The sequence below is a fragment of the Anolis sagrei genome, chromosome 4, assembly GCF_037176765.1.
Source record: "Anolis sagrei isolate rAnoSag1 chromosome 4, rAnoSag1.mat, whole genome shotgun sequence".
In the NCBI taxonomy this organism is placed as follows: domain Eukaryota; kingdom Metazoa; phylum Chordata; class Lepidosauria; order Squamata; family Dactyloidae; genus Anolis; species Anolis sagrei.
In genome coordinates this window covers 132,718,041-132,862,219 of record NC_090024.1, presented here as the reverse complement: position 1 = coordinate 132,862,219, position 144,179 = coordinate 132,718,041, and the positions used below count along the sequence as shown (strand labels likewise).

The 144,179-nt window shown below is 40.8% G+C and overlaps 2 protein-coding genes and 1 pseudogene across 3 annotated transcripts in view; 2 read left to right on the top strand and 1 right to left on the bottom strand.

Annotated features, from left to right (window-relative positions):
- Nucleotides 1-13,752, top strand: part of MTA1 (metastasis associated 1) — a 60,709-nt gene extending 46,957 nt beyond the window's left edge. The window contains exons 18-20 of one of the 2 annotated variants that reach the window (XM_060774296.2): nt 5,577-5,608; nt 11,818-11,969; nt 13,080-13,752. In XM_060774296.2, the coding sequence (XP_060630279.1) occupies nt 5,577-5,608; nt 11,818-11,969; nt 13,080-13,218 (323 nt within the window). In that variant the 3' untranslated portion in view covers nt 13,219-13,752. The remainder of the gene's footprint in view (nt 1-5,576; nt 5,609-11,817; nt 11,970-13,079) is intronic. The other variant, XM_060774297.2, reaches the window with a different exon arrangement.
- Nucleotides 13,753-31,217: 17,465 nt separating this feature from the next.
- Nucleotides 31,218-32,554, bottom strand: LOC137096954 (claudin-34-like; annotated as a pseudogene).
- A 24,948-nt stretch (nt 32,555-57,502) lies between these two features.
- On the top strand, nt 57,503-143,885 carry CRIP2 (cysteine rich protein 2). The gene is made up of 13 exons (XM_067467086.1): nt 57,503-57,637; nt 84,546-84,640; nt 93,691-93,748; nt 95,191-95,328; nt 97,776-97,844; nt 98,837-98,931; nt 101,620-101,677; nt 102,668-102,730; nt 134,503-134,796; nt 141,026-141,120; nt 142,409-142,466; nt 143,409-143,456; nt 143,562-143,885. Exons 1-12 carry the CDS (start codon nt 57,595-57,597, stop codon nt 143,447-143,449), a joined length of 1,107 nt encoding a protein of 368 aa, XP_067323187.1. The 5' UTR covers nt 57,503-57,594; the 3' UTR covers nt 143,450-143,456; nt 143,562-143,885.
- Nucleotides 143,886-144,179: the final 294 nt, after the last annotated feature.

Genomic DNA, 144,179 nt, shown 5'->3' with positions numbered 1-144,179 from the left:
ATAGATCCACTGCTTTGACATATTCCATTTCATCTCATTGGCCTTATGTAGTCCATCACTTCCTCCAGGTGCTGGTCTTTCAATTGGACAGCTACTCCTGATTCAGATAGAACAAAGGGATATGGTTGAACATCACTTATATATTGATATAATGCTCCAAATCTCCAGTTTACACTCCTTCCCCCTAATTATTTTATGTAGATGCTGAATAGCATGGGAGAAAATTTAGAGACCTGTGGGACCAACTGTCATAGAGTGGAGGAGAAATCTCCCAGTGCTTCTTTCTAACAGTGACGTAATTGGTTGGACAAGACTCACTCTAAGGATACAGAAAAGAAAGAGGGTGGTCTTTTCTAGTCCTAGGTGGATAATGCAAACAACAATGTTGAAAGAATATTAAGCTCAAGTAGAGCAGTGTAGAATTTATCCAGTCTCTCTCCCTTACAGAAAGTCATCAGTAAAAATAGCAAATATGTATTTTGCATTTGACGAAGAAGACAAAAGCTTATGCTACTAATGTATTTTTCTCTGCCTCATACATGCTAGGATATCTCTCTGCATATGATCCAGATCAAAGCAGCTGTGTCTTTGAATGTTTCTTTCAAATGCCGTATCTTGGCCACATTAAAAATGGGACATCTAGGAATGTCTGCACTTGATCAAACACCACCTCCTTGGTCACCTTTTTCAAAAATTGTATATTTGCAACTCTCACTGTTTGACATTACAGCTGCTGCAATAGTATGTTCTCATCCGTGCTTAGCTGCATCCAGAACAAGATTTTCAAAATGGGCATTCTAAGTATTTATAACAACAAAAATACATGGAAACCACATAGCAAGAAACTTCTTAGATCATCTTTGTTTGTTTTGTTTTTTTAATTGTTCAATTTCTCAATATGTCCAGTATTTCATATTCTGCCTTGCCATCTGGGCAACACTTACATTCTTCCATTTTGAGGCTCCCTCAATGTGAAATAGCCATCTGTTTTATTGTTGCATATGATAGATTATTTAACTCCATGAAACAAACCGACTCAAAATGGGGGACATTGATATATTTCGAGAATTAATTTGCACCATTCTCTCTTGAATTAACTGAAATACCATCACATGTGATTGTAGGAACTCACTAACTTTTTTTCTTAATGGCATTAATATTTCATTCTTTTTAATATTTGTATATTTTGGAGTGTTAAAGTGTATTGAAATGCTTGTATAGCAAGCTGTTTTGACTTTCATTTGTAGAGAGAAAAAGCAGGGTAATAATAATAATAATCTCTCACATTATTACATGTATGAGAAATGAACATGGAACATTACCAGGTTCATTTTTGAATTGTGTAACTGTTTAAAATAATGCTGTATTATATTGTGAAAAGAATCAGCAAGACCAGAGAAGAGGAGTTGATAATAGTGGGACTTGGAGGTCACTCATTCATAGCATTGTCATAAATTTATTTATCGTGTGAGAAGCAAGTAAAATGCATTTTAAAACACAAAGTTAAAAAAAGAACTTGGCATTATGCTAAATGTACTTTGACCAGAAGCTGGCCACTTGGAGTGCCTCTGATGTTGCTGTGAGAAGGTTCTCCATTGTGTGTGTGGCAGGGCTCAGGTTGCATAGTAGTAGATGATCTGTGGTTTGCTCTTCTCTGCACTCGCATGTCGTGGACTCCACTTTGTAGTCCCATTTATTAAGTCTAGCTCTGCATCTTGTGGTGCCAGAGCGCAGCCTGTTCAGCGCCCTCCAGGTCGTCCACTCTTCTGTTTGCCCAGGAGGGAGTTTCCCATCTGCTGTCATCCACTGATTGAGGTGCTGGATTTTAGTCTGTCACTTTTGGATTCTCGTTTGCTGAGGTGTTCCTTTGCGTATCATAAGTTGAAGTCAGGTCAATGGCAGTTAACAGCAACAACAAATCTCACTACTGCCTGTAAAGGAATAAATTAGACGAGATGGATTTGCCATGATACTTTGCAGTTCAATATATAAAGGTGGTATAGACAGCTCATTGTTCCAGTACATTGGCATAGGGAAATACTTGGAGGGTTTTTTCAAGACCACGGAGGACTTATTTTTCCTGGAGTGCCAGCTGTGAAACTTCTTCTTTGGCATTTGAGTGGAAATAGTGCACATAAACCCTAATTAAGGTTTCCCAGTACTTATGTACTCTTCTATAGGCTTCTCAGTGAGCCATTTTTTTTGTTTCTGGGAGTTATAGTTTCTGTACTTTGTTTTGTTTTTCTTTCAAGTGACTCTGAATGGGATGTTCAAACCTTGTTAGCTGAAGAAACGCACATTCAGTTGCCACTCTTGGTTGGTGTCTTTTCTTTGTAGGTCCCGTACATTGAGGTTGGGGATGAATACGAATGTGTTTTATGCATTTATGTCTTCAGGTTGCCCATGTTACAGTAAAAGAAAGTGTTTTTGTGTCTGGGTCTATTTTAGTTTCACTTTATTGTACTCAAAAACTGACTTTTTGTCACCCAAGTGGTAGTTTTAAGCCAAAATGCCAAATGGGGGATTTCTTAGAAGCAAAATGGAGACACGGCATAAGTAAATTTAAAAATAGCAGAAGAACAAAAGAGTATTTTAATGGGTTGTCCAAGTTCTGATGGCCAATTTAAAGTTGAAATTCCACACAGGGACTTCCTTGAAACAAAAGGGTACGGTAACTGCTGTAATACATCAAGATTTTTTTTTATGGCTAGAGAACAAGGGAGAGCTTTTTCAAGTACTGCTAGTAAGTCTCCTGAGACAGGTTGTGTGTGTGTGTGTAGAGAAAGAAGTATGTGCTAAAACACTGTTGCAGAGGTTTAAAATGAGTTAGGAAAAGGATAACATACTTCTGCTACCATTCCTGCATAGGGGCAAGATGTTTTTTGGATCCCTTTTTGGGTGTTAGTTGCAGACCTGGGCACTTCTTGTTAGTTAGAATATGAGGAGGGGCTCTTTCAGGTACTGTTCCTAAGATTTCTGAGGTGGATTAAAAAGACAAAAAAGAGGAGAGGGCTAAAACTCTGCTGTTAAGACTTTTAAGGTGGGAAAAGCATGGAAAAATGAGAAGGGTCTGCCTGATTCACTTAAGACAAAAGGGATTGGGGTAGGGCAACAAGAAGCTGCATGGGCCCTTTTGGGGGGGGGGGAGTACTAGGTTCAGCGTGGACAGCACAGAATATACTTAATTTAGTTTGAAATAAAGAAGATTGGGCTTGCCATTCCTGACTACAGGTGCCTCAGGACTTGGTTGATGCTGTGTAATAAATTAGTAGATGGATAAGATCACCCTACTCCGGTGATCCCACCCTTGAAGCAAGACACCTACAAAATAATTAGAATTTCTAGTAACATCTACTTCACAACAATATTGGAAGGACTACATGGTTTAGCATTTAAATGGATCCTATTCGTCTCCCTGCTCGTACTACTACTGGACATAAAATGTAATAGTTGGTATTGAACATCCTTAAAGCATGATACTCCTTAAGTGCAAATTAAAAATTTGCCAGCTGTACCACAATTCACTTTTTTCCTAAAATTTAAACTATGATAGTTTAACATGCTATATTTTTCTGACTAAAGGAAAGCAGGAAGACAGGTTGAGTGACTTAGTGAAACAGATACAGATATACCTATGAAAAGTGACTATTGTAAATCGGCTTATAGGATTGATAGACACATGACTAGTCAGTTTTGGAAATGGGATGCTGGATTGAGGGGTTTTAGTTTTGAGTTACGTGGGGAAATGAGTGGGGTTTTATATGGAAGGACTGTAAACTCACGCCTTGTTCTGAAAACCCACATCTGCTGAAGCATTATATTCTCTCAAGTCTAAGGTGTATGTCCACCTCTCTTAACCAGTATGTGTTTGGCTTCTGTTGATAGATCTCGGAGTTCTAGTAAAAAACTAAAACTGGATCATGCCGTTCTGAACTCAGTGATACATATGGTTGACAGGTGGGAAACAGAAAGGGGCTCCTGTAATTTTTAACATTAAACAGCTCTATTCTTGCCGCTAGTACCTGTTTACCCCTTCGCCAATTCTCCAGGCTACGAGAAAGGATGGTTGCAGTTAAAAATTGGGGGTTTTGAATGTTGAAGGAGAACCAGTGCCTTCATCTCTCTCAGTGAAGCTTCGTAGGGAGAAGTTTGATTCATCATAGATTCTGGATTAAAATCACTGGAGCCCAGTCTGTTAACCAAGCTGGCAACTCTACTGATATACCAAGGATCAAACCAAATAATGTTAAGGGGCAGGCATGTAGCCAGGGGGGGAGCTCGGGGGGCTTCAGCCCCCCCCCCCCCCCGAAATTTTCATGGTGGTTCGCGAAAAGGCCTTATTGGTGCATTATTTAAACTGTTATGTTTATTAATAACATGATCTGATCACCATACTCAATATATCCCATATGCATGTGGGTATTGGGGTAATGATACAAAAGATTTGCTAGGCTAGACCCTCTTTCACTCAGACTCAGCCCCCCCCCCCCCCGAAACTCACCCCTCCCCCCCCGAAACCGCCCCTGAAAAAAAATTCAGCTCCCCCCGAAATGAAATCCTGGCTACGGGCCTGATAAGGGGAATGCATATTTCTTGTGGTTTTCCCTCCTACATGGGCATTTCGTCACAGAGATGCCTTAGTAATCAGACTTTCAAATTAAGTCCATGGTACCTCCAGTGATAATTTAGAAAGCTAAAAGTGATGAATACAGGATACCTAAGTGAGAAAAAGCATGGAAATCAGATCTTTCATTGCTTCATCTATATATGGGCACATTGATTTTTTAAAAATGCTGAAAATATTATCCAGTTTGACTCCAGAGCTATTTTATGTTTGTCCCTTAGTTGACTGATAGTTGGAAATTGGACTTTTAAAAAATCAAGCTTGTCCAAGAGGCAATTTCTAAAAGAATGAGAAAATTGTTTTCTTCTCCATCTTTTTAAAATAAGGAGCTCCCTTCATGGGTGAACTACTAATAAAACTTTACTTAATATTTTTAAATAAAAAAAAAAGTCTACCTGAGACTAAAACCTCAAAGCCAGTAGCTCTCAGGGCTCTTCCAGACAGGCCTTATATCCCAGGATCTGATCCCAGGGGTTTCTGCTTTAAAGTGGATTATATGAGTCCCCACTGCAGGATAATGTAGTCAGAAAACCTGGGATCAGATCCTGGGATAAAGGGCCTGTCTAGAAGGGCCTGGAAAGGAATCCTTGCAGTAATAGATGTTCCTTCATTAGCAAAAATAGTGTTCAATCTCAGCTCTTCAGGCAAGTGAAGACAGACAAGCACACAATCAAGTATTTTGCTGCAACAAGCACATACACACATTTTATTTAGTTTCCTTGACTATCATATTTCATGACTATCCATAGTAAAATTATGGATTATGGTAACAATTTGGGGAGTTAATTCAGCGGATAATTTTGGATAATCGCCAAAGAAAGCAAATATGAAAGTGATTCCTGTTTCAGAAATGAGCCATAGATAGTCCTGTTGTTTTGATCTTGTATTTTCTTTTTTTGTCTTGGAAAAGCAACGGTGTCTTACAAGGTCTATTCTCTTTCCTGTTTGTTAGGTCTGCCTAACCACGGACAAACCAGACAAATGGTAAGAGAATGTTTGTTTTTTAAAAAACAAAATTCAGTAAAGGCCACCATCCAAAACTTTTAGCTGTAGACAGCTTTACAGCCTAATTCCTTCTGCCTGTGCTTTTCTCAGATATTATTTCAATTTTTCTTGGCTCTGCATATTAGAACAATCAAGGAACTTACAAAACAAGTAGTAAATTGTGTGTTCTATTTTTAAGGAATCTGGAGTTTACCATTTAAGAAGATTTTGGGGGAAATTTTGCTTGTCTAGTTTCATCTTATTATTGAGAGATATTTTCTGTGGGCAGGTGTCAATTAGCAGTCTAAGTGATTTGATACGAAACCCATAAATGTGGGGAGAAATATTTCCGACTTCTGTGCTACTTTGTACAATATATTCATGCAACATGTATGGAACCTTTATTTTAAGGTGCATATCACTTTTTTTTTTCATATAACGACAACTTCTGACTTTTCTAGCCAAAGTTATACAGTTGTGAGAAATTTCTACTTAGCACTGTGATTAGTAGCTACTGAAGACTAATTAACAATCCCTAGAATAAAGTGGAACAGATCTACAGTCCAGAAAATGGATTAGCCATATGAACCAGTGCAATGATGCAATCAGTCCATTATTTGCTAAATGATCTGAAGTGACTTCCTGAATTATCTGACAAATCTCTTCAGGGGGCTGGCCATTTGCTGAGATAAATCAAGCTACAGTTCCACATGGGCTGTAACACTATCTTTATCCTCAGTAGAGGGCAAGGACGCAATTCTCATTCTTCTTCTGGAGATCTCTTCTTCTGAACAAGAGAAAACTACCCAGGTTTTACAGTGTGGCATTCATGGCTACAGCTGCACTCATAAGAAGAAACAAAACTAGGCAGACATAGCGTTGCCTCCTCAACCGACTTCTTTTTCGATAGATTTCTCAAAACAGAAAATGAATATAAATCCATTTATGACATAGTATTATATAAACACAATGACTTTATGAAATGTAGCTGCAGGATTTAATCATGAAAGACACCAACCTGATGACATAATTGGAGCAGCTAGACCAGGCATGGGCAAACTTCATCCCTCCAGATATTTTGGACTTCAACTCCCACAATTCCTAAGAGCTGGTAGGCTGTTAGGAATTTAGGAGTTGAAGTCCAAAACACCTGGAGGGCCGAAGTTTGCCTGAGCTAAATGTAACTGGAGGGCAGATATCATTGTTACACATGCTTCTTCTGTTTCCTGTTCTATTAAATCATTTCATCTTCAGGCAGGCCTTATATATTTATTTACTAAATAAATGTATGAGATATCAGAACATATAAAAATAAGCAAGCATATTAATAAAACAGTGATTTGCATTTATCAGTGAAGGAACACGTGCCTGAAAAGAAAGGTATTCAGTGGAGAATGGCAATCAGGGAAATATAGGTATGTGCCTAAGCTTAGTTAAAAGGTATTCCACCAGAAGGGAGCCAATATACTACAGCTACTAATACTGGTAGATACAAAGCAGATATGAAAGCCACATCATAGAGGCATCAGGAATCCTTCAAGAAGAGGCTTTGGTAAGGGTTCTTTGAGTGGCCTTGAAGGAAGTTGGGCTTTAGAAACCTGTAGGAATTGCTGCACCATCCACCCTATTACCTGTCAGTCCCCAACTATGCTGGCAGAGTGGGCATTAGTCATTTGGCTTCATGTTGACTTTGCTTCTGGATTTTTGGCTTGATATAGCATGTGGCTTTCTCCACGTCAACCATGTTGCCTCATTTGGTTGGATCTCCAGCACTTTATTCTCAGCTTGGCCCTACAGTTCTGTATTTGCACAAGCCCTTGTCCCACCCTATTAGTCTCAAATCTGCACATGCCCATTTTTTTCGGCTACTGATTGTTTGATGTCTGGTTCATGTTTTATGACATATTTAATTGGTTTTCTGTTTTAATATATTTTACTGTTATATATATTTTATTGTGTTATTTGTAACCTTTGTTTATATTGGGCTTGGTCCCCATGTAAGCCACCCCAAGTCCCTTCAGGAATATGGTGGCAGGATATAAGGTTGTTGTTGTTGTTTATTATACTGTGCTAACACTAAAGTCATCTAAAGAAGTGTTGCGAGTAGCTCCTTATAAATCAACAATTTGCTTTAGAGACAACCAAGAGTATGCTTTTAATCTTTGAGAGACTACATTTAAAAAACCTGGGTCAGTGTATCTTATCAAAAATGAAGTGAGTGCCGAAAGCAAGAAAGCTCTTTTGTGCTCTCTTCCCTTGCAAAAGTGTGCCAAGAGTATAAGGACAGGTTTGTGTTTCTTTTAGGTTATCCGGGACAGACCTGGCCCTTGCCTTTTGCCACTCTACACTGAGAAGGGATGGTTTCTTTTTTGAAAAGTTAATACTTTTTCTTGAGGGAGCCATCTTGTTCTCTGAGTAAAATGGTGAAAGGCCTTTTTTGAATTCCTGGGCAGGAAGTGATATTGCTGCAAGAGATGACTGTCCCCTTGAGCCAGCATTAGCACTTATCTCTCTTTGAGGAATGATTCGTGACTTATTCATGGGTCATATCAAAACCCATGGTTTTGTCTCCAAATCTTGTCCTTGCCTTATACCTGAGGTTGACTTATACTTGTGTACTGTATTTCTTCAATTCTAAATACGCATTTTTTGGTATGTAAGCATCTCTAAAAACGGAATGTATCTTATAACCGCAGGTGTATTTTATGTATTTTTGGTGGTGGTAGTGATGGAACTAAATTACGGTCATCTTACAACCAATGGCATCTTACAATTGAAGAATGAATAGTATATCCAGTACTACTTAATCAAGGCAGTAACACAGACAAAGGATTTCTGTTATGGAAAATTATGACTGCAATGTTTTTGCAGTCACCTGGTGCATTGGAACCAGCAGTTGCAGCAGGTCCCTAGTGAGTCTCTACAACTGCCCATCTCAACAGGCCCCATGATCAGTTGTCATTTCTCAGGTCCCTGCTATGAAGCACCTCTCTTTGGTTGGAGCACTGCCTGGTTTAAGATGGAAGCACAGTGATTGTTGGGATAATACCTTGAATCAGAAGTGGCCATAATTCAAATGAAGCTGGGTTACTATAGCTGCTAGTTGGTTTATTATACAGCTTTTAAGCATTACTTTTACTCACCACCATGTTAAGGGGCTTTTCATTAATGAGTTCTGTTGTTGTAGCTGTGGCTGACAAGGCCAAATCTCAGCTAATGTGTATCACGTGGGAGATTTCTGCTTGATTGCTGGGTTTTTTTTTTACACAAAATTGAGAAAAGAACCAAATCACTGTAAAAAATAAAAGCTCATGGGGAACATGTGCTTTATTTAAAAGGTAATTAGTGTTCTTAAGGCCTCCTGTCAGCTTGTTGGCACATACGCAATACCCACAAAACATATTTCAAAGGAAATACAAAGCCTTTTCCCTCCTTGCTTCCCCCTTCTTTCTTAGTCTTTTAACCAGATACTACAGACCTAATTATTTTTATGTTTTAAATGTAAAAAAGAGGGTAGATTGTTAATGAAGATAGCCTTGTGTTGATAATTTCAAGCTTTTTTCTTATAAAAGGAACCACTCCCTGTGTTCTTTACTGAACATGAACTCCAGAAACAGAGATAAAGACCCTTGCCAAAAGGTGGGGCTGCATATACTAGGGAACATTTCCTCTTTTTTGTGAAGTTGACAGCAGAGTAATCTTTTTTAAGATACCCAGCAGGGATCAAACACCAATTATTTAATAATGTAGACTTTTGAGCCAAGGTTCTATCATAGCACTAACTCTTTGTGACAGAAGAAAGAAGATCATTACTAGGATAAGAAAGGCAAACATACTGCTCAGTTTAAAGGATGATTTGCAACTGCCATATGATGCTTTGCAGAATCAGAAGTGTGATATATATATGTCCCTGTGTGTAGGTTAGTGGAGCATGGGACTTTAGCATGCAGTTGAAGACTGGGTTTGGATTGAGGAGTCTAAAAAGAGGCAGTTGAGTTCAATTAATACTTGCTTCTCTGACTTTAGTTATATCATTGATCAGCAAATGATGGTAGTAACTTCTGTTGCATTTTAAACTATGTATTTTAACCTATGTGAAACAACGGACAGTGGATTTGAAGTGTATTACTTTGTGGGCAAGGTTGGGCATGGTCCACAGTCTGAATAACTGCATTGGAGGGCAGAGGTGGAGAACATTGGGAGGTCTACACCATAAATTGCATCCCAGAAGCGGCATTGTGTCACTCTTTGTTGCCTTTATGGACATTCCTGGATATGGGGCAGTTTGGGGTTGCAGTAGCCCCCAAAAGAATTTTTAAAATACATTTTTGGAGCATTTTGACTGGAAAAGTGAGTTTGGGGCTGAAAAGGGTGTTTGTCTCCGTGTGCGAGAGTCAGTGGAAGTCCCAGGAGCTATAGTTGCATGATAGAGAAATATGGGTGCATGCAGCATTGATTTCAGGAGCTACACTAATATGACTAATAGTTTCCAATGCAGATGGGTTTTTAAATTATTTATTTATTTATTTTGTGTATTTTTATACCACCTTTTTCACCCCTGGGGGGACTCAAAGCGGTTCACAACATGCTAATGACAAAAATTCAGTGCCAATATATAGTACCCAAAGAAATCATAATAACAAATTACAACATATAACTATGAACTTAAAATCAATTAAAACCATTAAACATAAGAAATACATTAAATTGAAACATTCAGACAAAGCATAAAATCATCCTAGTATAAACATTAAAAGCCCATGATCCAGAAGTTGTATACCATAGCCATTCCGAATTGTCATTGCACATATTCCTTAATTAGTCTTTGTAGTGCATTATTTATTAGCCAAAGGCTTGATCCCACAACCATGTCTTTGTTCTTTTTCTAAAGGTCAGGAGGGAGGGCGCTGTTCTAATCTTGCTGGGGAGGGAATTCCAGAGCTGAGGAGCAACCATTGAGAAGGCCCTGTCTCTCATCCCCACCAACTGTACTTTTGACAGGTGGGACCAAGAGCAGGGCCTCCCCAAATGATCTTAACCTCCGTGATGGTTCGTAGAGGGAGATACATTCCACCTCCATCAATGTTTCAATACTTTTTTTGTTTTAAATCCAGATATTATCATTTTATTGACCCTGTGTCTTCTAGTGTAAGACAGCTTTGCACTCCATCTCTACTGAAATGCTTTGTCATTAGCTCCAAAGTCTGCTTTAGGGGCACAATGCATGTGCCCACAAGGCATCTAAATAAGATTTGTTAAAAATCTATAACTTCAAGAGAACAGACTATGTGTACTTCAGCACTACTTCTGACATGGAGCCTAATCAATCTCCTTTTCTTATTACCCTTCCAAATGCTTAAGGGTCTTTAGTTACCCTAGACTTCTTCATGCAGCTGTTGTAACATGTCTGTCAGAGTTAGCTTTAAGTTGAGGCTGGATGGCCATCTGTTGGGGGTGGTTTGAATCCGATTTTCCTGCTTCTTGGCAGAGGGTTGGACTAGATGGTCCTCCAACTCTGTGATTCTATGATTCTATATCATGTGCATGCAGGGGCCTTTCTTTGGATGTCCCTTTTAACTGAGGTGCTACAGGGAAAGAATATCCTCAGTGGTGGCACCCATATCCAGATCTCTTTATTTTTACTAGCTTTTGCATTTCCTGTACATTTAAAAAAATGTTTTTGTTTTACACTAACACCTTTGTTGTTTTGTAGCTATTTAAACCCCTTTTGTAGGACAAACTGGAAATCTATTAAAGGAAGGGATGTAAAAAGAATTAAATATTGAGTACTGCATTGTAGAAAACCAGAAGTATATTTTTCTTCTTTCCTTGAAAACATTTTTGTTTTTAAGGGAAGCAAGAAACACTACTTGTTTGGGACTGTCATAAATTAATGTTTCGGTATCATAGGCATTTGAACAGAAGCAGGCAACAGATTCTCTTTTCACTGTGTAGTTCACATGCTTTGTATTTTGCCTTTCTGGGCTGTTTTCATTCCTTTTCCCATCACCACCCAATTATGTGTTCCATTTCAGCCTACGATTCTAGCGATATAGGAGTAAAAAGTGATAACTTGAAATAGAGAAACAGAAAGAAAGAAAAATCTATTTGTAATACCAAGAAAAAGTCTGGTTCCTGAAACATTTGTTTCTGTTGTTTTTTTCTGAGGAGATATAACACCTTTTGCCTCTTTTCCTATCTTTCATTAGGGACCAAGTCGAAACTTGCTGCTCAATGGGAAATCATACCCAACAAAAGTCCGGTTAATCCGTGGTGGAACCATGTTTCCAGTGAAAAGGAGGAGGATGAACTGGATTGATGCTCCTGATGATGTTTTCTACATGGCCACGGAAGAAACCAGGTAGTTCGTGCCCTTCAGTATGGGCCAGAGTAGGGCTAGTGTGAAACTGAAGCAGAAGTTGTTTTTAGGCCAGGATTGTGAGCTCACTGTTTGAGGAAAGGTCTAGTGATGAAGTGACGGATGCTTCCTGTAACTAGTCAACAGTTACTGGCATTTTACACCAACTGGCATTTTACACCAAGCAAATATTTAGGAAAGTAGTTACAAATTGAGTATGTCACACTTTTGTTCCTTTTAAAAGCCAATACTATAAAATATTACTTGCATCATTATTAATAGATAGCCGCCTTGAGTCGCTTTCGGGCTTGAGAAAGGCGGGCTAGAAATATTGTAAATAAATAAATTTATTTATTTATTTAGGCTATTTTTATCCTGTCCTATCCTGACTTCTGCAGAGGGACTCAGGGCAGTTAACAACAAAAACATAAATATGCATAGTAAGTAAAAAAAAAAAGTATAAAAACATTAAAACAATCGCCAATTTAGATATATATTTAAAGAGAAAACATTGGGGTTTTCTTTGCCACTTCACCAGAAAATTCTGTTATGGCAGCAGATCTGGATCCCAGCAGTGTTTCTTTCCCAGACCAGAGAAGATGTCTGTTCTCATATAATTAAAAATGTATGAGAGACTGGGAGAGACATTTTTATAACTTGTAATTTTTGCTGAGTAGTAAACATTTATTTGTTTATAGACTGCTCTATCTCCCCAAAGGGACTCCTAATTACTCCAAATATTAGTGTTTGGAGCAGTTTATAAGTGAATAATGGGAATAGCTGGCTTCTCTAAGCTCTTCTAAATCCAGCAATACCAAGATTTCCATATGTTTCCCACCTTGGTACAAACAAAAATAGAATTTATAAATAGAATTTTAGGAACTCTACTGTTGCTTCTTCAGCCAATGTCTAAATGAAATCTTAATTTCTTTAAAAAAAACGGGAATTTAAATCATTTTAATCATTCTTTCTATAGAAGACATTTTTTATGGAAAAGAACTTTAGAACTGCTAATATAGAAGAACATGCTCTAGAACAGTTCTAGAGAAGCAGACAGAACTGGAAGCTATATTACCAGTACCCATTTTTTGACGAGTTTTTGCTTTCTCTTAGGAAAATCCGCAAGTTTCTTCCTTTCTCGGAAGCCAAGCGGGCTGCAAGACGTCCATACAAGACTATTGTCCTTCAGCCTCTCCAGGGCCCGCATCTACAACAGCCTGTGAATGATGAACCAATCATCATTGAGGACTGAAACAAACTTGACTAGTCTGTGATACAGTGGAGGATTTCCAAGAGAATTTCTTCTCAGCCGCCACTACCACAGCCATTTACAGTTCTGGAGGTTCTGTGTTGAATCCACTGCAGATGAAAAAACAGAACTACATTTCTTTGACTCTTGAAAGGAATTTGGCCCTGTTCTGGGTCTTGATGGCCAGATTGCACATGTGTGTGCTTTCTCCTTTTATTTTTATTTTTTTGGTAGCTGATTTTTTTTCTTTGCTTCTCGCTTACTCTGCTCCTTTTGTAAGCAAGTGGAAAGCAAAGTGAATTTAACTTATTGAAAAATGGAGGCTAGTTAGTATACTCTCTTTCCATAAAGGGAAATCCAGACGGCTTCATTTTATGACCGAGCTTTTTATTGTCGAACCGTTTTATGAGACCGTTGTATGTTTGTGTTCGTGTGTTTGTCAAGAGTACCATTTTTAAATTCCACTTATATTATTTCTTTGTAGGTAAAGTGCCAATGTGTATCTGTAATATCTGGAAATATAGAACCTGAAAACAAGTAATGGATTTAGTTCACTTCTTACTCCCAGTTCTTTATATTTTCAGATACCTTCAGCTAATTCTTTCTGTTAATGGACCCATGACAGAAATTATATAGCAGCTGCACATCAGCTTTTCACAGTAAATGGAGCACTGTGGCTAGGGCTTTTTAGGACTATTTTGTCTGCTTAGGAATTGAAGATCTAGGATTTAAACTTGTACTCTCTGTGCTCTACATTTCTTCTTGGATGTGTTTGTAAAGACTCACATATAGGTTGGATCGTTTCCTTCTTAGGTCTATTTGTTCTGTAACAATGACAACAGCCATACTGGGAACATCCTCTAAGGCACATGTATCAAACTCAAGGCACAAAGGCCAAATCCGTCCCAACATGTCATTATATGCTAGACTATACCTATATTCCTCATTATTAGACATTGTGACTAGAACTAATGGGAATTATGATACAATAACACCTGGAAGTCTGCAATTTGTTCTTTCTCATCAGTAGAGTGTGCTTTGAAATTAGTTACAGGACTTGTGGATATGATATCAGAAGTTAAAACGTCTTTTCCCCAACTGCAGAACCACAAGTTCTGTTGGAGTGCAATTCCTATTATCCCCAGTCCGCATGGCTGATAATCAAAAGTGATGGGAGTTGTCATTCAGTAACATCTGAGGACCCAAATGAGGTAATAACTAAAGAGCACCAACTACTGTGTAAAACAATTTTTATTTATTTATTTATTTACAGCTTTTATATTCCGCCCTTCTCACCCTGCAGGGGACTCAGGGTGGATTACAGTGTACACATATATGGCAAACATTCAATGCCAATTTTTGACATACAAACATATACAGACATACACAGAGGCTATTTAACTTTTTCTGGCCGCCAGGGGAGCTGTCGCTTTCATTGTCCATCTGCGACGCTGATGAAGCACTTCCGCATTCCTCGCATGCTTCCCCGCTGGAATGCTTTGCTGGAGTCTTCTTTATGGCCTCATAAATCAGTTAATTTAGCCTCCCTACACTTTAAGGTGGTACCTAATTTTCCTCCTTGATAGATGCAACTGTCTTTTGGGTTGCAAAGGTCGATAACAGGCTACACACAATTGGTTGGAAACCCACTCCAACCCAGGCTGGCTTCGAACTCATGACCTTTTGGTCAGAGTGATCTTAATGCAGCTGACACTCAGACAGCTGCGCCACAATCCCGGTGCAATACATAGTTGCTCCTCAGTATCCAGGGTTCTCCATCCATGGATTCAATGGCCCTTTGATGGGAGCTGTAAGACTGATGTGGCCTATGATGACAATGAGTTTGATACCCACGCTGTAAGGAGATCTCTCACCCCCTGAGAAGGCTTTTGTATTCTCTTTTTAAAAAGTCACAGTTGAGAAATTGCATGTGTCTGGGCATGAAGTCCCTATCTTTGGAGGAACAGCCATTTAAACTTTGGTGTTCACACTATTCTCTTTAAAAAGCAAGATCTGATTATTTCTCTTTATGTAGAGCAGTGGTTCTCAACCTGTGCATCCCCAGTTGTTTTGGCCTACAACTCTCAGAAATCCCAGCCAATGGAGCCCCCGGTGGCACAATGGGTTAAACCCTTGTGCCGGCAGGACTGCTGACCAACAGGTCAGTGGTTCGAATCCAGGGAGAGCAGATTGCGCTCCCTCTGTCAGCTCCAGCTCCCCATGCAGCAACATGAGAGAAGCCTCCCACAAGAATGATAAAACTTCAAACATCCGGGCATCCCCTGGGCAATGTCCTTGCAGACGGCAAATTCTCTCACTCCAGAAGTGACTTGCAGTTTCTCAAGTCGCTCCTAACATGGAAAAAAAGGGATTTCTGGGAGTTTAAGACCAAAACATCTAGGGACCCACAGATTGAGAACCACTGATATAGAGACTACCTAGAGATGACTACTGGTGGAGTTTCAGCCCAAAACAATTGCTGTTCTCTGTGCTTCCAACCTCAGTACACAGTTTTCTTCCTATGGTTCAATTCCTTTAAAAAGCCTCAAAGTCACTGTCTAAATACACCGAGGACCAGATTATATGCTAGCTTCTTCCATCCTGTGTCCTGATTCCTAATATCCTAAAAAAAGAAAAGAGATATCAGCAGTAGCAACAGTATGTCTTCGACTGTGCTAGTCTTCTCCAGTTTCTTTTCTCGTATGTTATTGCTGAGAGAATCTCAGATCATCTGCACTTAGATTTTATTTCTCCTGCCAATACTCCAGCAGCTGTAACATTATCTCCCGTGTTATTCAAGTCAGCTCCAAAAGGCCTATTCTCTTCCTTAGAATAAAGCCTATGAAAGGCCTGTGGAATTTTTTGCTTTCAGGAAGTTTAGGTTACAGTTCTCATAATTCTTAACATTGACTGTGGGGCAGGGATTCTGAAAGACCAGGGTTTTTCTTTTTCCAAGAAGGCTATCTGTACCTGGAGATCAGGAATGAAGGAAGAACTGGAACAACAGGAATCATGGAGATGGAAAGACGACAGATTGCACCGAAGTATTTTACTTACTGGGAGAAACCAGAATCAAATGGCATTAACAGGAAAGATGCTAATCAATCACTTTATTTACTGAATCTGTTCACAAATCTTTTCTTGTTGTATTGATTTTATGTTGCATTTTCACTTTGGGTTTAATCCTACGTGTAATGCATAGGATTTCTACATTTTACCCTTTCCTGAATTCAGTGGCTTCACACCAATTGGTAGAATAATTCTTCTAAAGCTTACATCATTTGCATTACATTGAAGTCTTTCAACTTACAGACCGTGTTAAGCCAATGCAATGTAGTGGCCTTTTTGCTGGAAGGTTAATCAACGTGGTGCAGAACCAGGCGAAAAGCTGCCTTCTATGACACCCCAATGGCATAGGACCCTTTAGGGGAGGCAGAGTCCATGGACAACACTTCTAGAGAAAAGTCATGTAGGTATCTAGATTTTGTATTTCTTTATTATGACCATAACATGTATATCTTCAGTCACTGTGAGGATAATGTATTGTCAAAAGCTTTCATGGTCGGAATCACTGGGGTGTTGTGAGTTTTCTGGGCTGTATGGCCATGTTCCAGAAGCATTCTCTCTTGATGTTTTGCCTGTATCCTCAAAGGTTGTGAAGTCTGTTGGAAACTAGGAAAATGGGGTTTATATACCTGTGGAGTGTCCAGGGTGGGAGAAGGAACTCTTGTCTGTTCGAGGTAGGTGTGAATGTTTCAACTGACCACCTTGATTAGCATTTAATGGCCTAGCAGTTTCAAGGTCTGGCTTCTTACTGCCTGGGGGAATCCTTTGTTGGGAGATGATTAACTGGCCCTGATTGGAATTCCCCAGTTTTGGGGTGTTGTTCTTTATCTACTGTCCTGATTTTAGAATTTTTTAATACTGGTAGCCAGAGTTTGCTCATTTTCATGGTTTCTTCCTTTTTTGTTGAAATTGTCTCTACGCTTGTGGATTTCAATGGCTTCTCTGTGTTGTCTGACATGGTGGTTGTGAGTGTGGTCCAGCATTTCTGTGTTCTCAGATAATATGCTGTGTCCAGGTTGGTTCATTAAGTGCTCTGCTATGGCTGACTTCTCTGGTTAAAGTAGTCTGCAGTGCCTTTCATGTTCCTTGATTTGTGGTCCCTATGTAGACTGAAGATAGTTTTAAACTGCTGTATTGTTTACTATAATATCACTGGGCCACTAGATGGCACTCAGCAAAAAGGCTAGTTGAAGAAGAGGACAAGTGTGTGGGAAGAGGAAACATTCACTTGAATTTTAATTGAGCATAATGTCTAGACTCTGTTAATTCCAGAAATACTGAAACACTGTCTCTTTTCGATTATTGTCTGATTTCACTCTGTCCCAAACCCATCCTGAGCATTTTGGTCAGGGAATGATAATGTGTACATGGTGCTAGAGTACCTAGTACTGCTGGGAATATGGAAAATTTAGTGCCATTTGAAGCTTCCTGTTTGTTTGATGCTGTACCCTTTAATAAACAGGACTTAAGTCTTTTGAGAGGCTGCCACATGAGACTGTCTGTGAGGATTCAATTTCTGCCCAGTCCCCATTTGGCCATTCATTCCAATCCTACGCCGTGCAGGAACACACAATCAAACAGCTCTTACCATCAGAAATGGGCTCAACGCCAACCTTAAAAACTCTGGCATAGACACTGAGAACTGGGAAGCCCTGGCCCTTGAGTGCTCCAGTTGGCAGTCAGCTGTGACCAGCAGTGCTGCAGAATTTGAAGAGGCACGAATGGAGGGCGAAAGAGAGAAATGTGCGAAGAGGAAAGCGCGTCAAGCCAATCCCAACCGGGACTGCCTCCCACCTGGACACCGATGCCCTCACTGCGGGAGAAGATGCAGATCAAGAATAGGGTTCCACAGTCACCTACGGATCCACCCCAAGGTTACCACTCTTGGAGGACCATCATCCTCGGACTACGAGGGATCACCTAAGTAAGTAAGTAAGTAAGTAAGTAAGTAAGTAAGTAAGTACCATCAGAAAGTTCTTAAAGTTTAGGTGCAATCTCTTTTCCTGCGATTTGAATCCATGGCTCCATTTTGTCCTAGACTCCAGAGCAGTTTTTCCCCCCTAGGTTTACTGAAATTGGTTTTCTTACATCTAGAATATGTGTCCAACTATGCATGACTTCCCCTTTTAGCTGTGTAACAAGGAGAACATGGTCATTTCCACCTAAGAAACCTGCCACTTCCCCTTCCATTTACCTCTTGGCTCAGATCAAGTCTAAAATAGCCAATCCCCTTGTTGTCTCTTCCACCTTTGGACAATGAAGTTGTCTGCAAAGGAAGTGAGAAGTTTGTTGGACCTGATATTCTTGGCAGAATCTGTCTCCTAACAGTTATCAGGGTTGTTAAAATCTCCCATTCTTTTTGCAATCTATGGTCATCTTCTCAAGGAAGGCATCATCCAGGCCCTCAGTCTGGCTTGGAGATCTATAGTAGATCCCTATAGTAAGATCCCTGTTGTTTCTTCCCCCAGATATTCTCAACTTGGCTTCTAGGATTTATGTCATGGATAAACAGATATAAACTTCCTTGATATACAATGCTGCTACTCCTCCTTTCCTGTTTGATCTATTTTTCAGAAATAGGTTATACTCCACTATTACTACATTCATAGCCAACAAAATCAAACTTTTTATAATAATCAGAAATGAGAGTAGCACAGTTTAAATCAAATTTTATGCTGATTTTAAATATGTCTTTATTTTTTCCGCCACCATCTCAATTTTAAAAAATATGATGAATGACACATTACAGCGGAATACTATAAAATCTGCACATTTCACATCATATTCATGTAACACAAGCCAACACGTATTTTTCATCAGATATAATTTTAGGACATTTTTGTAGAGATTTTTTTCTATCAGGTGTAGTTTTTGCGATGAAGCTAATTGAATACTTAATGCATTTATTCACTAATATCAATAGAATCTAATTAACCATAAGCCAACAAGTATTTTTCCTCAGATATAATTTTAGGTCATGCTTATAGAGTTTTTTGTGTTGAATTCAGATCTGTGTTTCTTTTTTCTCTATCGTGTAGTTTTCGCAATGAGGCTAATCAAATACTCAATGCATTTATGGACTGATATCAATAGAATCTAATTAACCATAAGCCAACAATTATTTTTCATCAGATATAATTTTAGGTCATTTTTATAGAATTTTTTTATGCTGAATTCAGATCTGTGTTTATTTTTTCTCTATTGTGTAGTATTTGCAATGAGGCTAATTAAGTAATTCATGCATTTACACACTGATATCAATTAGATTTTATTGATATCAGTGCGTAAATGCATTAATTATTTGATTAGCTTCATCACAAAAACTACACGTGATAGAGAAAAAATAAACACAGATCTGAATTCCGCGCAAAAAATTATAAAAATGACCTAAAATTATATCTGAAGAAAAATACTTGTTGGCTTGTATAATGAGACACATCTCACCAAGTTTCTGTGATGCCAGTTATGTCATATTTGCTTGGTTGTTCTTGTTTATTTCCTCTGCTTTGTGCTTTAGTGTTACTAGTTATTGGAGATCATGGACAATCCCCCCAGCTGCTCATTTAATGTTTTTCCTCTTCTCTTTGTTGAGTTTTTGTACTTTCCGCCCAGTTCTTTGTATAACAATCTGTGTATTCTCTTCTGATAAACTCCTGCCTACACAATGCTGTTTCCTTTCCTCAGATAACTCAGTTCAAAGCCCTCATGATCAGGTTTGTAAGGCTCTTGGCAAAAACATTTCTGTGAGGTGCAGGCCATCTTTTTTCCAGAAGTCCAACTTCATTAAACCTCAGATTAGCATCCAGAAAGCCAAATTGTTACTGATAGCACCATCTGTGAAGCCAGTTATTCAATTTCATTATCCTTCTCTCTCTTCCTGAGCTGTGTCCTAGACCAGGTAGAAGAGATGAAATAAGAACCTTGTGTATCAAGGCCCTTCGGTTTCCTACCCATAGGCTCACAATCTCATGTAACCTCCCAAGGGCGATGCCTTGCAGTGTCATTAATTCCCACATGGGACCAAAAGGAAGGGGCAAGGGTCTGTGGGCTTAATAAGCCTTGTCAACCCCTCTGTTACATCTCATATTTTTGCTCCAGGGAGACAGCCCACTTCTTGAGTCCTCAAACCACTACTTCTGGTCATCTCAAAAGGGAGTCCCCTGCCACCACCACACATCTTGGAAGATCGACACAGGCCATTCCATGTACTAACTCTTTCCGGGGCACCCACTCAAGCCCTGTTGCGCCTCTTGTTGTTCTACATCATCACTGATGCTGGAGAGAGCTTCGTACTGATCTTGTAGCTCCAAACTTACAAAATGATTCCTAGTCCTTCTACTCATATGTGCAACATATCTCCTGCGTTTACCGAGTCCCATCCATCTCAACGGAATCCCCTGTATAATTCTTCGGAAAGACAATTGCTCTACTGGATCGAAGGCAACCTCTTTTTCAATATGTTAACATTTGGATATATGGGCCTCCTGGCACTGGATCTTCTCATTCAAGAGGACCACAAACTAGTACTTGCTGCAAGTACAACTATCCCCATTCTCAGACAAAAACACAGTCTACAGCTGTTGCACTCTACAGCTCCCTCGTCATACATTTTTAACAGAATTAAAGAGAAAATGGATCAGAAATCTGAATTTCAACCTCTCCCACCGAACCCCCTCAACAAATACTCCTGGTTGTCTCACCTTTTCATCTTGTTCTTGTATGCTGAGCCTGTGTTGTATCAAATAAAGTAGCTGTTCTTTTTCTTTTAGAAGCTGGCATGTATCATTGAAAATGTGTAGGCATATATCATCAGGAAGACCCCTAGCTTTACCTAACACAGGCTGATGGCTCATACCTCTAGGCCCAGAAATAAAGGTCTATGGTCTATGGCTAGCTTCCATCACATATCCTTCAATCAATGCCAATATGTGTCTTTAGAGATGTTAAGGGTCTTGGGAATGGGGACCTTTACCTTGCAATAATTGCATCCTCTTATGATGTTTGTTTAGGGCAGCGTTTTTCAACCTGGGGGTCGGGACCCCTGGGGGGATCACGAGGGAGTGTCAGAGGGGTTGCCAAAGACAATCAGAAAACATAGTATTTTCTTTTGGTCATGGGGTTTCTTTGTAGGAAGTTTGGCCCAATTCTATCATTGGTGGGGTTCAGAATGCTCTTTGATTATAGGTGAACTATAAATCCTAGCAACTACAACTCCCAAATGTCAAGGTCTATTTCCCCCAAACTCCATCAGTGTTCACATTTGGGCATGTTGAGTATCCATGCCAAGTACAGATCTATCATTGTTTGATTCCATAGTGCTCTCTGGATGTAGGTGAACTACAACTCTAAAACTCAAGGTCTGTGCCCACCAAACCCTTCTAGTGTTTTCTGTTGGTCATGGGAGTCCTGTGTGCCAAGTTTGGTTCAATTCCATCATTGGTGGAGTTCAGAATGCTCTTTGATTGTAGGTTAACTATAAATCCCTCAACTACAACTCCCAAATGACAAAATCAACCCCTCCCCAACCCCACCAGTATACAAATTTGGGCATATTGGGTGTTTGTGCCAAATTTGGTACAGTGAATGAAAATGAATCATGCATATCAGATATTTACATTGTAACTCATAACAGTAGGAAAATTACAGTTATGAAGTAGCAACGAAAATAATGTTATGGTTAGGGGTCACCCAACATGAGGAACTGTATTAAGGGGCCCAGCATTAGGAAGGTTGTGAAACACTGGCTTAGGGTGTCTAAGAGCCTCCTGCGCCAGCCCAACAAATCAAGTGCTCACTGGCTTTTGGGCTGTCCAGTTGCCTATGCCACTAGCTCAGAGGTATTGAAGAATGTCTCTGTGCCCATTTTAGACAGTCACATGGGGGGCTATCCCCAGATGGATTCCTCATTCCTTCCTGAGGAATCCCCCCCACTATGACATGTGGGGGTTTAAGTATCGATGTCAAGCGGTTGCAGGCTTACACCTGTTGCTGGGCCCCAAACATATGATCTAACATTGAGGAAGAAGCTGTTGCTGCTGCTAAGCAAACCACTGGAATACGGCTCCTGGAGGCAGAGCCCCACTCGCTACATTTGCAGGCCATAAATCTAGCAGGCAAAAATAAAATCTTCCTAGCTAATGAGAAAAATGGCAATTTGCAGCAGACCCCACATGCAAACAAATTGCAGCATTGTTAAAACTTGATAACACCCATTATCCATTACACAGCATACATAGCCAATGCATGTAAATTACATAAAGCAAGTGGAGAAAAACCATAGTAAAGAAAGAGAGGAAGAAAAAAGTAGATAGAAAAAGTATTAAGGAAAAATTATGAAAATAATAACAATAAAAAAATAGTAAAAAAATTAAAAACACACACACACATATATATATCACCCAGAGTATGTATATGTGTATATATAATAAAAGAAAAAAGAAGAAGGAAAAAAAGGATTTGTTGACTTCCATCTAGTCTTTGGTGGTCTTTGCATCTTTCTTCCTTCTGATCACTTATGTTAAAAAACTGTCTGCTTCTCCTCTGTCTTCTTCTTATTTATGATTTATATTTTTAAAAACTAATGATTTCTATTTTCAGTTGTTTGAAGTAGTCCTTGACTGGGTTCCAATTTGTTTGTCTTTTTGGTGTCCCTTGATTTTGAGATAGTCAGTAAGTTAGTTTGTCCATGTTCATGATCTCCAGGACCTTGTTCAGCCATTCCTCTCTTTTTGGTATCTCTTTCAATCTCCAATTCTTTGCATATACTATTCTGGCTGCAATGACCAACAAATTAAACAGTATCTCTTTATTTTTGTCTTCTTCAAGGTCCAACATTCCTAGTAAAAAAATATTCCGGCTCCTATTGAATTCTCATTTTTTAATTTTTTTGTACGTCTTCCTGTATTATATTCCAAAATACTTTTGCTCTTGGACAGCTCCACCAAGCGTGGAAAAAAGTACCTGTTTGTTGTTGACATTTCCACTTATTTGATGTATTCTTATAACATTTTGAAATTTTCTGTGGTGTAATATAAGGGTAAGGCCACTATAGACCAAAAGGTAATACAGTTATATACTTACAATAATGTATATCCAGTACATTGAATGTTTTAGTACTATAAACTTAGTATTATAAGCATTAATATGATATACATTATTGTGAATATATAACTATTATTTTTTGATCTATAGTGGCCTTCCGCCCTTGTATTTTGGGGAATCCTTGCTCTCTACTGTGGTGTAATATACCATCTATGGGTCATTTTGAGCCAGTTTTCTTTTAAGTCAGAGGAATAGGTATATTTGATATTTTGGTTCCAGATTTTCTCCCATTTATTTAATTCTATTTGGTGACCAATATTTTCTGCCCATTTTGTCATACATTCCTTTATCTGTTCTCTTTCTGTTGCCCATTCTAGCAATTTTTAAATATATTTTGGTAATTATTTTGTTGTCCATCTTCATAATATCCCAGAAGCAATCTTTATCCACAAAGTCTAATTTTTTTTCTATCTTGAAGCAATCTGCTATTTGTCTGTAATTGAACCACGAAAGATTTGTGAACTTTTCTCTGACTTCTTTTTCTTCTTTTAATTCAAATTTTCCTTTTTGTCTCTTTATTATATCTCCGTATGTGGGCTAGATTTTCCATCCTAGTTCTCTTCTGTGGAAAGCTTCAAATGGTGACAACCAAAGCGGTGTGTTTCCGTAGAATCTTGTTTTATATCTTTCCCAAATTTTTATTAATCCAGCATTTTGATAAGTATATCATTCAAAAGCAATGCAAAAGATAACCCCACATTTCACCTGATCGCTACTGGAGGAATTGTACCACTGCTAATCTCTGTCTCTGGACTGAATGTAATGCTCAAGCTCAGAAACACAAAGGCCATACTTCTGACGGGTATGCAGACTATGGCAGCCTGAAGTCCCTTGTGAGTTTCAAACCCTGTTGTTTTTTTTCTTTAAGCATGAAAGTGATAATTTGATATGCTCCCATAAAGAGTCTCACATAGTAGGAGATGGTCTACATGACATCTAAGGAAGGTTGCTTGTAGCAGCCAAGTATGGCTGCAATGGCATGCAGGGAATGTGTGCCTTGTGCCAGGCTCTTATCCATCTGAAGAGCTGGCTGTGACAGCAGCTGTCATTCTTGTAGTAACCATTTCCCCTCCTGCTTCAACAACTTTTCAGATGCTTTTCTTGAGAGGGGAATTAGCCTCTCAAGATCAAGTTTTCCCCCATAATATGTGTGTCCTTTACAAAGCTTCATGTGAAGAGGCCCTCTCCAACCACAAGAATGGATAGCTTTTCAAAGGGCGCAATCACATCAGCTCTGGTGTTTCGCCTAATCTTACTCAAGGCCTTCTTGCTCTTTCCTATACACGTGCTTCTCTCCCATATTAATTTGGGGGCCTTAACATTTGGTGAATTAAGGGAGCTACACTTAATAAATGTGATGCAGTTTCCCAAAAATGGGATGGTAAATATTCAAGATTGGAGTGAGGATGTGGTGCAGCTGGCCTCTTAAGAACACAGCGTACTCTGATTTAATCTTAGCTGCTAAAAGACATTATAGGGCATAAGAGCACAAAGTTTCCATTAAGTTCCACAAAAGAATAAGAATAGAAAAAACAAACGCCAGACTCTGATCACAACAGGAGACTTCTGAGTAACTAATTGTTCAAATGTTGGTACTTCACTCAAGTATTCGCAGGGACAAAAAGGAGAGATGGTTGGATAAACCACTCCCCAGTCCCCTTAAATAGACTCTGAAGTTAACTTTAAGCACAAACGTTGGTACCAAAATTACACTGCCATATAAAATCCAGATTATCTGGTTTGAACTGGATTATATGGCAGTGTAGACTCAGATAAGGTAAAGATAAAGGTTTTCCCCTGACATTAAGTCCAGTCATGTCTGACTCTGGGGTGTGGTGCTTATCTCAATTTCCAAGCCAAAGAGCCGGCATTGTCCATAGACACCTCCAAGGTCATGTGGCCGCCATGACTCCATGGAGTGCCGTTACTTTTCCACCAGAGCGGTACCTATTATTCTACTCACATTTGCATGTTTTCAAACAGCTAGGTTGGCAGAAGCTGGGGCTAACAGCAGAAGCTCACACCCCTTCCGGGATTTGAACCTGCGACCTTTCGGTCAACAAGCTCAGCAGCTCAGTGGTTTAACCCACTGCGCCACTGGGGGCTCAAAGATAATGTGGATAATCACTTCAAAGATAATATGGATTGTCTGATTTGATATTCTGGATTATATGGCAGTGTAGAAGGGGCCTCAACGATTTGAGGGATATCTCTTCATCTTCCCCACAATTTATTGAATTCGTAACTTGTTAGATTTTTTTAAAGAGATTAGTTAGTCTTGACAGTGTGGGTTTCCACTGGCCACTGGATCAGAATGGTTTTAACCCAGAATGCTTACAAATTCTCTATAATCTGGGTTAGTTCGGGTTAGATTATATAAAAAGTATAGATTGACCTATACTTTTTGAGATCCCTCTCTGCTCACTTCCAAGATTATTATTATTATTATTATTATTATTATTATTATTATTATTAATAATAATAATAATAATACCAGTACAGGTGGTCCCAGTGGTCATTGGCACACTGGATGCCGTGCCAAAAGATCTCAGCTGGCATTTGGAAACAATAAACATCGACAAAATCACGATCTGTCAACTGCAAAAGGCCACCTTACTTGGATCTGCGCGCATCATTCGAAAATACATCACACAGTCCTAGGCGCTTGGGAAGTGTTCGACTTGTGATTTTGTGATACGAAATCCAGCATATAGATCTCGTTTGCTGTGACATGCTGTACTTTTGTGTCAATAATAATTATTATTATTATTATTATTATTATTTATTTATTTATAACCTGCCCTATCTCCCCGCAGGAAGATTTGTGTGTTATCAATGCAATAGTACCTTATCAATTCCCCAGAAGGTTTCAGAGACAGCAGATATTATCACAGTCATATTTATGGCAAAACATTGTTCCATTTTCAAATTATGTACTTCATTGTTTATTTAACTGTTCAAAAAGCATGCTAGGTATACAAATATTCTAGCCCATTGTTCCTTAAGATGATCTGGGTCCTGGAAGAAGGACAAAAAGTGAAGTGTCTCCACTGTACCTCTTACATAGTAGACAGATCTATATATATATAAATGCTCTGTGCATAATGAGTATCTTAAAAACAAAAGAACCAATGAATGAAATCACACCAAATTTGGCAACAAAACGTCTCACAAAACAAGGAGTGACCATCACTCAAAAAATTATGATTTTGTCATTTGGGACTTGTAGTTGCTGGGATTTATAGTTCACCTACAATCAAAGAGCATTCTGAACTCCATCAATGATGGAATTGAACCAAACTTGGCACACAGACCTCCCATGACCAACAGAAAATATTGGAAGGGTTTGATGGGCATTGACCTTGAGTTTGGGAGTTGTAGTTCACCTACATCAAGAGAGCACTGTAAACTCAAACAATGATGGATCTGGACCAAACTTGGCACAAACACTCAATACGCCCAAATATGAACACAGATGGAGTTTGAGGAAAATAGACCTCGACATTTGGGAGTTGTAGTCACTGGGATTCACAGTTCACATACAATCAAAAAGCATTCTGAACCCCACGAATGACAGAATCGAGGCAAACTTCCCACACAGAACCCCCATGACCAACAGAAAATACTTAAGGTCATCCGATCCAACAACCTTCATCAGGGCAAGACAACGTAATCAAAGTCCTCCTGACAAAGAGCCATCCAGCCATAGATAGATGATAGATAGATAGATAGATAGATAGATAGATAGATAGATAGATAGATAGATAGATATTATTCACACACACAGAGATATAGCATCATAGATTTGAAAGGGTCCCCTAAAGAAGGGCAATGATATCTTGCATGTTCCAGGGTGGGCAAACCAGACACTCTCCACATCAACATTGACAAAGAAAAAGCAAGAAATACTGTTTACCCACAAGGAGAAAGACATTACGTATATTAGAATCCAACACTTTCTCATTACTTTATTTTCCAGATCAACAGACTGGGCCACAGCAACGCGTGACAGGGGACAGCTAGTTAGGAATAAAATGTTTCCTCAACTCATCATGTTACTCTGAGTGACCAAGGGCCCTTCCACACAGCCATATAACCCAGAATACCAATGCAGAAAATCTGCTTTATACTGGGTTATCTGACTGCCACACTGCCATATATTCCAGCTCAAAGCAGATAATGTGGGATTGTATTCAGCTGTGTGGAAGGGGCCCAAGATTGTGTTAAGATTAACACTGAAGAGGCATTAAGTAGGGAGTGGAATTGTCTTTTGTGGGTATAAAAAGTAACTTTACCAACTCTGGCTTTTAGTTGCCAGTCTGATTCTACTTGTGTTTTGATTCAGATGATAATTTTGTTTATGTTTTTAGTCCTCTTGGAAGTTTCCAAGACTTTAATATAAATTTTGAGAGCAGCTTGAAGACGATGGGTAAGTTTTTTTTAATGTCTTCTGTGATATATTTGTGAAACATCTCAAATGTGGTATCGTAGCCCATTCTGTATAGTTTGATATGTCGCTCTCTTGCTTCGTGGAATTTGATCTTTTGACAGCGGTAGTTTGAATGCTTTAAAAAATATCTTGGGAGTGTTTTATTGTTGACATTCTTTTGCTTCCTTCTGTCGCCTTCTCATGCTGAGCGTCTACAGCTGTTGCTTGGATCTGAAAGTGACGTTCAGCGGCTTCATTCTACAGCATGGAGGCACCCCAAGGTTTTATTTTCCTTCTCTAGAAGTTTTAACACTTTTGTTTTCAAAGAAGAAATTCTAGCATACACTTACCAGCATTTCAATAGGAAGTGTGGGCTTGCTTTTGGCTGATGAGATAGCCAAGTCAATTAGAATTGTTGTCGTTGTGTGCCTTCAAGTCGTTTCAGATTTAGGGTGACCCTAAAACTAAAGTTTAGGGTGAGGGTCAGGTAAATGACTTTGGAGGGCCGCATCTGGCCTGCGGGTCTTAGTTTGGAAATCCCTGATGCAGATTAACTGCATTGAATGGGATTATATGGCAGTGTAGACTCAGATAATCCAGTTCAATGAAGTTAATCGGCATTCTGAATCTGGATTATATGGAAGCGTAGATCTAACCATTGTTGTTGACTCCGCATCCACAATCTATATATATATAAATGTAATGTATTGTCAAAGGCTTTCATGGCCAGAATCACTGGGTCGTTGTAGGTTTTTTTGGGGTATATGGCCATGGTCTAGAGGCATTCTCTCCTGACGTTTCGCCTGCATCTATGGCAAGCATCCTCTGAGGTAGTGAGGTCTGTTGGAACTAGGAAAATGGATTTATATATCTGTGGAATGACCAGGGTGGGACAAAGGACTCTTGTCTGTTGGAGCTAGGTGTGAATGTTTCAATTGACCACCTCGAATAGCATTTGATGGCCTGGCAGTGCCTGGGGGAATCTTTTGTTGAGAGGTGATTAGATGTCCCTGGTTGTTTTCCCTCCGTTGTTTTGCTGTTTTAATTTTAGAGGTTTTTTTTAATACTGGTAGCCATATTTGGTTCATTTTCATGGTTTCCTCCTTTCTGTTGAAATTGTCCACATGCTTGTGGATTTCAATGGCTTCTCTGTGTAGTCTGACATGGTGGTTGTTGGAGTGGTCCAGCATTTCTGTGTTCTCAAATAATATGCTGTGTCCAGGTTGGTTCATCAGGTGCTCTGCTATGGCTGACTTCTCTGGTTGAAGTTGTAATGTAATGTGATGTTCGTTTGTGGGATTATCAAAACTCAGAAACCACTGGGCGAATTGACACCAAAATTGGACACAAGACACCTATCAGGCCAACAAGTAACCATCACTCATAAAAACACAGAAACACAGTGGAAGAGACTTAAAAATCCATAAAATAAAAAAAACATTACAGCGCATGCACAAAACCACATATATACACATATACACACATATATACACACACAAAACACATATACACAGACTGGGCCACAGCAATGTGTGGCAGGGGACAGCTAGTACAGATATATATATATATAGAGAGAGAGAGAGAGAGAGAGAGAGAGAGAGAGAGAGGGCGAAATCTATCCCTAGGAAAGGAAATTCGCTCCTGAAAAAGTTATCACCAAGAAAGGTGTCTCCACTGAAGCCTGATCACCAATCCTTGTTTCCACAACAAGCCACATTTTTCAAAATCCAACGACAAAAAATTTAGAGTTTTTTTAAATACTGGTAACCAGTTTTTGTAGAGTTTTTTAATACTGGTAGCCAGATTTTGTTCATTTTCATGGTTTCCTCCATCTGGACAATTTCAACAGAAAGGAGGAAACCATGAAAATGAACAAAATTTGGCTACCAGTATTAAAAAACTCTAAAATTACAACAGCAAAACAATAGAGAAGAAACAATCAGGGACAGCTAATCACCTCTCAACAAAAGATTCCCCCAGGCACTAACAAGCCTCGCCAAAAAAACTGCCAGGCCATCAAATGCTAATCAAGGTGGCCAGTTGAAACATTCACACCTAGCTTCAGCAGAGAGCTCTTTGCCCCACCCCAGTCATTCCACAGATATATAAACCCATTTTCCTATTTCCAACAGACCTCACTACCTCTGAGGATGCTTGCCATAGATGCAGGCGAAATGTCAGGAGAAATGCCTCTAGAACATGGCCATATAGCCCGAAAAAAACTACAAGAACCTAATAAATAAATAAATCCCCATTTATAAAATGGGATGTGTGTGGTGGTGAACCCTTACCTTTAACAATTTGGATATGGGCCTAGTGAAGCCCTGGCGGCCATTTTAGATTAGGGAAACAGGGAGACGTCATCTTAGGTTAGGTTTTCTTAGAGGGGGCGTGTCCTTGTTAAGGAAGAAAAGGGTAGATGGCCGGGATTGGTTAGAATAGGGGGCGGAGCCGAATATTCAGATAAAGAAAAAAAGGGTACCTTTTTGAATTCTGAGGCTTGAGTTTGGCAGTTGGGTTTTGACAGTTGGAGTATGGGGATAGCAGTTAGGAATTGAAAAGGGAAAAAGAAGGAAGTTTAGCTTGTGATAAATTCTTAATAGTTGCTTCAAGGAAGAACTCTTGGTGTAAACAGACCCTGGAGAATTGGGCTGTTTGGATTGGAGAATCTGTTTAGTGGAATAATAATAAGAGTTTCCCCCCTTTTGCCTTTTTTTTTTTACTACCCCCCATGCAACCCTCACCAGCCCCCCCCCCCATCCCAAACATATTAATCCTAAATTGTATGTTTACCCATGGAAAAATAAAGATGATTTTTTTTTATAAAAAAAATGCCTGGACTTCAAGTCAATCACTGCGGTTGTCATTTCCACTGCAGAGGAGCAAGAATGTTAAAGCCACGGCCTTGGAAAGATAAGTTTTGGAAATACAATTTCCAGAATCCCTGAGGCAGAGTGACCAATGGCCATGGTTGACTGGAGGAGCCTGGAAGTCAAAGTTGGGAAAAGTATCATTTCCAAGTGCTAAGTCTAAGGCACAGTCTCAGCTTCCACAAGGAAGGTTGATAGATTTGGCCCACGTTGTCTGGAAATGGCTTGTGTAACCCTGTCCTCTTCTCCAGTTCCATCCTGGTGAGGCGGACAATCAAAAGCAAGGGTTTTGTGGTGTGGAAAGCAGGGAAGGCACAAAATAATATTCCTTCCTTGCAAAGAGCAGCCTAAAGCATAGGCACTTGGCCATCGTTTAAGACTCTTCTTGGTTATCTCACTTGAAAACACAGAACAAGACCAAATAAAGCCACGATGAATTTGGAATTTATTGGAGTAAAGACAATTCATTCTGCATTTAAACATATTTACAACCCAAAGTGAAAATAGAAACAGCTCAATGTAAACACAATACAAACAGCAACCGTTTAAAACCTTCACCCACCCCCCACCCCCGGCATAGATGCCTTTAAACATTAAAATATTGTTCTTCGGATCTGTATATCTCAAGAGAGATAGCCGACCCACAACGGGGACAGGGTTCAGTGTCACCATTGAGATCCTTGGGCATGACCATGATTATCCGAGGGAATCTGTTGAATCTAAAACAGCATTTCTCGCTGAGAATCAAGATGGCGCTTGTGATCTGGAACCCCGAAGAAGAAATCCCCACGAAGATGGAAGACCCAATCTCCTGCTCATAGGGAAGACAGAGCAAATCAAACCCTTCAGGGAACACAATCCCTTCTTTTACCAGGACAGACTGCATATTCCACAAAAGTGGGATCAACATGATTAAGCCAGAAAATAAATTGAGAACTCCCCCAACCCAGAAAAAAGTAAGCAATACAATTTTAGGTTTCCCTTTCTGGAAAAGCTTCCATAAGGAAAAGGACACAAAAACTAGACCTAGGGATCCCACAATGCAAGCTAAGGACATCAAGTCCTGCGTAACAAAAACTTCAATGGGGAGGGACCACTGTTCGTCTAAGAACTCCAGGCACTGCCTCTCCGTGGGCTCGGCTTCGGGTCTCTGAAGGCAGACGCCCCAGATCCCGACCCAGATCTTTCCAGCGTTGATGTCAGGCATGGGGAGCCATACTCGCCATTTGTCCATTCCCATGGCAGTCAGGCACAGGACTGATGACTGAGAGGACAAAGCCCAAGAGACGAAGGTAGGCCAGCCGGATGAGGCGAGGCGCAGCTGGGAAGTCGCCTTCAGCCAGGCCTAACTTCCGCCTTATCCACTTCTCCATGCCGAGAAATCTGTGGATAATGAAACAAGACAAACGGTATTTATGGAGTTATACACATTCTCTCACATGGGAACCTCTCCTCTGTTTCAGAAAAATTGTGATACATAGGAAAACCCTTCTCGTGGTTTCCGAAAATCCCTTTTCTATGACAGAGGGTCCCATGCCCTACTTGACCCACAGAAATGGATAGCCCACTGTGACACATGTCAAAATGAATTCCCTCTGTTGACATTTTGTCTGTTCCCAGGAATGGACTGGATGAGGGCAAAGAAATTGAGGAGTGATCCAGGCAACACAGGAGTGCTCCTGATCAGTCCCAAGGCAGGCGAGGGAATGGGGACCAGGCCTGCGCGGGATGGGATTCAACCAGGGAATCGATATCAACAAAGAGTGGCTTCTCTGGATCTTTCAAATGGGAATCTGACCTGAAACAGAAGACTCGAATCTGGCTGGTGATTTGTAAAACGAAGACCGGAAGATGGTTTGGGCTCTTTGCGACACAAGAGCTGAACCTGGCTTGCGATCGGTCCAAGATGCCCCTGAACAACGGACCAACTGCGATGATCTTTGAACGGGACGCCGTGGAAACCGCTCTTTCGAGTTCTGAAACTGTTTAGAATGTTGTCAATAACTGAAAACCTGAAGACCGAGAGATCGAAGGCAGTTTCCACCCTGGACATTGATTGGGGCCTTTTCAGGGGTGGGGGCTTCTGACCCCCCAGGTATTGAGGAGGAGTCCTCCTTAACACCCGGCAGACAAGGAGGGACTGAGGGGAACAGTAGTTTCAAAGTACAGGTGTCCCAGTAGTGTATATTTGAACTGGGTTTTTTTACCAAATAGTTTTAATTATTTTAACTTTTGTATCTTGGGAACACTATATTTTTTAATTTGTTGTAAACCACTTTGAGTATCAGATTGGAAAAAGATGGGACATACATTCATCTCCATTTATAAAATGGGGGGGGGGGGGGAGAGAGATCTTTCACAACACCTCATATATCAGGAAACATCCTGATAAGTCAGGAAACATCCTGCTGCAGGGCGGCAGCTTCCATCATCCACATCTAACATAGGACTGGTGGGCCTGAGATCGAAAAATACCTCAAGAGGAAATCCTGTTTCCGATGCAGTGCCTACTGAGAACATTGCCAGTGCATAAGAGGCAGATATGGACAGGTTCAGGGAGATCCAAGGATCCAAAGAAGAGGGCACCACAACTGAAGGGAGATGTTGACAAGCTGGAATGTGTTCAGAGGAGGGTGACTAAAATAATCAAGATCTCGACAACAAGCCCTATGAGGAGCAGTTAAAGAGCTGGGCATGTTTAGCCAGCAGAAGTGAAAGCTGAGAGGAGATATGATGTATAAATATGTGAGGGGAAGTCATAGGAGGGAGCAAGCTTGTCTATTTAAATACAAATGTAATTTTCATTCGTGGGATTAACATAACTCTAAAACTACTGGATGAATTGACACCAAATTTGGAAACAATACACATATCAGGCCAACGAGTGACCATCACTCATAAAAACACTGAAAAAAAACACACAGCAGAAGGGACTTAAAAAGCAAAAAAACCCAAAAACAAACAAACAAAAAATGATGCTACAGCGCATGCACAAATGACTCCCCCTGGCTAACAAAACACACAATAGCATATCCACACTCTCTTCCTGACTACAGCTCCCAGCATCCCCTAGACCAGGCCCTGTAGGAGAGGAAGATGATCCAAATGCACTGCTTCCAAGCTGTAAGCTTTCTTCTCCTTGGATTTCTTTGAGAGCATCCCAATCCCTGCATACAGGACATTTTATTTCCCCAAAGTTACATTTTATTGCAAAACCCACACAGAACTAGACTCCCAGTGTAGATATGCCATGGTGTTGCCATCTCAACAGTTGTAAACAGCTTCTTCAAATCTACAGACAATTAAAAAACCCATAAAAATATGTCACACCAAATTACTACAGAAGTATTTTACCCCCCCCCCACCCCCCCATTCCAAAGAAAGATAAGTTATTAAGCCTATCAATGAATAAACTTAAAACTGATTTTTCCAGAACTTCAGAAACTCAGCTGGAGGGCCATGTGGAAATATTTCTGTTCCAGCAAACACCATCAACAGATACCATATATTTATTAATTTGCCATGGCTGTTATTTATACATGTAGATTTCAGTTGGTACGTACATCAATTTATACTAGTGTCCATGCTATAGAAAATCGGACCCCAACATTATGAACCCCATAGTCCGCGGTGTCATAGAGTTGCGTTAGGGTTCCACGTAGATGTGCCTCCTAGTTTTTACATTTATTTTGTTAAACCCCCTGGAGTGTTGCACAGACACCATACACTCCTTAAATCTCAGGGAATGGCAACACCTTAGTTAACATAATACCCTCAGAACACCCTGGGAAGACATATGGAATGTACAATGGACTTGCACAAGAGTCTCTCGTTCTTCTCCTCTTTCTTTCTGATATAATCTGGTATTATTCTTGAGATGGTTTCCTCATCCTTGTTACCAAACTGAACTCTTTTTGGGGCTCCCAACGAAATTGCCAACACCCTGGGCACCTTTTGTTTCTCTGACTAACACCCATTGTATTAACTGGAACTGGGATATCAAAATCCATTTCAGCCCATTATTTCCTGCCCCATCACATTCCTTTCTGCTCATGCCCCTCTCCTAGGCTGACCAATAAGCAGACACAAATCTTCAAAATAATCCAATTGTTGTAGCTCAGCAAGTGTTAGAGGATTTGATGGATGAAGGGTTTGATGGATTTCAAAGTGATGAATCTGTCAGTGCTAGGAGGGAATTGCAAGATGTTGAGGCTGATGTTTTACATTCCTGTGATCATTCAAATAAAACCAGTTCTCTTGGGAAACAGCCTTCGGCTGATGGAGAGTTTTTCTGAGAATCCAGATTAGGTTTGAGAACGGAGGGAGTGAAAAATAGACTAATCAGATATTTCGAGAGAATTTGGGAGAAGAAGTCCAGGTGCATTCGGCATGATCTCATGGCTATTTGGTTGGGCTTAAATTAAGTGGTGTTGGCTTTATGCCTCTCAGAGGAGACAACGTTGCCATAAGGATGACTTTCCTGTCTTGGCTTTCAAGTTCACTATCTAAGTTTCCTATTGGCTTGGGGCTTTGTTCCCTGAAGGGTTTGCCTTGGGAAAAGTCTCTGTTTTCCTGCTTGTGGTTTTATATTTGAATGACTGCTGTGGATTTTGGCTCTCTGAACTTTATATACTTTGTCATTTTTGGATTGTTGCTATTTTGTATTCTCTATTCTACTGCCCTTTTGGGAACTGCCCTTTTCCCCCTTTGTGCATGCTTTCTTTAATAAACATTTGTAGATAGTACTACTGGATTCTGGTGTGATGCTGCGTGAAAAGGTGTTTTAGTGCTAGAGTGCAACACAAATGACAGTTTATTACAATTTCCCATCACAGCTGGGACCAACCAGCGATAATGTTGAATGGAACCCTCGACCTATCAAGAAGTGGATCCTAACCAGCACCATTTCAGACCAATCAGGAGCAAGTGGCAGACTTGAATAGTTGTCAAAGTACTATAAATAAATGTTCGCAATTGAGGTATGTCAGTTTTTTGGAGCTCTATCTGATGAGACCCTCTTTAGCCATTGAGAATGAAGCCTCTGATTTTGCCGGCATCCTGTCTGTCTCATTTCGCTCTCTGAAAACTTGACATGCTGGACTCTGAGCCTGCAGTTCTTGCTGAACCTGAAATCACATAACATCCATATCCTGATTTACTAGTTTCTCGGGGAGAATTTTTCTGCATCTTTCCAATGTTTGGAGATTTCTACATCTATAGTCAAGACTGAAATAAATTCTTTATGATGGAGAGTGACATTTCGGCCCTTATATATGGAAAACATCAGTAGTGCTAACAACAGTGCTCCACATTTTGGACTCTTTGATGTAACATCTTTGATAGGAAAAAAAACATCATTTTTTAAACTGGGCAGTTTACCCAAATATAGGGCATTGTATCTTGTTCATTACATTCTCTCCAAGAGAGTTTTGGGTCCCAATCGGGGACCCAGTGTAGAAATGGATTATATGAGTCTATGCTGCCAGTTCAAACCAGATAATCTGGATTTTATTTGGAAGTGTAAATGAGGCCTGGAAGAAAGGTGGCATACAAATAAAACAACAACAACAATCTAGCCCCACCCTCCATAATTTGAAAGTACATCTTTTAAAAAGTTATTGAAGGCATAACGAAGGCCCCATTTATACTGCCATATAAAATCTAGATAATCTGACTTGAACTGGATTATATGGCAGTGTAGAGTCTTATAATCCAGTTCAAAGCAGATAATGTGGATTATCTGCTTTGATAACCTGGATTATATGGCACTGTAGAAGTAGCCTAAATTCAAGTGGCTTCTTTGAAAAAGAAAAGGTTTGTGGCTTTCTAACTGCCACTTATATAATGGAGAAAGAAGGGACCATAATGGCAAAAATATGATGTAAAGAACTGGATGTAAATAACAGTAAAGAACTGGATTCTGGATTGATCTTGGTCCCCAACTTTTGGTGCATATAAGGCTTGCTGTAAAAGTGACAGCAAGTTATTGTTAATTTGTCAGGAAAGTAATAGCATAACGAAAATATGCACAAGTCAGAAGAAACTAAACTATTCTCTTTCCTCCTCTGTGGCAAAATATTTCCAGTCTATTCAGTAGAATCACTGAATTCTTGAAGCCAACTGAAGTGTGGGAAGAAGAGGTCTGGCCAAGGGAAAATACCATAGGATCCCACATTAAGGAATGAGTATGGAATCAGATACCACATGGGTGATCTAGTCTAACCCCCTGCCATGCAGGAAAAGCACAATCAAAGCACCCCTGACAGATGGATATCCAATCTCTGTTTAAAAGCTTCCAAAGAAGAAGCATCCACCACCCTCCGAGGCAGAGAGTTCCATTGCTGAACAGTTCTCAAGGTCAAGAAGTTCTGTCTGATGTTCAGGTGGAGTCTCCCTTCCAGTCATTTGAACTCATTGTTCTGAATCCTAGTTTCCATGGCAGGTGAAAACAAGCCTGCTCCTTTTTCCTTAAGGCACCCTTTCACATGTTTATACATGACAATCATGTATCCTCTTATCCTTTTATCCTGCAAGCTAAACATGCCCAGCTCTTTAAGATGCTCCTCATAGGAACTCATGTTCCCCAGACATTTGTTCATTTTAGTCGTCCTCCTCTGGACACCTTCCAGCTTTTCACTCTACTCAAAACCTCACCCTGGAGAATGGGGAGAAGATGTAGAGTTGTGTCACACTGCAGGCAGGGGCGGCTCAACCCATTACGCAAAGTAAGCATTTGCAGTACAGTTGATTTTGCCCAGGGGTGCTCTTGAGGCGCTCTTAGGGAAAAATAGACCTTGACATATGTGAGTTGTAGTTACTGGGATGTATAGTTCACCTACAATCAAAGAACATTCTGAACTCCACCAATGATGGTATTGAACCAAATATGGCACACAGAACTCCCACGACGAACAGAAAATATATATCAGTGATTGGTTGGGGGGGGGGGGTGTACATGGGATTCGTGCCTTTATGTTTGGGGGCAAGAAAGCGAACTTGGAGTTCTTCCTTAGACTGAATGTCCAAAGATTTCCAAGATGTTTACAATTCCTCAGCAATAAATCAGAGTCCTCAGCAACCTTTCTGACTCTGGGAGTCTAACTAATTTTGTTCAGGCAAATATAGAACACTTCATACTCTGGTTAACCTTGGGAGGGTATTCATATCACATCAATCCAGCATATAAAAGAAAGAGGAACTCCCTCAAAGAGGAAGGAAGGAAGGAAGGAAGGAAGGAAAATGAAGTGTTGGTATACAATTTTCACCATTTCTGCATGCTCTTTGGGAATGGATCAAAACAACTGAGAACCCAAATTTGGGGAGTCTGTTCTCAACAGCCATATATGTGTCTTTCACTATTCTATAAAGCTATTCCAGAGATTGGAAGATAACTAGTCAATATAAATAAAAATGTAATGTTTGTTTGTGGGATTAACATAACTCAAAAACCACTGGACGAATTGACACCAAATTTGGACACAAGACACTTATCAGGCCAACGAGTGACCATCACTCATAAAAACACTGAAAAACACAGCGGATGGGACTTAAAAAGCCAAAAAAGCAAAAAGACTTAACATGGTTTTAGGGGAAATAATATTAGTTATACATATTCTTCAAAAATTAGCATATTTGTTCAAAGTGTGATCTATGTATCTTATAGAAAATTATGTCCTCAAGATGAATGAATGACTTTTATTGCTTGCAATTAGTAGCCAATCATAATATGCTATTGCTATATACCTTCACATCATTTCCAACTTTTGACAACCTTAAAACAACACTATCATAAGATTCAATAATTAAAAAGTGAAAGGGGAAAGGATCTCAACTCTACCACAGTATTGTGATGACTATCAATTAAGACAATGTTCAAATTATAGGTCTTGGGTTTCCTCTAGAGTTCACATTAGAGCAGAGTTAATAACCATTTTGCCATTCGTGTTATGTAAGGAAAGTTAATTAGAATGATTTAGAATTATAAACCCAGTACCATCTTTATGAACATCCCTCCTTATGTAATCCCACGAGATAAAATACTAATGAACAGAAGAGTGGGAAAAGCAGGAAGATTTGTAGCTAGAGGCTTTCTTTATTTACTTCTGACTAAAGAATAGATTCCCCCACTAAAATGAGTGCATAAATAAGGGATGAGTTGGGTCCACCAACAATATTATTCAAGAGTACATCTCACATACTTCAAAAACAATAATTAATAATTAATATAGCAGATTGATCAGTAGGAGCTACTTGAAGTATATATAACATGCTATTTTATGCTAAATTCAGAAGAAAGGGAGCTTTCAGATGGGTATGGGGTAAGGATTTATGTCACTACATAAGTAATAACACCATGGGGAGTTTAGTGGTCTAAACCAGGACTTCTTAATCTTCCATTCGCAATCTTTTTTGCCCAATAAATTTTATGTGATCCTTTTTACGTATACAGCAAGCTCGTAGTCAAGGGGTTGGTTTCGGGGTTCAACTCACCCTCGAAAATTTTCTGGCAAAAAAAAAATATGAGTTGACTCATGAGTTTTAATGGCTTAACCAAATCCCAATGCCATGTCTTTGAGAAACAAAAATTAGAGTCTCTCCAGAACTGCAAGAACTATCTCAATCAAATTTTGATTATTCGCACTATCATTACCTACAGTACTTTTCTACCAATTTACATTGCAATAGCAGCAATAGATGGCATAGTGAAAGTGACCGAGTTAGATTACTTGCAGACAGTAGGCAAAGCCTAAAACACACATAGGGTAGGGGGATGGAATTTGACCTGAATAGCAGGTGAAAAGTGGGGAAACTGTGGAAACTGAGGTGTCCAACACTGTTTCATTTAATCCAAGCCTTCCCAAATAAACCATGGAACAGGAGCAAAGAGAAGAAGCTGGGTCATTGTTAGACCTTAGATTTTATGAACAAGGCTTTTTCTGATGACCAAGTGAAAGCTCAATTAGTGCAAAATCCACAGACTCCATTGCCAGGATATCTATTTCCTGTGAATAAGAAGAGGCATTTAAGATTTCAACCCAGATGGTTCAGCAGATTTCCCAATTAACCTACTCATTTCATGTACAAGGTGCACTCTGTAAGTACTGCGTGGTGTTTGGAGGAGAAGTTGGGAGTAAAGGTGGTCATCAGAAGTTTGGCGCATTGGATGCTAAATCATTTGTGCAATGGAAAAAATGCAATATAAATCTTCAATAGACACCAAAAACAGAATACCATCAGAACAACTTATGCTTGGTTGAAAACTTTTTGCTAATTCACCTTGGAAAACGTTGTGATGTAATCCATCATGATAATAAAGGAAATAAGGAGAAAGCAGAAGAAAACAGAAAGAAACTTCTGCCAGTTGTGGAAATTATTGTCCTTTGTGGCTGACAAAAACGGGCTTAAAGAGCGAGCAATGATTCAGGACGTATTACCTGTGAAGAACCTTTGCACAATGATGTACCAGATCAGGAGGCACTGACCTGAAAAGTCATCTCAGAAAAAAAAAATCAACCCCTCCTGAACATTCTTTCTGGCTACGGGCCTGTTATACAGGTATATAAAATAGGTATAAAAAACAAACATTTACTGATAATAAATCATCATTTGCAAAGCATGCTTAACAGGCTGATTTTCCTTTCTGCGGAGTATAGCTGAAGTATTTTCTGTAGAGTCCTCTGTAAACCCTGCATGTTGTTGTTAACAGATTTGTGTAAATTGGTGGCGTCCTGAAACCTTTCACTGTTGACAATTTTTTTGTGACCCCAACATTGAGCCATTTGAGGTCCCGAAGCTGTGGACTCAACCGTCAAGGTAACCTGTTTCTTCTAAAATAAGATATTATTCAAAATAATAAACTGATGGTGCATGGCCAAAGTTATGTTCTGGCAAATTTAATCATCTGTGATGGTTGGCGAAATGAGAACATGGTGTCAGGGCAGAGCACACCTATTAATTTGGAGATATTAAAAGCTCTGGGAAAAAGATATTCCCGCATGACAGATTATAGTGCAGACACATCCATTTACACGGGAAAGAACAAAGATTTGTTGCACAAACCGTTGTACACTTTTGGTCAGACTGTGGCCAAGTTAACAATAGTAAGGACATAAAGATGGAACAGCAAATGTCTTTAAAGCAGAAAGCAAGGCTGAAGATAAATCTTGTAATGGAAAAAGCAAAGCAACATCTCTACATGAAGGATACATTTTATAAGATGTGGTTTAACATCCTCACTTATGCCAACAGAAACAAAATGACTCTACTCCACCCTTGTCATACAGAGCCTTGTGGGAGTAACATTCAGATTTTTTAAATAAAACAGTCAATATTAGGACTTTCTTGTTGTGAACTTGTGATACTATACCATAAAATCATGGAGTTGGATGAGATTGCAAGAGTCATCTAATCTAAGTTTCTTCTGTTCAGGAAAACACAGTTAAGTAGTCCCAAAAGATGGTAATTCATCCTCTAAAGACCTAAACAAAAGGGAAAGGAGCACACCAACCTCCAAGACAGCGTATTCACCATTTGCATGGTCAAGAAGTTCTTCATGTTTAAGTGGAATTGATTTTCTTGTAATCTGAATCCATTAGTTGATGTTCTAGTCTCTGGAACAGCATAAAACAGTCTTGCTCTATCTTCTACCTGATATCTTTTCAGGTATTTCAATCTTCTCCATGCTGATATTGAGAAACCAGATCACCAAATTATGAAATATATCAGGATATGTATCAAATAGAAGCGACCACTCCACCAGATCTAGCGAGTATGCAGCCATGACTCACCTAAACCTTTGTTATAAATTCCCTTTGGAATGCTGTCTATTCACATCCAAAACCCCTTCCTTTAATTTCCATATTCTCTTCAGAATGAACTGGGTGATAGCGAGAAATTACTCAATTAGGGCTCCCCAAGTCCATTTCCTGTTCCCATTGGAGGGAAATGGAATGAGGATGCTCATCTCTAACCTTCACCACAACTCCAGATGATGAGTTACTGACGACTGGCACTGCTCGTTGGCTTCTGCTAGCTTCCTTCTACACAGCAGTGATACCAACTTCTCCCATGAAAATTCCCCACGAGAGCTATGTGCCTTGTAACCTTACTTTCTATATAACCCTCACATTTGAACCAAATAAGTAAATACGGGATATTCGTCGCAGTGCCCTACAAACCCTCAGATTGCCCAGTATGACTAACAGTTTATTTAAATAGCCAAAAAATGTTTTTTACAAATTCTTAATCATTTTTAATTATTTAATTATTAAATATTAAATATTTTTAATTATTTAAGTATTTTTAATTACTTATTTTTACCTTGAAGTCCATTAGACAACTTGGCTATTTGAATGTAATCTATTAATTTTGCTCTCCCTTCCATGATTTTGCTATAACCATTCTTGCTGCAACAAAGCTGTATTGGCATATTTCTTTGCTCGTCCTTCAAAGATAGTTCAATTATAAAACACAGAAGGTCTGCCCCCATTCCCTACCCTTATCCTTCCAAAGGCAGAGGACAAAACACCGCTGGAATTGAAACTGGAAATGACATATCATTTCTGGTTACATCTGGCAATTCAGGGTGATGCAATTGGAGCATGGAAGTGAACATTGGGCTTCCATCTTTGTCCTCTCTGAAATTGCCCATGCTTGCTGTAAGCTTCCTTGTTAACCACTGGTAGAAATTTGGGTTAATTTCTATAGACTGATGCAAAGTGCAAGTAAAAATGAGATTGAAGCAGTTATTTTAATATGTTTAATTTCTTTCTCCCAAGCTATTTAGCATCAACATTAAACTAGCACTTTTGCTAACATTGTCATTCAAATTTCTATAAGTCCTTACCCATCTACAGGTCTGGCTATGTTTTTTTTTACCCTTCTTTGGTAAATCATTGTGTATGTGTGTTTTACAATAGCAAAAATGATGGGTGGAGAAAGATCTCTGTAGCTTCTTCCCTAGCTCTGAAACAGTCATCGACTTGGCAGCTCACTTGGAGCTCGTGATGCTTGTAAAAACACTCTAGTAAAAGTGGAGAGATCACACACAGATCTCTGGTTTTTGAATGACAACCTTACGCAGTGAAGCTATAATGGAACTTTCCCTCTTTTTCCAAGACACCTCATCACTCTGGTTGCTAATGACTATTTTTGAACACACACTCCCAAATATGGCAATGCAAAGCACTACCCAGGTTTCTCTGCATAATCAGTATGTCTTTGAGTACAGGCTTTGACTTGTGTGACAAAATAAGTGGTTCATGCTTCATTCCATCTGATGAGCGAAATTCTCATCAAGTTGCAATCTCAGGTTAGTAGATCTTTGTGAGGAGAGTTTATTCTTCTCCTTGTCCTATTCCCTGAAAGTATAATGCTTCCACTATTTGTACGAGAGTGGAACCAAGCTAAGGCCCATGGGCTGGATACAGCTCTCCAAAGTAATTTACTCCCCTCCCCCCACCATAACCTTTAGGCTTAGGGTTATTCGAAGTCTGAATTGACTTGAGGGCACACAACAATCCCAATAATTTGATTATCTCATCAGCCATGCCAATATTTAGGCAGAGATGAACCAAACTCCCAGTTTGTGCTAAACAATTTAATTAAAACAGCACTTACTTCCTGGCTGTTTTAATAGTCCAAAATATAAAACATAAAAATAGCACTCAGCCACAGAATAAACAAAAACTGACAGCAAACACTGTTGCAATTCAAGATAACACCGTAGTCAAAAGGTTCAGTCCAGTGGTCAAATGCCAAGAGTTCAATGAGCAAGTCCAGGGATCAAGAGTCTATACCAGGGGTCCTCAAACTAAGGCCCGGGGGCCAGATGCGGCCCTCCAAGGTGATTTACTCGGCACTCGCTCTGGCTCAACCTAAGTCTGAAACTACTTGAAAGCACACAACAACAATCCTATCTCATCAGCCAAAAGCAGGCCCACACTTTCCACTCAAATACCAATAAGTTTATATTTGTTAAAATTGTTCTTCATTTAATTATTCTATTGTTTTTAAGTGTTTTTTGTACTACAAATAAGATGTGTGCAGTGTGCATAGGAATTCATTCATGTTTTTTTTTTCAAATTGCCCTCCAACCATTTGAGGGGCTGTGACCTGGCCCTCATTTTAAAAAGTTTGTGGACCCCTGGTCTATACCATAGTCAGAAGCCAGTCCAGAGATTCAAGGTTCCAGGGCTCCAAAGGTTCAAGAGACAGGTCAGGACATCAAAAATCGACAAACCTGGGGAAAAACCAGCAGCATCTACCACCAAAATAAGACAAATACTTTTCTCCTGAAGATCAGTCCCAAGGCTATCTCCTTATATCCAGAAACACCCAGCTGCAACCTTCTCTTGCACACCTCCACCCTTAATTGCTTTCACCCATGAACTCTTACTTACAGATTACTCAACACTTTAGACCTAAAACTTACATTAACCCTTCCATCACCAACTGCTAGGCCTACCACCACCAACCACCACCAACCGCAGAACATGATACATGGCAAGTCAAAAACAGGTCCACACTTCCCATTAAAATACTGGTAAGTTTATGCTGGTTAAAATTGCTTGTCATTTTCAATACATGGTTGTTTTTTTGAACTACAGATAAGATATGTGTAGTGACCATAGGAATTCATTTGTGCTTTTTTCAAACAATTTGAGGGACCGTGAACCGGTCCTCTGCTTAAAAAGTTTGAGGTCCTCTGTTCTAGAGGAAGAGTGGATATTTTATTGTTACAGTAGAGTCTTGCTTATCCAACCTCCACTCATCCAACATTCTGTATTATCCAACGCAGTCTACCTCCCGCCCAGATCCACAGCTGTTTCAATACATTGCAATGTTTTGGTGCTAAAATCGTAAGTACAGCAATTACTACAGAACGTTACTGAATATTGAACTGCTTTTTCTGTCGATTTGTCATACTACATGATGTTTTGGTGCTTAATTTGTGAAAACATAATGTAATTTGACATTTAATAGGTTTTTTCTTAATCCCTCCTTATTATCCAACATTTTCGCTTATCCAACGTTCTGCCAGCCCATTTATGTTGGATAAGAAAGACTTTAACCATAACTTTTTCAGAGTATAGAATCTCCAGTGCCCATTTATTTCTCTGGTAGCCCCATCCAATCCAATTGCCTTAGTACTAAATCCTGGGTTCCATGAATGAACAACACTGACCAACAGTGGGGTGGGGAAAGGGGGAGAGACTGCTACAAAGGTGAGGCTTCTGCAAATATTTCATTCTAAGTAAACTCCAATCTATTGGCTGAAAGGGACACCTGTGATTTGGTACTTGTTTCTAAAGCTGCTTTGTAAGTCAATGAGAACTAATTTTATTCATATCTGATTAAGTATTCAGCCTTTGTCCAGATATGGAAGAAACGACATGCTAAATGCATGCCTGCGGCTACTCTCAACAAGATAAGACCTTAAGAGAAACTGCATCTGAATGGGCCTTTTGCTACTACAAAGAAGCAGCGTTCCTGTTAAAAAGTGCTCCTCATCCTCATATTGGTAAACTTCCACCAAGTGGCAATCATATTAGTTATAACCATTTGATCAGATGAATGTCAAGCATTCATATGTTTTCAGGGATGCTATTCTATTATATTCAGGTGCAGTTCAAAAAACCGATTTGGACGAATAAAAGATTACTGTAGTGTTTTAGTATAGGATAATTCTAGAAATTTGTTTTGGTTGTGCTTTGTTTGACATTGAGGTTTATGTAACAAAAATACAGGATGTTTTCCGATTATTCCAGAAAGTTACAGCCTAAACCACACAGAACCAAATAGAACAGAGATGCTCTCTGAGATTAACATGTTTCCAGAAATAGCTGTTGTCTATATGAATGCAGGGAGGAAAGCTTTAGCTGTATTTCTAAAATACGTTGATGTCAGTAGTACAGAACTGAGGTTGTTTATTGTCATCAAAGATTATTCTGTTGTTGCTCCTATTCCTTTCTCCTCCAAAATATTTTCTTATCCTCATATTTCTTCAAAACCTATTTTTAAGATAAGAAGAGACTAAAACCGAGAGAACATCCACCACTTTCTTCTTCATCATCAATACGAGTAAATCCAGATAGGTTTCTAAACCCACTTTAGTATATTATTGTAATTTTTTGGATTATCATCCACACAATTGCAAATAACTCATCATTCAAAAAATATAAAAATAAAATTGAAGTCAAGTATCCCATCTCATTCTTGACATTAGAACAAGACAAATGGACAAATGTCCTCCCAACCCTGCTATATGCCTGCGAGACGTGGACTGTCCACAGATGTCATACGCAACTCCTGGGACGATTCCATCAGTGCTGCCTCCAGAAAATCCTGCAAATCTCTTGGGAAGACAAGCAGACAAATGTTAGCGTGCTGGAAGAAGCAAAGACCACCAGCACTGAAGCGATGGTCCTCTGCCATCAAGTCCGACTGGCCATGTTGTCCAGATGCCCGACCACCATCTCCCAAAGCAGTTGCTCTACTCCAAACTCAAGAACGAAAAATGGAATGTTGGTCGGCAGGAAAAGAGATTTAAAGATGGCCTCAAACCCAACCTTAAAAACTCTGCCATAGACACTGAGAACTAGGAAGCCCTGGCCCTTGACCGCTCCAGCTGGAGGTCAGCTGTGACCAGCAGTGCTGCAGAATTTGAAGAGGCACAAATGGAGGGTGAAAGAGAGGAACGTGCCAAGAGGAAGGCGCGTCAAGCCAACCCTGACCAAGACCGCCTTCCACCAGGAAACCCATACCCTCACTGCGGAAGAAGATGCAGATCAAGAATAGGGCTCCACAGTCACCTACAGACCCACCAGAACACTGACCTTGGAAGACCATCCTACACAGACATCAAGGGATCGCCTAAGTAAGCAATATATATGGGGCATAGTTTTTCTAAATACATTGTGCTAGAATTTATATTTGGAGCAGCAGAGCCCTGTTACCCCCAAATCCTCCAAAGAGGAACAGATTTTATTCGAAGACACAGACAAGTAAATGTGGTCGTTTTGGTCGTGTTGTTTATTTAGAATACAGAGATTCATGAGATTGAGAGTGCCAAATAAATCTGGGACACGAAGCAATGAAACCAGGCATTTTTTAAAATGGGCTAATGTTAGATGCACACCAAAATAAGAGACATATGTGGGCTAGTTGCTAAACGGCATCCAGGTTAATGAGTATAATCCCCTTCCATGTAATCAATCAACAGTGAAGTTACTGAATATTACAACAGTAGGAACTAGAGGGGGAGCATGGTTTCCCAACAGCCATTCCATTAAACGCTGAGGTGTCTGCCTGCCTTAAATGAGGGGTTTGCTATTATTTTAGGATGAGGTGGCTTCGAAACTCCATTTTATGCTCTTGCTCTCAACACCATTGATTCGAAAAAATATTAATCCCCTTTCCTCTTCTCTGCATGGATACAATGTGCCCCTGCACCTAGAAATTGGGCAATTAACTATTTACACCAGTAACAGTGTAAACCATTCAGCAGTCTAGAAGAGAATTGGCCTAATGTGGCCTACAAACTATATGTGAATACAGGGGGGCACCTGTGGAACTCACTCCCGGGGGAAATCAGGACATCAACATCCCTCCTTGCCTTCAGGAGAAAGGTAAAGACGTGGCTATGGGACCAGGCCTTTGGGCATCCTGACAATTAGATATGGAATCCAGATGGATAGGACTGACAATGTGCGGAAAGTAGTACCTAAACTATGAGTCTGTTAAACGCTGACCAGCAATGAGGTTTGTATTGCTTTTATTGTTTTAATTGTTTTAATTGCTTTTATGGATTTTTTGGATGTTTTGCCGATAATAATGATTGCTTATGTTAATTGTTATCATTGCTATAATTGCTATTGTTATTGATGTTATGTTTTTGTTGTCATGTAATGTGGGCATCGAATTGTGCCTTGTGTAAGCCGCCCTGAGTCCCCCTCGGGATGAGAAGGGCGGGGTATAAGCGACCGTAATAAATAAATAAATAATAAATTTTTGTGGTCTCCCAGGACGCCAAGGATTCAAATTTGTTTTTGTCTTTTTGCCTCAAAACGCATTCTAAGATATATGTTGACATTTTCTCCTCCCCATCCCCATGGCCAAGAGGGGGGTTTGTTAGGAACAGGAAAATATCAAAAAGTGACTTCCACTCACTTCGTCTTGCTAAAAAAAAGCCAACGGTGATCCAGGGGGACCTAAAGTGTGGTTTTCTGGTTGCCTGGTGCAGCCCCCAACCCTCCCATGATTGTCCATCCCTTGTTAAGAAGGATAACATCATGATCCATCATGGCCTTCTGTTTGATGATGGTTGGACACGTGTTGGATTGCTGATAATCCATGTTGTTTTTGGCAAGTTCTGCAATGCTATGACTGTTCCTGGGTCAATGTAATACCTAAGACCAGATCTTCCTCTGTGGTGCATCACAGTTTCCTCGCTGCTTTGTTTATATAAGTTGGTTTCTATATATTTATGTTGCATTATTCATGAAATGATTGGGTTGTTGTGTGGTTTCTGGGCTGTATGGCCGTGTTCCTGCAGCATTTTCTCCTGATGTTTCGCCTGCATCTGTGGCTGGACTCTTCAGAGGATCCTGTGATTCCAGCCATGAAATCCTTAGACAATATATATATGATCTCTCTCACACATTGTGCGGCTACTGAATTTTGCAACGAGCAATCCCTTGTTGTCCGAGTAGGATAGTCTTCCAAGATCAGTGTACGGGTGGGTCCGTAGGTGACTGTGGAGCCATATTCTTGATCTGCATCTTCTCCCGTAGTGAAGGCATTGGTTTCCAGGTGGAAGGTGGTCGCGGTTGGGGTTGGCTTGACACGCCTTCCCCTTGGCACATTTCTCTCTTTCGCCTTCCATTCATGCCTCTTCAAATTCTACAGCACTGCTGGTCACAACTGACCTTCAGCTGGAGCACTTAAAAGCCAGGGCTTCTCAGTTCTCGACAATATATAGGGAAAGTTATATTCCAATCACATCTTATATTAACATCACTATATTTGGAAACATATGATGCAGAAGTAAAAATTATCCTTTAATATAGTCATCATTGGGAGGGGGATCCACTTTTATTAAACTTAGGGGACTGAGATATGCAATGAAAAGTCCTTCTGTATGTATAACAATATAACAAGAAACTCGCCACTCTGTCCAGCAGTAATGTGCAACAAATGATCATAACAATGGCTAAAGTTGAGCATGGGGAGTTATGAAAGAAGCACTCTGTAGATATTCTGTAAGCTGGGCTCAAATGGCAGAATGCAAGTACAAGATCGGGTAATTGAGAGCATATGGGAGGTAAACAGCAGATTCTGGAATGCTGACTGCAGAAGTGCTAGCGAATTAGACAGGTGGTTGCACTAATGTAATGCACTGTATGCGGGGTTGCCCTCGACAAGTGCTGGGAAGTGACAGTCAATGCAAAATTCAGTAGCCGCACAATGTGTGAGAGAGATCATATAACACTAGCCTTACAAGACCTGCCCTGGATTCGAGTAATCATTGAGATGGGAACAGCCTTGGTTGCTACTGGTCCCTTTTTGGTTACAGTTCAAAGCACACAAAGCCCTACATGGTTTGGGTTCCGGCTACTTGAATGACCACATTCTCCTCTTTGAGGAAGCCAAGTTGTTAAGCTCCCTGAAAGAGGCCCCTCTGTCAGCGCCACACTGAGTGAGAGACACTGAGAGAGAGAAGGGGGGAGTGGGAAAGGGGGAGAAGGAGAGAGAGAGTGGGCACCTCACCAGGAAGGCTTGGCCTTTGCCACCTCCTGCCAAGAGAGGCCAGAGCAGCTCTGTCTTTGCTGCCTTCCCACTAACAGGCAGAAAGTGTTGTATTTAGACAGGCTTTGGCACCTATGCTTATCTGCAGCAGAAATGGATTACACAACCTAAAAAGTGTTTTTTAAGTGTTCCTGGGGTTATTTGAGGCACTGATTTAAAAAATTATATTGGAAGGACCACATCAGCTCTAGTTTCTTAGATATGGTTATCATGGTTTTCTATTATAGGAAATATGATATGCATACTCAGTTTTATCATGTCTTATCATATTTATTTACTGTATTGTTATAAGTGTACTAGCTGTGCCCTGCCACGCGTTGCTGTGGCCTATAGTAAAACTTATCAAAGTTGAGGTAGATATCTGGACTATTATGAAAGAGAGGTCCCTACCTATTCCTTCCCCCTTTTCCTCCCCCTTTCTCTCCTTTCTTCCTTCTCTCCCTCTTTCTTTCTTTCCTTCTTTCACTACTTGGTTTCATCCTTCTCTCTTTCCTTCATTCCCTCCCCCTTTCTTCCTTTGCCTTTCTTCCCTCCCTGTTTGCTTCCTTCTTTCACTTTTTATTTCCTTTTATTTCACCACCATCATAACAATAACAATAATGCAATGCATTGCCTCTGGGACCTGACACCTCTCCCATTCCCCCTAAAAGGGTCTCAGAGGAAGAATAGCATCATCATAATAATAGAAATAACAACCTTTACCCGCCACGTGTTGCTGTGGCCAATCTTCCCTCTTTCTCTCCTTCTTTCCCTCCTTCCTTCCTTCCTTCCTTCCTTTCCATCTTTCCTTCTCCTCTTCTTTCTCTATCTCTTTCCTTCCTTCCCCCTTTTTCTTTCTCTTCTGCTGTCTCTCTTTTCTTTCCTTCCATCTTTCCTTTTCTTTCCTTTTCTTCTTCCTCTAACTTTCCTTCCTTCCCCCTTTTTCTTTACCTCCCTTTCTCTTTCTTCCTTCTTTCCTTCCTTCCTGTCTTTCCTAGATTTTGACAGGGCGGGAAGGGGCGGGGTGGGGTTTGGAGGTGGCCTGAAGTAAAAGGAGGTAAGATTGGGGCAGGGGAGTGATGGAGCGTGGGGTTGCGTGTGTGTGTGCGGCGGCGGGGGGAGTGATGGAGCCTGGGGTTGCGTGTGTGTGTGTGCGGCAGTGGGGGGAGTGGGGTTGCGTGTGTGTGTGCGGTGGCGGGGGGAGTGATGGAGCGTGGGGTTGCATGTGTGTGTGCGGCAGGGTGTGTGTGTGTGCGGGAAGCGGCGCGGCGGGGCTTGGAGTGGGCATGGTTTCCGCAGAGGGAACGTTGGCCGGAAGGCCATGTGCGCGCGCGATGGAACTTGCGGCTGGGCGCCAATGCGCATGCTCAGTTGTTTTGCCGTTTTGTGAGTGTGTTGTGTTGTTTTTCATTTTGAGTAGATATGTTTGTACCTTGTGGGTTGTGTTATGGGCACGGGGATTTTGGTTAAGTTTCGTTGGGGGATTTTTGAGTTTTGTTGTTTTGCCGTTTTGTGAGTGTGTTGTTGTGTTGTTTTTCATTTTGAGTAGATATGTTTGTACCTTGTGGGTTGTGTTATGGGCACGGGGATTTTAGTTAAGTTTCGTTGGGGGATTTTTGAGTTTTGTTGTTTTGCCGTTTTGTGAGTGTGTTGTTGTGTTGTTTTTCATTTTGAGTAGGTATGTTTGTACCTTGTGGGTTGTGTTATGGGCACGGGGATTTTGGTTAAGTTTCGTTGGGGGATTTTTGAGTTTTGTTGTTTTGCCGTTTTGTGAGTGTGTTGTTGTGTTGTTTTTCATTTTGAGTAGATATGTTTGTACCTTGTGGGTTGTGTTATGGGCATGGGAATTTTGGTTAAGTTTCGTTGGGGTTTTTTTTAGTTTTGTTTCCTCGTTGGATGCCCCTAACAAATTTATATATATAGATTATTTTAACTTATGACATAGAGTGCAATCAAGTCTTATCAAGCCTTGTTGTTTTGTTTGATATTGTGATATGGCCTAAGGGCTAATAAATAAAATTACTACTACTACTACTACTACCAGGCATGTAGCCGGGGGGGGGGGGGCTTGAGGGGCTTCAGTCCCCCCCCCCAAATTCTCATGGTGGTTTATGAAAAGGCCTTACTGGTGCATTATTTAAACTGTTATGTTTATTCATATCATGATCTGATCACCATACTCAATATATCCCATATGCATGGGGGTATTGGGGTAATGATACAAAAGGTTTGCTAGGGTAGACCCTCTTTCACTCAGACTCAGCCCCCCCAAAAAACTCAGCCCCCCCGAACCCCCCCCCCGGCAGAAGCTGGGGCTGACAGCAGGAGCTCACCCCGCTCCCCGGATTCGAACCACCGACCTTTCGGTCAGCAAGTTCAGCATCTCAGTGGTATGTATGTTTATTTACTTGTACACAAGGGCTGCTACTAGATAAAGCGTCCCTCCATGATGTCACTGGGAAGCTGTATTGTTAGGGACCTAGGGGTGTCAAAGCACATAGTCCATATTATCTGCTTTGAACTGGATTATATGAGTCTATACTGTGATATAATCGAGTTCAAAGCAGATAATCTGGATTTTATCTGGCAGTGTAGAAGGGGCCAGAGAGAAAGCAAGGGGAAGAAGAAAAGAAAGGAAGGGATGAAGGAAGGAAGGAGAGAGGGAGAAGGTGTATGAGGAAGGGGAAAAAAAGGAAGGCATCACTAAGTATATTCACTAGTACATAAATAAAATAACATTAGAATGTAACAAACAATTTTTATTGATTAGCAAGTTGGCCTTATCAAAAACAGACAGTGCAAACACAACATACAACATACATCTAGTCCTCTTGAAATAAAATACAAATATACGGGTATTTGTCAGCTTGAAACCAATGCGGAAAATTAAGGTGCATGTGGACCTGGTTAGAGACCGGCAGTGGTGCCTTGAACATCTGTGGTGAGGCAACCAAACATTCAAGACATCTAGGAAGTGGTCACTGATTTGTGGCACGTGCATTGATTTGTGGTTTTAATGTCATATGTAGCAGGTGTTCTTCATAGGAGTGTTCCTTAAAGATATGGCAAAAGATAATATGTCTGTTGCTTACAACATTATTTAAAAACAACCATCAAACTTCGATTAGCAGTTTCATGGCTACATGAATTGGCATCTTGTGTTGGCTGCTATAACGCACAGGCACCTCCTAAAATATGAACGCGTTCTCACCAAAAATATATAAAGCCGTAAAAAGGAAGAGGGAGTATGGTTGTTAAAACAGCTGTATATTTAAATTTCTCTTTATTTTAATTGTTGAAATATATCCCACTGATTATACCAATATCAGGGAGATTAGAGCAGCGAAGGGGGGCAACACTTAGCATTTTAAAAGGTATGAACTGGGAAATACTAAAACGGAGAGACTTAAAATGCCTCTTCAAATGAATTCCGCTGCCACCATTCCAGTATTAATCAGGCTGAGGTAATATTGTGAGTTTGTTCTGTAACACACACTGTGCCACTATAGTTTCTTAGTGGCTGCTGTGACCACAAAGGTACGCACACTGAGGCTGGTATAAGTTACTAAAAGAACAAGAATGTTTATTGAACAAGCTTGAAATAATTCAGGTACAAATGCTTAATGGTTTCAGAAAATACTGGAACGAAAAGCTTGTGGTTGCATTAGAGTAAAATCTTAAACTCTTCTGGGTTACAAGTCTTCAAAGTTCCGCCACAGAAAAAATTACTTCAGGAAATTAATCTCTGAAAGTAACTCCCAAAACTGCCCCTCAGGAATCTTGCCAAAAATACCCTGAACTAGACTTCCTTAGGAATTGAACAGTCAACTTACTGGGCCCTGCTCCAACACAGTATTCTAGCTATCTACTAATATTGTCGAAGGCTAATAGCTACTCTGAACACCTCACAAAAGACTGACCCAATCTTCTTTTCTAAACTCAAACTCGCTCTGAACTAACACCAACTCTCCAACTACTCTCTAACAATTCCAAGCCCAACTGACTAACTGGGACTTCAAGCCTCTGTTTTTGAAAGGACACTTTCCCCCTCTAGACCACTAAGGCTCTGGCCCCATCTTTCTAGCCAATTCTAGCCTACTTATTTTCCCTTGAACACGCTTCCTCAAGGAAAACCTAACTACAATGGCTTCCACCTGGCTCCCTTTTCTAAAATGGACGCCGTGGCTTCGCCAGGCCCACTCCCTTAGGCTTCAGCCAGCCAGCTAAGGTAAGGAATTAATTACAGCTGCCTACTCAGTATACCTCCATCCATGAGAAAAGAGACCATAAATCCTATTCTCTCCATGAAACTACTGTATTTCTTAAATTCTAAGACACATTTCCCCCCTATACAAACATCTCTAAAATGGGACGTGTTTTAGGCCCCTTCTACGCTGCCATATAATCCAGATGATTAAATCAGATAATCAACACTATCTGCGTTGAACTGGATTATTTAACTCTGCCTGGCACTTGTAAATCCAAATGCTAGACCCATCTTGAGGAAACGGTGGAACCAGTTCAGAAAGGACAAGTCTCTATTTACATAAGTTCCATTATTAGACTACTTTATTTGGAATCTACACTTGCACTTTAAATTCAGTTCAAATCAGTGATGGGAATAGTGGAGGGGAATCTTGAGAGAAACGTGAAGGACGTTTTCGTAGCTTGAAAACATAACAGATGCTCCAATATTATGTCTGTATGAAACTAGAGTGTACATTGTGTGACTATAATAATAATTGTACCTTTCCCCACATATGTAATATGCATTTCTTATTTTAAAAAATTACATGGTGGCACAGTTGTGAGTCCCTTTTGTCTCCTAGCAACCAATATTTTTAGAGCCAGTCTAAAAACAGCAGAAGAGTACAGAAAAATGAAAATGATATATGAAACGTTGGCTTCGGCCCCTTCCACACAGATGAATAAAATCCCACATTATCTGCTCTGAGCTGGAATATATGGCAGGGTGGACTCAGATAACCAAGCTCAAAGCAGATATTGTGGGATTTTCTGCTTTGATATATCTGAGTTATATGACTATGTGGAAGGGCCCTCAGTTTGGTCAGCACATATTGCTGGGTCTATTTGACCAAAAATGATTGGTATTGATTCCAAAAATGGTCCCTTTTTTCCCCCATCACCTCAAAGTTTCTGAGATATAGACCTTATGCCATCTGCCTACACATAGAAAACCACAATAACCATGCCTGAGGGCCCTTCGACTCAGCCATATAACCCAGGGCTCTTCCACATAACCATATAACCCAGAATGCACGCAATAACATCCTGCTGAAACTTACTGGCAGCACATGGGATGCTTACCATAGATGCAGGCGAAATGTCAGGAGATAATACTTCTAGAACGTGGCCATATAGCCTGAAAAACCCACAACAACCCAGTGATTCAGGCCATGAAAGCCTTTGACAATACATTATTATTATTTCGTATGAAAAGAATTGCATAAATTAGTATAAAACTGATAAAAATAGAAGGACCAAAAACGGGCAACAGCAATGGCTTTGTCTGTAGCCTCCAACAATTCTTCCTCTGTACATGAGGCACGACACAGTGGACAAGCATACAGATGCAGAGTTGTCTGTTCAGGAGATAATACTTCTAGAATGTGGCCATATGGCCTGAAAAACCCACAACAACCCAGTGATTCCAGCCATGAAAGCCTTCGACAATACATTATTATTATTTTGTTTCAAAAGTATTGCATAAAGTAGTATAAAACTGATAAAAATAGAAGGGCCAAAAACGGGCAACAGCAATGGCATTGTCTGTAGCCTCCAACAATTATTCCTCTGTACATGAGACAGAGCATAGTGGACTAGCATACAGATGCGTAGTTGTCTGTTCTGCTCCACAGTCACACAAGGTGTGGGATTCTTTTAGGTAGTGCCATTTTGCCAGATTGTCTGTTCAGTTGTCTGTTCAGGAGAGAATACTTCTAGAACGTGGCCATATAGCCTGAAAAACCCACAACAAACCAGTGATTCAGGCCATGAAAGCCTTCGACAATACATTATTATTATTTCGTATCAAAAGTATTGCATAAATTAGTATAAAACTGATAAAAATAGAAGGACCAAAAACGGGCAACAGCAATGGCTTTGTCTGTAGCCTTCAACAATTCTTCCCCTGTACATGAGGCAGGGCACAGTGGACAAGCATACAGATGTGGAGTTGTCTGTTCTGGAGAGAATACTTCTAGAACGTGGCCATATAGCCTGAAAAACCCACAGCAACCCAGTGATACATTATTATTATTTCGTATCAAAAATATTGCATAAATTAGTATAAAACTGATAAAAATAGAAGGACCAAAAACAGGCAACAGCAATGGCATTGTCTGTAGCCTCCAACAATTCTTCCTCTGAACATGAGGCAGAGCATAGTGGACAAACATACAGATGTGGAGTTGTCTGTTCTGCTCCACAGTCACACAAGGTGTGGGATTCTTTTAGGTAGTGCCATTTTGCCAGATTGTCTGTTCAATTGTCTGTTCAGGAGAGAATACTTCTAGAATGTGGCCATATAGCCCGAAAAACCTACAACAACCTGATAATAATAATAACAACCCAGAATATCAATGCAGATATCAATGCCCAGTGTGGAACACATCTCACCACACTAAAACAGTGGATGTGGCTCTTAATGAGACATGCCGCATTATCACGGGGTGCCTGCACCCTACACCACTGGATAAATTACACTGCTTAGCCAGTATTGCACCACCTGATATCTGCTGGGAAGTAGCAGCCAATAGTGAAAGGACCAAGGCAGAGACATCTCCAGCTCATCCCGTTTGGGTATCAGCCAGCACATCAACGACTTAAATCAAGAAATAGTTTTCTAAGATCAACCAGAGACACTTGCTGGAACACCTCAGCAAGCGAGAGTCCAAAAGTGGCAAGCTCAAACCCAGAACCTCAACCAATGGCTGATACCAAATGAGAGACTCCCCCCTGGACACACAGAGGACTGGGTGACTTGGAAGGCGCTGAACAGACTGCGTTCTGGCACCACAAGATGCAGAGCCAACCTTCAGAAATGGGGCTACAAAGTGGAATCCTCGATATGCGAGTGTGGAGAAGAGCAAACCACTGACCACCTGCTGCAATGCAACCTGAGCCCTGCCACATGCACAATGGAGGACCTTCTTGCAGCAACACCAGAAGCACTCCAAGTGGCCAGATACTGGTCAAAGGACGTTTAATCAACTACCAAACTCACAAGTTTTGTATTTGTCTGTTTGTTTGCTTTGTTCTGTTAGAAATGTAATATTATTTGACTGGTTGCCCTGACACGACAAATAAATAAAATAAATGCAGATAATCCACAATATCTACTTTGAACTGAATTATCTGAATCCACACTACCACATAATCCAATGCAATGTGGATTTTATACAACTGTGTGGAAGGGGCCTAAGAAACTAGAGCACCCTAAATAACCCAAGGAAGAGGCCTAAAAAACAAAAAGCAGACACCCAAAATATTGTCGAAGGCTTTCATGGCCGGAATCACTCAGTTCTTGTGGGGTTTTTTTGGGCTATATGGCCATGTTCCAGAGGCATTTCTCCTGACGTTTCGCCTGCATCTATGGCAAGCTTCCTCAGAGGTGAGGTCACCTCTGAGGAAGCTTGCCATAGATGCAGGCGAAACGTCAGGAGAAATGCCTCTGGAACATGGCCATATAGCCCGAAAAAACCCACAAGAACCCAAAATATTTGTTGTTGTTGTTGTTGAGACTGTGTAATTAATGGGTTGGGTGAGAAAGAAGGATAGGGAATGCTTTAACTGGAGAAATAAGCCTTCCTCTATGAAGACATGAAGGGAAGATTGAAAGGGAAGCCTTTCCCGCCCTTTTTTTTGGGTGCTGCTTCTTTGACTTGGGCTTTCCAAGGGTGGGCTGGGAGGCGGGCCATTGGCCGCGCCCTTCTCTGGCCCCGCCCCCCAGCCGCGCGCCTGTCCCTCCGCCGGGCGGTGTCAACCAATGGGAGCGCGGCGTGGGCCGGGCCTCGTGCGGCGTGGGCTGACAGGCGGCGGAGGGCGCGCACTCTACCAGGGACGCCCGGCTTCTTCGCACGGCTCCCTCGTTCCCCTTCGCCGGCCATGGCATCCAAGTGCCCCAAGTGCGACAAGACCGTCTACTTTGGTGAGTGGGCCCTTCTTTTCCCTCAGTATCCCAGCCAGGCAGCCGCGCGCTTTGTCCTCCTCCTCAGAATATACTCTATTTAAGGTAGCTGGTTCCCATATGGGTTTGCTTCCCCCCTCTAACTCCCCTCTCAGCCATCATTTCGGTATCAATAGCACCCCCCCCCCCTTAATTCCATCCCCAGGAAAGGAAGGCAAGCCTTGCATAGATGCCAGTTTTCCTTTCTTTTTTTACTCCGTTGCTAAGTTACCATTTCCACCTGCCAGTCTTTGTTCTGTGACTGAAACAGGGAAGAGCATCCATTGGGTGCTGTGCATCCAGTCAGCAAAGGCAGGTCTGGATGGAGGGAGCCACAAAACTCTTTGGACCAGGCTGGATCTACATTGCCATATAATTGTCCAGTTTCTGAGCAGCTTTGAACTGGATTATATGGCAGTGTAGACTCTTATCATCCCATTCGAAGCAGATAATATGGGATCACACGCTGGATAATTCTATGGCAGTGTAGATCCAGTCTTAGAGTTGCGGCCCTCCAGCTGTTTGGGACTCTTCTTCTTTCCAATGGAGGGGTTAGGATTGTGACTGTTTCCACACAGCTTTGTTTTGGGCATCCTGAGATCTCAGGTTGGCAGCGCACATGTCTTCGTTGTTTAATGAATTGTGTGATGTGGTTTTAAATGATTTTTAATGTTTTAAATGCAATTTTTGATTGTTTATATCAGGGGTCCTCAAACTAAGGCCCAGGGGCTGGATGCGGCCCTCCAAGGTCATTTACCCGGTCCTCGCTCAGGGTCAACCTAAGTTTGTAACAACTTGAAAGCACACAACAACAACAATCCTATCTCATCAGCCAAAAGCAGGTCCACACTTCCCATTGAAATATTAATAAATGTATATTTGTTAAAATTGTTCTTCATTTTCATTATTGTATTGTTTTTAAGTGGTTTTTGCGCTACAAATAAGATATGTGCAATGTGCATTGGAATTCATTCATTTTTTTTCCCAAATTATAATCTGGCCCTCCAACAGTTTGAGCGACTGTGACCTGGCCCTCTGTTTAAAAGGTTTGAGGACCCCAGGTTTATATGCTGATAGCATCATTTGATGCTTACGTGAGGCCTCCCTGCGTCCCCCTTTGGGGGGAGAAGGGCGGGGTAGGAATGTATGCAATAAATAAATAATAAATAAATTGATGGCGTCCATCCATCTTTTCTCTGGCCCTACAACCTCTGAGGGTGCCTGCCATAGATGCAGGCAAAACGTCAGGAAAGAACGCTTCTAGAAAAACCTACAACAACCCATTTTCTTTGGCCATCCACGTGGTTGCCGTCCTGCACTCTCCAAATGCAGCCCTGTTTGTGTTACTGATCTTGGTTCTCTTCTCAGGACACTTGGCTTGACACTTGGTTAGACCACACCTGGAATATTGTGTCCAATTCTGGGCACCACAATTGAAGAGAGATATTGACAAGCTGGAATGTGTCCAGAGGAGGGTGACTAAAATGATCAAGGATATGGAGAACAAGCCCTATGAGGAGTGGCTTAAAGAGCTGGGCATGTTTAACCTCAAGAAGAGAAGGCTGAGAGGAGACATGATAGCCATGTATATGTGAGAGGAAGCCACAGGGAGGAGGGAGCAAGCTTGTTTTCTGCTTCCCTGGAGACTAGGACGCAATGGAACAATGGCTTCAAACTACAAGAAAGGAGATTCCATCCGAACATCAGGAAGAACTTCCTGACTGTGAGAGCCGTTAAGCAGTGGAACTCTCTGCCCCGGAGTGTGGTGGAGGCTCCTTCTTTGGAGGCTTTTAAACAGAGGCTGGATGGCCATCTGTTGGGACTGCTTTGAATGCAGTTTTCCTGCTTCTTGGCAAGGGGTTGGACTGGATGGCCCATGAGGTCTCTTCCAGCTATGATTCTATGACACTACCACCGTAGTCTTGCTTCCTGCATTTTCTTGCCAGCCGCTTTTCTTCCTAGTCTTTGACAGATGTCATTATTTGGCACATGGTCAAAAAGTGTCATGCCAAGTGTCCATCTCAGTATTTCCATTTCCATCATGTTATGGGCTTCATGTTTCTTTGTTGCTGGCCAGCACTCTGCCCATAGAGGGCAACTATAGTTTACATCTTAGCCTTGAGTTGTTCAGGCATTTCTGAGTCACACAGAATGTTAGTAGTTTGCCGCCATTTCAACCAGGCTGCATTTATTCATGGCCGCACGTCTGGCATTGTTTTGCCATCTATGGAGACCAGTGACCCAAGGTATTTAAATTAGGTGGTGACTTTAGCACTTGTCCATTAATTTGGATTGTTTTCCCAGTTTGGAGGCCACATTCCAGATACTTTGTTATGGGTATGTTCAATTGAAGTCCATTTTTACTGAGTCTATCACTTCATATCTGCAGCTGTTGTTGGAGGGCTGCATGTTTTTGGGACTCTAACTCCCAGAATTCCTGACCATTGGACAAGCTGGCTACGGCTTCTGAAAGTTGGAGGTCCACACAATTTGAGGATGCCTGCCTCCATGACTGTGGAGACCAGGGTTTGGATCCCTGCTTGGCCATGGAAGCCCCACTGGGTGACTCGGTGTGTGTGTGTCACATTATCTCAGCTTTAGAGGAAGGCAAACCCTGTCTGAACAAACCTTGCCCAGAAATCCCTGTGATAGGCTTGCCTTAAAGTTGCCATAAGTTGGTGCCCCAAATGTTAGCCCTTCTTCTGGGTATATTTGATCTGCTGACCCCAGTTCCTCCTTATTGGTTTTTGAGATACAGAACATATGCCATCTATCATTCGCCATCTGCTCGCTCATAGAAAACCAGGATAACCATATCTAAGAGACTAGAGATGATGCTGTCTATCCAAGGCAAATTTCTGGATCAGCTCCCCAAAGAACCCAACAAACAATCTTACAAAAACAAGATGCCAAGAAAAAAAATATTTTGTTTGTCTGTGTTATTAGATTATTTTCTCTACATTGGCAAGTCACATGAGAGCATGGATACCTTCTCGTTCAGTCGTCTTTGGCCCTGACCTGAAAGTTATGTTTTCCAGCACAGAATGGCAACAAAACAGAACAAAGCTGTTTAACTCGTATTCAAGATTAATTACGTGTCACTAGTTCGCAGATGCCAAAATTGGCAGGTTGGCTCAAAATATTTCTGACGTGTTCAATTCATGAGATGCTGTGTCCCTCAGATGAACAGGTTTATATATTCTGGATCACCGTTTATTTAGTTCAGTCTGTTAGTTGAACGAAATACTGAGGCCAAGTTCCTTTTTATTGTAATTTTCCTGCATGCCTGCTTTTGTGAGGGAAACATCATGCCATCTTTTTTTTAAAAAAAGCAGCAGATGTTTGGGTCCAGAATGTGAGTTTGTTGCCACCGTTCAAATTCTTTTGTCTCTCCGGACAGCCTTTCTTCTGAGAACTATTAGAGGCTTAGAGGAGCAGTCTCTACTCGCCAGATGATTTTCTAATGGCATTAGTGTGTAGTATTGCCTTGTTACATCCAGCCATCCATCAGTTCCATGCTGAGGATTTGTTTTGCCTCTCCGCTTCCTGTAATTGTTTGAGATTCAGAAAAGCAAATGACATCACAATAGTCCATCTTCCTAAATCCTTCCTGTTTCTATTTATTAACGAGGTGTATGCACGCAAACCCATTTGATCTTTTTTGTACCGTCTCCACACAAAAAAGGAAGAGAGATTTACTGACTATACTTGGAAAATGTTTGTGCAGGTGTAGCAAAGCTCATCATTTCCCTTTAGTTCAAAATTATATAGAAATAACATTTCTCTTTCCCCTCCCTCCCCCTTTGGAGAGTTACATAACAAAGAGATCTATGGAGCTTGAAAGACTAGCTAGTTTTATTTGGCAGGAGCTTTTTTAGAATCCAGTCCAGTGGTACATCTGATGAAGTGCAAGCTTTTGCCACATTAAATGTGTTGCTTTGGTTGCATCAGGCTGACCCAGCCTCCGCTTTCCTCCTAGGCGTGTCTTTGGTAGGAATACTGTGGAAGAATACATGTGGGAAATGGCCTTTTCAGGAAAGAGTTTTTCACAGTTTGAAATACTGATCTGGGAATGTGTGCTTTTCTTTTTTTTTCTTCATCTGTATGAAAGGAAAGCTTTCTTGGCTTCCGAAGCAACAGTTTCCAGTGATGTCTGAACTGGTGAACTAGTTAGAGATTTCCTAGCTTGATATGTTCTCAAGGCTTGCTTTCCTGTGAGAAAGCTGCATTGAAACTCTGTATGAGAGGTGAGGACAAAGAGAGAACAGTGGGGAGGGATCATGTAGGTGTGCAACTTGTTTGATCGTTACTCCCAAGACACAACCCACATTTATTATTGACTTGATTTAATTTATATCCCACTTTTCTCCTATTATGGGATCCAAAGATTTTTGTTGCCCTATTTATGGATTATTAATGAATGTTTTGTCTCCATTTGTCTTTTAATTTTGTTTTATACATCAGCTAAAGTTTCCTTTTGTTATTTATTTATTTCATATCAAAAGCATTGCAGACATAAATATAAAAACGATAATAATAGAAGGAGCACAAGCAGCTAGATAATTTTTGACCTGAAATGGGCAACAGCACTGCATTGTCTGTAGATTCTTCCTCTGTGGATGAGGCAGGGCATTGTGGACAAGCATACAGGTGCAGAGTTGTTTGTTCTGCTCCACAGTCGTACAAGGTGGAGAATTCTTCTAGATAGTGCCATTTTGCCAGGTTGTCTTTTGATCTTCCCACTCCACTTCAGAGTCTGTTCAGGGACTTCCAAGTTGACCATTCTTGGTTTGCCCCTGGAGGCAGACCCTCATGGGGGGCCATCCAGTTGAGATTGCCTGGTTTAGCAGCCTTGTGTTGTGAAGCAATTATTAATATTGCATCATATTTGTCAAGTTCTTTTTTCTGGACCCAGACCCCTGTATCTAACCCATTGCCCCCACAGGAAGATTGACTAATGTTGATGGGGAAAGTGCTCCTTTTGAGGCATTTTTGTTTACTCTTGTTTTGGCCTCTGACAAGATGTACTGGAGTGAACATTCCTGAGGTTCAAAGTATTGTGGGAATTTAAAATAATCTGGAAGATGCATGCTCAGCTAACAGGATCTTTGTTTAGAGTAATACAATTCCTAGTATGTATAATAAACTGGGGGGGAAAGAAATATGTTTAATTTTGGAAATACAAAAACAGTAAACAAAGCTCTTTACTCAAAGCTCTTTCTTGGGGCCAAGGCCGTACAGGCTTCTGTTTTAACTTTCTTTGTTTTGTTGGAGTTGCTGAAGCAAGGCTCCTGTACAAATGTTTTTTAACTCGCCCATACAAAAGAGGTCTGCCAAAGAATTTATGTGGGTCATTGGCTATGTTAGCTTGCTCCCTTCCGCAGGTGAACGGAGCAGTACAGCTGTTGGAGACTTCAGTGTTGATTGTAAATCCTGAAAGTGCTCTTTCTCAATTTCCTCCTAACATGTAAATCTGTAGCAAATGCCTGTGACATACTGTTCATCTCTGAGGAGCCTGTTACGGAGATAAGAAAAATGTCCCTGAGTGTTGGTTTTCTGTAAACTGGATTGGCTGGGAAGAGAGTAAGAATGTGTGGAGCAAGTTGATAAAATTTTTAAAATGGATCATTTCCAGGCACCCCCCTTCCTCCACACATAGAGATGAATGGAGAAGGAGTATTTTGAAAAGGAAATCCTAAGCAGGAATATCCTTAATTACATCCTTCCTGAATTTAGCATGGATGGATTTCTAGTCATTTCTGTGTAGGTTTGCAAGGTCAGTTTTCCCAGCCTTTAGTCAAGGTTGCTGTTGATCTTCTAGACCAGACATGGGCAAACTTTGGCCCTTCAGGTGTTTTGGATTCCAACTCCCACAATTCCGAATTGTCTAGACTGTTTAGTCAGTTCAGATTAAAGTACCCATTATTCTTCTTGGTTTGGATGTACAGATATTTGAAAGTAGCTTGTTCTGAGTTAGGACATCAGCACGCTTCACTCAATATTGTCTGCTCTAATTCCTCTTTTCCTTTGGGCTCTGCTACCAGAAGTCTTCCTATTTAAAAATGCCAAGGATTTAACTTGATGCTCTTTGCATAAGTATACCATTGTTATTTGGCAGTTGAATTTATCTACTACCCTGAAGTCAGAAATAACAACAAAAAGCACTAGAAATTACAGTATAAAAATAAACAAAGGGGAACAGTTCTTGTAAAAGCTATGTACAAATATAAAGAATCAGACAGATTAATACATATAAAGGAAAAAATTCTTCATTTGGCTGCTGTCAATAAATGTTGCCAGGCAGATGCTGATGCTGTGTGAGTTTCTGTGCAAAGACTATTTCATAGCCAGTGTGCTACCACTATAAAGACCTCGCCATCAGTAAACATATAATAATAATAATAATAATAATAATAATAATAATAATAATAATCTTTATTTCTACCCCGCCACTATCTCCCCAATGGGGACTCGGAGTGGCTTACATGGAGCCAAGCCTGGACAACATAATACAGCAATAAAATCAAAGCATATACAACAGACAACAACAACATTATCAAAGTGACATTAAAATAATAAAAAAATAATAATAGTAATAATAAAATAAAAATACATAAAATAAAAATTCCAATAGACACAATCACAATAGAAATGACAATGGGCGGGCCACATATTCTGAATAAAAGACATACTGTGACACACTCTTAAAGAAAACCAGAGAAGGGCCTTTTGAGCTGTGTGTGTGTGTGTGTGTATTTCAAGTTATTTATCCTCAGCCCATAAAGGTTGTAAAGGTTAAAACTAAGACTTTGAATTTGGCCCGGAAATTCAAGAATAATAGACTCATATCATAGAAGCAGAGTTGGAAGGAGCCCCGTGAGCCATCAAGTCCAGCCACTTCCCCAGTCAGTGCAGAACATCCATCTCAAAAACAAGAGCCAGTGGGGTGGATGAAGCACTTAGGACTTATATGGCTTAAACTCGGCTGTCTTAAGTAATGTAAACCCTATCTTCCAGGATTTGGCAAGTCAATACTTAAGTGTTCCATTGGTTCCCTGGATTTACTTTAGTTGCAACTGACACATGGATTTAGTCTCTGGTCATTATGCCTGATTCCACCTAGCTGCTATATTTGAATCTCAATATAGTTTCCAGATGTTTGGACCCATGTTGTATATTACTGAGGGGAAGATATGATTTAGGGGTGCTGCCTTTGTAAAAAGCACTTGGAGGACAGAAATTGCGGGCCACATTCTAAAATGAAAAGATACCTACAGTATCTCAAATATTGAGATAGAATCTCTTTTCTTGTAATTTGAATCCATTGCTTTGAGCCCCAATCCCTGGAACAGCGGAAAATGTGCCTATTCCATCTTCAATATGACATTCTTTCAAATATTTAAATATGTCTAATGCCACCTATTTAAACTTCTCTTCTCCAGGATAAACATACCCAGCTTCCTAAGTCACTCTTCATAGGGCGTGTTTTTCAGGTCTTTTACTATTTTGGACATATTCCAGCTTTTCAATGTCCTTCTTGAATTTTGGTACCCAGAGCTGGACACAATATTCCAGGTGACGTGTGACCAAAACAGAACAGAGTGGCACCTTGATTTCCCTCGATTTAGACACTGTACTCCTATTGATGCAGCCTAGAATCACATTGACTTTTATAACTATTGTATCACACTGTTGACTCATATTTAGCTTGCGGTCTACCAGGGCTTCTAGATCCCTTTCACACATTGACACACAACATGTCACCCATCATATCTGTGCATTTTTTCCTGCCTGAGTGCAGTATCTTCCATTTCTTCCTGTTGAAATTCATTTTGTTAGTTTTGACCCAGATCTCTAATCTGTTATTGTCATTTTGGATTCTGATTCTGTCTTCTGGGGCATTATATTCTTATTCTGGAGTCATCTGAAAATTTAATAAGGATGCCCTGTATTCCCTCATCCAAGTCATTGAGCCCAGGGCAGATTTCTCCCTCACCCACTACTTACAGGTCCCATCTCTTACCCAGAATGAAGAGGAACCATTGGCAAACACCCTTTGGATTTGGTTGGTCAACCAGTTACAAATCCACATAACAGTAGATTTGTGTCTTCCACATTTACTATCTTGTTTGCAAGAATACCTTGTAAGATGTCTTACTGAAATCAAGGCATGCTATATCCACAGCATTCCCCTCATCTGCCAAGCTTGTAACTCTGTAAAAAGAAAAGAAAAGAAATAACTGTAGTTTGACATGACCTGTTTTGCAAAAGCTCATGTTGACTTTTAATGGCCATGGCATTCCTTCTCTTACAAACTGTCTGTTTAATGATCTACTCTTCAATCTTTCCTCACATTGATATCAGGCTCACTGGGCAGTAATTTAACTGCCCTCCCTCCCTTCTAAATAGCTTTTAGGACTTATGGAGTGTTGAATTATATTTGCTGGTGTGGTGCACTTATCCAAAAACTCCTTATTCCAAATTAACCCTAAAATCCTAAAATAGTCGCCCTCAAATAAGACAACATTGGCTTATGAATGTGGAAATCATGACAAAGAAGGTTCCCTCACCCCCTTCCTCTTGTCAGTATTTTTGCTATTACACTTTTAAATGCATTAGCTACCAGGTCTGGAGATCTTATATAGCTGAGATATTTGAAATCATGTCTATATTTTGTGAGCTGCCTAAGGTGTGTGTGTGTGGGGAGGGAGTTCAGGCTGTATGCCATGCACTCATTCTGCCTAAAACTATAAATATTGAAGTGATTAAATGATGCATTAAGAAGGAAGTAACTTTGCCTGCTGCATAGACTGCCCTTGGCATTGTTCTTCTACTCAGTCTTGTTCATACTGCGTAAGCTGGCAACCTTAGCTTTGCACCTGACAAATGACATCAATTAGTAAGTTAGAGTGTAGAGGAAGCATAATACTATGCAGGGTAGGAATTGTGGTGACGTGGGAAAACAGCCTTGAGCAGGTCCTTCTAGGTCACATTCACATCTTTCCTGCCCTTCGCTTCTCCAAAGAGTACATGAAAGCCAGTTATCTAGCACTGGAATAAGAGACCATAGGCAGAGAAAGACTCATTAAGGAATTGAAGGGCCTAGTACCGTGGTGGCGAACCTATGACACACGTGTCAGCACTGACACACGTATCCATTTTTGATGACACGCAGCCGCAAACAGAAGTATGGGGCTGCATGCCGAGAAGGACATTTCATCCTCAGCTCCAGCATGGCCAGGCGCAGTAGCTGAGAATAAAACATTTGCTGTAGGGTAGTGTAGACACTCTGCCGGAGATCTGTAAGCCAGAACTCTGGCACAGAGTGTCTAGTTCTGGGACTTCTTGTTAGGCTGTTAGGCGATCTTTGACCTCACTTTTGGCTGGTGGAGCAGAGAACAGAGTGCCGTGGGGGATGCATCACTTTTAGCACCCTGAAAAATATAGCAGTGGCTTTACTCACAATTTTTTCCCTTTAGGTACTTTTGTGAGACCTTATTCTCAGTGTTAAATAATATCAAAACCAACAAAATAAACAGATTGACAGATGAAGTTAGTATCACTTGCTTGGGCTTGAAGTGTACAAAATACCAACCTTCAGTTGAAGATTTAGCCAATTAAATTCAGCAACAAAAAATCACTGAATAGGTAGGTTAGTTAAAGAATTCCCCCTCCTCTTCACCTATCTTAGTTCACGGCACCCCACACAAGTTAAATAATATCAAGATCAACAAAAGAAACTGACTGATTGATGAACAAAAAAGTCACTAAGCAGGTAAGTTAAATAATTAGTTTTTGGTTTATTAAATACAGTTATATATTATAATTATACATTTTTGTTATTTAAACTATAAATATTGCAAAATTATGTTGTTTTTTTCAAAGTGACCCCCCCACCCGAGTTATGCTTTTTTTTTTTTTTTTGGCGAATTTCGACACATCAAGCTCAAAAGGTTGCCCATCACTTTCTAGTAGGTAGAATAGGAGGCATGGAGCCCTCTTTTTTCATTTGGAGTCTTTCAGTTCCAGGGCTTTCTCACCTGACGTGGTCAGATTCACTGTCATTCCTTGCTTTAGGTATTTAGTAAAGAACAAAATTGGGAGATGTTAAATGCGTAATACCTGTTCAACATCTGAATAGCTTGGATTCCAGCTGCTTCACGGTTCTGAAACTGTAATATCTCATATTTTATTGACTACCATTCCCAAGAGAAAAATCTGCAGTTCTCAGTGTGATACTTGACAGCCCAGCAGTGTTTGTTAAGACTGATGGACAAAGCGGCCAGTCAAGTGTCAGGGAAAGAAAACAGATGCATTAGGAAAAGGGGAGGTGAAATGTTAAGTGTCAATTGTATTGACAGAAGCAGCCTTTTGGAGGTTCTGCCTTCAAAGGCATTATACAAATATTTTAAATACAACAGAAGGATGATCAGACGGAGTGAGGAAGCACCCGGCAGGGGAAATGCTGCCACAGCTTCTGGATATAGTGAAAGCCAGCTCCTTGGTCTCAAAACTACCATTCACTTGACAAATACAGCAAGATACTAGAGGGTCTGTGTTTGTTCCCTTGTGCTGCGAAGGGAAAAAGGGAAGGAACTGAGTAAAAGTGAGTGAGGATGAACACATTCAGGGGAAGGGGAGTGGAAAGGAACAGGGCTCCTCTGGGGAAAAGAACACAAGTGATATTGAAGAAAAGTGGGAGTGTAAAGAGAGAGGACAAGAGATGGAATCTGATAGGGGAGAAAATCAGTGTAAAAGCAGGAGGAAGAAGGTAGAAATGAAAGAAACTTGGAGTTGCATGGTGGGATGAAAAGAAAATTGGGGGGAGGGGAATGGCAGGTGAGAAACCTTTTGAAAGGCATGGGAAAGAGGAGGAAGAAGAAAATGCTTTAAAGCTCCACGGATCGGCAAATTTTGATTAGAATGAAAAGACTGGATCATGATTTCTCCCTGAGACAATGCCTGTACATCATCTGATGATATTTCAAATATGAACGAAAGAACGTTCTGCTCCAAGGAGAAAGAGCAATTTCCAAATGGTCTTAAATTTCAATATAAACTAATATTGGTAATTGCTACCAGATTATTCCAGATTCTCCCACCATCTTGTGGCTGGTTCCAACCTGTATTGCCTTACTAGGTGGGCCTCAGTGATTTTCTCAAGGAGATCTTAGAGGCAGACATCCAAAAAGTCATTTAGAGATTGGTTGTTTTTATTCCCTCTGTAATTATTGCTTCCTCCTGAATATGAGGTTTCTGCAGCAGGAAAGAAGCAGGGGACATCCTGTGAACAAATGAAGAGAGCATGAACTTGAATTTGTATTGGATTTCTAATGTTGGAAGCATTCATATTGAATTCCTAGCAGACCTGTTTCTATGTTGTTTTAATAACAACAAGCACTAGATGCACTGTTGTCCTCTGATGTATCCAGACCCTGATTTTTTTGTGAATATTTTGTTAACTTGAAATGGGAGCATTCAGCCTGCCTGCCTGAAATTCTGCTTCCTTGGCTCCAGAAGCGGTGGTTGTGGCACCTTTAACTTAACAGTCATCTCAAATCTTCCCATTCAGCATGTTCTCTAGTGGCGTGATGCTCTCTGATCCCTCGCTCCAGGGCTTTTTTCCTTTTTCTCAGAAGAAGGTGTTAGTGTTGCATGAGAACTGCTGGAGTCATTGCTGAATGAAGCATGGCATTTTCTTTCTTGGGTGTGAATGATGGACTAGGGATGCACCCACTTTTGTAGCAATTTTGACATAGCATCTAATAAAATAGACTTGCATAAGCATGCAGAAGCCATGGAGGGTGGTGCCAAGTTGGAGCCTGCATGTTTGTTTAGTTAGTGTTTCCATGGTACTCTGTATTACGTCACTGAGATGTATCTGTGAAGATAAAGGAGCAAGTGAAAAATAAGACGGGATGCTGACTGAGCTGGGAAAGAGTCCTCATTTTGCCTCTGGCTCTGTAAAAGAAACAGGAGTCTACTGCTGCTTCTCTGAGTTCTGAATGCTACCCCGCACAAGATTTTTTTTTTTACACAGGTGCATGTTTCTTGTAAGAATATGGCGTGCACACACAGTAACATGGAAAATACATGTATTGTGTTTTTTTGTTTTTTGTTCTGGACAGCACCTATGAAAAACACTGCAATTTGCTGCAAGATGTTTCTCACACATTAGGCATCAAGCAAAGCTTTTGTTGTGCAACTCAGTGTCCAACTTACAGACTGGGGAGAGTATTGAAAGACATAGCCATGTTAGTCTGGATCATTATGGAAAGAGAATTTGAACAAAAAAAATTATGAACCTAGATTGGAAGGAGAAAAAAGTGTGATAAAAAGATCCACAAAGCCGTCATGAGGCTGGGATATTAGCTAGTATTTTAATATACTGGGAAACCGGTGTGTCTGTTCAACCCACCACCAATGAGTCAGAGTTTGTGGCTATATTCCAATCCTGCTATTTTCTGGTTCTTGCTAGCATATTACATCCCAATCACTCCTGTCATCATTTCTATGGTTGTCTACTCACTTTAACTTTAGGCAACATCTTCACAGAATCATAGTACTGGGGGATACCACAATGGCCAGCCTGACCAACCGCTTCCCACTCAGGAATACATAATCAAAGCACTCCTGACAGATTGCCATTCAGGTTCTGTTTTTAAAAAGGTGGTTCTACCACACCTGAACCAGTGCATTCCACTGTCAAACAGCTTTAACCATGTGGAAGTTCTTTCTAATTTTCGGATGGAACACCTCTTTCTGTATGTTGAATTCATTTCTCTGTGTCCTAGTCTCTTCCAGCAGAAAACAAGCCTATGCCATCTTCAATATAACATCCTTTCAAATACTTAAACATGGCTATCACATCCCTTCTTAGCATTCTCTTCTCAAAGCTAAACATACCCAGCTCTTTAAGCTACTTCTCCAGACCTTTGATCATTTGGCCTTCCTCATCAGGACACATTCCAGTTTCTCTTGAATTGTGGTGCCCATAATTGGACACAGTATTCCAGGTGAGGTCTCACCAAAGTAGAATAGTGGTACTATTGCTTTCTTTGATCTAGACACACTACTCTTATTGATCACACTATTGATTTCTGTCCAGCTTGTGGTATGGTAAGACTCCTAAATGCCTTTCATATATACTGTTGTCATGCTGGGTGTCATCCGTCCTATATCTACATTTTTTCTGTCCCAGTGTAGTACTTTACACTTAGAATATCCCTTTGCACAAAGTGGAGTATGTGTAGACACTGACATTGTAGGTGATCAGTCATGGCTGAGTATGATTGTCTTCCAAGGGCAGAGTCTTGGCAGTGGGTCCATAAGCGACTGTGGAGACCTATTCTAGATAGTCTGTCACAATGACATAGATTTCCAGATGGAAGGTGGTCACAACAAGGATTTGGTTGACATGCCTTCCTCTTGGTATATTTCTTCCTTTCACCCTGTGTTCGTGCTTCCTCAAAACCCATAGCACCATTGGTAATAGCCGACCTTTGGTTACAACACTGGAGGGCTAGGACGTCCAAGTTCTCGGTGTTTATTCCACATTTTTTAAAGATTAGCCTTAAACCCATCTTTAAATCTCTGTTGTTGCCCATTGGCATTCTGTTTTCCTTTCTTGAGCTGAGAATAAAGTAACTGTTTTGGCAGATAGTAATCAGGCATTCGGACAATGTGACAGGTCCAGCAAAGTTGATGGCAGAGGATCATCGCTTCAGAATGCTGATGGAATCTTTCCGTAAGTCGATAGAGATGTTTGTAGATGGTCAATGTTTCATAGGTGTACAATTGAGTTGGAAGGACAATAACTTTATAAACAAGTTTCTTGGTATCCCTATGGATGTCCTGATGCTCAAATAATTTTTGCTTCAATCAAAAAAAAAAAAAGCTATACTCGCTGAGCTCAGATGATGTTGTATTTCAACATCAGTGTTGACTTTTGTGGAGAGGTGGCTAATAAGGTAGCAGAACATTTTCTAGCATTACACCATTAAGATTTATTTCTGGCTTACCAGCTGTTAGGATTTCTGGGAGTTGAAGGCCAAAACATCTGGGGACCCACAGGTTGAGAACCACTGTTCTAGATTATGCTTTGGCTGTTTGATAGGACTAGTTGTGTGTTCTGCATGAGTGTTGTGGGGTTTTTTAAAAACTTTTTTTGCCACCATTACATTTGCATGATAACATTCAGTACAGCTTCCTTAGTTGGTCAGAAGCCTTTTATGCTCTGTCATGCAAGGACGATTTACAGACCACTCAACAGTCTACTGTGATCAATTTATACAACACTTTGTAGATAAAATCATTCTGATCTGCTCCAGCTTGGATGCAGCTAAAAGTGGTGTGTCAGCTATGACTGTTCCTTAAGATGTTAGATCAGGCTACAGTGACACAGACCTTGATTACATTCCATTTGGATTACTATAACAAAGACTTTGTGATGCTTCCTTTGGAAACTGTTCAGAAACACTAGCGGGTGCAAAATGCTGCAGCCAAGCTGCCCAATGGGGTAGATTATAAGGAATTTATTGCCTCTTTGTTGCAATGTCTCAACTGGTTGCTGATCCATTTCTGGGCACAGTTCAAAGTGCTGGTTTTGACTTTTAAAGTACTACAAGGCTTTGGTCTGGACTATCTGAAAGACAGTTTGTATCTCCTTAAGTGAGTTTGTCTGAGCTTTATAAAGTCAGGGGACAGGGACATTCTCTTAGTGTCACCAACTTCTCTGGCATGGTTGACGAGGACATAAAATGTTTCAATGTTTGTATTAAGAAGGCTTTTAGAAGTTGTATTGTTCATTTAAGGTATACATCACCTTGAATTGCATGCTAGGAGGAAGGTTGGATATACATTCAATTATTTAATTAATTTGGGTGTCTATGTTATTGTGTAGGAAGAGGGCTACAATGCGTTGAGAGAAGTGCAGCAAAGGGGTGTAGGAAGCTGCCTTGTAGTGAGCCAAAGATCTATTTGTCCAACTGTTGTGAACCCTGACAGGAGTGGCTTCTCTTGGTTTAAATAGAAGATTCTCCAAACCAGTGTATCAATGTCATTCAGGGTTTCTGAATGCATTGTCATCCTGGCCTGTATTACTCTACAGTTATTATTATTTCCCTTAAGTAGAAAATAGTATTGGCATAATTGTTGTAGTTGTAGTTACTAGTAGGTTGTGGGTACTGAGCTGTGGACTGAGCTGGAGCGAGAGAGAAAAATTGATTAAGAACATGCAAAGTGGAAAAAAGGGTTCAGAGATCCAACATCAGTTTTAATAAACTGGAAATCAGTCCAGAATTTCTTGTGTCATTTTCTCTTCCCTCTGCAAGGACTGCCAAAACCAATCCCGAGTCTTTCTTTTGAAGTTTCCAGAAGCCTTTATGAGATCTGTCTAAGGCTTTCTAGATTTGCAGTCCTGTTTGGGGAAACCTACATTTGTTCCCTACAGAATCAGCAGAGGGAGATTCTGTGGCAGATGGTTTATAGAGAGGAAAATAATTGAGTGGCTGGGAGAGAAAAGAGACGTTGATGCTCTGGCAGCTGGCAGCTTCATTCCCAGCTGCGCTCTAAATGCCCAGTGCCCTGGAAAGAAGAGCCATGTGCATACCGTGTTTCTGCTCTAAGCAGCATTGGTGAAAATCATTGGGATATGACATTTAGGAGAGTAACTTTTAAAATAAGTGTCAAAATGGTTAATGATATCGAGGTAACAGGTTAGCTTTCCCCTCTTTCTTTTGGATTAGCTGTACAGTTGAAAGAACTAATAACTACACCACTGCTTCTTAAACTGTGTCCTGACCCCAAATGGGGTCCCATTATCTTAATGTTAGGATCCTGAAAAATTGGTAGCAGTAAAAAATTTCTGAACATCACCTTGTAACTGCTTTAGGAATTTATACAAATTTGTTGTTCAGTGTTTACAGTAGACTCCGCAGAAGATGCTTCAGCCGTACTTCATAAATCAGCCTCCTTAGCAAGCCTAGCAAATGTTGATTTATCACTAGTAATTGTTTGATGTTGTTCATTTGTTCATTCGCTTCTGACTCTTCGTGACCTCATGGACCATCCCACGCCAGAGCACCCTGTCGGCCATCACCTCCCCCAGCTCCTTCAGAGTCAAGCCAGTCACTTCAAGGATGCCATCCATCCATCTTGCCTTGGTCGCCCCCTCTTTCTTTTTCCTTCCATTTTCCCCAGCATAATTGTCTTCTCTAAGCTTTCCTGTCTTCTCATGATATGGCCAAAGTACTTCATCTTGGCCTCTACTATCCTTCCCTCCAATGAGCAGTCGGGCTTTATTTCCTGAAGTATGGACTGGTTGGATCTTCTCACAGTCCAAGGCACTCTCAGAACTTTCCTCCAAACACCACAGTTCAAAAGCATCTATCTTCCTTCGCTCAGGCTTCCCTATGGTCCAGCTCTCACATCCGTAGGTGTCTACAGGGAATACCATTGCTTTGACTATGCGGATGTTTGTTGCCAGTGTGATGTCTCTACTCTTCACTATTTTATCAAGCTTGGACATTGCTCTCCTCCCAAGAAGTAAACGTCTTCTGATTTCCTGGCTGCAGTCTGGGTTATCAATCAAACCAGTTGCCATAATCTTGGGGTTTTTTTATGTTTAACTGCAACCCAGCTTTTGCACTTTCTTCTTTCACCTTGGTTAGAAGGCTCCGCATCTCCTCCTCGCTTTCGGCCATCAAAGTGGTAACATCCGCATATCTAAGGTTGTTAATGTTTCTTCCAGCAATTTTAATTCATAAATATCAATTGTTTGATATTTATGCCTATTTTGTATTCCTATATACACAGAGTCACATAAAAAATTATTGGCATCAAAAGGGCCCGAAGTGTACAAGTTTCAGAAGTTCTGGCCTATACAACTGCCCCAGGTCTGGCTGGCTTTTATGGCTTCATCATTTGGAAGCTTCCTAGAATTGCACTTCTCCAACTCCCCACCCTTGTCAGCTTTCAAAAATGCAGTTACAGCTGTCTCCTGATGGCAGCAGAAATATCCAGACCCATCTGTTTTCATTTCCCTGTCCCTCAATTGTATAGGGAGGACAGCCAGGACATACAGTGGGACAGAGACAGGAGCTGCGGCTCAGAGACAAGAAAACTTCTGGGGAGGAAGGTAGCATTCCTGACAAAGCCTTGATTCATTAACTTTCCTCCTGGATTCCTTTGGAGCTGCAGGGCATGGCCTTGACTCAGCTGGGTGGAGCAGGGAAATTCTGGAAGGGTAAGATGCTATTTCAGACAAAAGAACTGGCAAAACCACCTCAGAGCATTCCTGGCCTAAGATATTCATGGGGTCATCATAAGTCGACAGGCAGCTTGAAGGGATAGACTTCCATACAAACCTGCAGTGCTCCAGGCAGGGGATATAGCAATAGATGAACAGGTCTTGAAATCTTTCAGCCTCTTCTTTGCCTGTACACCTGAGTATTCACCCTGCATTCTGCAACAAAAAGCAATTAATTATGGCTCATTTGCCAAAAGAGTCCTGTGTCAGCTTAAAGAATAGCAAATCTGTTTTAGTGCACAATTTCATGGACTGTAGACCACTTCATCTGTAAATCTGTTAGTCTTTCTAGTACCACAGGACACTTTGCTGTTCTCGTTGTTTACCACCTGAAGATAGGCATAATTCAGAGACACAGCTGTATTAGTCTGGAATATCAGTATGTAAAGAGATCTGGTAACACTGTGGAGACTTATTGAGAAAACGAATTTGGAATGCTGATTTATTTATTTATCGTGTCAGGAGCGAACCAAAACAGTTGTATTGCATTAAAAACAAACAAACAAACAAAACACAAAGTTTGCAGACTTGGTATTCTATTAAATGGCCTTTGACCAATAGCTGGCCACTTGGAGTGCCTCTGGTGTTGCTGCAAGAAGGTCCTCTATTGTGCATGTGGCAGGGCTCAGGTTGCATTGCAGTAGGTGGTCTGTCGTTTGCTCTTCTTCACACTCGCATTTCGTGGATTCCACTTTGTAGCCCCATTTCTTAAGGTTGGCTCCTCATCTCGCAGTACCAGAGCGCAGCCTGTTCACGCCTTCAAAGTCGCCCAGTTTTCTGTGTGCCCAGGGGGGAGTCTCTCATTTGGTATCAGCCATTGATTGAGGTTCTGGGTTTGAGCCTGCCACTTTTGGACTCTTGCTTACTGAGGTATTCCAGCAAGTGTCTCTGTAGATCTTAGAAAACTATTTCTTGATTTAAGGCATTGGCGTGCTGGCTGATACCCAAACGGGGTAGGCTGGACATGTCACTGCCTTGGTCCTTTCACTATTGGTTGGTACTCCCCAGCAAAGGTCAGGTGGTACAATACCAGCTAAACAGTGTAATTTCTCCAGTGGTGTAGGGTGCAGACAGCCTGGGATCATGCGGCATGTCTCATTAAGAGCCACTTCCACTCTTTTAGCGTGGTGAGATGTGTTCCACACCGGGCATGCCTACTCAGCAGCAGAGTAGTATAGCGCAAGGGCAGATGTCTTCACTGTATTTGGTTGTTACCTTTGCTTTATAAATCATTCAATCCCTTTTGCCTTTTCTTAATCTGTGGTGATTCACAGAGCCTTGCTTAGCTTAGAGGGATTTGCATCCAGATATTTGATATGGTTTGGGCTAATGCAGCACATGGAGCAGTAACTATGGGTACTCTAAAAGTTGTTGATAAAATACCTGTTCTTGTGGTCTGTCTTCGGTCTTTCAAACCAATTTGTCTGCTGCGGCCTTCGGCTACTGGGGCCGAAAACCGCAGAAAAGAGAACAGAACTTAATCACTGTCCTGACTTAACTGTTTCACTCTATACAGTAGGAAACATTTTTCCGCTTGGTGACTAGCTCCATTTCCTCTCTGGAGAAAACAGTGTGCTTCTGTCCTGGCTTTTGGCAGGGTACCACTGGGGCCTAGGAGTGGGACATTACATCATTGCTGCTTCCTGCACCGGCAAATTACTGGATGCTAAAATTTGCTTTCTGGCTTGGATTTTGTTCTTTATACTTAGGGCGTTGTCTAAGTGGCCCAGCAAGTCCTTCAGGCTAGCGTCCTGCTTTTCTTTCTTCCTTTCTTCCTCTTATATGTTCTGCACTCATTTCTTTTCCACTAGAAAGCTCCTATTATGTGATGGAAAACCTCAGTGCTTTCTGAGAACCTGTATATGAAATCCATGAAAATCGATGCAATAAAATGAGTGTATATGTTGCAGTGAAAATATGAAATCACGGAGGGTCTTGAATTAGTGTGCCAGTCCTCTGAAGTCACAGTAAAGTGAATAAACTTGTTGACATTTTAAGTCTGTGTTGTGTAATGAAGAAGTAGAAGCATTTTCAGTTTCACTCAGATATGTAGGAAAAACTGAGAGGTTAGTTGAAGGATTGCAACACTGGGAGGTAAGGGTGTTTGTGTAGATGTGTTCACATGACTGATTTCTCTTTACATGTGCCTATTGGGAGCAGCTTGTACATCAGTGTTTCCAAAGATCTTGGAGTCCTCGTGGACAACAAGTTAAACATGAACCAACAATGTGATGGAGTGGCAAAAAAAAAAAAAAAGCCAATGGGATTTTGGCCTGCATCAATAGTGCTCTGAGTGCTCATTGAAACCATTTCCAGTTAATTGCAAAAATGATTGTTGTGGTAGACCATTCTAGCACAGAAGCTCTCTACCCCCATCCCCACCCCTTTTAGTGGAAGAGGGATTATATGTATATTTCAGTTAACACATTCAGTGGTAGCTACGTTGGCCATATGTCAAAATGCAACAACATCCACAAACCAGTGATAACTTTAGTTGTCCTAGTAAAGGTATCACTGTTCTGTGAAATTTTGTATTTTCTTGTGTGTTAGGTGTGGTTCCTGGGCATTACTACCAGAAACTTTGGTAGCAGAGGTAGAAATAACATGGAATGAATAGGGATCGTTTCTGCCCCACAAAAAGGAAGAGCACTTCAATAAGATTCAGCAAACTGAAATCCAAATCTAACAACATGTACATGTGAAATAAAACAACTAGGTCAAGTAAGTCTTGCATAAGTAAGCAAAACCCTTTACAGTATTCTAGAGACCACTTGAAAATTTAATTCAAAATGCATGCGGGGACATTTTTTTCTTTCACCAGTCTCCACCTTTCTCATGATTTTCATTTTAGTGGCCAAAATTATAAATCTGTGTGTCTCCCCACCCAATTAAGGTCCTTGAGGTATGAGCTAACAAGCCAAGCTCAAGTTTAGAGACTGATGGCCAATCTCTCTTTTAGGTGATAAGTTTTAACATGGATTTCTGGGTTATTTTTCTTGTAGTCCTCTTTGAATTGGATGTGATGAAGAGTGTCCCTTGCCCAACAGACCAAATATTTGATCCCTGGATCCTTGCCCCATGCTGGGCCAAAACTTATATAGTAGTACATAATAAAGATTTAGACTACTAAGTTGTGTCCGACCTGATTGTTCCTCTAGCTTTTTATCCTCCTCCCTTCTTTGAATGCTGGCACATGACATATGTTCAAGGTAACCCCCCCCCCCTTTAATTAGGGAGTCAAGTCAAATTACATGAAGGCATAATGGCTGATCCTGGCCTCTTCCCATTGTTGATGTTCATGGGAATGAGAAGTGTTGATGTTGGGTAAGGAGAAGTGGATAGCCATTTATTGTAATCCGGTCACTTCCATCTTGTTTGCACTTGGTTCCAGTCCACTTGGTTTCATTCACATACTGGTTTGCAAAACAAAAATAGAGCTAGGTGTGATATTGATATCTGTCAGACCTCTGGATAGTTTCATTCTGTAGCTTCATATAAATAGCAGAGTTGATAACACGCACCGAAAGACATTTCCAAATTTGTACAGACCCTGCCATCATTGGCCTTTATGGAAGTCATGACCCATTCCTGAAATCAACTTCTTGGAGATCCCTTGGGCAGTTCACAAGAACCTTTTAGAGTGTTTTGTTGACAACTTTCAGGAGTCATATATTTGTCGTGGAGATGATTCTATAACAAAAATATTCCATCTTTTCTTAAAGCCAGTAGAGTAATCATCAACAACTATTCAATCAGAAGTTAAGTTGTTTTTAGTTCAGTACATTAAGTTGAAGGTTAGGGAGAAGAGTGTCTGACAAAACTGGATAAAGATTGGAGAGGAATAAATAATGTGTATGCTCAAAAACCTTTCTATTATATTAGAAAATATTTTGGATGGAACTGTTGAGTTAATCATACAGTAGTTAATATTTAAATATTTAATTGTTTTAAGAACACCAATTGTATTAGATAGGATTAAGTAATAAGAGGAAAGTATATTTATTTTTAAAGTATAATATAAAGCCGTATGTAATTATGATATCGAGAGATGGATGTTGATATGGCTTTGTTAATAAAATACATTTTAAAACTAGTGTGGTGGAGTAGTTTGAGCACTGGAAAACAACTCTGAAGACCAGGATTTGAATTCCTCTTAACCTACTGGATAACTTTTCGCAAATATATCAGTCTCAGAGGAAGGCTAAAGCAAACCCTTGTGAACAAATTTTGCCAAAAAAACACTACTCTAGGTGTGTCTTTGGGTTTTAATGAGTCAGAAATGACTTGAAGGCACTGAACAGAAATTACAACAATTAAAATTCAGTAGTATTAAATTATACTACAGGTTAAATATGCCTTATCTGAAATGCTTGGCATGAGCTTTGGATATGTATTTGCATACTTGTGCATGGAGATGTAGTCTAAGTTAAAATGGAAATTAATTTCATATACACCTTGTATACATAGCCTGAAGGTCATTTTATACATTTTTCATAATTTTATTCATGAAACAAAGTTTGCATACATGAAATCATCAGAAAACAAATGTGTCATTATCTTACCTCACCTGTGTGTGTGTTTTTTTTTTAATATTTTGGATTTTGGACTTCTGGATAAAGGATGCTCAGATTCTCTAAAAAAATGAAGACTTTGATAGAAGACCAAGAGTTGTAATTTGTGTGAAGCAATATTTGCAACAGTACTTGGACAAATCACAGTTTTTGTTGTAAAGCTTTTGATGCCTAAGCAATGTTGTTGTTGAGATACATTTCAGTTGGTTGGATAGTGGTGTTGTATTAGTTGCAGTCAGCCCTACATATTTGTGTTGGGTTGGTGGCACAGAAACCATGCAACAGTTGGGAAATCGTGAATATTGTGGAGGTGGGGCTAGGCTTTGGGCGAGAAGATTGCTGGTAGTCCACTTACCTGAAGCCACAAAGCACTACACACACAGCATTTCTTGAAAGGAGTTGGCAATTGCTTGTGGTTCTCACTTCCCTCAAAGTGAAAGGCTATCACATAAATGTGCACAAGGCCTCAGGAGAGAAGGGGCAGAACCTTTGAAAATTCTCTTCTTATTAAGGCAACGTCTGTTCCTTTTTCATGTGCTAAGGGTGCTATTTGTTGGGCTAAGGAGCTTCTCCCTGAGCACTCCCAAAACAATCATAATTTTAAGATGAAATTGACCAAGGTCTGTGCCATCTTTATGGCTGATGCCAGTTTATATATGGTTCGGTTTGCTTCTTTTGCCATGGCAGTGACTGGGCTGCTTAGGAGATAGTCTGACTGAAAAACTGGAAAGTTGATAATAAATCTCAAGAGTTTTGCTAAAATAAAAAAGAGTTGAAAGAAAATTTGAAAAAAGTTAAGAAAGAGATTTAAAAAGTAGTATATGAACTGGTGTAAGTGTAAAAGTAATTATTGATAAAGTGGTGATTCTGGTTTGTAAAATTGATACTGTCAACAAAGGGATAGAAAAATCATTGGATAATATTGGAATTGAGACAGAGAAGTAATTCTGTTTGAGATTTAGAGCAGTTTTGGAGGACCCTGGAGAACGTATTACGGAAAAGATTTCCTGGAAAAAGCGGAAGAGGATATGAATTTGGCAATTAGTAAAGTTTATAGAATAGATAAGACTTCCAATGTTAAGAATTTTCCCTACTTTGTAAGAAAAATCCACTTAAATTGAAGAGTGGCAATACAAATGTATAGTGATTAAGGAAATAATGTTCAGAATATTGTGTTGATTAGACTTTCAGAAGGGATCCTTAGATCTGAATAAAACTGAATAAAACTGAATAAAATAAGACTGAATAAAACCTTACTGAAGAAGATGGTGGAGGATTGTAAAAAGAAGATAAAATATCTGAAAAAAACAGCATTTCTCATTTATAAAAATTTAAACCAATATCATTATTGAATGATGATGATGACAAAAGTTGTTTGCAATTATCAGAGAGATTGAAAATAATTCTACAGAACTATTAGTGGATGTGAATGTGGTTTCTACCTGAAGGACAACTAAGAGAAAATACCAGAAACATGTTAGACATTTTGGAATATTTACAACATCATAAAGAGAAACAAACAACTTTGATTTTGTATGTGGAAAATGCTTTTGACAACCTAAATTGGACCTGTTTACAGTTTTCGGGGGGGGGGGATTGTTAAATTAATTAAATCAGTGTATATGTCAGTGAAAATTCATATAATTGTTAATGGAGAGTCCGTATGTGATTTCAAAAGGTATAAAGTAAAAATGTCAATTCTCTCAATTTTTTCTTATTTCAATTTTGGAACATTCAGTAGAGATGGGAGATAAGGATGCTGGTGAAAATGTGAAAAATGCGAGAACTGAATCAACTGCATTTGATGGGAAAAAATGGTTTTAAGACGATCTTTTAAAATATGTATTTATATTGCACTTTTTTTCCCAAAGGCTACTCAAAGTGACTAACACTAAAAATCAGAGTAAATTAGCCTACAGTAGATAATTTGCATAAATAAATGTCAAGAAATGCCTCTCCTCCGAAGCAAGGCATGTAGTACTTAAGGACAATTCATGATATTTTGACTATCACGTCTCCCCACATTTAGGGTGTGTTATGTGAATGGTGTGACCCTAACAGTAGCAACAACAAGATTAGTTTTATGTCTGCCTAATTTATGAGTAATCCTGGGAGACTTCTAGAGAGTGCTTCTGGAAGTTGACTGGGAATCATCTCACCCTTGCATCCGTTTGCAAGTGGAAACTCTGCTTATGTTTGTGTTCCTTTGGAGGGGACTGGTCTTTGTTTCAAAGCAAAATAAATAGCTACAGATGACTGATAGGCGCCATGCCATTCTGAGGGAAGTTCTCACAAGTCTGGTTCACTTTCTCTTTCAATTAAAAATTTTAAACAAATTTTGCCCTACGTGGGATATAGAGAGTGGATAAAATGAGTGTTATCTTATGCCAAGCATTTATTGGAAGGGCACAATATAGTTTTTTTAAAGCACCTTGGAAATTGCAGTTCTTTAGCATTTAAGATGCATTGCTGGAGAATGGATTATGGATTTGTGATTGTTTCTCCTGATGCTGTGCATTGGACCTGCCTGGTGTCGCTGTGATGGGGCAAATTATGGTACATGATAACCATATTTTAGGCTCCAAATCTGATAATGCCATTTTGTGTCTCTAAAAGGATATTGTCACTTGTTTGGTTTTTTCTTGTGTCAATCAAAGGCATATAAAGTCCATATCGTACTTCTAAATGTGTACTCAGAAGGACTGAGTACTGCTGTGTCCATTGAACATTACTCCTGTGTAAGCTTAGCATTTCTTACTTAGCCACTGTAAGAAGTCTTACACAGTTAGTTATTTTACCTGCCACTGCAGATAATGAAGAAGAAAAAACAATATTGATTTCTTTCTGCCTTTGAAGTCCTAGATGAGACAAAAATAGGAAAAATTGATATTTGTTTTCCTGGCCCAAGTATTCTGTATAAGAAATAGCTCCATCATGCTCCCTGGCAGCTGATAGAGTTGCAGTGGAGGTGGAAGGCCCAAGCAGATATGCTTTATCTTGAGAACAGCCTAAAATATTAAAAGGCAGATACTTGATCCAGTGGCCCACACGGTATCGGTGAAGGCTTCAGCTATAAGGGTAACTGAGATGGGAGCTGCTTTATTGTGTTCCCTAATCTTGTCCTGTTGGTTTACACTCGCCCTGTATTCCCTGCTGCTGATCTGGAAGGAGAAGGTGATTCTTGTGCTTAAATGTCAGGAAGAAGACTACTGGATAAGCGTCAGTTCTCTTGTGTCAGCATGGTTGTCCTTTTTGTGTAAGGAGTAGGGTCAAACTGCTTTTAAAATGACAACACAGATGGAGAAGCAATGTCCCTGAAATTCATATTTTGCTGTAGACATATAACTAATCTGTGTTAAGAGTAGGGCTGCCAGATCTCAGGACCTTGCTATGCGTCTCCACTTTTCATGAGTCATCTCCAGGCAGGTGATGAGGATGCAAAAACTCCAGTTTTGGTGGGTTCAACTCCAGCCAAGAAGAAAGGGTTGTTTGAAAATCTCCAGCTCAAGTGATAAAGAAGCATCCTCCCACAATTTGAAAGTCATAATAATCGATCTGTTGCTGCTGTTGCTCTCAAGATGGAGCAGATGCATTTACTTAGCTAATTTCTTCCTTCCCACTCTGTCATGATGCTGCCAGAGTTTACGTTCTATCATGCTTTGTATCCACCTTCTGACTAGAAGCAACTATACTATTTCATAATGCAATATTTGCATTTTTATCCCTTTTTGTGGGCAAAAGAAGGCTGTGACTATTATACAAAGAAAATTGTGCTAGTGTTACATACTGTACTTGAAAATCAGTAGCACGTGCAGACCCTGGGGCCCTTGTGCTATGTGACTTGTGCCCCAAGGGTAAACTGAGAGAATGCCACTGGGCCTCTTGGGTACTGTGCCGCCTGCATCCCATGAAAATCCCTCTATCCCTGCAGCTCCTTCTAGGCGCTTTGATCCAGCTGGATGAGGGGCTGCTCTGTAGGGAGATTGTGGGTGGGGGGCTTTCTTCAGATAAGATCCAGGCTGGCTGGGCCCATCACATCTACACAGCCCTTTTACCAGGGTGTTGCCCTTGCTATTGGGAACGGTTTGTCCTCACCTGCTCTCTGCACCCAGCAGATAGAGGAGGACCGCTGCTGAAAGCTGACATCTTCCCAGTGCTTTTAGACTCAACCCAGTGAAGAGAGTGGCAATACCCATGCGACAATTATGTGAGGAAATAACCCTTTGAGACTCAAAAGGGTGTGTGTGTATCTATTGTGCAGTCACAACTATTACACAGTAAGATACTGTATGCTCAAGGAAATATTCCTTTTCTATCTTCTCAGTTCTCTATTAAAGCCTCAATTCTCCTTAATCCGAGAAAAGCCCCTTCCATTAGGGTACAGACACAGAAGTTTTGTTGGACTCCACATCTAAATAAAAAGGTGCACAAAAGAATGCACATATTGTAAAATGAATGTGATTGAAATGCACATAATTGAAAAAGGTTTGTTGTGTACTTTAGTCAGTAGAATCAGTTAGCCTAAGTTAGGTAAGTTGCACAAATAAATGTTGAAAATGCTTCAAAATGTGTGAATATCAGTATAGAAAGCAGGGCACACACAGAAAACAGCAGGGGGGATTCAGAGAAACTCAACAATATCAATTGTTTCATATTCCATCCAACCATGGAGATGGAGTGCTCATCACCTGGATGCCACCCTTAGGAACTCGAGGCAGCAGTTTACTTCAGGCCTCTGATGTCACAAACAAGTTGCATAGTTTCTAATTATTATCTATTTTTGATTGGCGCTATGAAATTTATAAAATCATTAACTGTAAAATATGATCCTGCCTTTTTATAAATGACTCAATCCCTACTGTCCACTATTTTGTGACATCTTTCATCATTTTCAACCCTCTCCAGTGGACCCTGGGGGTGGGCAGTAGAGAGTTTGAGAATCCCTGGTGTGTGGATTACTACAATTCCATAATTTCATTGGTTTCTATCCTTTTGTTTCTCTCCTATTAAGCTGAAAAAGTAACTTCTTTGGGGAAAGACTGGCACAAGTTTTGTCTGAAATGCGAGCGATGCAACAAGACCTTGAACCCTGGTGGACATGCTGAGGTGAGATGGCTCTTGTGCATGTTATGTCTTAAATCTTGGTTGTGTTCATTTTGTCTGTAAACTGAATGAAGAAATATTAAGGCATGTTGGGGTTCCACTCTTCTGTGTCTGTGCTTAGATGGTTTGTTTGCACTGCTGGGGGCACAGCTGTATTCTTATGTGCAGAATAGATCGCTACAGCTCTGCATTGTGGCTGCCATCCAAAGGGTCAAGTTTAGGGCAATGGCAGGATTTTTATCTTGTAGCCTGGGCACCGAGTTTACCAAAATAGGAAGACACAATAGACAGTGAATTTCCACTTTCAGCTAAAACCCTAGTCATTTTTCTGATTTCCGTTACCCATGTTATGATTTCTTAGCATGATTAATGATGAAGGAAGATTAATATGCTCAGCTAGTCATGCAGTTCACTGTTAAATTTGTTCTGCTTCTGAGCAACACACAAACATTTTCACAACAAAACATTTATAACATTCACTCATGAGAAAAATGCCAGAGGTCACAAAAATAAGCAAGATTTTCGAGATTGTTTTGGTCAAGGAAGAGTAGAAGCCTTAGAGCTCCGGAAGAGAAGAATAGTTGTGGTTGTTTCACCCTGCAAACAGTGAATGAGAGAAACAGATGCAAATATTATCTCAGTTCTCCTAGTACCGGAAATTTCCAGCACCCATCTGACACGGATGTCTGGGGGCTTCGGAATGAGGTCCAATAGGACGTATCTCACCCATTGTCACTCTTTACATCAGTGGGTCTCAACCAGTGGGGTGTGAGAACGAAAATCCAGTCCGCTAACCTCCTTCCTCATTATTTTATTTTATTTTATTTTTTTCCACTCCTTTCCCCAGAGCTAACCAGCCCCACCCATTTTGGTACTAATGTTGGAGAGTGGTCCTTGTTCAAGTGCTCCCCGTTCCAGTGGTCCCTGGTCAAAGTGGGCCCTAGTCAAGTGGGCCCTGGTAAAAAAAAAGGCTCGGGAACCACTGCTTTACATTGTTTAGTGCAGCAGCCATTGCCATCCATATAATCTACAGCAAAATGATGTGGCCAGATCATGTTTAAAAAGTTGATGAAAAGCAGCTTGCATGAGCCTTAGCTAGCATGGCCAATGGTGAGGGATGATATGAGTTTTGGGCCAACATCTAGAGGACCACATGTTTCCATCTCTGATCTAGAGCACTGCTTCTTAAGCTGTGAATCTTGACCCCAAATTGTGTCCCCTTAGCTCAGTGATTCCCAACCTGTGGTCCGTGGACCACCAGTGGTCCGCAAGAACTAAAATATGATCTGTGGCCTCACCATTACTGCACTGTTGCAACGAGAGTGACTGGTCTCACAAAACCCTCTCATAGTGCCAAGGCTTATTGAATATGGTTTTCTGTGGGCAAGCAGATGGCGATTACTAGATGGCATATGTTCTGTATCAGAAACTAGAGCTGATGTGGTCTATCCAATGCAGTTTTCTGAATCAGCCTCCCAAATAACCAAACTGAATCTTAAATTGACCAAAAACTGATTCGTAACCCTTTTGGTACTAATGCTGGTGAGTGGTCCTTGCTCAAAGTGGTCCCTGGTCAAAAAAAGGTTGGGAACCACTGCCTTAGCTCAATGCTGGGATCCTGAAAAAAATGTGTAGCATCCCACTTAATGGTTATTTTAAACATGTACTGTTCACAAATCTATTAGCAATGAACTGCAGCGTTTACAGTGAAGTCTGCAGAAAATGCTTCAGTGGTACTCCATAAAAAGGAAAATCAGCCAGTTTAGCAGTCCTTGCAAATGCTGGTTAGTTATCAGTAAATGTTTGATTTTCTACCTATTTTATATACCTCTATATGTGGTGTCACATAAAGATTTCTCAGACCAAAAGGGCTCCCAAGTGGAAATGTTTAAGAACCACTGCTATAGAGGATGGTCATACAATACAATCATAGAGTTGGAAGAGACCTCGTGGGCCATCCAGTCCAACTTGCCAAGAAGCAGGAAAATCTCATTCAGAGCATCCCCAAAGATGGCCACTCAGCCTCTGTTTAAAAGCCTCCAAAGAAGGAGCCTCCACTACACTCCGGGTCAGAGAGTTCCACTGCTGAAAATTTCTCACAGTCTGGAAGTTCTTCCTAATGTTTAGGTGGAATTGCTTGCTGTGTTGTTTTAAAAGACGGGACTGCCGCAGTTCACCATCCAACCACAACCTTTTTTTGCTGGTAGGTCTAATGAGTGATAGAGGGTATTTAAAACAGAATTGACTATCCTAGGCAGGAATGAAGAAGAGTCCTTAAGCTTCAACTGAGACTAGCCTCACAAACTGCTGGAACTGGGCTGATCAGACCCCTTTTCACGGGAAATTTGATCCAAAGGACATGAAATTTACAACAACTCTGATTTACAGTGTGGTTTCTGTTCTGTTGCATAGAGCAGCAGTCTGCTCATGGATCACTCAGCAAGAAAACAGAGCACATTGTTTTCATCACCATCTCCAAAAGGTCCTCGTATAAGCTGCTCTTTATTCACTGGCAAGGTGGGTGTACAAATGGCTCTCTACTCCCTTCCAGTGAGGAAAGGATAGTGTTCCTCTGTTTATGGTAACCCCTTCTTCCAAATCACGTGTGACTCTTGGATCCAAATAAGATCATGATCTTGAAAAAAATGGCATTTAAACTGTCACTTTTGAGACATATTTACTGATCTTTATAAAAAAAATAATTGTTTACTTTGCACCTTTAACCCTACAATACTGCAGAACATTTCATCATTGAAAAACAAAACAATAAAATCATCCAAACAATTAAACCATCCTACTAATCAGTTACCATCAGTAATAATAACATGCCAGCACAACCAAAATAGTTTCCTGGCCCCCAAAAGTGATACGCTGTCCATTTTTCACTTCTTGGCATAGGACGAAGGGTACAGCTTGACCATAAGGCAATATTTCCTTCCCTGCTCTTTGTTCCTTATAGGAAGTGAATGTATAGAGTAAACTTCCTCCAGTTATTATGGGGTTTTAGATGTTGACAGATGTTCTCAGAAACATAAATTGAATTGGACTCAAATTGGAAATTATATATCACAGACACATTTGTTGCCATCTTAAGTTTTTGAGGCACGCTTTAAGGACAGATAGTCTACATTATTAAAGTAGCCTAAACAACTACTAGTCCTTCTATGCACAGTTCAGAGTGTTGTCTATGATATATAATTACCTATAGAGCTTAGGTGGAAACTATCTATAGTCAGTGGCTCGCATCCTGTTAGTGAGATACAGTGATATGAGTGTTCTGTGACCAAAAGGTCCTTCAAACCCACCTCTTCAAACCCCAGTAGACCTTGACACCTATTTCTGGATGAGCAATAGAGTAGCATCCAGCTTTTTTTCTAAAGCTCGACACACTATAATGACCTTATGTTCAGGAACACTGTAACACACCCCCCCCCCCCCGAGGAGATCCCTGAGGATCCCTGTCATTGCTGTCTATCCTGCCGCTCCCTCCACTCTTCACAAACACTGAAATGGCCAGCTGCAAGGGAGACTGCAACCCTGTAAAGGTGGGGTGCACCAGTAGCCATGTTGTAATAATGTGCAAGAGATACGGTACATCTCCCAGTGCAAGATCTCCAGAGTATATTCCCCACCTGTATGAAGGTCTATATTTATGACCCCGTTCCATTACGAGTTTCTCCCCCACAACTTATCTGCTCCATCCCTATCTCATCCTGATTTTAATATTTTTAGTATCTTAGTTTTTATCTTGCACATGCGGCCTGCTCATTGTTATATTATGTTATTTAATTTTACTGTGTATGATTTTGCTTTACCGTCTTTGTACTCATATGTTGTATGTATTTTACTGTGTTGTTATTGTGTTTTGGTTTTACCTTATTGTAATATTCTGTTGGGCTTGGCCTCATGTAAGCCGCCCCGAGTCCTCATTGGGGAGATGGTGGCAGGGTATTAAATAAAGATTATTATTATTATTATTATTATTATTATTATTATCTCAGCCCCAAATTATTTGTATGAATTTACTTGAGTTTTGACATCTGTGGTCTCCTTATGATCAAAGGACCACTTAGCAAAAACATGTCAGTGACTTTGGAGCCTTAATGATAATGGTAATGATCTTACTTCTTGGGAGGAGAGCAATGTCCAGTCTCGATAAAATAGTGAAGAGTAGAGACATCAGACTTGCAACAAAGATCCGCCTAGTCAAAGCCATGGTATTCCCTGTAGTCACCTACGGATGTGAGAGCTGGACCTTAGGGAAGGCTGAGCGAAGGAAGATCGATGCTTTTGAGCTGTGGTGTTGGAGGAAAGTTCTGAGAGTGCCTTGGACTGCGAGAAGATCCAACCAGTCCATCCTCCAGGAAATAAAGCCCGACTGCTCACTGGAGGGAAAGATACTAGAGACAAAGCTGAAGTACTTTGGCCACATCATGAGGAGACAGGAAAGCCTAGAGAAGACAATTATGCTGGGGAAAGTGGAAGGCAAAAGGAAGAGGGGCCGACCAAGGGCAAGATGGATGGATGGCATCCTTGAAGTGACTGGACTGACCTTGAGGGAGCTGGGGGTGGTAACGGCCGACAGGGAGCTCTGGCGTAGGCTGGTCCATGAGGTCACGAAGAGTCGGAGACGACTGAACGAATGAACAACAACAACAATGATTATGATGTTTATGTTTATATGTTCCTCACTTTTTCTCTCCACAAAGGAGACTCAAAGCGGCTTGATTGAAAACTACCTTGATTCTCTCCCTGCTCTTTTTTTCAGCAGGTCTTCATGTTTAGACAGGCTTTTCACTTTTAATTTGTTTATGCAGAAGGATATTAAACAGAGAGGGAGTTAATGCATTTTTAAAGTCCGTGTTATGTTTTAAATGGTTTTTAATTTATATTTTTAAGAGGATTGCTTGTTTATATTTTTAAGCATCTGTGGTATAAATTGCTTTAGGTATATTTTATTTTAATTTGTACTAGGAGATATCTTTTTTTAGATTAACAGAAATGTATGATGTAAATTAATGAACAGATAGCTTAATCTGGACATAGCCGGGCATGTGTTAAAGTAGGAAGATTGGCGCTCTCCAGTAAAATTGTTCAAGGCACAATTACCACCCATCCATCTAGCAGATTAGTAAGGACCTGGAGCACTGTTAGGCTATATCTCAGTTTGGTTTTTTTAAATGAAAGTACAGTCACATTCAGGGCATCTTGCATGCCTGTCCCCACCTCAAAGGTTATTTTACTGACAGAGTGTCTGGGTTGCTTTGTTGGGCACTACCAGTCCTTCACTGAGATTAAGTCTTAAAATGTCATCCAGGAAACTGTACATGAGTGATGCGATTTCTACACCTTTACTAAATATAAGTCAAAGCCAGCTGGACATGGATTTTTATCTCTACAGACACCAATTCCTATAACATATACTTTAAAATACACTATATAGTAAAATTGGCAAGATACTTTCTCTTGCTTCTCAACTGCATTCATCTTCAGCCCTCAGAAGTAAGTACTACTGAGTTCAATAGGATTCACGGTCAAATAAAAGGAAACACAGCCATATAGCACGTTGCTAAGTTAAAACTATCTTACTGTATTCATTAAAAGTTCATCTTACGCAAGTCTGCTTACCTCTTGAATCCCTTTGACCAGCTTTCCTTCCCTCCTTTTCCTGAATTACATAACAGGAGCGTGATATAGTACCCCCTCCCTTTCCCATAGCACTGCAAAAGTGGTCTGATGTGCTGGGGAGCAGATATATGTACTTCATGGTTTTCCTCACCTCACCTTTCTCAACATAGATGAGCTTTATTTCTTTGGGCAGAATGTATTTTTAAAACACAGCTGCTTTCATTTGCTTTTTTAAAAGTAGTGGATCAAAACATTTTTTTGACGAGGGACCACTTTGACTAGGGACCACGCTCCAACATCGGTACCAAAAGGGTTACAAATCAGTTTTTGGCCAACTTTAGATTCGGTTTGGTTATTTGGGATGCTGATCCAGAAAATGGCATTGAATAGACCACATCAGGTCTAGTTTCTGATACAAAACATAGACCATCCAGTACCCGCCATCTGCTCGTCCACAGAAAACCATATTTAGTGGTCTATCCAATGCTATTTTCTGAATTAGTACCCCAAATAACTCCAGGAACAGGCTTAAAAACAAAGACACCAAGGCGTCCCCGCTTCCGGGCGCCACAGTAGTCAGGAGGCTTGTTGTTGCGCCTTTCGTGGGTAGTCAGCCTCTCCCCTCCCAACATCCCCATTGCCTCAGCACTATAAGAGGGTTTTGAAAGACTAGTCACTCTCATTGCAATGGTGTAGTAATGGTGAGGCCGCATACCATATTTTAGTTTTTGAGGACCACTGGTGGTTCACAGGCCACAGGTTGGTAACCACTGCTTTAAATCAATTGCTACTCCATGAAGATAAGCTTTTTTTGTTTATTTTTATAGACTCATACTAAACTAGGAACTCCCTTCCAAAGATAGCTGTCACTCTGCACATAATTTTATGCTCTCCGGAAGTGCTGAAGAATTCTGACCAACATCTCTGGATCTACAAGGACCAGAGATTTCATTCTCTTTAAAATTTGAAGCCTGAGTTTCTAATGCCATGCCACAAATGATGATCATGGACCTTTTAGGTCATGGATTGTTCCAGTTATGGACATATTTTCAGTCACAGCAAAAGCCTTAGAGTTCCCCTTGACTTCATATCCATGTTTGTATGTTATTTTGCTAGTTTGGCTTGTCCAGTTTCAGAAGAAGCTCACTTTTCAGGAGAATTATTTTCAGTCTCACCAAAGGAAGACAGGACAACATATTCTGCATGAAGGAACAGAAAATATATTCGTTTTCCTGGCAGCCCCTTGATTTTAACCTGGGGCTTGTTCCAGTGCTGTTGATGCTCAATAAAGGTCAAGCTAGAGTTGTTTGTACATTTGGAACTGGATCACCATTCCATTAATTCTGGCTTCTTAAGCGCCGGAACCCTTTAAACACTGGAAAGGCAAAAAGTGGATAGTCAAACATGATGGAGATCAGGGTGGCTTTCCAAATGTTCTTGGATTGCAATCCTCATCATTCTTCATGATTAGTTAGGCTTAAATGAGAGTTTCAACTCATTTTTTACACAATTTTACACTGTTTTCTCATTTTTTTAAAGTTTGCAAAGTGCTGAAGGTGATGTAGGAATACATATCCAGGGCGTTGCCATTGTCAGTTCTAGACAAAACACTTAAATCTTCCCATTAAAATTAATACTATTGTAAATAGAAAAGGCATATAGGGTGTGTCACACATCAAAGAAGGGCTATAATTGGAAGTCTGTTTTTGATAGGTTCTGGGATTCTGTTCTGAAAAAAGTGACTCACTCCCCAAAAACGTTCTCTCTAAATGTGTGTTTAGCCTCCACTTGAACACTTTGTCAGGAACTCTAATGGATTTTCTCCTCTGATTGGATTCTGTGCTTAGGATGTGAGAGCCATGCCCAGCAATTGTTTGCTCTGTATTTCATGTGGTGCATGGAATAGAGATAGTTCAAGTCACTCCTGTGCCTGTCCACCCGCTATGACTGTGAGAGAGGGAGGGATATTATCAGGTCCTGCTGTCTGTAGCTGCTGTTTCCTTCTATGGCAGCTTTGACAGATAGAGGTACAAGTGGCTCATTCCTTGCATTAAGGGTAAGATAAGTTCCTGCTTTATCACTGCTTCCTCTCAAATCTTCTCCTGTTGAAAGTAGGAGCTGATAGTGCCTCTCTTGATAGCTGGGCCTCTGAGGACAGATACGGGTGGAAGGGTGTCTGAAAGAAGAAAGCTGTATCAGGAATGAAAAACAACAAGTGATGATACCAATGATCAGAGTTTATTTTGTACCTTTCTTCTCAGGAAAGAGTTGCTGTTACTAGCATAAATAACACAGCTCAACAAAATATTTTTTTTTCTTGGTGACTTAGTTTTTTAGGCCTGTTCCTGGGGTTATTTGGGGTAATCATTCAGAAATTTGCATTGGATAGACTCATAAAAATGAACCTCAGTCATATGTAGAAATAAGGTTTTTTTATCCTATTTTTTCCAGAATAAATATCCAGTTGAATCTAGAAATATTAAAATGTGAAAAGAACACTACAATCTTGGAAAAGAAAAATCAAAATCTGGGTTGCTGTGAGTTTTCCGGGCTATATGGCCATGTTTTAGAAGCATTCCCTCCTGAAGTTTTGCCCATATATATGTCAGACATCCTCAGAGGTCTGTTGGAAACTAGGCAAGTGAAGTTCATATATCTATGGAAAGTCCAGGGTGGGAGAAAGAACTGTCTGTTTGAGGCAAGTGTGAAATCTCACTTGCCTAGTTTCCTCACAACCTCTGAGAATGTCTGCCATAGATTTAGGCGAAACGTCAGGAAGAGAATGGTTCTAGAACACAGCCATACAGCCCGGAAAACTCACAGCAACCCAGTGATTCCAGCCCTGAAATCCTTCAACAACACATAGAATCAAAATCATTCAAGAGAGCAATATCTTTATTGGCCAGTTAAAATGCACAAGATACTTCGTGTAAACTTACGAAGCTCAGCTGAATTATTGCAAAAGTTACAAAAAGATGTTATGCAAAAGATGTTCAAAAACATACAGAAGTATTCCATTGCAGTTTTTAATATCCGTGGAATGTTGAGGTGGCCTTCTTTTGTCAGGAATGCAACCTTTGCAAGCGCTGCCTGCTATTTCCTATCAGTGAAATAAAATAGAGGGTGTTTTGAGAGTCAAAAGCTGTTGAATGGGACTGGGCTTTGACTTGCAGCCCAGGAAGCTGTTGTATTGATAAAAGTAAAATTCAGCTTTGCTCAATGGGGAAATTGCCAAAAAAAAATTGTGATAATTATTTTTGAATCTATCCACTCTGAATTGGCTTCATCTTCTGTTAGAATACGGCTCCCAAGCCTGAGTTTGGCCCAAACCCCCAAAAGATTTTCCCCTCCCTATATTGGGAGTTGTTTGAATTGCCATTCCCCAAATCCTGGAGGATCTAACACTTGCCGTTTCTCTGTCTTAGCATGATGGGACACCCTACTGCCATAAACCCTGTTATGCAACGCTGTTTGGACCTAAAGGTATGTTTCCATTTCTGTTTTCTAGAGAAACACTCCTGTATCATTCTATCTCTCTTTGATCATCTCATTCTGTGCACAGTTCTTTTCAAAGCCAGCCAGGGATACTTAGTTCTGCGTTGATGTAATTCAGCAAGCATCTCCATTGGGCCACACCTTGTTTGGTTGTGACTGGAATGTCAGCTACTTTGGGTGGAACAAGCATTAGATGCAACCACATGTAAGAATCACAGTGGGTGGGCATGATTTAGACACAAAAGGGTGTGTTATTCGTTTGTACATTTCAGCACTCTTGGGGTGGGACCATAGCTCAGCAGCAAAGCTCCTTTTTGCACCCAGAAGGCTCCATTTTTAATCTCCAGAACCTCCAGGTTGGGCTAGGAAATAATTCCATCCAATATTCCAGAAGGCCACTGCCAGTCAATTTGACAATACTGGTCTGGAAGGATATAAGAAGATGCTTCCTTGTAAAGCATCTTGTTGCGTCCTTATATTTTCTTTCTGCTCCAGCTATTCCCCCAGCCAGCACCAACACAGTCTTCTCCCTCACACAGCATTCTAGATGTGTGTCTTTCTTGCACAAACATGTATTTTTTATATCTAGTTTTATTCTGGTGGACCAAGTGGTATCCTATGCCTCCTGGATCTTATTTGAATCCAATTATTCTGTTTGTTGCTTTGTTCTAGGTTGATATAATTTATTTTTATCTTAATTTTAGATGTTAAGTTATAATTTGTTTTTATTTATTTGGTTATTATTTATTTTTTGCTATTATGTATACATTGGTTGTTGTATTCAGGCATTGAATGTTTGCCTTTTTGTGATTGGAATCTGCCTGAATCCCTTTGGGGAGATAGAGCAGAATATAAATAAAGTTTTTATTTATTATTTTATTATGAATTTTTAAAAAGAGTAAAGCAAGGTGTGTGTATGTTTATGCACATTCTAGTCACATTTTCACTTACGGTAACCCCATGGTTTTGCCAGTTCTTTCCTCTGAAACACAGCCTACAGAAAAGCAAGTGGTGGAATTTAGGGGGCATGGTACCCAATCTCTGACAAACAAAGGAATTCCTCCTTCCATTTGTGTTCCCAGCTGGTTAGACAAGCCAAGTGGGAGGGAATCGCTAAAGAATTTGGCTTTGAAAAGGGTTGACCTCTAGTCTTTTCATAGGCCAGACTGAGATGGTTCCTGATCATTGTAAGAAGCATTACTCTTACCTTACACTGTATCTCCCTCTGATGGCGCAGAGGGTTAAACCGTTGAGTTACTGAACCTGCTGACCAAAAGGTTCTGTGTTCGAATCCATGGAGTGGAGTGAGCTCCCGCTGTTAGCCCCAGCATCTGTCAACCTAGCAGTTTGAAAACATGCAAGTGTGAGTAGATCAATAGGTACTGCTGTCATGATACCAAGCTCTCTGATTTCTCTTCCTTCCTTTTCAGGAGTGAACATTGGAGGGGCAGGATCTTACATCTATGATAAGCCCCAGACTGAAGGACAGTTGGTGTCAGGCCCTATTGAATATGTGTCCAAAGTAGAAGAGAAGAAAGTGAATGCTGCCCCAAAGGGACCCAGCAAAGGTGTGTACTGGGAGATGCTGGAGGAGCAGCTTCTGAAGGACAATTGGAGCCTGACAACGTACCTTCTATATTTTTATGTTTTTCTTTGGTACATCCCAGGGCTTGTTTTATTTATATTATACTTTTAAACTGAGAAGATAATTGCATTGCATTATTTAGGATACTGGGCAAGAATGATAACCTTCCAACCCTTATAGTTATATGTTGCTTTTCTCCTTGTTTCTTTACTCTGTTTTTTTAGTCCCTTTGCCTACAGTTGTTTATGAAGGGGACCATGTGTCATATGATAGGATCTGTAGGAAATTGTAGGCAAAAGGTCTCAGAAATTATGTATAAGAGTGTGGGATGAGGTCCTAGGATAAAAAACGACCCTGTTTCCCCACTGAGAGACCCCTACTTAATGTTTTGCAGATATTGGAGGCTTCAGCCACAATTCCACATGGTGTGGATTTTATCTGTGAGTGTTTTGAAAGAAGTAGCCATGTTGGTATAAAAAGAAGGAAAGTGGGTAGAAAAGGAAAAAAGAAATGAAGTGGCGCCTTTTAGACAATCTGGTTTTATTTTAGCATGAACTTCCTTGGGTAGAAACCCAGCTCTTCAGATGGAGTGCAGCATGGTAATAAATGCTCCAATATAAATAATATTTACACAGTTATGGATTGTTAATGGAATGATATCTAGAAAAATGCAAATCATGACCCTTACTGTAAATTTTCAAAAGCCTTCACAAGGTGACACAGGTCTTTCAGATCTTTGCATTGGTCAGTCAGTGATGATGTGCAAAAGCAATAAATCTGCTTATCACAAGTCGGGTTCCCAGGGTTTAAAACTCTCTCTGAGAAGATTCCTTTTGTTATATGTGCAGCAGTGAAAACTCTTGTATTAATATATGTAATGTCCCGTGAAGCCATTGTATTTGTTCATATGCCTGCTAATGGATTGAAATTTGTCAATACAATTCAGTTCAGTAACCTCTCTTTCTAGACTTGTAATTCCCTTTGTTCAAGGACTACAACCTGTAAATCACTTACTGTGTGTACAGAAAGACTGAAATGTTTTGGAACTGATTTTTGAGTAGTGCTGTTTCTAATGTCAAATTAAGCCTCTTTCCTAAGACTGTTCTGTTTGTCCAATATAAAATGTGGAGGGGCATTGCCAGCATAGAGTGACATATACTACATTGGAAGAAGAGCAAGTAAATGTATATCTGATGTCGTGAATGATGTAATGGACCTCTCAATTATCAACAAAATTTCTGGCAGGATCTTTATTATCATTCATGTTATACATCCTTCTGTAATTAGTTGTTTCATATTTGGAGGCTGTTGGTACACTAGTAAAGAACTGCCTTCCAGACCTGGTAAGAGAGATGCATTGCTCTCCAGAATTGGTTGTAGCTCACTGATGATGCTTTTGTGTGGTCTTTGCTGGGACTGTAGGGCGTTCTGTCATCTGGTGTTTTTGGTTTGTCTTGTAGAAAATGGTTCCTGGATATTTATCTTCCCAGGATATTTATTTGTTTCCTTCTGGATATTTATTTGTTTCCTCATAGTGTTGTCGAAGGCTTTAATGGGTGGAATCACTGGGTTGCTGTGAGTTTTCCGCGCTGTATGGCCATGTTCCAGAAGCATTCTCTCCTGATGTTTCACCCACATCCACAGCAGGCATCCTCAGAGGTTGTGGGGTTTATTGGAAACTGAGGATGCCTGCCACAGATGTGGGCAAAACGTCAGGAGAGAATGCTTCTGGAACATGGCCATACAGCCTGGACAACTCACAGCAACCCAATGTTTCTTTATTCTTTAGATAACATTTGAGAGATGTCTGTTGTAAAAGTGTATTTCTAAATAGACATGGTTGTATTGGAGGACCTAGTGCAAACAGTAGACTTGATATGTGTTCTAGGAAAAAATATGTGTCGTAATCCATCAGTTTTCAATTGAGCATGGCGCTTAGAAAGCCATATTACAATTGCACAGTGGTATACAGAAAGTGAATTCGTTGTGTAGATTACTCCAGGATTAAGTAAGATGAATGTTGTTGAAACTCTGGTGGAACTTCTCAAGTGGGTATGCTTAAATGGAGCTTCTCATATTTCCGCTTCCAATTAAGCTTCTCAGTGCCTCTGCATCCCCCCATTGAGATTTTAATAGCTTGGGGACATCGGGGAATTTTCCAGCTGCAGGAAAAAAAGTAGATGTCACCCTCCTGATTTCCAGAGCACTCCAGATGGTTGGCATCTGTTGTTTTCTCTCGTCTGGGAAGCTGCCCAAGTAGTTTTGTTCCTCTTCCTGCCCCCAAATGGCCATCTCTTCCCCTCTCCCCTGGGGTCTTAGGGAAATTATCATAGAATCCTGAGTTGGAAGAGACTAATAAAGTCCTTGTAGTCTAACCTCTGCCATGAAGACCACATTGTAAAAATACATGTTTCCCTCTCTGTATTTCAGCCTCCAGTATTACAACTTTCACAGGGGAACCCAATGTCTGCCCACGCTGCTCTAAGAAAGTCTATTTCGGTGAGTATTGTATATCGGGTTCTTTCTTGCCCCGTGTCTGGCCCACCTATTCCTCACTGGTTCAGTGAAATCTTACTGCCTAGAGAAGTGAATGCCTCCTGTTGGTCTACTGACTTCTACAGTTTTTTGGAAATGTTTCTGATGTTGGGGATGTGATTGATAACATCACAGTCTTTACTGTTCATTGCCCCTTTCTTGGTGACTGAAAGTCCGCTATGATAGTAGCTCCATTGTATTGACGTTTCATGTGAGAGAATACTCTCTTGATTACTCTGTTGCTTACTGGACCATAGGCTTCTCATCTTGACAAGGCCCTGTGACAAAGACTGTTGGGTGGAGGCAGAATTTGAGGGAGTGTAACATCAGTTGCCGAATTACTGCTGCAACCACTGGCTGCTGTTTTTTATCACACCTGCCCCCTTCACGTGCTATTTGAGGTTCAGAAGAGGCCTTTTAAAAGAACCTTTAGGGTCACCTTTTGTAAAAAAAAAAAAGTCACCACTACCTAAAATAACCCCAAGTACAACAAATGTAGAACTAAAGCTTCCCAATCAAGAAGCAGGGCTGCAAGGCTACTGTAGAGTTGTGACCCTCTAAAGTTTCCAGGGTCACAACTCCACCCTGAGTCGCCTCCGGGCTGAGAAAGGCGGTATATAAATGCAGTAAATAAATCAATAATGCAGCCCCAGCCTCCAGCAGTTCTCCTGCTGCTGCTGCTGCTGCTGCTAACAACAACAACAACAACAACCACTTTATTTTTATACCTGCCACCATCTCCCTGAAGGGACTCGGGGTGGCCTACAAGGGGACAAGCCCGAAAATATAGATTAAAACACACACAATAAAATAAAATGAAACAAAATAAAATCAACAACAAACATCAGAAAAACATTAAAATCACAAAATACTTTAAAAAATAGAATAATGGCTGAAAGATTAAGCTACCGATTTTTCAAAATATTGTCTTTGCAAACCTCTTTTTTCTGTTCTAGCTGAGAAGGTGACTTCACTGGGCAAGGACTGGCACCGTCCCTGCCTACGTTGTGAACGCTGTGGGAAGACACTAACCCCTGGAGGCCATGCTGAGGTAGGACGCCATAGCCTTGGGTGCAAGTGCCATCTGGGTATCTCCACATTTGTTTTAATGGTGCCTTTGTCAGTAAAAATAGATGAAACAAGATCAAAAGTGGAAAGAGGTGTTTTCAAATTTTAATGAGGGGATGATTTCAGGACATCTTTTCCCCATTTTTGTAAGGGAACATTAATACTGACATATCTTGCTATGCAGCTGAAGTGGGCAAAGTGTGCTCCTGCTTTACTCAGGAGTGGCTATACTGTTTAGAACTAATTGGATATATATATATATATATATATATATATATATATATATATATATATATGGAAGGTTGCTTTTTTTCTACAATATGTGCACAGTTAACAGTATCAAAATAATTACAAACATATTATTTGAAGTCAAGCTTTTAGCAAAGCACTGAAGGATATCTGCAAATGCTATCAGAACTTGAGAAGATGCCTTGCAAGGTAAAGACTCCCTTATTAGAGGCTTAAATTTCAGCAGAAATGCACTGTTTGATTCCGGGAACCTTGGTTTTGGGTAGCTTCACATTCCACTCCGATGTCTACAGTGCATGGAAAGTATAACTTATGAACTACATGTTGACCTTGGAGAAGCATTGGAAACCACATTTCAGGATATGAGAAATGTAGAACTTTCCTTGTGAGCTTACATTAAGAAAGAAATATTTGCTACATAAAACTTAGAAGCAATTAGACATCAGCTCAGAGGAGATTCGACTCTATCTGCCTGTTACTTTGTAATCCTGTTATTCCAACTTCTCTAGGTATTTGAAACTGAACCTTTCTTAGTAGAAAAAATTCTCACTGCTGTTTTTCCCACCATGGATTTGTTGGCTTTGGCATTATTCGCTTTTTTTGCTACTGCTCTGGAAAGTAAACAAGGCACATTTTCTTGTGTCCATTTGGGAATTGAGTTCCAAAGGAGAACACAAAGTACCAAAGTGCCCCCTAGTGCCTAAGAAGGAATTCACATGTAGCGCCTATATATCCTTTTTCTGAGGGTTCAGGATTCAAAATACAATATATTATCTCTACAAAATGGTTAAATTAACATGTGCCTGCCAGTAGTGGACTGTCTGGGGTGTCTCTAATATTTAAGGTCCCCCCTTTAATATTAGAGAATATGTTAAAAATGTCCTTTAAATAGCTTGACAATATAAGACAGTCCAATATAGTTACTGTATGAAAGTAAAATTTATGCTGTTTTAGTGTTATCATTTTAATGATAATTTATATTTAAAATACAATAAATATCTCAGAAGAAACAATTCTGATGCAGTTTATGTGAAGCTGACATATATGTTACTGACCGTAGTCCTTTGCCTTCTGGCAACCAATACTTTTACACCCAGGCAGCCCCTGGTTCCTGCAAAGATTGAGGTGGATGTAGTACATAAGTTGCCGGGAAATAATGGAACTCTTAAAAATAAAGATCTGATAGGTTTCTAACAAGTTGCAGCCAAAGTATTGATTGCCAAAGAATGAAAGGGAGGGAGGGATTTCTCACTATATAAGTGACAGAGCAAGCTATGGCAGTTAGCATTTATGGCAGTGGTTCTCAGCCTGTGGGTCCCCAGATGTTTAGGCCTCCAACTCCCAGAAATCCTAACAGCTGGTAAACTGGCTGGGATTTCTGGGGACCCACAGGTTGGGAACCACTGATTTAGGGAGACGTTGGCCACACAAGTCAAAATGTAAGGACCAGCCAGTTTACAGATAATTCGTTTAATTAAATCTGGTGTCCTGTTATTGCATATTCCAACTGTAATAACATTATCTACCGGCCCTCTGTAACTCATAGTAACCTTTTGAACAATCTGTTATCCTAAGCATTTACTTGATTCAGCATTCACAATCAGTTTTCTGGTATTTCTGTTTTGTTCCTCTTCTTTATTTATTTTTTGTGTTTCTATGATTATTTTTTATTCAAAATAATATGATAATATGGAAATAATTTAGGAAGAGGTTATTTTTGATGCAGCATATTATTTCTCTGGAGGGACAGCGTAGTGGTTTAAGCACTGGACTGTGATTCTGAAAACTTCCTTGTAGCCTCCGAGGAAGGCAAAATTAAATCTTCTCTGAATAAATCTTGCCAAGGGAACACCATAAGAGGGTTGCCTTTTGGTCCCCATAATCAGAAATGACTTGAAGTGACATATTATCTCTGTTTCCATTAATAGCTCTGGCCTATGGGCCCGGGATTTGCAGAATCCTTGTATGCCAGACTTTGTCCCTGGGACAGCCATGACAGAAGCAGCCCCGAGTTATTGTGCTATCTTAGTCTTGTGCACACAGCAGGTTTTCAGCAGAAAGGAGGTTTCTGCATTTCGTTGCAATGAGATCAGGATGTATAGTTACTATATCAATTTTAATGTTTTATACTGTTTTTATTGATAGCATTGAATTGTTGCCAACACTGTGCACTGCCCTGAGTCCCTTTTGGGGTTGAGAATGGCGGCATATAAATATTGCTAATAATAATAATAATAATAATAATAATAATAATAATAATAATAGCAGCATTAATGCAACAGGAAAGCTTACAAGCATATGTTGAGGGCAAGAGAGCCTGATAGGCAGTGGGTTGCTCAAGGGCTAGCACTGCTAGGAAGCTCCCTTGAGGCAGAGAGTCTGATCCTAAATATTCTGTTCCTTTTTTTTTTCTTGTCTCCAGCATGATGGCCAGCCTTACTGCCACAAACCATGTTACGGGATCCTGTTTGGACCAAAGGGTAAGTTTAACATGGGAGAAGCAACGCTGCTTCAGCCTAGAAGTGATGGTGGAAAGAGTTCTCTGTGGATTGGAAGGCTTGCTCCTCCGATGCCACGGAGAACATGACTACACAGTGGGAATGAAAATGACCACTCTGCCATTTATATAACAAGCAGGGTCTTGCTATGTAATGAGGCAATATAAAGTTCAGGATTCCAGCCAGCCATGTTGTTTTCCAAGGAAATCAGTTCCATTCTTGCTTCTCCATTTACCTTCAATGATGGATGGAAGGTTGATAACATGACAGTCTTTACTGTTGCTTGCCCCTTTCTTGCGGATGACGGAAAGTCAGCTATGATAGTAACTCAGTTGCATTGGTGTTACATGCGAGAGAATACTCTTCTTGATTCCTCTGACCAATATGTTGCTTACCTAGACTGTAAGCAGATACATTTCTTCTCATATTAGCAAGGCCCTATGACAAAGACTGGCAGGCAGAGGCAGAATTTGAGGGAATGTGAAACATCTTCATGAAGAGTCACGAAGAGTCGGAAATGACTGAACGAATGAACAACAACAAAACATCTTCTCTCTATTCATGTAGCATCCATTGTTGAATTGGTGCTGCAACCACTGCTGCTTTTTGGTTTTTCTGCTGCTAAGTAGTTCTCTAAGTTCACCTGATAATGACAGTAAATATCCACAGATTGTCAGGAGTAATATTTTACGTATGCGTATACGTTGTTAGAGGAACTTATAGAGGAAATTATAGTGACAATCAGTGACTTTTTGGCAAAACGTCAGGTATTCCTGCAGTTTCTATTACTCCCAATTCACCCCATATAGTGTCATTTTGGCCACACAGAGATTCATGCTCAGAGAATTTGCTATTCTGTACAGATGGAAAAACAAAACTTATCAAATTTCCCACACCCTTCAACCTGCTCCTCCTCTTCCCTTTTGCCCTGGCCCTTCCTCCATTTAAGCTTTTGTATTTTTTTTCCCTCAGGAGTCAACACTGGTGCGGTTGGAAGTTACATCTACGATAAAGACACCGAGGCAAAAGATCAACCTTGAGAGCTTTTTTCTGCCAGCTGCTCCAGCTGCTCAGCCCACTTGCACTGCATTCTCTTGACTAACCTTCTTGTGTGTTTAGATATAGTGACGCCACATGCTGGCTCGGCCCTCTAGGAGCAGTTGATGAGGTAGCTGCACGTTTTGCTGTTTCCTCGCTGGATAGGTTGGCATTTGGTTCTTCCTCTGTTTTATAATTGCAACAAAAGCAGACCTAGCTGCTTCTCTCTCACTGCATCCCCTGGCAAACCCATCCCTTCAGCTTAGTGTGCTCTGAGCTGCCACGGGTTACACAACTCAATCCCATTACCCAGTGTTCCCAGGAAAGTACATATTCAGCAGTGGCTCTGGCTGCATTTATATATATAATCAGCTATTGGATATTTAATGGTTGGATACCTGGAGAGATTGTCCACAAGCTGAGTGCAAAAATGTGTTGTGATGAGCTAGAAGGGAGGGCAAGTCTGCAGAGGCCTTTGGTGTCCTGATACCCAAGGACACCTAGCTGTGGCCTTACTGTTAGGCAGTATTGCTATACAGCGCTTACACTTAGTCTCCCTAGCAGCAGGCTCTTTCCAGCATGTTTGGCACAGCTAAATGCTTTTGTTTGAAAATCTGTATTGGTGTGGAATCTGTGAGAAATTATTAGCCCTGCTAATATTATTCTAGGAAAAAGTTATTACTGTAACTTGAGTGAGGAGGTAAGGGCTCCTTGTGTGAAACCTGTAGCTTTCCAATACCTATTAATGCAAGATCTGTGGATGTGGCTCCCTAGTGTCTGTATAGGAAACCTTGGCCTTTCTTGTCACAATTAAGTAGCCTGAATCCTAAAAGGGGAGTGGTAGAGATGTGTTGGTAAATGTGTGTGTTGTGTGTATACATGTGGTTATTGGAGAGTAAGTAGCTCTGTCTGCCTACAAATGGACTAGTTCCAGGGTTTGTTTCCCTGTGTGTTTCACATGTATTTATAACCAGATAGTCAATTGCTTTTTCCTTTGGGGAATGCCGTGCCCTTCCAGCCACCCTGGAATATTTACATGGGAGCAAGAGGCGCAGTTAGTAATTACCGGGGGTCTGGAGTGGAGACAATGTTAATGAAACAACTTTCCAAAAGCTTGCACTATCCAAATTACAAACCAGCTTCTACAACCAAGAATGCCTCTTCCAACTTACTGTTTTCAGTTAATAAAAGTATTTCATAAACTGTTTTGTGGCGTGTGAGATTGGTAGACAAATTCTGTTAAATCTACAAAAAGTGTGTATTACCCAGAATAGTGATTAGTTACTTTCCTGTTTTGGTACTACTTTGTGTACTTCCTAACTCCACATTTCCATCCAGACATTAGTGATACAGAAGTCTGCTTCACACCATCTTACTGCTTACTGTGCTCACTACACAGCATCTCTTACATATATCCGCCTAAGACACAAAGAGAAGAGACTCCAGCACTGCAATCCTGTGCTTCCAACTAGAAACAAACAACTCATGTTGGCTTTCTGAATGTCTACAAAATTGGTATCATATATGATTGCTGTCCAGCTGAATTGAGAAGTAGTTATAGTAGTGGTTCTCAACCTTTGGGCTCCGAGTGTTTTGGATTTCAGCTCCCATCGTTCCTAACAGCAGTGGCTGGGATTTCTGGGAGCTGAAGTCCAAAACACTTGGAGCCCAAAGGTTGGGAACCACTAAGTTAAGTAAAGGTCATTCAAAATATTTAAGAATTGCTTTGCCTTTTTATCCTGTTTTCATATTTCAATATCAATGTAAGATTTGAGCAAGGGAGATTAGACTGAGGACATGGCATAGGAGGAAGAAAAATCAAATACCCCATTCTCAAGTGCTATGTCCTCCGTGAGCACCCAAAGTTTATGATTCTGATGCAACACAATCGGTGCTGACAAAATTACCATCTGTCAACTGCAAAAGGCCACCTTACTCAGCTCTGCACGCATTATTTGCTGATACACACAGTCCTAGACACTTGGAAAGTGTTCCACATGTGATCCATTACAACAGCTAGCCATAGTGATCTTGTTTGCTGTGTGTACTAATCTTGTTGTGTTTCACATAATAATGGTGGTAATAATAATTATTATCCCACTTTCCCTCTTAAAAGAGACTCAAAGTTGCTAACAATGAATGTACAATTTAAGTCTGAAGACATAGTAAAATAGAAGTAAACACAGGAGCATTAAAAAGAAATAGTTAAAAACCATTTAAATATGGTAATTTAAAATCTATTAAATACATGAACACCAATCAGTATAGTATGGGTCATCAGTCAGCAGAATTGAAGAACTCTGCCCCCCACCCCATCTGCAGTCATTCTCCCTTCTTTAAAATTGGCTTTGGATCTAATGGGAACTTTTCTGAAGCCTAATCCTACAAGGGTTCTTCAACAAGCTTGCAGTTGAGGGTGGGAAAGGGCTAGTCTTTCCCATGCAATGTTTCTAATGTGCTCAATCCACTGCCAGCTGTTGGCCCAACTGTGGGGTCTGAGCACTGAAGAGCTGCCAGACAGCTGGCTGATGCTACACAGTATACTAGAAGCCTGGCAGTTGCTTCGTGAAGAGTGGCCTCCACCATAGTAGGACCCTGTGACATATGCACTCAGTTCAATCATAGTCAGTGCTGTGATGCAAAGATCATTATGGCTGGAGCATTTTGCAGCATCTAAGTCTTCTCCTGAGACAACTTGGCCTTGTTTGAGAAGAAGGCATCATAAGACCAAAGGCAAAAACTAGGAGAGCTGAAGACCTCACAAGAAAGGTGAACATATTCCAACAGTCAGCTGTTTTGACCTTTTCAGTTTTCAAGGAGAGTCTATTTCATGAGGTGTTGGACCTTCTAAGAAAGAGTGTTCTGCTGCTGAACAGATCTTAATGTCAGCATGAGTCAACCAGTCTCTCTTTCTAAACTATCCCAGCTCCTTTATTTGGAGAAAAGGTGAGTAAATTTGGACCTGATCCACCTCAACCAATGTTTTTATTTCTTGAGGGTTGAGAATGGAAACGATATTGTCAAGGAGGCTCTTCATACAGGATGTTACACAGTGGTCATAGTGGCTGGGTGGCCATCTGGTGAGAGTGCTTTGTTTTGAATTTCCTCTGTGACACTGGGTTGGACATGGTGGCTCTTATGGTCTTCCAATTCTAGAATTTGATTATTCTAGGTCACTCTTTGCCTTTTCCTTGGTTCTTTTACAGCTATTTTTCCCCAGAAGACTATGTCAGAGTAGGTATCAGTGATTCCAATATTATCACAAAAGACCTTGGTTTGAGAATATAAAGCAAAAACTGTCTTCTTTTGATTGAGAAATCAAGAAGACACCTAGTTTCTGCTTTCTATTCCAAATGGGCCATCTTGGGATACTACACAGTACATATATCAGATGATGTAAACTGGACCAGTATACATTTCCCGATGCCAACTTCAAATGTAGGCTCTTATAGCACATGGCCTTTCTTAGCCATTTGTTTAATTGCCTTTCCTTGTAACACTTAGCACATTGAATGTTGATTCCTCTCCTCACCAAAACCAGAAATAGAAACACAGTCTTCTTTGCTTTGAAATGCTTTCCAACCTATGGCTGCCCTAACATGAACCTACCCAGGGTCCTACTTAGGCATAATTGTGACACTATTGCCACAAATCGGAACTTACTGCATTTAGTAAGGAAGAGGTATTTTCCCAGAATATTATTTCAGAGTAGGTATTGATAATTCCAATATTGGTACAAGAGACCCTGGTTTTGGAATATAACGGACAGACTTTCTAAGAATGTTACAAGGATGACTACAAGGCAGGAAAAAGGTACTTTGATGAGTGATTGTTGATCAACTCTGGGCTCTCTGGAGAGGCTATGAAATGGCAGAAAGATCCCACGTGTGCACATCCACCCAAGTTGAGAATTAACATATGGATATAATAAAAATATAAAAAATAAATTTTTTTCTGTAGTGCACAAAATATTAAAATACAATATCCCCCATACTCCAGAATGTCAACTGCAATCACTCCGAGGTACTAGAGAAACTATATACTGTGAAGACTTCCTTCCTTGTCTTTGCAGGAATCTAAGAGGACACAGCTGGACCCAGAGATGCTCAAATGCTCTGAGGACTCATAATTTTTCAGCTGAATATTTTCTGACAATCAGCTACTGTTTTCTGAAGTAAAACATTTTATTTATAATGCTCAGGCTGATATTTGTGGTCATTAACAACAACTGTTTTGTGCCTGACAATGGCTCCACTTAAAGTTTTTTTTTAATGGGGTGAAGGTTCAGGGTTGTGCCATCTTCTCATGTCAAAGAAGGTTGGATTAACATCCTGCAGGAAGAGCCATTTCTTTTGGTAATGTAACTCTCTATCAAAGATATAATTCATGACTCAATTGTTAGCATCTGATATATCAGCATAAAACAATATACATATTTGTCATACATTATTTTTAATATGCAGACAAAATCAAACATGGCATTGTATTAGCCAGTGTCACTTACAATGTGACAATGTTCAAAACAGGTGCTAGATAATTATGAAAAGGCTTTTTATATGATTTTGCAGATGTTCTTGTTTAGTTTTATTTGCTTGAATGGCACCATGACATAGAGTGCCGTATTTCTTTAACATATGCCATTATTTATGAGAATACTATCGGGACACTCTTAACAGATGCATTTCTTTAGGATTGAGCTGTGATTCCAAGGGAAGACAAACGTTCTGCTGGATTCAAATCCTACCAGTCTGTTTCTCCAATGTCTTTCTTTCTTCATGGCCACCAGCCCCACAGACTTTTCTCTCCTGCTGCCACCAGCTATGGCAGGGTAGTTATATCAGCATTGGATACCAGCTATTGTGTGTTTCAAAAGCATGTCTTGGGATATTATTTTTAAAATCTATTGAATTATTTTATATAATGACACATGAGAAATACATTTGTTATTCATTCTTGGTTACTTGTGCTCATGGGAATAATAATAATAATAATAATAATAATAATAATAACTATTTTTATACCCCTCTTCCATCTCCCTGAAGGGACTCACCTATTGCTACCCATTGTTTCACCAGCACAGTCCATTGTCCTCACCAGGCTGGGAACATTACCATTGTTATAATCCATTACTTTAAACCCACCTACATTATTTCCTTCACACACCCCATGAGAGGTAGAACCAGGAGTGGACACAAAACTTAAAACTGAGCAATGACAATTTATGAAATTTCCCTCAAAACCTGGAGGTCAATCGGCAACAATGACAGACAGTGCATCTGAATCAACCAGCTTGCAGATCCTAGCCTGCCACATTCTGAACCAATCAACACTCAGGACAGTAGTAGTCTTGTTTCAAACTGCTATCAAAGTGCTATAAATATTTCAACAGGTTTGCATTGAGGCATGTCAATTATTTGGACTGCTATCTATGCTGCACTGAGAATACAGGTTCCGATTTTGCCTTCATCCCGTCAGTGTCTTATCTGGTCCTTTGAAAGCCTGACACTCTGGACCACAAATCCAGTTTTAGTGGAGCTGAAATCACATGACAGTGTGATACATTTATATCTCATGAGTTAGGATCTTGACCTAAGAAGAAACACCCACAGCAGTGGCACTCTTCATACTTATTTTCCCTATGCTTTTACCCGACATAGCTGCCAGTTCTTTTTCTTTCCTTCCTCCCTCTTCCTGTCGCCTCTGGCCACCCAGCCCCTACTGAAAAACCTCCAGGGAAGAAGACTCCACCACATTTTCTTTCACATAGCCCAAGGCATTTAGGGTCTGTCTCTGAGGAGCGGACCTTGATGACCTCCCAGGAACAAGAGTTTGAGTCTTAGCCAGCTCTGCATAAGGCAGTTGTCGACTGGTTTGTGAAAATGATACACTGACTACATCACATCACAAACAATCTGACAGCATGGCCAGAATCCTGCTGGACAGTTACAAATGTGTGACTGTTTGTAATCATGATCCCTATGTATCCCCTATTTCAGTTGACATGTAAGGACTGTTGAAATCCCCCAATGCACAATTACTGCATAGCAGCTGCTGAGACCAACAGGAGTCTGTTCCCCTGTCATTCAGGAACCATTTGTCTCATGGTCTCATCCCCCACTGCTCAAGCAATGTCCAGCACAAGAGGGAATTGTAACGGGAGTTCAGCCTCTCTCATCACAGATTGCCCATGGAAAGGGTTGAAAACATCAGTTAGCTGCCTCCCGAGTGAAAGGGGAATAGGTCACAATCAACTAGTGGCTACTGTCTGGTACATAGTGATTGGGGGACCTTCAGGTCCCTACATATCCCCCAAATCTGGGAGGATCATATGTAGCACTGTAACTATGAAACTTAAGCAGTTGTAACCCTCTGGATCATTTCTCCTTGTGATGACAAGGCAAGATGCAGAGGAGAGAGGAAAGAAGGGAGGCGGAGGCAGCAGAGGTGGGCAGCGGAAGGAAGAAGCACAGAAGACAAGCAAATGAGCAGCAGATTGGGAGGGACATTGATCGTAGCCCTCATCCTCCATTGTGTAGTAAAGGTAAAGGTTGTACCCTGACATTAAGTCCAGTCATGTCTGATTCTGGGGTGTGGTGCTCATTTCCATTTCTAGGCTGACGAGCCTGCATCGTCCACAGACACCTCCAAAGTCATGTGGCCGGCATAACTGCATTGAGCACCGTTACCTTCCCACCGGAGCGGTACCTATTGATCTACTCACATTTGCATGTTTTCGAACTGCTAGGTTGGCAGAAGCTAGGGCTGACAGCGGAAGCTCACACCGCTCCCCGGTATTGAACCTGTGACCTTTCGGTCAGCAAGCTCAGCAGCTCAGCGCTTTAACCCACTGCGCCACCGATGTATTTTTCAGATACATTGCGTAATGTATCTGAAAAATCAACATTACAAGAAAATGTCTAGTTTTTTTCAACAATTATTTGTAATAAAACATTCAATGTAGCTAGCAGTCATTTGTTGTAAAAGCAACTTGCAGTTGTAATGTGTCACAGGAAAGGTTGTGACTTGGAACACACTGCTGCCAAGCCCTCGTGCAAAATGCCTCCTGCACATGAAAGCTTCATGTGTGGTTTTAAGATTGCATGCCACAGTGTGGTAGGAGGACTATGTAAATGACCTAAGCATTCACACAGGCCAGATGCCATCTGTCTCCCTGCATTAACACGAACCAACTTCTGTCCTAATTTCATTCTCTTGCATGTGGTTGGGACTCTCTTCAATGACATGGAGGAGAGGGAGGGGCTGATCACTGAACTGCACACTTGCATATAGAGATCAAAATCATTGTGTGGCACAGAGGCACATCCCAGAAGAGTAATTCATGTTCTGCTCCAGACTAAAATAGTTTGGTGTCTTTCTGCAAGGGGAAGGAGTTGATCCTTTATCTGAAACTGAGTAAGGCGGTGAGCTTCCATTACAAAATGCTGAAAATATACTCAATAGGTTTGGCAGGGTGTAGGTGGTTTTAAAAAGGCAGTGAAATGCCAGGCATTCACTGGCAAAATAACAGGCACAAAAGGTCGTTTTATTCCGACCACTGAGTTAGGTACTGAATAGCAAAGAAATTCCTCCATCCACAGCCGATTTCCCAGACACTGCAAGACCTCCCCACCGCCTCTTACCACCATTTACATGTTTGCTTCCATTGGGTCTCCATGGGAACTGAAACCCATGGCATTTTGATACGACATGGAAATAATTGTTTTTGTCTGCATTTTCTTCCCATCTCTAGGGAAGTGATGTCACCCTATTCCCCAGCCCAGGAAATGGTCTCTTGGGGAGAATACAACAGAGGATGCCAAACTGAAAGGAAGCATTATTTCAGTATTTCTCAGGATAGCTTAGATAAAAAATAACCTCAACATTTTATAGGCAGCAAAAAATAGCACAACTGTCAATGTTTCAGCAAAGACTAAAACAGGAGCAAGAATATTTTAAAAGCTGGCAAGTTCAACAAAAGGGACATTGCCAAGAAGATATCTGAGTTGGTGCCTGGAAAACCACTCCTATTTGAATGTCCCAGAAGCCATGGGCTGCAAACATTTATGGAGGTTCCTCTCTGAGGTTACTCCCTGCCTAAGCGCAGAAGGCAAGTGGGGCAGGGGCTGAAGAAGAGCCTTAGCAGATGGCCTTAACATTCTGTGTCCTTTCAAATACTGGGATTCATGGAGTCAGTCAAAAGGGCTATTGGGCTATTGAGTCCAACCCTTACTCAATGCAGGGTCTCCAGCAAAAGCACCTTGGTCCTTTCATTATTGGCTGCTACTTACCTATGGATGTCAAGCGGTGCAATACCGGCTAAACAGTATAATTTCTCCAGCGCTGTAGGGAGTAGACATCCTGTGATAATGCGGCATGTCTCATTAAGAGACACATCCAGTTTTAGCATGGTGAGATGTGTTACACACTGGGCATGCTTGCTCAGCAGCAGAGTAGCATAGCGCAAGGACAGATGTCTTCACTGTATCTGGTTGTGATCCCAAGGTTGTGCCAGTCAGCTTTCATATGATATTGTTTCTAGCACCCACATTTTGACTGATATTCAAGCAGTCTAGCCTCATCCCAGATGAGGAAAGACTAGCACAGAATAAATGGGCACTATTACTTCTGTTGACTTAGAAACTATATTTCTATTCTCACTACCATCCTCACTACCTCTGAGGATGCTTCCCATAGATGCAGGCGAAATGTCAGGAGAGAATGCCTCTAGACCATGGCCATATAGCCCGAAAAAACCTACAACAACCCAGTGATTCCGGCCATGAAAGCCTTCGACAATATATTTCTATTCATGCCGGCTAAAATATTATTTCTTGTCTTTGCTGCAGCATCAGACTGCTGGCTCATGTTCAGCAGTTGCTCTCAGAACTGGACCATGTCATGTAAAGTTGTGCTGATGTCCCATATGAATGAGCCCAGCAGTGTTTCAGGGCATCATGGGGCATTATAATAGTCATCTGGATGCTACAAGTCTATTTTGGTCTGGGAGAAGCCTTCAGTTGTTAACATTAGAAGTGAAGGATTGCAAGATCAGGAAAATCTAAGGACCTGACCGCTGGTATCACTAGGGGTGTAATGTATGTGTGTGAACTTCACCAGGTGGCACCATCAGAGGGGAGTGACATCAAAATGACAACTTACAGAAAAAAGTTTAGTCTTTCAGCGGAAATTTATTTTTAAATCAAATGTCCCTGTGGATCTACAAAAACATTTTAATAGGTTCAGCTTACATGTCCTGCATCAATATACCCAGAAGGGAAAAAACTCTATCCTGCACTTACTTTTTGAACCTTCTAATGCTCACACACTCATCAAATCTGACATTATCCAGTTACAATGATGCTTTGAATCATGTGATTTCATCTGTAAATGTTACACACACACACTGTTGTATTTGTGCTGCTGCTGGGTTTCTTCTAGTGACTTGTTCTACCAAATTTATGAGTAACATGAGGTGCCAAACCTGACTCCATGAGACAACGCCTTGCGATATCACAAGAGGCCTCCTGTCATTATGGCATTAAGCAGGAGATACGAAGCATGAAGTATAGTTACACATAACATTTCATCCAAATAAAAAATCACGTGCAAAACTTTGTACACATTAATCAAGGCAAAACTCTTTGCTTAACATTTCTATATTCGCTCTGAGGACTGCAGAAGAGGGGCCGAAGACTGGGGAAACTGCTTTTTATATATCACATGCCAAATGTGGACTTTGTGTAGAGTTTGTGTGTGTGTGTGTGTGTGTGGTTTGGAACAAGGATAAAATACTGTTATGATTGAAGATAGAGTATCTATGTAAGAATAAGTAAGGGTTATTTCTAGAGATCCACTAGGCCAATTTTATTCACCTTTTAAACTGAAGGTTTTGATGGGTCGGTATACAGAAAAATTATTGCAGCTCTGCAATAAAGCTAAAAGCTTGATCCTTAACAGCACAACTACAGCCATTCAGCACCAAAGTAATATTGTCTCACCAGTTGTCGTTCCTTTCCCTGACAGCAGAGGGATCCTCTGACAACCAAAGTATCCAGGGCTCCTGCTACCACAGAAAAAAATGTGTTTATGGAGTGGAAAGGAAGAGTGGTTGGGATCATAATGCTAGAGAAGCAGCACTGGAAAATAGTTGGGGTGAGGAGAGAGAGAAAGAGAGATGGAGAGGCAGGAAATACTGGAAAATACTATGCGAGAGATAGGCTCAAAAGGTGCAGAGACTAGATCGGCTGGGAAGGAGCGTTATGGTTAAAGTGAGAGCCAAGGTCAGAAAGGCTGTCTTGGGCATGGCAACACATGTGTATTTTTAGGGGTGGTTGTGTATTTCAACAACTGAAGTCTGTGTGCGTATACACACAAAGAGACAAACTCCTTCAATTATTTAGGCATAAATAAATATCAGATCACATTTGGTTTTGGAAGCTAAGTGTATTCAATCCTGATTGGCCCTTGGATGGGAGCCCACAAACAAATACCAAGTGCTAACTCAGGCTATATTACAGAAGAAGGACTTGGCAAAACTACCTCCAAGGATTCCTTGCCAAGAAAGCCCTATGAATTTTATGAGGTCACCAAAAGCTGACAGACAACTTGAAGCCCCCCATCTGTGTGTGGGTCTCTATGTATCTGTGTATGTGCGTGTGAAAAGAGAATATACATGGGGAGATGAATGGGTGCATGTCTGTTTGTGAAATATGAAAGATACAGGGCCCTTCCACACAGCCATATAACCCAGAATTTCAAGGTAGAAAATCCCACAATATCTGCTTTGAACTGTGTTATCTAAGTCCACACTGCCATATATTCCAGTTCAAAGCAGAAAATGTGTGGAAGGGGCCACGGTTTCCTCACATGTCCCCAATTAGGATAGTTTTGTACACTATGTCACTGTATGATGTCTTGTCAGAACTGTTCAGATCCACGTCCTTACCAAATGGGATGGAGATATCCATTTTCTTTCTCTTGCTCCTATACTTGTTAGAAGTAGATTTCTCACTCCCAGGATGCAATCATCTTATTAATAATCTCAGCAATGTAAGATCCCATCTACACTGACAATTTAGGTTATTATGAGTGTGGAGCAGTCTGTGGATAGGTACAAAATGCACACAGACTGGTCTGGTTTGACCCAGGGAAAGATGCTTGACATGGCTGCACCTTTGGTTGGAAACAAACACAAAGGAAAGCCTGAATCCTGATTCTTATTTGGAACTGGCGATGGGTGGTTTGACAGTTACTCCATTTTCCTGGGGACACAGGCTACTTGTCCCCTTCCTGCCACTGCCAGCTACAGTGGGTACAACGGGACTTACTTACTACTCATCTGTAGTTCTGTTGGTTCCATGCCACATGCCTGCCAAAAGAAGTTGGGAGGAGTGAAGCCGGTGGGTGGGGGGAGAGCTATAATCTGGCAGCATTAGGGTGAGAGAGCGGGGCACATGCCCCTGCTCAACAGCGCAGAACTGGCTTCAGTACATCTGGACAATAGTGAAACTCCCACCACCAAGGTGGGTCAGGGTGCCCCTACATTATATGTTTGTGAAGAACTGCCCTAAGCGATCATGCCATCTATTTTCCCTCAATACAAGTTTAGAAAATCATTCAACCTGCCTTGTGAGCTTTCCTCAACATCTACTAGACTGCTTACCTTCAGAAACCTTCCTCCCTATAGATTCTTTTATCTGTGCAGGCTGTACTAGCATGACAGACAATGAAGGTGTTTCCATTCTGTGCAAGGGTCATCACATCTCCTTTGCTTGTACAATGAGGACATACTACATCTGATGGAAGTCTGGTGTTTCCCTACAGAATTGTGTTGTCACTCCAGTTCCTTAAGGAAAGGGATGTCATAGTTTCTGCACCTGGCATTTATATTCACAGTATCTAAACAGGATGCAGGCATGTTACATCTGGGGAATTGGACCACCATTATATTGAATAGTTAAACATTTCTCAAACAATGCATTGATTGTTATGTTATACAGGTAATCTGGCTTCTGCAAGATGCTGTTTGGGGCTTGAAACATTCCTTGTCCCCATAGCCTTGAAATAGCAAACTGAACCCTGGCGAACTCTGGGGAATCTCCTTGGACTTTTCCAGCCAAAATATTTTTAGTAGAATGAGATTGGAGGCAATTGGAGGGGAGTGGAGGCATGCTAGGAGCAATGATGGGCTACACATGGCAGTCCACTGAATCCTAATTGAGTTTATCCATGACAAAATAATGGCTGGAACAGCTGTTATCCTGGAAGGCAAGCACACAATTCCAAATCACTTTGATAGAAAGGAAAATTGAGCCAAAAGTAGCAAAATGAAATTTAGGAGCCGGAGAAACAGATTCTGCACTCAGGCAAATTTAGAATTTTGGATTGTAAATCACGTTGAGTACACTGGTAGAAAAATGGTGTATAATGGTTTAAGAATGAGGAGAGTTCATTCCTATCCACGAAAATGCCACACCCAATCTTTATTCTTCTGCTATGGTTACCAGAGTAACCAAGGAGTCTGCAAACACACTTTCTTTCCGTTTATCTGCCAGGCTGGGCAGAGGCTGTGGCTGCTGTTGGCACTGAGGCCTTGGACTCCAGCTGGAAAAAAAAAAAAGCTGTGGCGTCCCCAGCAGTCTTCCTTCATTTTTGTTGTTTGCAGACTGTATTGAATTTGTTGATGTTTCCCACAGCCAGTTTTATGAGAAGACAATACAATGGATGGAAATCCAATGTAAAGCATAATTTGATTTCTGAATATTCAATGCCTCCAGGATGTGGACGGATCAGTAGCCAAGGAGATTTCCTAGTCGCTGAGGAGCGATGCCCAGTCCAAAACTTCCTGGCCCTCCCTGAAGGGTGTGGAAAATGTCAAACAAAATGAAACAGCAAAAAAGAAAAGGACTAAAAGGTGCGCTATCAAAATGTATTGAACATTTTACGGGAGACATGCATTAAAATATCAAATATTTGAAACACAAGATAAAAGCATTAGGAGCTTTAAGAATTACTAGTTATCCTCAGAAGACCATCCTGTAATTTAAAATACAATGAAGTGAACAACACAGGATGTGTGTATATGTGTGTGTGCAGGTGTGCAGGGGCAGAGGAACAACATGGTCCTAATTATGCTATTCATTCCAATTGCAGCGGAAATCTGGTCCACTGGCCAGAAGGTAATTTCGTTACACTTTTAAACCAGATAGCAACTGAATAGCCTGATATACAATTATGAGAGAATCCTTTTTGCAAGGTGGGGGCATATTTATCCTACTTGCTAAAAAAAAAGAGGTCTATACAGTGCAGTATCCATTTATTGTCTTCTTTTCCACTGTGTTTATGTTTAGGCAATCGCTCATTGTCCGAGTAGGATAGTCTTCCAAGATCAGTGTTCTGATGGGTCCGTAGGTGACTGTGGAGCCCTATTCCTGACCTGCATGTTCAGTGAGGGCATTGGTTTCCAGGTGGAAGGCAGTCCCGGTCGGGGTTGGCTGATGTGCCTTCCTGTTGGCATGTTTCTCTCTTTCGCCCTCCATTCATGCCTCTTCAAATTCTACAGCACTGCTGGTCACAGCTGACCTCCATCTGGTGCGCTCAAAGGCCAGGGCTTCCCAGTTCTCAGTGTCTCTGCCAGAGTTTTTAAAGTTGGCTTTGAGCCCATCTTTAAATCTCTTTTCCTGTCCACCAACATTCCATTTTCCATTCTTGAGTTTGGAGTAGAGCAACTGCTTTGGGAGACGGTGGTCAGGCATCCAGACAATGTGGCTGGTCCTGCGGAGTTGATGGCGGAGGACCATCACTTCAATGCTGGTGGTCTTCGCTTCTTCCAGCACACTGACATTTGTCTGCTTGTCTTCCCAAGAGATTTGCAGGATTTTCCGGAAGCAATGCTGATGGAATCGTTCCAGGAGCTGCATGTGAAGTCTGTAGACAGTCCACGTCCCGCAGGCGTATAGCAGAGTTGGGAGGACAGTAGCTTTATAAGCAAGCACCTTGGTATCCCTACAGATATCCTGGTCCTTAAACGCTTCATTCGGAAAAATGCTGCACTCACAGAGCTCAGGTGTTGTTGTATTTCAGTGTCAATGTTGTATTTCAGTGTCAATGTTTTCCCCTGTACCTAAGTGGTAAACTGCAGAAATGTTTCAAATCCAGTTTTCTGGAATATGCCCTCAACCTGCCATGTGTATGTGTGTCTGTTCAAGGATGCTTCTTGCATCATAACATACCAGAAAAGGATGCCCTGAGGCTGTTGCAATTTGCTATCAGGCTGACCCTATGCATGAGAAGATCCCTGAGGCCCAGCTTGTTAACTGCCTTGCTCAGGTCTAGCAGACTCAATGCTGTGTCTTCCTTGATTGAATCCATCATTCTACTGAGGAGCCCCGGGTGGCGAAATGGGTTAAACCCTTGTGCTGACAGGACTGCTGACTGAAAGGTTGATGGTTCGAATCCGGGGAGTGGGGTGAGCTCCCACCTTTCAGCTCCAGCTTCCCATGTGGGGACATGAGAGAAGCCTCCCACAGGATGGCAAGACATCCAGGCGTCCCCTGGGCAACTTGCTTGCAGATACCCAAATCTCTCATACCAGAAGTGATCTGCAGTTTCTCAAGTTGCTCCTGACACACACACACACAAAATTCTATCTGTAATGTATTATTTTCCTATGGGCTTTCGACTTACCAAGCATGATCATCTAATGGTATAGCCTGTATTTAGTCATTTCTGCTATTATTATTATTATTATTATTATTATTATTATTATTATTATTAAACTTTATTTATACCCCGCCACCATCTCCCCTCAGGGTCTCGGGGTGGCTAACATGAGGCCAAACCCAATAGATACAGTAAATAAATGAAATACATACAGCAAATATTAACTAAAATAAAGTACAAGCAATATAAACAAATACAAACAATAAACAAAAAATAACACAGTGGAATAAAACACTGGGTATGAAGTGAAAAAAAATAAGTACAAAGAGTTAAACAAGATGGTCTGGGCCAGATGCAAGGACAAAAACAGATGAGATGGGAAAACTGGAGTAATTTATCTAGTGGGAGATACAGGAGGGACAAGCTATAGTGAGAGTTCAGGCTTGTTGTGTTCTAAAATTTGTTGTTGTTTTTTTAGCAGTTCATGATCTCTGAAGAACTCTTTTGCAGCATACTTCAAATGGGTTTATTTCCTTCCTGTTAGATTTTTTCATTGTTCAACTTTTACAACAGTGATTGGAAATACCCTGGTCTGGATGATTGTGGCTTGGATAATTTAACGATGTTTTCTCACTAGATTTTCTCTAGTTATTTCATTGTACAGGATGACAAAGATGGCACAGGATGACAAGGACAAGAAGACTGAGAGATGGCTTTTATCCTAGAGCTATAACTATATTGAGCTCCATGGTTTCGCATTGATGTGGCATCGGAGGCTGTATGGTGGTGGTTGGATTGTGGAGGGATGGGTGTGTTGTTTTGTGATGTGTACTGGGGAAAGCATTTAATTTCATTGTACAATGCACAATGACAAAGTTATTCATTCATGGTTCTCTTTCCAAGTTTTAGGCCAAGATCCTGCATCAAACACATAGGCACAGTATCACAGCTATGTTTAACTCCCCATCGCCCTGAAACCCACTGTAAAAGTCACACAGCCATCCAGAGTGATTGAGATCCTTGCTCCTACCCGGTAGGACATTGCAGGATAAAATGACCAGCCTCACTTCAGGGAGAGCAATCTTGTGATAAGGATTATGACAGCTCCCCACAGAGGTCCCTGCTTCTGCCCCTTGCCGAATGTCACCCTGCAGAGCCCCATTCAGCAGTAGAACAGACCTCCATTGCTCCGGATGACTGACTGATTGATTTTAAGGTGGGTTTCAGGATCATTTGAAGCCATGACAAAAGTGCCATGATTGCAGATGAGGATGTCCTCAGTCTAATTTACAAAATAATAATTAACGAGATTGTCAGCCTCAATCTTTTGATTTTTTTTTTTACTATAGCCTCCATTTAAATCAATAACCGAGCCAGTGATAAGAAATCCTTAGCTTTAACATTATGTACATCACTTCTCTTCTTAATATTGAATTGTTATCATGCTTTTGCCATTCTTATTTAACTTATTTCAATAGTCATTCCAAGTATTTGCCATTCAACAGTGGAACTCTCTGTCTCAATGTGAAGGAAGCTCCTTCTTTGGAGGCTTTTAAACAGAGGCTGGATGGTCATCTGTTGGGGGGCTTTGATTGTGCTTTCCCTGCATGACGGGGGATTAGGCTGGATTTCCCATGTGGTCTCTTCCAACTCTATGATCCTATAATTCTATGATTCCATGAATAATCTCTGCCAATCATCATAGGAGACCTCTGGTGATGGTAGAGGACTTCCTGATGAGAAGAACAGAAGTTGTGATGTGTGGGCCTGACAGGAAGTCTGAGGTGTATGCTGTTTCTCTACAGAAAAGCATTGTATTGACAAGACTCATTAAACCCACTAACTCTTATCCCTTTCTTTTGGTCCATATGGGAACCATGGCATTGCAAGTTGTAGCCAGTATGACATCATAACGGATTACGAGAGTCTGATGAGGAAGCTGATAGACCCTAGAGGTTGACACCTTGTCTCTCCTCCCAGGAAGGGGAAAAATACTGTAGGTCAACAACTGCCTCCATAGATGGTTCCCATGGGCACAATTTGGTCTGAGAATTCATGAAAATGGAAATCTGGTCCCTGGAACAAGTTGCATCTTATTGCAGGAATGTTTTTGCTAAGAGTTTCATGAATTTTATCAGGAGGTCTTTAAACTTAGTTATGTGGGAAGGGAAACAGTATTCTTAAGGGTAGGAGTTCATAAAGTGCTGGAGATAATAGCCTTAGTGTTATAAAGAGAACTGGGTGACTTGTACAAGAATCCAGCAGTGGGAGGAGGAAAATTTTAAATAAGCTCCTTGGGGAAATGACCCATGGTCTTTGCAGTCTGTACACTAATGCACAGAGCACAGGAAATAAACAAGATAACTGTGACCTCATTACACAGCAAAGCAAATACAATACGACAGATATCACTGAAACTTGGTAGAGTGAGTCTCATGCTTGGAATGTATTAATAGGGAGATATGTAGAGATATAACCTATTTCAGAGAAATGAACAAAACAGGAAAGAAAGAGTAGTAGCTTTGTATTTGGGCAGCTTTGGACGACAAACAGTTCCTTGACCCATTTCAAACTGGCTTTAGAACGTGATATGGAATTAAGATTGCTATGGTTGCCTTAGTGGATGATCTTCATCTTAACACTGACATGGGAGTGTCCATGTTGGTGTTTTTAGATCTCTCAGTGGCATTATATTATGGTCAATATATATATATTGACCATAATATCCGGAACAGGGCCAGGCTATAGCACAGCTGGCAAATCACCACCAGCAGCAATAAAATCTACCAACCAAAAGGTTGCCAGTTTGAAGCCCGGGTCAGGGTGAGCACTGTCAGTCCAGCTCACTGTTTACCTAATCAGTTCAAAAACAGCTTAGAGCTGTAAGGAGAGAAATTAGGTACCGCTAAAAAGTGGGGGAGGTGTTTTACAACACCATAAAATAAAAAGATCAGAAAATGCTGGTGACCAAAAGGAAGGAAGAAGTCCTGATGGCTCTTCGTCATAGAGGATGGAGAGACAGTACCCCCCTGTGGCTGGATTTGAGCACAACCCCCAAAGACCCTGAAAGCTGGACATTGACACAACATACCTTCTTTCTGTCTGTTCTGTCCTGCCTGTCCAAATGGCATTGAATGTTTGCCACGTATGTGTTCTGTGATCTGCTCTTGGGGAGATAGGGCGAAATATAAATAATAATAATAATAATAATTAGTATCCTTTCAAAATGACTGGGGAGTTTAAAAATGCAACTGAAGACCTATCCCTTCTGGCAGGCCAATGTAGTCAATTTTAACTTGTTAATTTTACCTCTTGTTTTTTAATAGTGTTGTTGACGGCTATTTTAATAGTGTCTATCTCTTTGCATTAACCATGTTGTACCCTGCTTTGAGCCAAATCCATGGGATTCTGGAGACCAGGTTAAAAAATATGGGTAAAAATTAAGTGGGATATTAACAAATATGATGTCATTGTAAGAGTCCACTGCATTGTCTGATAAGAGATCTTAACTATCAAAATATTTGTTTTGATAGAATATAATATTCCACAAGTTCCCCATTTACTTAGATAAATTCATTATCCGGAAAGAGGAAGAGACAAGCAGAGAATAAGTATTTTAGATCTTATCCTAACTAGTAGTGGTGACCTGGTTAATGAGATGGAAGTTGGAGGGCGTGACAATGTTCTCCTGGAGTTTGATACAATGGAAAAGATGGCGGAGAGGGGGCATGATAGCCATGCTTAAATATTTGAAAGCATGTTACATTGAGTAGGATACAGGCTTGTTTTATGCTGCTCTGGACACTAGGACACAGAGCAATGGATTCAGACTGCAGGGAAAGAGATTCCACTTAACCATTAGGAAGAACATCCCGATTATAGGAGCTGTCCAGCCATGGAAGATGCTGCCTCAGAGTGTGGTGGAATCTCTTTCTTTCAATATTTTTAAGCAGAAGCTGGATGGCCATCTGTTGGGAATTCTTTGATTATGTGTTCCTGTATAGGAAGGGGTTGGGCTAGAGAGCCCTTGTGGGCACTTCTAACTCTATGATTAATGTAACACGTTTTTATTGCTTTACTGGCTTATAAGCTTTTTTAAAAATTAAAGTATTATTTCTTCAATTTTTGTCACATGCTTGAGAATTCCAGTTGCTTTAGAGAGTCTACTGTGCTGATTTAATGATTAACCAAACAGGCACTTAACTGTGAATTGGCAAAGGCAGCAAAACAGGCAAAGGAGTGGAAAGACTGGACTTTGAAGGTTTAGGTGCCCTGAAGTCTGCCCATTAAGGAATATTATTTTATAAAGTACATAGTAAGAAAAAAAATCCTATCTGCTGCAATATTTGTTATATCAAAACGGAAGAGCTAGAAGTGGTGGGATTCCACTTTGTGTGCAATACAGAAAGGCAAAGGTGTAAAACTTGGAACCGTATCAGGAAGGGAGAGGGGTGTTCTGAATATTATAAATGTGATCTAACCAGCCAAGAGCTAACAATTAATTTTCACTCCAGCATATTTTTATTTCAGAGTTTATTATTCTGAACGTGCAAATATACTTGATGTTAAATGGCAATATTCTACAACAGAAGATTTTGTAGCATAACTGAACGCTTGACACGATCAGGCAATTAATATATGGCAGCAATCAAAATATCAAAGTAGATTGTAACTCTGAAACTTTCATAGATAACATCTTGATAAAATTTGAAAGACCAGAAACTTGGTAATCATTGGCCATCACCTATCAGACAAAGAGCAAAATAAAACTTGCATCTGGTTCTCCTATGCCAGTGGTTCCTAGCTTGTAGTCTGTGGACCACCAGTGGTCTGCAAGAAGTAAAATATGGTCCGCCGCCTCACTGTTGCAACGAAAACGACTCGTCTCATAAAATCCACTTATAGTGGCTGTGGTGAAGTGTGAATTTTAACCTACAGTCATGTATAATTATAGGTAGGTGTTTAAAGGGGTAAGTATTTAAAATAGCATAACTGGGGGGATGGTAGCCAGCTCAGCTCACTCTGAGATGGGTTGCCATGGTAAAAGGGGAGGAGCCAACTGCCACTTGGCAAGAGTAGGTATTTTAAATAGGCAGTCTGTGGTCAGAGAACCGTGGGGAACAGCTGGTTCTACTGTGTTGAGAATCAGGAAGATTTAGGCTTTTAACCTGTGTGGTTTAGATAGGTCAAGTTGACTTATTTAGATTAGTAGTTAGAGTTTGAGCAAAAAGGGAAAGAGAACCCCAGTAAGAATCTTTACTGTAACAGAGATAACAGAGGGAAAGAGTAGGCTAGTGCCTGGAGTGATCTGTTAAGGAAAGAAACACATTTTGAAGGAAATAAGTTTAAAACCTGTCGAGTGGAAATAACAGCCCTCTTAAGAGTTGTTTTATGAAAGATTATAAATGTAACCACTAAAGGAATGTGCCTCTAGGACAGTGGTTCTCAACCTGTGGGTCCCCAGGTGTTCTGGCCTACAACTCCCAGAAATCACAGCCAGTTTACCAGCTGTTAGGATTTCTGGGAGTTGAAGGCCAAAACATCTGGGGACCCACAGGTTGAGAACCACTGCTCTAGGAGTTAAGAAACATTGAAACCATTAAGCTTCTATACTTCAATAAACTTATTACAGTTTCTCTTAAATCCAAGCCTCTGTTTCGTATACTTTCAAGTCAAGTCATGCTACACATTGAAGAAAGACAAACAAAAATATTACAGGCTAGTGGCTGTGTTATCAAATTTGTAGATCCATTACAAATTGTAGGAGACCCTGACAAATCAGTAACGTCCCTACAACTGGTGGCGTCTTTACAGTGGCTTATGAAATATGGTTTTCTGTGGGAAAGCGGATAGCGACTACTGGATGGCATATGTTCTGTATCAGAAACTAGAGCTGGTGTGGTCTATCCAATGCAATTTTCTGAATCAGCACCCCAAATAACCAAACTGAATCTAAAGTTGACAAAAAACTGATTTGTAACCCTTTTGGCACTAATGTTAGTGCGTGGTCCCTGGTCAAGTTCCCTGGTCAAAAACAAGGTTGGGAACCACTGTGCTATGCTAAGATAATGTAGGTATGATCTTTTGTATTTCCAGGCCACATCTACACTGATATGTAATCCAGTTTCTGAATGCAGATAATCTGCTTTAAACTGGATTATATGACAGTATAGACACATATAACCCAGTTTAAAGCAAATATTCCGCATTCAGAAACTGGCAGTGTAGATGGGATCCAAGAAGAGAAGGGAAAACAATGCAATTAGAAACAAAGACTGACCCGGCAACACCATCAGAGTACAGGATAACTCCAGCTTCACTTAGGGCAGTAGTTACAATATCACTCGACAGTGATGCTCTCATATTCACCAGTAGTTGTGAATAACAACATATTTTTCAGGATAGCAAAAAACCAAGTAGACTGCAGATTGCTCCAAGAGATATTCTGCAAGCTTTGGTGAATAGGAGAAAGAGAAGAGGGGGAAAAAACAAAGCAAGAAATTTTATTGCCGTTTGGTGTAAATAAAGCAGTTTTTTCCGTATCAGTAGCGACTTGAGGAACTGCAAGTCATTTCTGGTGTGAGAGAATTGGTCATCTGTAAAGCAGTGACTTGATGCACATTGAGGCAATTTCACATATGGGAGCTGAGTGAGTAGTGATTCTTAAAAAAAAAAAAAACCAAAATTTCTAGCAACCCACATCTTCAAGTCCCAATAGCTGAAACTCATCCAGTATAACCAGATCAGAGGGTGTTCTGAATATGTCCTCTACAGGAATGTCCCTAAGATCCAAATCATGATGGATGTGAGCAACCCGAACTTTGGATTAATGCCACAGTGTGGGTACAAATGGGAAAGAAGGAGTAGATGAGAAAAAGGGATGGATGGAGTCCTGACATCAAAAGTGATTAAGCGAAACAAAGAATTCCAGCACATTTACAACTAGACGGTTAACACTGAATGAGTTCTTTCAAAGAAACCATTACACATTTTAATTTTTACGTGGCACACTAACCACAACACTTCTATAATAAGTAAAAAAGAAAATAGTACAATATGAGAAACTTTGTTAGAATTTTCAGAAGAAAATGGTCAATATGATGCATAAATATTATTGTGTATGAATTAAAATCATACTTATACCCAGTTTATATTGTGTGACACATAAAAGCTGAAGACAAGACTTTCACCTTTGCTCAGCAACCAGTCCACTGAAACCTTGACTCTGCTAGTGCAATAAATCAATTCAGCAGTGAAATGTGAGCAAAATTATGGTATCTCAAGTTGTTTCTTGCCAACAAGGTGTGCCCTCTCTCAGGAAGGGTGTTTGTTTGTTCTTTATTTGCATTTGGCACAGGGAGAAACTGTTCTATGAACCCAGAAGCTCATCCAGTTCTTGACGGGCACATTTTTTATCATGACACTAATTATGTCAATAGTGTAAACACGACTGTAAACACAATGCATTTTTCTAGTGACATTCTCATTTTCAAATGTTTATAAATTGCAAATGGGATCATAGATAGGGATTGTCTTGTTGTCATCATAACAATAATTTCAATTAAAAAAAAAACTCAGACCAGTGATTTATATGACCTAAAGGCTGAAATGTGCAGTGCACTTTGAAAGCTTTTTCAATAACACAAAGAGTGCTCCGACTTCATAAAACTTATATTCAACATGGTACAATCTTTAATGGACTGAAACTCATCTGACATATTATCTTAGATATATAGAGTGGTGGGAAGAGGGAGAGAGGGATAGAGAAAGGGAGCGAGATAAAGAGGGAGGTTGGATAATGTACATTGGGGCTATATACTGTGGCTTTGGACTGCATGTACAAGCAGTCCCCAAATTATAAACAAGATGGGTGCTGTTTGTTTTTAAATTAAATTTGTATGTAAGTTGGAACATGTACATTTTTTAGTGTACCTCCAGCCAATATGTGTGTGTGTGTGTGTGTGTGTTTGTGTTAGTTTTGGATAGCATAAGGAAGGGTTAACACCCCTGTAGTTTTTGTTTTGCTTTCTGTGCTCCTGTTCCAAAGATTTCATCTCACTTTCTGTCCTTGTGATAATTGGATAATTGGATAACTCACACTGAAATACAACATTGCCTGAGCTCTGTGAGTGCAGCATTTTGCCAAATGAAGCAGATAGTATTTTAGGATCAGGACATCCATAGGAAGACTAAGATGTCTGTTTATAAAGCTACTAGCTGTACCCGTCACGCATTGCTGTGGCCAACCTTCCCTCCCTCTTTCTCTTCTTCCTTCCCTCTTTCCTTCCCTCCTTCCCTTTTCTTTCTTTCTTTCTTTCTTTCCTTCCTTCCTTCCTTCCTTCCTTCCTTCCTTCCTTCCTTCCTTCCTTCCTTCCTTCCTTCCTTCCTTCCTTCTCTTCTTCTTCCCTTCCTCACCCCACCCACAGCTTTTCTTTCCCTTCCTCTTTCTTTCCTTTCTTCCTTCTCTACCTATTCTTGGACTGCAACTCCCAGCAATCCTCCTCATCGATCTATCTACCTACCTATCTATATCTATATAATTTTTCTATCTGGACAATTGCTGGGAGTTGCAATCCAGGAATAGGAAATATGAAGGGATTGGGATGCTCTCAAAGAAATCCAAGGAGAAGAAAGCTTGCAGCTTGGAAGCAGTGCATTTGGATCATCCTGCTCTCCTAAAGGGCCTGGTCTAGAGGAGGCTGGGAGCTGTAGTCCAGAAGAGAGTGTAGATATGCTATTATGTATTTTGTTTGCCAGGGGGAGTCATTTTGCGCATGCACTGTAGTGTCTTTTTGCTTTTTTGGCTTTTTCTGTCCCTTCTGCTGTGTTCTTCAGTGTTTTTTTATGAGTGATGGTCACTTGTTGGCCAGATAGGTGTTTTGTGTCCAAATTTGGTTTCAATTTCTCCAGTGGTTTTTGAGTTATGTTAATCCCACAAATGAACATTACATTTTTATTTATATAGATTGTCCTCCCAACCCTGTTATATGCCTGTGAAATGTGCACTATCTACAGACATCACACTCAACTCCTGGAAAGATTTCATCAGCATTGCCTCCAAAAAATCCTGCAAATCTCTTGGGAAGACAGGTGGACAAATGTCAGCATGCTGGAAGAAGCAAAAACCACCAGCACTGAAGCGATGCTCCTCCGCCATCAACTCTGCTGGACTGGTCACCTTGCCCAAATACCTGATCACCGTCTCCCAAAGCAGTTACTATACTCCCAACTCAAGAATGAAAAACAGAATGTTGGTGGACAGGAGAAGATTTAAAGATGAGTTTAAAGCTAACCTTAAAAAGTGTGGCAGAGACACCAAGAACTGGGAAGCCCTGGCCCTTGAGCACTCTAACTGGAGGTCAGCTGTGACCAGCAGTGCTGTGGAATTCAAAGCGGCATTAATTGAGGGCAAAAGGAGAAACGTACCAAGAGGACAATCCTGATTGGCACTGCTTCCACCTGGAAACTGATGCCTTCCCTGTTGAAGAACATATGTGTCAAGAATAGGGCTCCACAGTCACCTACGTATCCACCGCCAAGACTCTATACTTGGAAGGCCACCATACTTGGACAATGAGGAATCGCCTAGGTAAGTAATTGGATTTTGAAAAATGTGGCTTGTTGAGGAAATAAGAATTGGTGATAAAGCTTCAGTGGAGACACCTTTAGCAACACATCCCAATGCAGGTCAAGGCTCTTTCCAGCCTGGCAGCAATTAGCTCTACTAAAGTAATCACTGCTGTTCTGATGTAATCTCAAAGCAGAAGTGCAATAAATTTTCCACACTATTGGGATTAGTCATCCTCTGTTTACATCTTGTGATATTGTGTCCCGGGCAGCGGACATTGCATAACTTTGGCGGGGAGGGATGGGGAAGTTCCGTTAGGATGGAGTGGCCATTTTGCAGATTCCAAGGGATTCTTCAAATACATACACATGCAATTATTTTATTAGAACCAAAGTGTATATTAATTTAAGTGTGGTTGCAATATTACTGCCCATAAAATTAAAACTAAAAGAAAAAGAAAAAGAAAAGAAAATCTGAAGAATTTAATATTTGCACTGAACTGGAAGTATTCAATTATCCTCCTGAAAATTGTTGTTGGGGAGAATAGGTTTGTAATCTAAGAAAACCATCAAAGCTCTAAGGATTATTTTAGTATAATTTATGCCACTCTAGATATTGTAGGTCCCCATGCGAATCAAAAGAAACATTGTGTCTCCATCGATTTATACTAAGGGGAAAGCAAAGGTTTTAACGCAAAAAAGAACTGTATTTTTAAACGTATTTATACTGTCCCCGGTGGTGCAGTGGATTAAACCACTGAGGTGCTGAACTTGCTGATCGAAAGGTTGCAGGTTTAAATCCGGGAAGCAGGGGGAGTTTCCCAGATTTAGCCCCAGCTTCTGCCAACCTAGCAGTTTGAAAACATGCAAATGTGAGTTGATCAATAGGTACCACTCCGGCAAGAAGGTAACTGTGCTCCATGCAGTGATGCCGAGCACATGACCTTGGAGGTGTCTACGGACAACGTCAGTTCTTCGGCTTAGAAATGGAGATGAGTGCCAACCCCCAAAGTCAGACACGACTGGACTCAATGTCAGGGAACAACCTTTACCCTTAATCTTTAGATACTTGCACTATGAGACCAAATTTGAAAATTGTTTGGTTCCTGGTTTCAAAGTGTTATTTCCGGTTTAATTGTGAAAGTAGTTGTTATACTCCAGAAACCCAATTTTTGTGGCTGCCAAAAACTATGTTGAACTTGTTGAGATATTGTGAGATATTCGTTGAAATAGTACAGCAAAATGTGTCACGGGATTTTGCAATTTAATAAACCTTTCCCATGTTTTCATTTTAGAACCAATTAGGAAATCGCATTTATAATCCAGGAACAAAAATCACATTACTTAATGTAATATTATGAATGGACTATTTACATTCACTGTGAAAATCATGTATTCCTTCAGATGATACACTGTAGGTTCTAGCAGACATAATCAGCAGTCAGTGATAAAAAGAATGCTGGGAGTCACAATGAACCAACATTTGGGTATGATAATTAACAATGTACTTGACTTACAAGACAATCACTGCCTCTCTAATGTATGTACAATCTACTTGGAAGTGGATGAATACCCTATAAATATTCCTGTTGCGGTTGCAGTTACTGTTACTGTTTCTGTTACTGTTTTCCTATCTCTAGGTCCTTCCACACAGTTATATAAACCTGAATATCAAGGAAGGAAATCTCACAATATCTGCTTTGAACTGAGTTATCTGAGTCCACGCTGTCATATAATCCAGTTCAAAACAGATAATGTGGGATTTTATTCAGCTGTGTGGAAGGGGGCTCTGTTACTGGAGGTTCACATGAACTTCATTGTCTATGTCCCGCCTCGTAGCTTAAGATTGTCCGGGGAGGCCCTGCTCTCAGTCCCGCCAGTCTCACAAGTGCTCTTGGTGGGGATGAGGGACAGGGCCTTCTCAGTGGTGGCCCAATGCCTGTGGAACTTGCTCCCCAGGGAGATCAGGTCGGTTTCTTCCCTCCTTTCTTTTAGGAAGAAGGTTAAATCATGGCTCTGGGATCAAGACTTTGGACATGACATGACCGCACCTTGGATGTTGAACCGGACTGAAATTGGCTATATTGTTGATGACAGTGTTTTTAATGTGTTTTAACTTAATGTTTTATTTACTATTTTAAACTGTTGCTATTTGCGCTTATATTTGTATTATATCGAGGCTTCAAATTGTGGCTCGTTTGTAAGCCGCCCTGAATCCCCCCTCGGGGGGTTGAGAAGGGCAGGATAGAAATATTGGAAATAAATAAATAAATAAATAAATTGTACTATTTGAAATCAGCTTCCATGTCCCAATACCTATGGTGTTTTCTGGATACCTCAAACAACATATATTCATGTACAAGTGATTTCTCAATTAAATGACATCAATGCTCTCTGCATGGGGCTGCCCCTGAAATTGCCTAGTCCAGTCTGCAGCAGTTATAAGCAAAATCTTACACAAAATGTATTGCACCAGCTTTAATGGAATTTTACCAGCTTCTAGTCTGAATTAAGGATGCTAAATATTAAAAGCCAAAGTCAATCTAAGAAAGGTCTAAACTTAATTAATTCGGCAGGGGGAAGGGGAGAGTGAGTGGGCAGAATCTTGTCCTTTCCTACAGACTCAGGAAAAAGAAAACCGCAGCAACCTAGCTTGTATGTTCTTCCTCCTTAATATTTTTTTGCCATTTTAACCACACTCTGATATTGCTTGGCTGCACATGCCATAGTTTCCATTAGGGAAACATTGGAGACTAGCTTCTGGCCCACAGACAGCTACTTAGAGGCATTCTGAAAAAATAAGAATGCCAGACCTGACTTATTTATAAATTCCTTATTGTTGCTTCGAGGCATCTGTCACCTATTGTCTGAAGTTATTGCTGTAACTATAGATAGATTCAAATTAACTTAAATGAATTCATAATTTCTGAAATAACAGAATAACCCTAAAGTGCACGCTTCTGAGGGTCCTCTAGTATGCCAAGTTTTATGTTTAACATGTGAAATAACAGCCATTTGAATTCCTTTGACAAAAATAATTTCAAATTTTATTAATGCAAACATCAAAATGAAAATTAAACATCATAAAACGGTGATATAAAACTCTCACTTCACTTCTCTTTCCAGTTCCATTCCCTAATTTGTTTTTATTGCCCTCAAAACACCCTCTTTTACTATGGGCTTCCCAACAGTTGCCCCCAGGGCTGCCTCGGCTATTAAGATTTATGAGGAGAACACCTCAGGCAGCACATTTTGGGTATCATGAAAGGAAACTATTCAATTTTTTTTACTCTTGTATTTTTATCTGGGAAGTAGTGCTTGCAAGATTTTCTGTGCCAATATACCTTGACTGTCTCTTGGTGCCCTGAACCTTTATTTGCAGTGAGAATACCATTTGCTGCTCTGCCTCAGGCACCCAAATCTCTTTGGCTAGAATTGGCATTTTCATACAAAGGCTTTCCCAGAGCCCCCATTCAGAGTCAGGACCCCTCTTAGGCAGAATGAGGCGTCAGCCTCAAGTGGCAGGATCAGTGCCACTGCCCCTTCCTCCTGTTTTGATGTTGCCTTGCCTTCTTTCTCCCCAATATGCTGCCACTGCCTCACCCTCCTGTCCTTTTCTGCCTTCCTTCCACTGGCTTACTTCACCGCTTACAGTTATGCCTCCTTCCTTTGCACTTCACATTCTTCTTTTATCTCACCCAGTGCAGCAGCCTGCTTTCTCTGTAAAGCACCTTGAAGCCCTTGGTGGTGCAATGGGTTAAATCCTTGTGCCAGCAGGATTGAAGACCGACAGGTCGGAGGTTCGAATCCGGGGGACAGCAGAGACGAGCTCCCTCTATCATCTCCAGCCCCCTGTGCAGGGACATGAGAGAAGCCTCCAACAAGGATGGTAAAACAACAAAACATCCGGGCATCCCCTGGCCGATGGGGTAAGTTCCTATTTGTCAGCTCCAGCTTCCCATGCAGGGACATGAGAGAAGCCTCCCACAGGATAGTAACATATCCAGGCATCCCCTGGGCATCCTTGCAAACAGCCAATTCTCTCACACCTGAAGCAACTGCAGTTTCTCAAGTCACTCCTGACATTTAAAAAAACCTTGACTGCACAAAGCCATTTGCTCTCCTTTAAGCAGGGAGCAGGTAGGTACATGGCAGCATTGGTAATGTTATGGCTGTGATAATCCATTGACAAGTATGAGAAGGAAGTGGGTTAAGACCAAGGCAAATGATTGCCCATGCCATGCCATCCATGACTGCGACTTCAGAGGAGGGAGAAAAGAAGGAGACAAAGTTCCACTGAGGCCCAGAAGCAGATTTTCCTCCATCACAACTACTTTGTTCTTGGAAAAAGGAAAGCAGATGCAGGCACAGTTCCACCATGCCATAACCCATAAGCAGGAAAAAAGCAATTGGCTTCATCCTGTCACTGTCCTGGCCTCGAACATCAAGAAGAGGCAGGAAGAGGTTCAGAAAGAAAGAAAAGAACCTCCATCTACCACAACTACCATTGCCTCTTCTTAGATGGAGAAAAGGAGAGGGCAGAGCACAGAGTTTTCATCTGTTTGGTCATTTTCTTGCAAAGCTCCATACTCATTCTTGGTGCTACATAAATAAATTAATGATGATGACACTGGCCAACATACAATTTTCGTGCCTCAAATATTAGTCCTGTTTCTGGGCATATTTGATTTGCTGATTCCAAAAATACCACCGGTTTTCCAGGATTAGCTCTAGTTTTTGAAATGCAGAACATATGCCATCTACCAGACGTCATCTGCTCTCCAATAGAAAAACCATGATACCCATATCTAAAAAAATAGAGTCGATGTGATCTATCCAAAGCAATTTTCTGAACCAGCACCCCAATAACCCAGGAACAGGTCTTAAAAATCAAGACACCAAAACATTTATTTTTGTTGGGCAGTGCGAGCAGCCTCATCATCATCACCATCATCATCATCATCATCTGTATTTAAGCCAGGAGAACTGACTTGCTGACTGCCATTACTGCAGTCTTTCCAACCTCTTGCCTTCTTTGACTTGTAATCCCCACCATGCTATTTCCTTACCTTGCTCTTCATCTCTTCCACCACCCACTTGCTTACCTCCTGTTGACTGTTTTGAGGATCTAGTAAACTAGAGAAGGTGGCTGTGGTAAAGAAATGGTGTGCGAAGAAGGTGGAAGATAGAGTGAGAAGAGGTGCAGGGGAGGGAGGCACAAAAGTGTGATGGGAGATGGTAGGTAAAATGCTTTTCAGATACTTTTGTGTCTCCTGATTAAAAGAAAAGTAATACTGACCTTGTGATGAATGTAAAAGATGAATGTATTGCCAGCTCTTAAGTTTCCACGTGTGAGTCTGATGGGAAGGCAGAACTCCAAAGGGCGCAATTCTCTCAGGTCACCATGCTTTCCCCTCTTAATGTAATGAGGTTTTGAAGAAAGTGTGAATGTGTTGTCGAATGCTTTCACTGGATTGTTGTGCATTTTCCAGGCTGTATGGCCATGTCCCAGAAGCATTCTCTCCTGATGTTTTGCCCACATCTATGACAGTCATCCTCAGAGGTTGTGAGGTCTGTTGGAAACTAGGAAAATGGGGTTTATATATCTGTGGATTGTCCAGGGTGAGAGAAAGAACTCTTGTATGTGTGAGGCAAGTGTGAATGTTGCAATTAGCGAGGTTTAACATGGAGTAGCCTTGCAGCAGCAAAATCAATCAGTGGGGGTATTTACAGAGCCTGGCTGTTGTTGCCTGGGAGCACCCTCTGTTCACTGGCACTTGATTGTTTGCCATCTGGTGTTCTCTGGTTTACCAGGGGTGTTCTTTCATAGAATCACAGAGTTGGAAGAGACCTCATTGGCCATCCAGTCCATCCCCCTGCCAAGAAGCAGGAAAACTGCATTCAAAGCACCCCAACAGATGGCCATCCAGCCTCTGTTTAAAAGCCTTCACAGAAGGTGCCTCCACCACAGTCTGATGCAGAGAGTTCCACTGCTGAACAGCTCTCACAGTCAGGAAGTTCTTCCTAATGTTCAGATGGAATCTCCTTTCTTGTAGTTTGAAGCCATTATTCTGCGTCCTAGTCTCCAGGGCAGCAGAAAACAAGCTTGCTCCCTCCTCCCTGTGGCTTCCTCTCACATACTTATACATGGCTATCATGTTTCCTCTCAGCCTTCTATTATTCAGTCTAAACATGCCCAGCTCTTTAAGCCGCTCCTCATAGGCCTTGTTCTTCAGACATTTTTAGTCGCTCTCCTTTCTTTACTGTCTTGGTGCTTTTTTTAAATAATGGCAATCAGATTTGGTTTGTGTTCATGGTTTTCTCCTTTCTGTCGAAACTGCCCAACAAATTTCTGAATTGGTTGAGATTGAATGAGGTAGTCAATGAAAAAAAACTAAAGCAAAACGTTGGGCAGGATGTCCTTGTTAAAGCAAGGTTGAAGAAGAAGAGGAAGTGGTCTAAGGGCCCTTCCACACAACCATATAAACCAGAATATCAAGGCAGAAAACCCCCACAATATAGAATTATAGAGTTGGAAGAGACCTCATGGGCTATCCAGTCCAACCCCCTGCCAAGAAGCAGGAAAACTGCATTCAAAGCACCCCGACAGATGGCCATCCAGGCTCTGTTTAAAAGCATTCAGAGAAGGAGCCTCTACCGCACTCCGGGGCGGAGAGTTCCACTGTTGTTGTTTTTTGTTTTTTTGTCGTGTCAGGAGTTTAGTTCACAGAATCATAGAATCGAAGAGTTGGAAGAGACCTCATGGGCCATCCAGTCCAACCCCCTGCCAAGAAGCAGGAATATTGCATTCAAATCACCCCTGACAGATGGCCATCCAGCCTCTGTTTAAAAGCTTCCAAAGAAGGAGCCTCCACCACACTCTGGGGCAGAGAGTTCCACTGCTGAACAGCTCTCACAGTCAGGAAGTTCTTCCTCATGTTCAGATGGAATCTCCTCTCTTGTAGTTTGAAGCCATTATTCTGCGTCCTAGCTTCCAGGGAAGCAGTAAGCAAACTTGCTCCCTCCTCCCTGTGGCTTCCTCTCACATACTTATACATGGCTATCATGTCTCCTCTCAGCCTTCTCTTCTTTAGGCTAAACATGCCCAGCTCTTTAAGTCGCTCCTCATAGGCCTTGTTCTCCAGACATTTTTAGTCACTCTCCTTTCTTTACTGTCTTGGTGCTTTTTTAAAATACTGGCAATCAGATTTGGTTCGTATTCATGGTTTCCTCCTTTCTGTTGAAACTGCCCAACAAATTACTGAATGAGACTGAATTGAAAAAAACTAGACCAAAAAGTGGGGCAGGATATCCTGTCAAAGCAAGATTGAAGAAGAAGAGGAAGTGGTCTAAAAGGGCCCTTCCTTCCACACAGAATATCAAGGCCGAAAATCCCACAATATCTGCTTTGAGTTGGGTTATCTGAGTCCACACTGCCATATATATTCCAGTTCAATGTGGGTTTTATACAGCTGTGTGGAAGGGGCCTGAGAGAGGAGCACCTGGCTGCCCTCCTTCTCCTCGCCCTGGCTCTGACTGAGTGAGGAGGCGCCTGAATCCTCGCCTCGCGGGGGTCCCTTCGAGGCGGGAGGGAAACGAGGAGCGCGAGGCTGGCTCAAGCCAAGGAGGGGCGCGTGCCCACCCTCTCCCTCCCTCCCTCGCGCGCTCCTTCCTTTCTTTCCCGCCCGAAGCGAGGCGTGGCCTGAGCCCTGAGTGCTGGAGGGCGGCCTCGCCCTTGGCGCCTCAGTCGCGCCTTCTCCTCTTCTGCCGACGGACCTCGCTCGACGGCTGCGCCATGCCCAAGTGCCCGCGGTGCCAGAAGGAGGTCTACTTCGGTGAGCGGGAGACCCTTATCCGCGGGGGTGACCGGGAGGCGGGGGTGGACAGAGGAAAAGGGGGTCGCCGTCGGAAAGGGAGGGTGCCGTCCGTTCCCCTTGGAGGCAAAGCTCTGAAAGGGGCCGCTCGGCCTTATTACCCCAGTCCCTCTCCATCCCGTTTGATTGACAGGAGGCTTCTCGCTGCTTCCCCTTTTTGGCCCGCCCTCAGGGCACTCCAGCAAAGAGTTGCCTGGGGGTCGCTTCCAACCCTTCCTTGGAAACTTGTGGGTGCTGCAGGGGGGAACCTGACCATTTGGGGTCCCCCTCTCCTCCCCCCCTCCTGAAACAACTTTGAGGCGTTGTTGCGTGATTATATCAGTCACTGCTGCTTCAACTTCCAAATGGGAGCCTCAATAATAATAATAATAATAATAATAATAATAATAATAATAATAATCTATATAAATAAAAATGTAATGTTCGTTCGTGCTACCATCAAAACTCAAAAACCACTGGGGGAATTGACACCAAATTTGGACACAAGATGCCTAACAGTCCCATTTATGTCCTCCACTCAAAAAATTGATTTTGCCATTTGGGAATTGTTGTTGCTGGGATTTATAGTTTACCTACAATCAAAGAGCATTCTGAACTCCACCAATGATGGAATTGGGCCAAACTTAGCACACAGGGCTCCCATGACCAGCAGAAAAAACTGGAAGGGTTTGCTGGACATTGACCTTGAGTTTGGGAATTGTAGTTCACCCACATCCAGAGAGCACTGTGGACTCAAACAATGATGGATCTGGACCAAACTTGGCACGAATATTCCATGTGCCCAAATATGAACACAGATGGAGTTTAAGGGAAATAGACCTTGACATTTGGGAATTGTTGTTGCTGGGATTTATAGTTCACCTACAAATAAAGAGCATTCTGAACTCTACCAATGATGGAATTGAACCAAACATGGCATACAGGACTTCCATGACCAACAGAACACACTGGAAGGGTTTGGTGGGCATTGAGTTTGGGAGTTGTAGTTCACCTACATCCAGAGAGCACTGTGGACTCAAACAATGATGGATCTGGACCAAACTTGACACAAAAATTCCATATGCCTAAATATGAACACAGATGGAGTTTGGAGGAAATATACCTTGACATTTGGGATTTGTAGTTACTAGGATTTATAGTTCACTACAATTAAAGAGCATTCTGAAACCTACAAATGACAGAAATGGGGCAAACATCCCACACAGAACCCCCATGACCAACAGAAAATACGACAAGGATGAGAAAGAAATAAAACATATATATTTGTAAGAGAGACTCATGAATGGAGGAGTGGGGACAATCCTTCATGTGGGCAGGAGATAGTGCAATATGAGGACACCCATTATAGGGAAGAATGACAAAGGGAGATGTAAAATCACTCTCCAAAAGTGCAACGGAAAAGCCACGTTTTGAGGTTACAGGTTGAGCACACCCAGTGCTTTAAGCCGATTCTCATAGGGATTCATGGTCTTCAGATCATTGGTGTGAATTAATGATCTAAAATTGATCATTTTAATTGCCCTTCTCTGGACACGTTCCAGCTTGTCAATATTTCTCTTAAATTGTGATGCCCAGAATTAGACACAATATTCTATTTGAGGTCTGAACAAAATAGACTAGAGGAGCATCTGACAGTTTTTAGGTGTGGCTTGTTACTGCCTGGGGGAATTCTTTGTTGAGAGGTGATTACCTGTCCTTGATTGTTTCTTGTCTGGAGTTCCCCTGTGTTTGAGTTTTGTTCTTTATTTACTGTTATAATTAAACTTTATTCTCAGTGCAGCATAGATAGCCATCTAAATAATTGACATACTTCAATTCAAACATGTTGAAATATTTATAGCAGTTTGACAGCATTGTCGAAGGCTTTCATAGCCAGAATCACTGGGTTGTTGAGGGTTTTTCGGGCTGTATGGCCATGTTCTAGAAGCATTCTCTCCTGACATTTCACATGCATCTATGGCAGGCATCCTCAGAGGTTGTGAGGTCTGTTGGAAACTAGGAAAATTGGGTTTGTATATCTGTGGAAAGTCCAGGGTGGGAGAAACAACTCTTGTCTGTTGGAGCTGGGTGTGAATGTTTCAATTGGCCACCTTGATTAGCATTTGATGGTCTGACAGTTTTTAGGTGTGCCTTCTTACTGCCTGGGGAATTCTTTCTTCAGAGGTGATTAGCTGTCCCTGATTGTTTCTTGTCTGGAGTTCCCTGTGTTTGAGTTTTGTTCTTTATTTACTGTTATAATTTTAGAGTTTTTAAAATAGTGGTAGCCAGATTTTGTTCATTTTCATGGCAGTAACGAGCCACATCTAAAACCTGACAGGCTATCAAATGCTAATCAAGATGGCCTATTAAAACATTCACACCTACCTCCAACAGACAAGAGTTTTTTCTCCCACCCTGGACATTCCATAGAGATATAATCCCAATTTTCCTAGTTTCCAACAGACCTCACAACCTCTGAGGATGCTTGCCATAGATGCATGTGAAATGTCAGGAGAGAATGCTTCCAGAACATGGCCATATAGCCCGAAAAGCATATAACAACCCAGTAATTCTGGCCATGAAAGCCCTCGACAATAGATTGAGATAGCACTTTTATAGGAAATGCTAAATTCGTGCACTCTGAGGCTGAGAGAATCCCACAATATAAGAAGAATTGGAGTTCCAAAGATGTTTAGTTTGTGCAGGCGGCAGAAGGGGTGGACAGACACATCCTAAGAACTAGGGATTATGAGACGCTAGGCATCTGTATGGGAACTTAAAAATGTGAGTTATACAATTGGTTTTAGATTGTATAGAACACTGATTCTGAAAGTGTGGGTCCTGACCCCAGATGAGGTCCCTTTAGCTAAATGTTGAGTTCTCAAAAAATTTGGGAACAGTAAAAATTTTCTGAACATCCCTTAGTGACTGTTTTAGACACTTACATGAATCTGTTGTGCATTATTTACAGTGGACTCTGCAGAATATGCTTCAGCTGTATGTCATAGAAAGGAAAATCAACCTGTTTAGCAAGCCTTATAAATGCTGATTTGTTATCAGTAAATGTTTGATTTTATATACCTATTTTATATACTTGTGTACCTGGGATCATGTTAAAATGCCTTGGTTTGAAAGGAGTGGCAAGGGGAAAAGTTTAAGAAGCCTTCTATATTATAGAAGAACTAACCCTAGGTTCAAAGGACAGGGAACACAACATACAGAGCCCTTCCTTCAGATACACAGTTCTCATGTATTTGTGAGTACCATGCTATCCTGCATGGCTAAACATACAAACCAGGAAGCTAGAAATGAAGGGAAGGTAAACAGAACTGAGGTAGAAACTTAAGGACACCTGGAAATTATCCAGTCTTTCAGAAACAAAAGAGATGATGAAGTATGTATGTGTGAGAGGATTAGAGAAGGAAGCAGGCACATAGAAATGAAACTTTAGTTCTCTCTGAGGAGTTATGTGACAATCCATTATATGCAACTGCAAGGCAATGTGCATGATTCACTGCCCCTAGAACAGCGTTTCTCAACCTGGGGGTCGGGACCCCTGGGAGGGTCATGAGGGGGTGTCAGAGGGGTCGCCAGTATTTTCTGTTGGTTATGGGAGTTCTATATGCCAAGATTGATCCAATTCCATCATTGGTGAAGTTCAGAATGCTCTTTCATTGTAGGTGAACTATAAATCCCAGCAAGTACAACTTCCAAATGACAAAATCAATCCCCCCCCAACTCCACCAGTATTCCAATTTGGGCGTTTTGGGTATTTGTGCCAAGTTTGGTCCGGCTCCATCATTGTTTGAATCCACAATGCTCTCTGGATGTAGGTGAACTACAATTCCCAAATGTCCAGATCTATTTTCCCCAAACTCCACCAATGTTCACAATTGGGCATATTGAGTATTTGTGCCAAGTTTGGTCCAGATCCATCATTGTTTGAGTCCAAAGTGCTCTCTGGATGTTGGTGAACTACAACTCCAAAACTCAAGGTCAATGCCCATCATACCCTTCCAGTATTTTCTGTCGGTCATGGGAGTTCTATATGCCAAGATTGGTCCAATTCTATCGTTGGTGGAGGTCAAAATGCTCTTTCATTGTAGGTGAACTATAAATCCCAGCAACTACAACTTCCAAATGACAAAATCAATCCCCCCAACTCCACCAGTATTCAAATTTGGGTGTTTTGGGTATTTGTGCCAAATTTGATCCAGTAAATGAACATACATCCTGCATATCAGATATTTACTTTACAGTTCATAATAGTAGAAAAATTACAGTTATGAAGTAGCAACATAAATTATTTTACGGTTGGAGGTCACCACAACATAAGGATCTGTCTTAAGGGGTTGCAGCATTAGGAAGGTTGAGAACCACTGCCCTAGAAAGATTGAATGTCCAAATCTGATTTGAGTTGAGATTGTTCTTTCTGTGACTGAGCCCTGGAACATAGGAAGGGTAGTTATGCGTTTGACAGATTTCCTTCACTGTAGACTCTACAGTTTACACTTGAATCCCCTCCTGAGAAGCTATGGCAATTAGACAAGGCTGCCTCCTTTCTCTGTTCAGAAAACTTCACCACTGTCTTGTGTTGGTTTTCTTTTTGCATATATATCCTGCTGAACATTAATGGTTAACACGATATCCCTTGGTACTGATGTCCATTATTTGTGGGAAAATAACCAGGGAAGCATTGTACCGAAAAGACAGGATTAAAACCGTAGGTTGGCTAATATTACCTGTTGTCCTTACAGGATGTTTATTTCACCTTCCTTTCAGCTGTTTGCTCAAGGTGTACGGCAGGCAAACCCAATAGGCAAACCATCTTCTGTTTCAACAAGATGTTGAAAATCAAATTAACTAGACGGATCAATTCTAGCATTGTAAACTGAGAAAGTAAATTAGATTTCTATTCAGATAAGGACAACATGTACATTTACTTCTTCCTGTTGTGAATTGAATTTAACAATCTTTTGGGAACACAGCTGAGTAAAGCCCCCTCCCACCACACCATATTCATGTATAGGACCAGGTTTAAAAATTTCTCCAAACAAGAGCTGATGTGTCACTCTGAAGAAGGCCTCCCTCCCCGCAAGACAAACGTTTTTGAATGTTGGTGATGGGGACATCCAATCAGCTAGATTAAGCAGGCATAGCCTTTTGATAATGCAAAACTGGCCAGCACAGTAGCATCCTGCATTGATGCATATATGAAGTAGCCTCCAAAGAAAGGAATTATGCCTTCATGTCCCAGTTGAGAAGATGCATATATATTCACACACTTGCTTTGCTAAGTTGGCAGCTTGCCTGCCGTCAGCATTGGACACAGTCTTGGGTATAATTTGTGAAATGCTAACATGCAGCAGAATAGTGCTCTCTTCTTGTACTAGTCTGTTGTTTTTTAAGTCCATAATTATATGTTTAAAAGCAGACTGGCCAGCATTTATTTTCCTTTTAAATTGCAGGACACAAACAAGGCTTCTCTTACAACTGTTTTACGGATTGTTTCGTTATTTCAATCCCTGCTTTTGCCTTTGTGCCCTTAAAATTCTTTGGGATATTGTGCATGTACAAACAAATGGGGGTAAAGAGTAGCAGAGGTGTTCTCCTGGCTTGCAGTGGCAGGGCTGCCTCAACAGGAAAGGAATCTCCAGAATGATATCACACTGGGTCACATGTGTCAAGGGTGTGTCCCTGATTGTGCAGTGTGTTGGCACAACTGTCTTAATGCATCCCAAGGTTCATTCCAAATACTGTGACTACATTAAAAGGTTTTCTGTAAAAAAAAATTCTAACCCATCTCCCTTGGTAAATATTTGTGAACTGTAACTTCTGAGAGAAACTCATCAAAATCACACCCTTTGTATTATTAAAGTTCCCTTTATGCCCAGGACTATATACAGAAGGAGAAGAATTTCCAAATCATAGTGGGGTCCTTTGCCCGAAGAATTATTTCAGTTATTTCCAGTGTCAGATGTGTCCAAATGACCACAGACACTCACTCAATGTGCATTTGAACAAGCAGGTCACAATAAATTCCAAAATGTTGCAGTACAAGAGGGTTGCCAGAGAGAAAATGCCCATCTTTCCTTTCACTGAAGGCTTAGATAGTGACGGAGAGCATTAAAAGGATGGATTGGGGATGGGGAATTTTATTCTCTGTAAGTTTTTGCAACATTGTTACTAACTTATGTTCTTGCCATGGTAGCTGAAAAAGTTACCTCCCTGGGGAAGGACTGGCATCGACCATGCCTGAAGTGTGAAAAATGCAACAAGACCCTGTCTTCTGGTGGCCATGCAGAGGTAAGTGCCTAATATTGTCCAGTTAGTCCCTGGGTTATGAGTCACATTCTGTAGGTATCTTCCTAAGTTGAGTGTATATGTAAGTTGGAACAAAAAAAATTAAAAATGTAATTCCAGCCCCACACACACACACACACACACACACACATATGTTTTGAATAGCACAGGGAAAGGTCACCTCACTTTCTGTCCCTGTGATTGGAATTTAAAAAAAATTGGCTTGTTTTAGAAATAAGGATTGTGTTTTTTTTTCATGTCGGGAGTGACTTGAGAAATTGCAAGTCGTTTCTGGGGTGAGAGAATTGGCTGTCTGTAAAGACATTGCCCAGGGGATGCCTGGATGTTTTGATGTTTTACCATCCTTGTGGGAGGCTTCTCTCATGTCCCTGCATGGGGAGCTGGAGCTGACAGAGGGAGCTCATCCGCACTCTCCCCAGATTTGAACCTCTGACCTGTTGGTCTTCAGCCCTGCGGGCACTTATAGAAACCACCAGGGGCTTCTGTAAGGATTGCTGATAAAGCTTCAGTGGAGATACCTTTTTCTTATGATAAATCTTTCAGGAGCAAATTTCCTTCCTAGGGGTAGATGTCCTCACTTCCAGTTTTATTCTAGCACATTTTTATCCTAATGCAAACTTCCTTGGATTATATAATCAAATCCTTCAAAAAAGTCAAACTTTTAGTTGCAGAAATGTGGCAAGACGCATTTTCTGATGCTGGAACAGACAAACTGCCTTAAAAATTCTTGCATGATGTTTATTTAGTGGGACTTTATCAACTATCTGTCTGATGGGTGAGTCACCAATTACTCGATAAAAATATAGCTTTGAATGTCATTAATGACATACATTTATGAGAATTATCTGTATATTTAACAGCCCATTTCTATGCAGTTCTTCAGAGCACTTACAGTGTTTCTGATTTGTCCATGATCTTCTCTTCTGTGGTAATTTAAGCATTTCCCTATTGGAAATCAGCATATGTACCCATGGGAAGGAAAGAGGCGCATGGAAAGTATTTCTCTGTAGAATAATTTTGGCCATAAAGGTTGCGAGGTTAATGGGTATCCGAAGATCTGGAAAAGAGAGATCAGCAGCTCCAGAGCAAACTCATTTAAGAGGAAGTCGTGGGGTGAACAGGTAGCTCTTTCGTTCACAATATATAGCAGGACATTCTGCATTCCCTTTACCTTTCTAGAGTTTGCATTCTCTCCAATCACCCAAGAACAGTGAATATCAGATGTTCTGTTGTTGATGCCTCCTCTGAGATGTTTGCATTGTCTCTACAGCATGATGGGAAGCCATACTGTAACCACCCCTGCTATGCTGCTTTGTTTGGACCCAAAGGTAGGATTACAGCAAGGAGGGAGTAGGGTGCTGGGTATTGAGAGACACTTGATTCTTCTAAGATTCTGTAACCCAAGCGCACAATTACATCCAGAAGTACAGCAGCAGTTTGCTACTGTACAATGTTGCGCTCTCACAAATTATGCCTCAGCTGGATTTTCACCAGCCCTTGGGGGGTTGCATGTGGCCTGCAGGCCTTAGTTTGGGGACTCCTGGTCTAAGGCTTCATGTCTAAAGATGCTGCTTATTCCCATCAACTATCTACCTAACCTGTAACAAGGGAAAAGACACATATGCTGGGTGACACAATTAATTTCATAAGGTTTCCTTCTGCAAGAAATAATCAGTTCCTTGCTTGGTCAGTTTCTTGCTCTGTAACAAAGGCTACCACAACTGTTGGTATTCATTAGCATTCTCACATACAAACTAAGCAGGGCTAAGTCTAATCTTCCAGTGTCAGATGGGATCTGGTACATTGAGAGAAGGGATCTGTGTTGTTAATAGCAGCAATAATATGTTTCATGCTTATGTCTATGTTTGATGTTTTTATAGTTTTAATCTACAGTTATATGTTATTAATTTAGATATGTGATATTTTATATATATGTGAGGCACTGAATTTGCCATTTATTATGTTGTAAACTGCTTTGAGTCCCCTGAGGGGTGAGAAAAGCAAAATAGAAATGTAGTTAATAAATAAATAAATAAATTGGCTTTCTCAATTAGTCAGAGTCATTCTATATGCAAATTTTCTCTCTATTTATATTCCTGAAGAATACTGTAAAGGGAGGTGGTATCAACAGCATCACAATCTCTGAATTTGCCTAACCCAGAAGAAATTGCTACCTAGGACACTGGAGTACAAAGATATTCTGTTTCTTGTGGTGCTTCAGGGATACAAAGGAGTGTCTAATTATTTTCCAAACTTTTCTTTTCTTTCAGGTTTTGGCCGTGGAGGTGCTGAAAGCCACACATTCAAATGAAGCTCAGGTAATTGGCTCAACTTCACTAAATAGTGAGGAGAGATTTGATGCAAGATGTTTTGGGGTGAAGATGTGTTTTCCTTTGCTCACCATGTTCTCTTTTTCTCTTTAGGACTGGAAAGTTTGCTGTGGATCCTGGCAGCTTTAAAAGCAGTGTAACCAAAATGTGTTCCCCTCCCCTCCCCCCCCCTCCAGTAGTGAGCTAGTATATTATAAGTGCTTTCTGAAGAGGTGTGATTCTAAATGTTGGAAGATTTACTGTTCTGGGCCAGTTGAGAAATATTATGGGGTGGAGATCAGGAAATGGTTGCTAATAATAGCATGGGAAGCTTCCTGGAAATGAGTTTCAGCCAGAGAAAACTAAGCCTGCTTGTAGACCCTTTGCTCCATAGTGGCGATTTTGTCTCAGTAATAAAAGCTTGAGTTTAAAACGTCAGTCCAAAGAATGTGTGAGTATTTACTGAAGCTCCTTGAGAAAGTCATGGAATTTCTCTTAGAAGTCGTTTGGGGACTCCCTTAGGAATTCACAGTAGAAGGAATATTTGCTGCTGCTGCATTCACTGAGACTTCCAGAGAGATGATAATTTCTTTTCTTTTTGTCTCCTTCACTCACTTACCGTACTTACCTTCTTTCTTTTCCTTTCTTTCTTCCTTCCTTTCCTCCTCCTCTTCCTCCTCCTCCTCCTCTTCTCTTCCTCCACCAACTCCACCACCACCACCACCTCCTCCT

Bases quoted from the DNA above. Each gene is read 5' to 3' on its own strand.
- CRIP2 (XM_067467086.1), top strand. From the start codon at position 57,595: ATGGCATCCAAGTGCCCCAAGTGCGACAAGACCGTCTACTTTG. The intron at 93,749-95,190 runs GTATGTTTCCAT...CTTCCTTTTCAG, and splicing joins AACGCTGTTTGGACCTAAAG to GAGTGAACATTGGAGGGGCA. The intron at 102,731-134,502 runs CTTGAGAGCTTT...GCTCTGACTGAG, and splicing joins CACCGAGGCAAAAGATCAAC to TGAGGAGGCGCCTGAATCCT.